The sequence below is a fragment of the Cnephaeus nilssonii genome, assembly GCF_951640355.1.
Source record: "Cnephaeus nilssonii genome assembly, chromosome: 2".
Taxonomy (NCBI): Eukaryota; Metazoa; Chordata; class Mammalia; order Chiroptera; family Vespertilionidae; genus Cnephaeus; species Cnephaeus nilssonii.
The window spans coordinates 105284094-105426820 of record NC_137073.1 but is presented as its reverse complement, the minus strand read 5'-3'; the positions used below and the strand labels follow the sequence as shown (position 1 = coordinate 105426820).

Sequence of the window (142727 nt, the reverse complement as noted above, 5' to 3'; positions counted from 1 at the left end):
CTTGGTGTCAGGGGATTTGTCTCAGCGGTGTATCTGCACCTTCATCTAAGCAGCAAGGAGACTGGCCTGGCCTCTTGGTTTATTGTCACTAAACCAGAGTTATGGGTCCCCAGCGACGTGCTAGTGCTAGGCACGCTGGGGAGAGAGCGGGAAGGACGCAGGGTCGAGGATGGCAACTAGAGAGTAACCGGAAGGAAACGACTAGACAATAATTTGGTCGAGTTGTGGTAAGTGTTCCTCAAATGAAACGCAGAGGCCTGTGGCCGCAGATAATGGGTAGACCCAACCTGGGCCGAGGAAGTATTTCCACTGAGATACAAAGGATATGTAGGTACTGAAACACGAAAATTGAACTGGAACGCCCTGAATTCCTGGTTCTTGTCTCGATGGTTTCGAAGCATGAAGCCACAGACAAAAGGTGATGGGTGAAAAGGACAGAAACTTTATTGCAAGCAGACACCACCTCTAAAACCTTATTCTGAATTCTAAGCCTGAGACTCCGTCCCTCCTGGACGGACAGAGGGGCCGCTGAGAAGGGTGACCGCTGCTTTTTATATATATATATATATATATATATATATATATATATATATTTTATTGATGTTTTACAGAGAGGAAGGGAGAGAGATAGTTAGAAACATCGATCAGCTGCCTCCTGCACACTCCCTACTGGGGATGTGCCCGCAACCAGGGTACATGCCCTTGACCAGAATCGAACCTGGGACCCTTGAGTCCGAAGGCTGACACTCTATCCACTGAGCCAAACCGGTTAGGGCATGCTCTGTTTGTCTTAAGGCATTAAACAGGCTGCAGTTCTTTGTCTGAATTCGACCCCTTCTTACTGGTCATTGTGCTACAGAGTTAGTTTTGAAAGCTCAAAGCCCACCTGGCGTCCCCCACTTTCCTCCTTACCTTGCTGGTTGGAGTCACTGCTGATTTATCTTACATCTCTCCCAGCTGTGTTGGCAGAGAAAGCCTTATCTCATAGCCCTCCCAGCTACTCGAGTCAGGGCTACTTTTGGCCTAACTTATGGTCACTTGAATGGCTCAGTCCCGAGATGCCTTTTGGTTTATATTTCTATTTACCTATTCCATTTCTCTACTCTCTGTACAAGATAAACATCCTGGCATCTTCAAGTCTCCATTAAGTATTCCTTCCCCCAAAAACCCTTTTTTATTCCTAAAACTTTCTAAACCTGCCTAATTAAACTAGCTAGCTAACCCTTTCAGTATTAGCCAGATAGAGGAAAGTGTTCCAAGCTGAGGTAACAGCCTGTGTTCAGGCCCTGAGGCCAGAACACCAGTTTGGTTTAAGGGTGACTAAAGAGAAAAGAGAGGGCTTCAGGGCGGAGAAGCCTGAAATGGCAGGGGCAAGATCAGTATGACTATGGATTGTGGACTTTATCTTAAAAGCAATGGTCAACTATTCTAAGGGCTTTGAGCAAAGTTGGCAGCACAAAGGGATGAGAAATCTGACTCCTTAAGTTCATCTCGTTTTAAAAGACTGATATGCAAATTGACCTCTGCCTTAGGTAAAGTGTAACAAGGGCATCCTTAGACAACCATTTTCATTGATCTATGACTTTGGTTTGTATTACACGGGGCTAACTTAGGTCCTATCCCTCTCCCACCTTTCCCCTCTCTAATATCTTAGAACCTCCCATATATAAACTGTTTACAACGGAGGGGTTTGTGATGCCATTTGTACTTTAGAAATATTCCTGGAACTGCTGAGTGAAGAATGGATTGTAGGATGGATGCAAGAGCATATGTGGGAACCCAATAGAACGCTTTTGAAAAACAAGAGAGATGAAAATTCAGACTTGGCAGTGAGAATGGAGATCATAGCTCCAAGAAATATTTAGATAAACTATATAATCCTGGTAATGACTGAATATGAGTGTTTGAGGGGGAGGGTAGGAGTTAAAAACAGTTCCAGGTATTTATGATTTGTGCTTTTTTTTTTTTTTTTCTGTGAAGCAAGTCATCAGGGGCAGATGGAGTGGAGAGGGTTGAAAAGAGGAGTGAACAGTAAGATAATGGCAGTGCTGACAGCCCATGACTGTGAGTTTACAGGGGTACAAACCTACCAGAAATATGACCTCCAGCTGTCTGCCTGCAGTCAGTGTAGGGTTCATACAGGTTTGGCGTCTTGCCAGGTTGATGCAAATGGCGGTAGTGTACATGACCTTAAATTATTTACATCTGCTAAAGTTGTCAGCCAAAGACCCTTAGGCTCAAGCCTGCAGTTTGACAAAATCAGATTGACTGACTTGCAAGCAAGGCTCACTCTAAAGGAGCCATGATTGATTAGCACTCTACTTTTGGGTGAGGTCTGGGTTCCTGCGGAAGGATGGATGCTGAGAAGCTCTGAGGAGACTGAGCTGGATGCTATTTCTGCAGCAGGACTAAGAGGAGGCTGGGTATTCTCATGTGCGAGGGCAGTTTAGCAACTGCAGTCCTCAGTAATAGGTGGGTGAGGACAGCAAATAAGCCTGGAGGTGTCATTGTCAACATAACAGGTCACACAAAGAAAGAAGGGGTCATGACATCTCATAGTTGTTGCATGACCTTGGAAGACAGCGTTTCTGCTAATTCTGTGTCTGTCCTCCCAGCCTGGTTAACAGCAGGACTTTTCATTTTTTCTTCAGTTTGAGCCAATTTTCAGTCCTTCAGTCCTGGACTTCTTACTTTCATACCAAGCCAAGCATCCTCCTCTCTTGCGAAATGTGACCATTTTTAAGGAACAAGTTACAATTTAACCTATACCTATCTGTCCCCCAATAAGATTTAATAAAATATCCAATCATAGAATTGTCCTCGCTTTCTGATAACATCTAGAGTAAACCTCATTTCTTAGATCCTCTCCCAAATTATCCAACCAAATTCTAACTCCTCTTAGTGACACAACCCACAATTCGCCATGGTATACATTCTGCCTTACTACACGAGCCCAGCATGTGCAGGAACAGCTGTGTTCCTGGTAGTGTTTGGCTGAAGGGCACTGCAAGCAGACAGAGGGTCTGAGTTGTTGACATGACCGCCAGGTTCAGACCAGTATTTGTACTTTATTGCCAGAAAACTGTGGCATCCACTGGAGACTTGCACAGGTAATCCTGACTAAAGACTTACTGACACATATTTCTGGAGAGATGGCAGTACTAAAGGCCAACAATTGTAGCACAGGACCACCGTTTCCTTTATGTACTGTTGCAGGGTTAAAACATGGCCACACCTTCCTTGTTGGCCTCCTATTTGCTATGGGCTTAGCAACATCTCCAGCCATCAGCCCTGTGAGTGAAGAACACGCCAGGGGATCACAGCCCTGAGTCCTTAGTTTGCCCAGCAGGAGCCTCAAACATTGTAGAATAGAGAAAAGCCATCCCTATTGTGCCCTGTCCAAATTCCTGAGCCACAGGACCCATGAGCGTAATAAAATGCTTACTGTATGAAAACACTAAGTTTGGGTGGTTTTTTTAAGCAGCACCAGTAACTGGAACATACTAGCATACTGACCCTGTTGGAGGCTGTTAGTAGAGCAGGGGTAATGACGATGAGCTAGTGGACAAAACTGGATGTTATTCTCAGAGCAAATGCTACAAGTTTAAAGCATTCAGTTAGCATATACTTGGCCCCCGGTCTAATGTCCTGCCCCCTCCCCACACTGCCTTCCACTGCTCCTGAGCTATACAGTGAGCACAATCTTTAGAGAACTGCACCATGTTACAGGAGCCATTTGGAAAAAAAGAGTTCTATTACAATTTCCAAAACCCCCAATTGCATGTACTGGGTGGGGCAAAAATAGGTGCACAGTTGTATGTGAAACAGAGTTCATTCTTGTATTATTATTGTATTATTTTCCATACGAATAAATGTACAGCTACTTTTGCCCCACCCTGTATATTTCCCTTTTGCAATGAAGAATCTAAAAGTTTCAATGTTTTACATTTGCTAGTTTTTCCAACTAGACTTGTTACTGAACTGAATTCTTATTAAAAAGACATTGAATAGAGTATCTGCTATCCTAGTAATTTCTTTGATTTCAAATCATAATTTTATGATGTCATAAAAAAAATTTAAACAGATTCTTTAAAATACCAGGATACCATTCCAAAAACTTAGAGAAAACAAAACTATTTCAATTTTATTTTCAAAGACTAATTTTAATCCAGACTGAACAAACAAGCAGAAAAGTGGGAAAGCTAACTGTAGTAGCAGACACAGGTGTACCAAATGTGAAACAGTGGGTTATTAACAGAACTATTTACATGCATATTTACAAGCAATCCTTTTGTACATAAGCTTTACTTGTCGTTAGTTGGAAAAAGATTTTTGACATTAGGTAAAAATAGGACTGAGGTGGTACCACATTATAGTAAAAGTATTAGAAAAGTGATCCTCAAGGTATATCAATTACAAAGCAGATGAAAACTTGAGTGACAAAGATCTAGCAAAATTCTCTAGTAAAAAAGTCAATGCAACTCATGCTACCAAATAAAAATGAGAAAGCCATATAAATAAAGTAGAATAATGTCCTGGGCTTTGGGGTAATGAACTCAGGTGAAAAATTTGAACACTTTAGAATTGCAATGTATCATCAGTGAAGAATCTTGGTTGTTTAGTTGGAAGTTCTAACTCTATTTTAAAAGCCCTTGGTATCAAATAACATCTGGATATGTAAATAAATTAATTATATATTCTAAGACTTTAGTGCCAGAGATTTTTATGATTGTGACTCATACTTGAAACCCAATTCATTGAGACACTCAATGTAAAACTAAATGAAAGCTATAATACTCATATCTTAAAAAAGGATGCTACATTTTTGCAGTAATATGTATTTCCACACTAAGACTTTTTCCTTCAAGAAAAGCTGAATTTAAAGGATAAGCTTCTAATCAGCTAGCAAAACTTACTTTCAACATTTCATTTATTTCAAAATCGATTTTATTGCAGCCAAAACAGTGGAATTAACTGTACATAATAAACTATCTTATATATATACACATTTTAAGTTATAGGGGATAAAGTTTATTTTGGCAGAGAGTGTTAAAATTAAAGTTGCATACATTAGTAACATAACTCAACATCCTTAATTTGGTATAAGTGTGACACATTTTCCTGCTTTCCTGTGTTCTGCTAAGTCACCATAACCTAAACTGCTTTATAAAACTGATACGTTGAAATTTAACTTTACTGTTTTTGCTTACGCTCTGATTCCAAACAAAACTTTTCATAAGCTTCTTCTATCTCTGGGTCCATCTCATCATCAATATCATCCAAGTACCTGTGAAAGAAGCAAAGATGACTCATAAGCTTAATGTTTTTCCATGCAGAAAATGTGTAAGCCTGGCTGGTATGGCTCAGTGGTTGAGCGCTGACCTACGAATTGGAGGTCATGGTTCAATTCTCTGTCAGGACACATGCCCAGGTTGCAGGCTCGATCCCCAGAGCAAGAGGCATGCAGAAGGGAGCGATCAATGATTCTCTCTTATCATTGATGTTTCTCTCTCTCTGTCCCTCTCCTTTCCTTTCTCTGAAATCAAAAAGGAAATCAGAAAGAAAAAAAAAGGAAATGTCTAAGATGCTAAGTCATGAGAAAAGGTATCTGGTATAACTTTCCTAGACTAAGTTATAGAACTCAAGCACTGTTTAGAATTACATTAAATGTCAGTCCTCAGACAATAAATGCTTAGTATGGTGTGTTAAGTTTTACAGTGGACTCTGAGTCCCTTGTCTTTGAAATTAAGATTCTGCTATACTTTAGACAGATGTTAAATTCTTTAACCTAATCTAAAAGTTAAATCAAAGGCTTTACTTTTTAGCTTAGTAACAATTATACTATAATTAGAACATAATTTCAATGTACCATCCCCCTCTAATGATGCTTATCAGAAATGGTATTCCGACAATATCAACTTAGTCATAATCTACAGTATTTGGAATCACTTTCATAGCAAGAAGCTACTTTAGAGATCATCTGTTTCAGATTTTTTCTAACTATTCAGTAGTTTAAAAACAATGTTTTCCTATTTAAGTGCCCACGAAGGCCTTAATACACATATCCTTACTGAATTCCCACAGCCATCTTAAAAAGACCGGTACTATCACCTTAATGCCAAGAACAACTTGAACTTCTAGTGATACACCCAGCAGGAGTGAACTTTCCTAAGTGTGCTTAGGTCCATACAGATTTAATTTACTCTTCCCGCCACTTAGGAAGAAGAGGACCCAAGCAGCTTGTCCAAATTCCTATAAGCTGTTAACAGAGCTGGGACTAATCCTCACAAGTTTTTCATCCTTCTATAACAAAATGCAGTTAAATCTGATGAAAAGTGATAAAAAATTTTATCACTTACACATTGTATTATCAAGAATGACAGGTAAATGAAATAAGAGAATAAGACCATAACTTACAAATTCCCATCAGTCCCAATATTTTTATATAGTAACTAGAGGCCTGGTGCACGAAAATTCATGCACTAGGGGTGAGGCGCTGAGGGAGAGATCCCTCAGCCTGGCCTGTCCCCTCTCAGTCTGGGAGCCCTCAGGGGATGTCCTACTGACGGCTTAGCCATAGTCTGGCCACCCTCTGCGAGAGTAGACCAGGCCCATCAGGGGAAGGTGCTGCCCCCATCACCCACAGCTGCTAAGTCATGAGTGGCAGCCGGCCCTCACTTTGTCCAGAAGGACATCCGGAAGACATCCAATCTATCTGGTCTAATTAGCATATTACCCTTGTATTAGTATAGATGTTCTCTCTTCAATCTTAAGTCATCCTTTGAACAGCTAAGATTTGAGCCGTTTGTTCTGTGCCAGAGCATTTATGTATTCTCATTTACGTCTCAAAAGTCTCAAGGATGGGTACTATTATTCCTAGTTTGTAGATGAAGAAACTGGCATAGAATCTGCTTATTTTAAAGTCTTAAGTATAAAAATAGAATCTATTTTGTAAAAATGAATTATGCTTGTGTATACTACATTTTAATAGTTTTTCCCCTCAACTATAGATACATTTTAAAAATCATAGTTTTGTATTTTTTTTAATCATAGTGTGTTTTTCAACGTGATTATGTGAAAATTTTTGGTAAATAAGTACTACTTATATGCCACTATAATACCATCTAATCAAAATGCACATTCTTTCATTATCTGCTTTTTACCAGTCTAAACTCTATCTATAAGCAGTGGCCACAGAAAGTTCACAAATAAAGTTAGTAGCTAAAGAGAACTTACGGATCACCAGCGCCTGATAAATCTGTTCCATTTTCTTCATAATCTGGAAAAAGGTCTTCTCTTTCAAGTAACTCTTGGTATTTCTCTTGGTAATCTAAGAAAAATGAAAATAAAAAATTTTAATGCTGGAAAAATTCACAGTAAATATGTATTAGCCAGTTTTTCCTAAGAAATTTTTTTTAAAATATATTTTATTGATTTTTTTACAGAGAGGAAGAGAGAGGGATAGAGAGTTAGAAACATCGATGAGAGAGAATCATCCATCAGCTGCCTCTTGCACACCCCCTACTGGGGATGTGCCCGCAACCAAGGTACATGCCCTGACCGGAATCGAACCTGGGACCTTTCAGTCCGCAGGCCGACGCTCTATCCACTGAGCCAAACCGGTTTTGGCAAGAAATTTTAATATTATGACTTTTCATCTAAGTAGATCCAAAGTTTGAACATCAGTAAGCTATGTTTATTCATCTAGTAAGTCAGCTTAATTACATATTTAATAGCTTTTACAAAACCTATTCTAATTGGCTTGCTTCTGCCCCCTGCATCCTCCTGACTCTAAATTATATACATATTCCTCTAAATGTAAGTTGGAAATCAAAGCCACTGTGCGTATACCAGAGGACATTTCACAGGTTATGTGTATGCTGTCTACATTCTCTCCTGCTTCTTTCCATCAGACAAAATACTGGCTATATAGTTTGTAGGGAAGAACACGTGCTCTCCATTCTCTCCTATTTTCCTTCCACAAGGAGAGATTTCAATCAAACATCCTGGCTTCTGGGCTTTGTTATCCTCCCCAAGGAGGTAAAGTGATCTATCTGGCTGGCAGGTAATAGCCACTTTTCCATGTTCCTCAGTCAGTGGAGGCCACCCTAACACGGGCTCCGAGCATAGGGCATTTTCTTTTCTCCCTTGTCCTAGAGACAGCTGGGAGGTAGCTACCTAATAAATGTTTCAGCTCTACCTCCTCCCCCTCAGTGGGCTCTCCCGAGGCAATACAGGTGACAGTATAGCTCTCCATCTGCCAACTGCCTTAAGAACAGCGACTGAGTATCTTGTAGGATTAGCATGTCTGTGTAGTCTTTACCTTTGAATAATAAAATGGATCAGTGTATATTAAAACTAGTTACCTTAAAAGTAGTTTCCTGTGAACAACAGCTACCTCAGATTTCAAAAATATTGAATTCCTATCCCCACATATAAAAACTAGCCAGACAGATGAAAGACTTAATATAATTATACTTGACTGGGTAAAGATATTTTTTCCAAGATTGTCAGTTTCTAAAAACATGAATTCCAGCTTAAAGGACTGGCAATATTTTGGTATTCCATTTTGGCAATGTGGAGACCACTTTAAATTATAAAGCCTCCCTGCAACAAATACTTGAGCTAACAGGTAAGAAACATTTTTTTAAATGTACAGATGAGTTCACAAAAAACATCACGTCACCCGATGACAGAAACGAGAGGAACTGAAAGCCACACATCCTTATAGCAGCTGGGAGGCTGGTGGACCACGTGGTACAAATGGGCTTGGATTTAAAACCCACAGGTCAGAAAGAAAGGTCTTGGGCCCGTTGAAGCAGGAAGATGGGATTCACGCCCCACACTCATCCACTCTGCACAAACCCAGGTCATTCAAAGGGCTGATATCCTGCCTGGCCATGTGGCTCAGTGAATGAGCATTGACCTATGAATCAGGAGGTCACGGTTCAATTTCCACATGCCCAGGTTGTGGGCTCAATCCCCAGTGTGGGCATGCAGGAGGCAGCCAATCAATGATTCTCTTTAATCACTGAAAGTTTCTCTCTCTCTCTCCCTCCCTGAAATCAATAAAAATATATATATATATATATTTTAAAAAAGGCTGATATCCCAAGCAAAAGATGGAACAAGAAAAAAGCAAACTGCAAAACATCTCAGTGGCAAAGAAGTTTGGTGTATCTGTCTAGGTTTGGAATGGGAGAGGTACTCTGGTTCCTCAGAGAATAAGGTGGGCCTGCACCTCAAATTGTTACTACCCACATAAAAACACCTAAGACAAGAAAATAAAAACTCATTCCAAGCCACTGCTACCCCTGTGGCTCCCGACAGAAGCAAATACAAAACCCTCTTTGGACAGATGCTCCTACAATCCCAAGTCACAAGTTTCATGAAGAAAAAGAAAAGGGCACTTAAACACTGGAGCAGTCGTAAAGGCTACAATACATGTGACTTCTAGTGATTGAGAACAAAGTAAGTAAGTGTGAACAGAACAAATGATAGGAAAATGGACCAGACAAAGAAGAATAAAAATACCACAAGGAATCAAAGTAACTTGTTTGAAGAATAAGAAAAAAAGGAAACTCTGTCTTACCAGACAGCAAGGTCAGACTGATTAAGAATGCCTATTAGTGTTGAGAGAGACAAAGATCCACATGGAGACAGAGGAATAAGACAAGTTTACAGAGGAGTTACATGGCACACACAGAGGCACATTTTACCTAAGAGAGCAAGGACGACTCAACACCTGCTGGTGACATGAGAGACTGTGGAAAAAATATTGAATTCCTGCTATCCCCACATATAAAAACTAGCCAGACAGATGAAAGACTTAAATATAAAGCAACAGAAGATACCCAGAAAATGGGATTTGCTAGTAGTGAGGGGACTAAGTCACAGAGAACACAAGACATAACTTAGTTTATATTCAACTCAAGGCTTCCATTGCTAAGATAAACAAAAGGGAAGGGCAGCCCATACTGAGAAAAGCTGACTATGGGTCACTTTCTAGACCAGGGGTCCTCAAACTTTTTAAACAGGGGGCCAGTTCACTGTCCCTCAGACCGTTGGAGGGCTGGACTATAGTTTTAAAAAAACTATGAACAAATTCCTATGCACACTGCAGATATCTTATTTTGAAGTAAAAAAACAAAACGGCAAAAACACCCGCATGTGGCCCGCGGGCCGTAGTTTAAGGACGCCTGTTCTAGGCTATGCAAGTAATTACAAATCAACAAGACAAAGGCTCCAACAGAAATATGGGCAAAAAACTCGAACAGGCAATTCTCAAAGGAACAAATAAGTTCAACAGAAACATGAAAAGAAATTAAGTATCAGTGGAAAATAAAAATTCACAATTTCATACAATCTGACTGACAAAAATGAAGTCTGGTAACAGTAAGCGTTGCCAAAGATGAGAACTAGGAACTCTTACATGCTGGAAATACTAAGTAGTATGATCACCCTGGAAAGCAGTATAACAACATTTAGTGACGTTGAACATGCAAATAGCCTGTAATGTGACAGTTTTGCCTCCTTACTGTAGAGGAACTTCTGCAAGTGCACAAGGACATAAAGATGTTTGTGCAGTGCTGCCTGTGGGAACCAGTGTGGACCACCGACCACCCACAGCAGGGATCTATGAACTGTGGTTTAGTCTGAGTGGAGTATTATTTGGCATTTAAAATAAGGGAGCCAAAGCTATATGTATCAACACATAAATCCCAAAAAATAATACTGAATAAAAATAAGCTGCAAAAAGCAGGGTATAGTAAGATACAATTTGGGGTTAATACTTCTGTGTGAGAGAATCCAGTAGTTTACAGACACATGAAGTAAAAATCACGACACAAAGTTGGCACAGAAGTTACCTCTGGGAGAGAAGTGACAGAAGGACTAAACTTGGGAGTGAGGGATCAATGACAAGGGAGAATGGTTTAGCAGTTATCTGTACGGTTTTATTTCTTTAGAAAGGCCCCAAGTATACAGTAATATGGTACCATGACCTTGGTTTAATCTTTTTTTTTTTTAAATTTTTTATTGTTTAAAGTATTACATAACTCTCCTTTTCCCCCGACTGACCTCTCCCCGGTCCCAAACTTAGTTTAATCTTGACTGTGAATCAACAAGTCAGTTTTTTGTGGTTTTCATTTTTTTTTTAATGTTTCCTAATTTAAAGCTGGAAGTTAAGTAGCCAGTCCTCCTTCCTACGTCCCTGTGCTACATACAGGCAGGGATAATCAGAGCCTGATACCCAGCGGGACAAATGGGGAAATGCTGACCCTAAGCTGGATGTAGTTTGTACCAAATGGGAATTTCTCTCTTGCTCACACTGCAGTCCCATTTATCACAAGCAATGCTTCCACAATGCCATTTTCTGGAAGGGGAAGTGTGCAGAGGTTTAGATTTTTAATTAACTTTGACCCGCCAAGTATTAATAAAACCCGTAATTCTTAGTATCTGCAAGTATTAACCCATATTAATAAAAGCTGCTGACTACATAGTGAATTAGAACCATCTTTTCCTTCCATTCTAATCACCTAAAGTTCAGAGTATAAAAACAAAGTATGAGAGGAAATACAAAATAAAAATGGTGGCATTTAATTGAGGGATTCTTCTGACCCTTCATTGTTAGGGTGATTAGACAGTATATGCTGAGCTGGGCGTTCCACTTGAAATGGTTTCTAGTGGTTACTGTAAAGAACACCGCATATGAGACAAACCTTCACCTTGTATTTCAGAATGATGTGAACTCTTTGAAAAACTACAGTTCTGTGCTAGTGAAGGGATGATTTTCTGTAATTTCCTATCTTACCAAAAACCGGGGGGAAAGACTGCAGGACAAGATACCTGGATCAGCTGCAGTAAAAGGAACACCATCAGATGTATAAAATGTTGGTTCATTCTAGGATGAAACAAAGTGACAAAAACATGTCATCCTCTTACAATTGATTTTTTAGAAGCACATTATCAATGAAGCATGGCTGATGCCACCCAGCTGCTCCCGATAATGCAATACAAGAACAAGCAAACACGAGCCTCCCGGCAGCTACTGCCATTTCACTGGGAACGTCTCTGCTCTCCAGATTCATTCTATTGTCTCGAATTCTTGTTCTAATACTGTGTCTATGTCTGTCACTCACAGTGAACTGTTCTGCTGTGCAGTGTGACTCAGCGTCCACTCAGATTTAGTTTTGGTTCCCCCTTCCCACCATTTTTCTCTCTGAGATGGGGGTTGTAGGAACAATCTATATATCTAAAACCCTAATATGGAAACAGACTGAATGGCAGAACAACCAAACAACTGGTCGCCATGACGTGCGCTGACCATCAGGGGGTGCGCGTGGAACATGGTGGGCATTGGCAGCAGGTGGCAGAGCATGGAACATGGCAGGCGTTGCCCACGGCTAGAGTGGGGGCGCCAGACCAAGGAGGGGCACTGGTTGCTGTCATCAGGGCAAGCCTCTGGTGATTACTGAAAATTCTTTGCTCCCGCACGCCGTGGTCCCGCCTGGCACTCGCACCTGATGCCGGCGCCAGCCCCACTCGCACCTGCTGCTGGTGCCTGGCGCTGGCCCCGATCGCTCAGCACCATCAGTGGGTGCAAGCAGTGGGTGCTGGCCCCGATCGCCCCTCAGGGCTTCTCTACCTCCCCCTGCTCCTGAGAGGCAATCGGGGCAGCAGCCACTGCTCGCACCTGCTAACAGCGCTGGCCCCAATCCGCTCTCGGCGCTGGCCCCAATCCGCTCTCTGCGCCATCAGCTGGTGCGAGTGGGGTTAGTGCCATCAGCGCATGGGAGTGGTGGTGTGGATGGGGCTGCTGACAGACAGGGGACTGGGGTCCGTGGTGGGGGGGCCGGGAGAGGTTGCAGAGGATGGGCCGAGACCTGCCCCTGTGCCCACCATGGTCCACAGTTCCTTTCAAGGTGCACGAATTCGTGCACTGGGCACCTAGTCCTATGTAATAAATGCCTAATATGCTAAGCGTCCAACCGTTTGACCAATCGCTATGACTCACACTGACCACCAGGGGGCAGATGTTCCAACCTTGGCAGGTTAGCTTGCTGCTGGGGTCCGGCTGATGGGGATTGGGCAAGATGAGCTGGACACACCCTGGAGCCCTCCCGTGGCCCCTCCCCAGCCGGCCAACCTCCTGCAGTCCCTCCCCGGCCAGATGGCCCCGATCGGGACTGGGCAAGAAGGGCTGGACATGCCCTGGAGCCCTCCTGTGGTCCCTCACCAGCTCCGATCGTGCACCGGTGGGGTCCCTTGGCCTGGCCTGCACCCTCTCGCAAACCAGAACCCCTCGGGGAATTTTGGAGAGCTGGTTTCGGCCCAATCCCCGTAAGCCAGGCTGAGGGACTCTACCGGTGCACAAATCTGTGCAACTGGCCTCTAGTTCCTCCATAATTGCTGTGTTTGGTCGTGTTGGGAGCTTCCAGGATCATTGGCCTGGTAATCATTTTTATTTTCTTAGTTTACTTTATGACAACATAAATACAAAGTAAAAGTTTGAGCTGCAGGCCTTGGTTATGAATTCCCTGGGAAAACAGTTTCCTGGAATCCCTACACTCACTTAAGTCCAAGTCTCATCATTTCTCTGGCCACTGGATGGATCTTTCTCTAGTCCACCCGCCATGGGAGGAACCCATGTCTCTTCTATTTTACCTGCTCTGCTTGCTGCCAGGGACCCTAACCCAGTGAAGAGTTATTAGGCATTAAATTCTGGGAATGGCTTTATGTAACTCGTAGAAATTTCCAAAGTTGAATTCAAGCAATAAGCAACGTTTAAACAGCAAACACTGGCATACCATAAAATAGTTGGGGTCATTTTCAGGTGTTGCTTCTCTGTATGTTGAGGTTACATGGACTCTACCCCAGTTACTTGACCGGAGCTCTACAAGCTTCAAGAGCATCTGCTTCACGTCTCTGCAGACAGAAGTGGACAAGGAGTGAGTGTATCCACCCTGTGTTGTCAGGCTCTAAAATACCAGACTCCTTCCATCATTTCACCAATTTAACATGTACATTCAATGCTTTGATTTTCCACACGTCTCCTATAATGACACAAATTCACCCTTAAAAAAAAAAAGCCTTGAAATTTGTTCCATGTAACTAACTATATGGTTCTTAAGTGCAGTGGCCATCCCGCAAGCATTTCTATGTTTCCTACTAGCCTGAGAGTAGCACTTCACCTAGGCATTTACTGAATAACCGAGGAAAAATGGCTAGGTGAGCAGAAGCCACAGGTAAAATACTGTGCCTTTAAGAAGAGGTTTCTGTGGATGAATCTGTAAGATTTCAATTGTTCTGATGAAGCACAGCTGATTAAAGGAAAAGCAAGGACTAGGCTCCCTGGCGACCACCTCCCTTCCCCTACCTGCTGCAGTGCGCATCCAGGACGACATTTTCAATCCTCTGGATAACTTCTTCCATGTCCGTCTTTCCTTTTTCCTTCCAGGCATCTTCCAGCACTGACCCTGTCAACTAAAAGACAAAGGGATCAATAAAAGAAGGAATTCAATCAAGTATTGATATTCTAAAAATATAATAGTAGCACTTCAAGCATTCTTCCCTACCCCAAGCATTCTTTTTTTTCCTTTTAAATATATTTCATTGATTTTTTACAGAGAGGAAGTGAGAGGGAGAGAGAGTTAGAAACATCGATCAGCTGCCTCCTGCACACCCCCCACGGGGGATGTGCCTGCAACCAAGGTACATGCCCTTGACCAGAATCGAACCTGGGACCCTTCAGTCCGCAGGCAACGCTCTATTCACTGAGCCAAACCAGTCAGGGCTCTTTTTTTTTTTTTTTTGTAATATATTTTTATTGATTTTAGAGAGGAAGTGGGAGAGAGATGGTACCATCAATGATGAAAGAGATTCACTGATCAACTGCCTCCTACACATCCCCTACTGAGGATTGAGCCTGCAACCTGGGGATGTGCCCTTGACCGGAATCGAACACAGGACCCTTCAGTCTGCAAGCTGACACTCTATCCACTGAGCCAAACCAGCTAGGGCCGCCCCAAGCATTCGTTAAACAAGTTAAATATTCCCAGTTGTTCTCTACCATCTAATACTGAGGTATCTCAATACCTTCAGTGTTTTTCTTGACTGAAAGAAATCAATGAACTACAGCAGATCTTTAACCAAAGGTTTTATGTGTTAACTAGAGGCCCGGTGCATTAATTCGTGCACAGGTGGGGTCTGGCTGGCCTACCCTGTTCGAGGCTGGCTGGCCCTGACCCCTGGTCGAACTCCCAGTTGAACTCCCTGTAAAGGGGACAATTTGCATATTAGCCTTTTATTACATAGGATGACTATATGGTTTACTCCCTGTATGACTAAGGTAGGTTGTACAATTTTAATCAATATGTCACTTTTTGAAATATGCAGAGTGCAATAAATATTGAAGCAACGAATTAAAATAAAAACTTCATCGGGGGCCCCAGCTGCTTTGGCTCAGTAGATAGAGCGTCAGCCTGTGGACTGAATGGTCCCGGGTTCGATTCCAGTCGAGGGTGCATGCCTGGGTTGCCGGCTCAATCCCCAGTGGGGGGCGTGCAGGAGGCAGCCGATCAATGATTCTCTCTCATCATTGATGTTTCTATCTTTCTCCCTTCTTCCTTCCTCTCTGAAATCAGTAAAATATATTTTAAAAAGATATTAAAAAAAAGAAATCGGGGGAAAAATGAGTTAAGGATGTAACAGGTAGTTCACAGAAACTAAAACATGTCTAATAAACAAAAAAATGCTTAACTTCACTAGTGATCAGGAAAATGCAAACTGAAATGAGGTTTTCTTTTTACTCATCATCTGTGACAAAACCAACCCCAGGATTGCTTGCATCTATCACTGATAAGGATACGGATACTGCTAGTGGGAATACACTGTGGTTAAGTGTTTGGAAGAGAAATTTGGCATTACAGAAGGTCCCCACCATATGATAGTTAGACTTATAATTTTTCTTTTAAATCCTCACCTGAGGATATGTTTTCTTTCTTTCCTTTTTACTGACTTTAGAGAGGAAGGGAGAGGGAGAAACATCGATCAGTTGCTGCCGGTACACACCACAACTGGGGATCTAGGTCAAACTCTTGACCTTTAGGTATACAGGACAGTGGTCCAACCAACTTAGCTACACTGGCCAGAGATAGACTTATAATTTTTTTAAAGTATATTTTTACTGATTTCAGAGAGGAAGGGAGAGGGAGAGACAGAAACAATGATGAGAATCATTGACTGGCTGCCTCCTGCATGCCCCACACTGGGGATTGAGCCCACAACCTGGGCATGTGCCCTGACTGGGAATCAAACTATGACTTACTGATTCATAGGTCAACACTCAACCACTGAGCCATGCCAGCTGGACTAGACTTATAATTTTTTTACCTTTACAATGGCTCAAAAGCAATAAGCATTCAGCAGAAACTAAAACTACTTTGAATTTTTTATCTTTCCCCAGGCTGGTGACATGTGGTATGATCCTCTCTCAGGATGCTGGACAGTGGCTGTGAGCTGCAGCTCCCAGGCAGGTATGTAATCAGGAGAGCAAACGACCGATACTCAACGATGTTTTCATGTGGTAGATTATTCTGCCCAACTGTAGCGTAATGTAAGTGTTCTAAGCAAGTTTGAGATAGGCTTGGCTAAGCTCTGCTGTTTAGTAGTTAGGTGTATTAAATGCATATTCAACTTACTATATTTTCATTTTATAATGGGTTCAGGGAGACATAACCCCATCCTAAATCAAGGAGCATCTGTACTTATCAAATTAGGGTATACTAGCTCTCTTGTCCACCAAACCTATGTGTAGGAATTTAACCTATATAAAGATTATCAACAATGCTGCCGAGACTAAACTGAAAGTAATCCACTGTTTGGCAACAATGGGTAAACAATGTGCATGTAAACAACGGAATAGTGGGAAGCTACTGTAGAAAGAAGTAAATCTGTGTGCCATGCAAAGGTCTAAGATCTTCCGTAGGTGGTAAAGCAGCCACACATAGTCACATAGTACTTATGAGATACACCTACAGACGTGGGAAAGGAAGGGGCACAGCGAAGAACTCCCACTTTTCACTTCTAAAATCCACGTCTTACATTAAATAAGCATGTATTGCCTTTCTAATATATTTAAATTCCAGAGCAAAATAAAATGTCAATATTTAACTTAACGTAATAATTATGTTGAATTCATTTGTGTACTATATATACACTTCCTCTCTCCAAATTATATGCTGAAGGGGTAGAGCAGTTAGTTACACTTTTAGGAAAGAAAATAAGTAAAACCTACCTTCAATAATTTTACTGCACAAATTAGGTTATCATCCACAGGGTTAGAAAAGAGGGCATTCAGCAACTCCCGAAGACCAGCCTGAAGAATATCTGCTCTTGTAACCTGCCCATTTGTTCCTTTGATCTTTGGGGACAAAAGAAAATGAACAGCAACTATGCCAAAACCTAATACAGATATATAAATGATCTAACAAAGTGCTGGCAAAATAAGCACTTTACATTAAAACAATACAAAAATCATAGGGACACACTCTATATTCACAAAATTAGACTTACCTTACATATAACTAAAATTTCTAATAAAACTCGTCAACTATAGGCCAAACTTTTCATTTATCACATGTGTGGTCTGGATAATGTAAGCCTCCTTGAATGTTACTGCTTCATGAAGCATCTCTAGTCTACTAAGCTACCTACCCCCTTTTGGGGAACACACAGCATTTTACTCTGCTATTCATATACTGTTTAAAAATACTCTGGTTTTGCATGAGAATGGTCTACGTGTCTTGGCTCTCTGGCTGGAAGAACTTCAGGCTCGAGAGCCATGCCTGGCCTTCCCACTCCCCTACACAGCACCAGAGCTTCCAAGGAGGAACACAGCCATCTTAAATGGCTCTCCGTTGAAGGCACGTTTGTATTGGTGCTCTTATTGTGGCTCATATAACAATAGAAAAGATTAAGACATGAAAGTTTTATAAAACTGAGCTGTCTGTGATAAACAGGGACAGTAAAGTGGGCACTGGATTGGACGTAGACTTGTAGATGCCCTGACACACATCTGACGGTGGATTCTTGTCTTTTCAGTGGTTTTTATGGTGCTAAGTCCCCAATTCAGGCTTAAATAGATAAACCTGTATCTGAGACTAGTCAGGACTAAGTGGTCAAAGAACAAATTGAATATCCTTTACAAAGCACTATCTCGACTTAAGTTGCCTACTAACAAGCATATGCTCACATACCACCAATTTACAAACAAGTTTAGCTGTACCCTTTGTACAAGTGCATTTTATGTGGAAGATTAACATATAAAACAGGACCAAGCCCTAATCTGGGTGAATTGGGTATAAAAATCAAACTCCAGTCTCTTCCCTCTTCACTCAAAGCTTTATGTCCTGTAGGTCATGTTGTTTTTCAGCCACCATCTGAATGTCAACATGTTACGTGTACTAATGTCCCTGAAGCAAGAATCCAAAGAAGTACGCATGTCTACATTTTAAACGCGTAAACACCCATGGAGCACTGTGGCTTTCCAAAAGCACACGAAGACTTTCCAATGCTCACAACTACTTCCCAGCACTTTGCCCTTGAACAGGAAGACAGGCACGGAGTCGTCATTTCTCTCCCATTTCACTTTTTTTTTTTTAAATATATTTTATTGATTTTTTACAGAGAGGAAGGGAGAGGGTTAGAGAGTTGGAAACATCGATGAGAGAGAAACATCGATCAGCTGCCTCCTGCACACCCCCTACTGGGGATGTGCCTGCAACCAAGGTACATGCCCTTGACGGGAATCGAACCTGGGACCCTTCAGTCCGCAGGCCGATGCTCTATCCACTGAGCCAAACCTGCTAGGGCCCATTTCACTCTTTATGTTGTAAAAGTAATGTAAACACGAATCCCTTATGGAGATCAATTTGTTCGCAAGCTTTACTAAACAAAAGTACTTAACAAAAGAAAATGACTCCTCACCTCCAGCTTAAGATAAAGTTCTCCCAGAAAGAGCACAAACGCATGGAATCGTTTTCGAGTTGCTTCATCCCCCTTTGCAGCTTGATCTCGAAGTTCATATTCAGTTCGACATCTAACAGAGATAAACCTTTTATAATCTCACATGGCTTTGTTTTTCAAACAGTCAAACAAGATGACCATTTGTTGGTCTGGTTGTCCACAAGCGATACGGAGGCAAGTAAAATGCACCACGGCCCTGACTTTCTATAATAAAAATGTTCCTGTCTAGTGCAGAGGCCAGACTACACATCATCTTCTCTTACTGAGATGACTAGTTTTAAGAAACTGATAAGAATAGTTGAAAATAAACCTATGAGATCAAGTTGTTGTAAGTTTAAACAACATAAGTTTTATGAGGTTCACAAATACTGGCACTGTTTTTATCCAAGCTGTCTCTGTAAAATGTTCTCTTTCTAATACATGAACTTTGAAACAGATCTTTAAAAACAGATAAATATGACCTCAAACTATACTGAAAATAAAATGAATTCTTATTAAGCCCATTATCCTTGTAACTTCCAGTATATAGATCAGAGAAAAAGGGAAGTCCCCAATTGAATAGACACATAGAAAGCAATTACAGGCACTCCTCGGGTTACATCGGAGATCAGAGATCAGAGATCAGAGATCCGTTCCTACAGTGCGACGTAATGATTTTCGCCGGAAGTCGGAACCCACCTCCATAAGCACCTCCGTCACTCACATGGAGCACATACACCGCAGTAATGAAGTGACACAGTAAAAAAATTTAAAAGAGAACAATTCCTGACCTTTACTTGTGGTAAATAAATAATAAAAAACATAAAGCACATATGTATATACGTCAAAATGACGGAACTATTTTTTTATAAATACTGTAAATGGGAGATGGCGATGTAGCCACGAAACAACGTAAGTCAAGTCTGACATAACCCGAGGACTGCCTGTAATTTGGTCTCTATTTCTAATGGAGACTGAAGGAGTCAAATAACTTATTTCCCCCTGAATTGGCCCATTTGCCTTACATAAGAAACCTTGGAGCTTTATGGACAGTTCCCACAAGGTTTCTAAAACCATCATACGAGCCTGTTGCTGCCTGTCAGTGAGTTAGAGGGTCAGCTACTGTATGACTTTTAACTGTTACCATGTTGGTGGTCAATATATTTCCTCATCTTTATTAGTAAGGTGGTGATAAGGTAGGACAGTTGTGTGTCTTATAAAGTTAATCTTGGCAGTTCTTTTAAAGACCAAGGGAGGAGCTCATGGAGACTAAATGGCTTTCATTCATGAAGGACCAGTTTAGGTTGCTTTGTAAAGCACTTTTTTTGGAAGAAAAAAGAAGTCACTTCTTGACAAAGAATTTACCTTTATGAATCAACCATAAATACACTCACGACAGCCCTAGCTGGTTTGGCTCAGTGGATAGAGCGTCAGCCTGCGGATTGAAGGGTCCTGGGTTTGATTCCAGTCAAGGGCACATGCTGGGGTTGCAGGCTCAATCTCCAGTAGGGGCCGGTGTGCAGGAGGCAGTCGATCAATGATTCTTTCTCATCATTATTGATGTTTCTCTCTCTCCCTCTCCCTTCCTCTCTGAATTCAATAAAAATATATTTAAAATTAATAAATAAATACACCCAGGACAGCTTACTGGGCACCTGTGTGGCTGATTCCAATGCTTACAAGCTGCATTAAATGAGCAACATCTTCTGTGTGAGTCAGAGACAGAGGTATTTGTTACCTTCTCATACATATTAATTCCTCACCAGGAAAAAGTTGGGATATCTATAAATAGAACACTGTGGTTAATAATGGAAAGGATTAGTTAGTTAATGCCAATTCAGTTATCCAGGCACCTTGCTGACTGTTCTCCTTTCTCTGACCTTTCTTTTATGACTTTGCAGGTAAAATCTTTGAAATGACCTCCTTTTGTTTTATAAATGCTATTATGCATTAAGATATGTGAATGTATGTGCAAAAGCAAATTCCTACTCCTGTACATGACTGATTATCTGGGTGAGAGAAAAGAACCTAAACCTTTTTAAGCTTAAGAATTTCAATTATAAAAGTACCACATGCTTATTTCAGAAAGGGTAAAGCAGAGAAAAAGAAAGAAGTCACTGCAACCCAGTGCTAACTGCTGTGAAGGTAACTTCTGTCTTCTTCAAGTGTGTATATACCTTGAAGCTAGGTAGTAGACTATGCCCTGCTTTTCACTAGTTATATGATTAGCATTTTCCGTGTTGACATCTGGCAGTATCAATACTGCAGAAGCATACATGGGGGCAGAGTCAGAAGAGTTGGAAGAGGGCTTCTCAACCACAGCTACACTGGAGAATCCTTGGGAAGCTTTAACAAACCATGCCGGGCTGGCTCGCCCTCAGTCCATCATGCTGGAATTTCCCAGCATGAGGCAGGGGCTCAGCCCTGTTTCACTGCGTAGCCAGGCTGAGCAGCAGAGAAGATGGGCGACTTTCCTTCCATCCTACTCCTGGAAGTGCCTGCTCTCACATCTTTCCAGAAGCTTTAATTTGCGATTCTTTAACTACAGGGAAGGTTAGATTCTATCTTTATATAACTTAGCCAGTTGCATTTTTCCAAACTGTACCCATTCAGAGCCATTCCAAATATTTCTATTAAAATAGTGGTCTTTTTCTTACTCATTCCTAATAGGCCCCTCTTTTCATCCTATATAATAAAAGGTTAATATGCAAATCGACCAAACGGCAGAACGACCGGTTGCTATGATGGGCACTGACCACCAGGGGGCAGACACTCAACGCAGGAGCTGCCCCCTGGTGGTCATTGTGCTCCCACAGGGGGGAGCACCGCTCAGCCAGATTCAGCCAGAAGCCAGGCTCACGGCTGGCGAGCGCAGCAGCGGTGGTAGGAGCCTCTCCCACCTCCACGGCAGCACTAAGGATGTCCGACTGACGGCTCCTGGACTGCAAGAGGGTGCAGGCCGGGCTGAGGGACCCCCCAACCCCCAAGTGCACGAATTTCATGCACTGGGCCTCTAGTATTAAATAAATGAGGTCATTACCATGAGTTATATATTTTTTCCTATTTTTACTTTAGTTCATATAAACTTATGACCCCCCCAAATATTATAACCTATGTGTTAAGTTTAATCTCTTGCATCAGGGCCTGAGGGCATCATGTCTTGCTTAAAAGGGTTTTATCAACCTACGATTTTTGCTGGCAATTTCCGCCTAGTATTTACTGTCTCACTTTCATTTAAAGTAATTTCTTTAAAAATATATTTTATTGATTTTTTACAGAGAGGAAGGGAGAGGTATAGAGAGCTAGAAACATTGATCGGCCGCCTCCTACACATCCCCCACTGGGGATGTGCCCGCAACCAAGGTACATGCCCTTGACCGGAATCGAACCTGGGACCCTTCAGTCCGCAGGCTGACGCTCTATACACTGAGCCACACCGGTTTCAGCCTCACTTTCATTTAAATCTCTGTTGTATCTGAAATATGTTTTGGTGTGAAGAGGCAGGAGCCCATCTTTGCTCTGTTGCTCCCCAGCTGTGTCGGCAGCACACTTTCTCTCGTGCACGTGGACCTGAGCCACCACCAGTAAGCTTGATTTCCAGGTGTTGCTGAAGTTACTTCTGCATCTTCATTCTGTTCCTCTGCAGGCTAACCACACTGTGCAACCATTCAAAGTATCTCTAAAGAACTAATGTGCAAACTATAATAAACGCAGACAACCTTGTCATTGAATAAAACTCAAATTATGAGAAAGTTAGTTCCCCCAAATTAGTTTATGAATTCAGTGTCATCCCAAAAATATCTAATAAATACCAACAAGAGTTACATAATTTCACATGCTGATTCTGAAGTTCACTGGAGAAAAAAAGCATGCAATAGCAAAGAAAATTCCACGAAACAATGGGGAACTAACTAGACCAGACATTAAAAATTAGAGCTTTTAAAAAACAGCATGGTAGGAAAACAAATGATGAATAGAATATAATGAAAGTCCAGAATCAAAACCCTAATAAAAGGATATGGTGCGATAAAGGTAGCATGCAGTTCAAATCAACAGGGAAATGGACCATTTCAAAAAAGGGGTATGGGAAAAACTGGCTGAACACATGGCAATTAATAAATCAGATCCTTGCTTAAACCAAAGTACAAAAGCACTAAGAAATACATGGGATCATTTTTAAGAACTTGGGAAAGGCTTTTCTAAGCATAAAACCAAAGGCAAAGATCACTACAGACAAAGACTGGTATATATGTATATATATATATATATATATATATAAATATATATAAATGTAAACTTTTAATACTGTATAAGTAAGAATGGTCTGTTCTCTTCTCCCCTGCAACTTTCTATAATGTATAGTCTTTGGAAAAAAGGAATGGTCAAATTCTAGTACCTTCAAAAGTAGTTTTCCTTTAATTTCATATATTCACACTGACCTTTGAAGTAGCAATTGGCGGAAGTTGCCACTCTGTGAGCTAATTGTCAGGTGATGGGACAGGTAATTACACAGGCGAGCTCCCATGTAGGAGAAATTTGGAATTGATGTGGCCTTTCAAAAAGAAAAAAGTTTTGTATGACACAGATACATCGTCATTAATGCAAACAGCAACATTCCAGAGAGGAAAAACATTTCCACTCCCCAAACAACCATATTATAAAGAAAAATGTACAAGTCTTTTATAATTGCCAGGCCTAAGGCAATTATGTTAACTCTCCCTCCCAACATTACACCAAGAACCAGAGCAAGTACAAAGGAAAATGTTTAAGTTCCCCCCATCATTTACCAGAAAGCAAGCAGACAGTATGTCTTTATACTAACCCATTTTTGCACAAAATATGTACATGTACCCAGTTGCATTGTGCCAGTTATGAATAAGAGTATCTGCCAAACTACTGCTCTGTGCTGCTTCTCGGCAACAGGAGGGAACCAACTCTGGCATCCAGTGGTCCAGAGTGAGGCTCCCAAGCCTTGTGCTGTGACTTTGGGCATCACGAAACCTCCCTGAGCTTCAGGTTCTTGATTCCTAAAGAGGTGACTAATGGTACCTGGTGTGTGAGATTAATACCTAAAGAATGCCCCAAAACACTTGGGGTAAAGAGGAAGTTAAAATGGACAAGCCATTAAAAAAAAAAAGGACAGTGAGAAAACTACATATCAAAGACTGTATGATACAGCCAAAGCAGTACTCAAGAAGTTTAACTTTCACTGTAGTCTTTAAATAGTAGAGAACATAGTTCATACCAAACGTTAGGTAAGAAAAATACACATTAAGAAGTTAAGGGACTTAGCCAGGTCACAAAGGTAGTTAACCAGAGTTTAGATCTAACAAATGTCCTGATGCCCTTCTGACTCTATGCTGGGGCTACTAACTAGCTGTGGTAACCTCAGACAAGTCATTTAACTTCTCTGTTAAGATCAGTATAAAATGGGTATAGGAATAATATCATGCAACCACTGAGGAGTAAATGAATTAACTACATGTCAAGTGTTCGGCATTGCGTGGCATGCTGTAAGTACTTTATAATTATTAGATCTTTTTATTTCTAATATTTTCTTGCTTGCCCAAGACCCTAAACATTTCTCCTCAAGAAGAAAGACCGACTTCTCAGATTTCAAATTCAACAAGTCTACTCTTCCCATTATTGGCATGGCTTGTTTTCTTAGTTTACTTTTAAAATGATCACACACAATTTAATGACAAGTTCCACAGGCTGGTTATTAAAGCTTCCTGCTTCCCCACTACACTCTCCTTTACTCCCACAACCACTTGGATTCTTGCAGGTAAAATGTTTTCTCTCTACCTGCATGAGCTGTGATCCCTCAGTTTAGACATCATTTCTTACTATTTCCTACCATAGAATATGAGCATTTAGACTTCACCCTGCTTAATCCCACTCATTCCACTACTTCCCAACTCTTCCACCTTCCAATATAGTAATACCATACCGTACTTTCCGGCGTATAAGACGACTTTTTAACCCAGGAAAATCTTCTCAAAAGTCGGGGATCTTATACGCCGGAAAATACGGTAGGTTAGAAAAATCTCTGACAATGTATATCAGATTGCTTAAAACCCAAATACCGTATTTTCTGGCATATAAGACCCCAGACTTTTGAGATTTTCCTGGGTTAAAAAGTCATCTTATACGCCGGAAAATACGGTAATTTTATTCCTTAGTTTTGTGTTTCCACTTACAGCTGAACCATGTATTATGCTTATTCCTTTCTTATACAACTATTTCCCTAGACACTAATTTTTTTTCTAGCCCTTTGGTTTTTATGTATCTCCTCATCGATTTATTCTTAAGCTCACTAGTTTGTAAATGTCTTAATATCTTCCAACGTAGCACCTGTGCTCATCTTACCAGAGCACTCTTTCCTGGAGCCTCCGCCCCACTCCGGGGAAGCCTGGCCTCCCGGACTGCTCTGCACATGGCTACTGTCTCGGGATCTCCCTTCACCATCGTGTGGGTGACACACACATCTGTAAAATTCCCCACTTCCTCGTCCCCGTGACTTCATCCTCCGTTTAATTCCTTTGCTTTGCTGGAGTACCTTCTTCAATAATTTCTCAAGAAGGGTTACAATAAAACTTCAAACTGGCATAAATATCTAATTTTTTCAGATTTTCTAGCAATCTTTTTGCCTCATTCCTTATCCTCGTCTTTTGGAAATTCTGCATTATAAATCAGAGAGATTCTCAACTATCCTCACCTGTTTGAAATTCAACTTACTTAGATCTGCCAAGTCAGTTAACACTGTCCCACCGGCTTTCTAGCCCCAAACTGGACTTCCATTCTCTTTCCCCACCTCAGTCCTTACGGCTTCTGGCCTTTCAAAATCCCCGCACTGTCATTTAGTGGTTTTTGGGGAAGAATCTAAGTTGGATATGGATATTTAATGTCATTTTTCTTTTTCTACAACAGGCCTTCTTTTGTTAGTTGCTATGAGTAAATTCCCTCAATGGAATTTAAGAACTGTTGGCAAATCTGTGTATCACTGACCACAGAATGTTAAATGGCAGATGGATCACGAGAATTCTCGTGTTTTCTCTTCTAAGGCTTGTGGCCAATCACAAGAATTTTTTAAAAAGATATTAGCTTGTAAGAACATGTAGTAAATAACTTCAAAATGCAATGTGTATTTAATTTTAAAGAGTGCCTTTACCATTTATGTAAAACATTTTTTGTACTCATTCAATAGAAACTTATCTGGCCACTGGGTAAAGCTAGCATAAAACTATTGGTCCGAAATGTGTTAAGAGACAAGCCCAGAAACTGTAGTTCGTCAGGCTTCAGCCCTTCAGCTCGCCCTAAAGAACTATGAGAGAGCAGCCTACTGAGGAGCTAGAATAGACCGAAGAAAAACCAGAAAAAGTTTAAGCAAGAGTGTAATTCTTCCATTTCTTATCTCACATTCTTTTTCAATCCATTTAGAGGCTGAAAGTAGGTATCAGGACAAACAGAGCGGTTCTATCTTCCTACAATCTCAGGCGTTTCTGGAAACTTGAGAGTTGGCTAGGTCGATTTTCAATGGGTGTGTGTGGCAAGTACGCTGGTGTGCCCCAAGAATTTTAAATGATGCAATACCTAACTACTGAGTCAGGGGCACTGACCTCTCTTCCCTTAGATTGTCAAACAAAAAATGACAACAGTCAACATAACAACAGCTGTCTAGTGTGAATGAGTCAAAATTATACCTTTATTTTCTTGTCAGATCAGCAAAAAATATATTTTTGGTCTGCCACAGAATTTTAGTAATTAGTTTATGTGTGCCATGAGATGAAAAAGGTTGAAAAATTGTTGGGCTAAGTAATATTAGGGTCCAGTAACAACCCAGAACAAATTGGAAATATAGTCAAATGAGATACTAGCTGGCAAAAAAACCCCAACCTGTTTGCTATCATAATCACCCTTCCTATATATTCCATGTTTGCGTTGCTCATTTAGCGGTGACAAAGAACACAGAAGGTTCTATTTATGTTCACCTCCTACTCCGTTTTTGGTTAGTCTTACATGACCTTATTTGCCTTAAAAAATACAGTGTTGTCTACTTTCCCTCCTTAAAATAGCATTAATGTGTCTGTGATAATATGCTAGCATCAAAACTAAACTTTGTATGAAAAATTAATCTAGATATTAGATTTCCAAAGAATTAAGATGTAAATCCGTGAAAATTTTAAATAAAGACAAGCAGAAATGTTAAAATAAGACAGGTTGTTCTGTGGTTTCGCTTTTTTTAAGGACTCATTTATGAGACAAGAAGTTCTCCCATGATCTTTTTTCTCCCCTGCTTCAATAATGCTCTACTATTCAACATCTAGGAGAAAATATTGCAGTCTTTTTAATGTGTTGTTAATTTCAGATCCCATAAAACAGAAAGGGGTGGGACAAAGGTATGGTACGTATGGAGCCTTCCTCATAAATGCCTGCAGCCCCTTCCAATGCCATCTAGTGCCTCGGCTACACTGGTGCCTTTGCAATCTGGCTCCAGCCCTGGATCCCCAACGATAGAAATTTTATACAACAAAGACCTAGCTCCCATGAACCATAGAGTTAAGAAGTGTGGAGGCAGGTGAACGTGAACCTGGCCTCCCTCAAGGAGCAGCCTCCATCCTCGGGCTTCAAGGAAGCTACCTGAGGACCATCCCATGCTACATACTACTAGCTGACCTACCTGTTGATAGACGAGTTCCACAAGTTCTTGCAAAGCATCGTCTGTTGTAACCCAGCCATTCAGTGTCTCTGCAAACTGGTCAATTTCAGTTTCAAAACTGCCAGGCTGCTCTGTAAGATGATTCAAGAAATCCTGAACATATTCAGATAGAGTGGGATAATCCTCACAGCCATCCTCATAGGATTCCTATAGATGCAAATTAAAAAGATAAGTTTTAAGCATGCAACTGGTTGAAATAAACATAAGGCAGCTTTAGGTCGAGATGATTCCAGCACAAATAATTTTTTAAAGGCTCTTTCATATGATAAAAGTTGTTATTTTATTAATAAAATTAGAGGCCCGATGCACGAAAATTCGTGCAAAATTCCTTTCCTCGGCTGCCAGCATTGGCTTCCCTCTAGCACCCAGGACCCGGGCTTCCCTCTGGCCCCGGCTTTGTCAGGAAGGACATCCGGAATGACGTTTGGAAGACGCCCGGTCTAATTAGCATATTACCCCATTATTATTATAAAGTCCACTTAATTTTTTTTAACATTTTTATTTATTTCAGAGAGGAAAGGAGAGCGAGCAAGAGAGTGTGCGCGCGAGAGAGAAACATCGATGATGAGAGAGAATCACTGATTGGCTCTTGCACGCCCCCCATTGGGGATCAAGCCCACAACCTGGGCATGTGCCCTTGACCGGAATCGAACCTGGGACCCTTCAGTCCACAAGCCGACACTCTATCCACTGAGCCAAACCAGCCAGAGCAAGTCCATTAATTTTGCCCAATGACCAAATGTTCTAACAGAAGGGCTCCATCTAGCCAGGCAGGGAATTGTCTTCTCATCCCTGGCCGATTTACAACATGGTTGACAACGTTTAAACCAATATTTCACTATAATACCAATATCAAAATTAAGATTTTAATCTATTTATGGATATAATAAGATCTAAGATTTGCAATGGGAGGGGAGGAGGGCCCGGGATATAGAACCAATGGCCAATGTAGCCCTAGACGGTTTGGCTCAGTGGACAGAGCATCAGCCTGCGGACTGAAGGGTCCCGGATTTGATTCGGTCAAGGGCACATGCTCGGGTTGTGGGCTCAATCCCAAGTAGGAGGTATGCAGGAGGCAGCCAATCAATGATTCTCATCATTGATGTTTCTATCTCTTTCTCCCTCTCCTTTCCTCTCTGAAATAAAAATGTATTAAAAAAAAAAAAAAAAAAAAAGAATGGCCACATGTAGCTAACTGACAAGGCCATGAGGGTTCATTATACCATTCTCTATATCCTAATAGATATTTGACAATTTCTAAAAAAAAGCTAGTAAGGCTTGTCATTTGTCTATCTGTTAATCCTCAAGCACAGGGAAATATAAACAGTAAGTGACTGTATAATTTCATCATAGCGTACAGTGGTAGGAGACTTTCTGACTGCCATATCCAGGCTTTCATTAAAAAAACAGAAGAAAAACAATGGCCAGGAATAGAAGGATACAGAACTCAATGGTAAGAAGAGACAGAGAGCAGGAAATTCTAGCAGTGGGATTAGGAGGACTAGAGATAGAAGGGCTTAGAGTTTTGGAAGGGTTAAGAAAGCACAGCAAAAGCCTATCAGAATGGCTTTTAGAAAAGGCATGCTTTCTTTTTAAAAAATTTTTGTTTATTAATTTAAGGGGGAAACATATATAGAAACATTATTGTTCCACTTATTTATGCATTCGTTGGTTGATTCTTGTATGTGCCCTAACCGGGGATCGAACCTGCAACCTTGGAGTATCAGGATGATCTTCTAACCAACTGAGCTACCAGGGCAGGGCAGCATGCTTTCTTGAAAGCAGATCCAGCTCAAGGACAGCAAGCAATAGATTTTCATGTCTAAGAAGAAAACTCAAGGAGCTGCTGGAGACAAGCCAGGAGGCCACTAGAATAGAGGCTCCATGAACGTGGGAATTTTTGTCCATGTTGCTCACTGCTGTACCCCAGTGCTTGACTCAGGATAGGTGTTAAACTATTGTTGAATGAGTGAGCAAATATAGCTAACTTTGGATTATGGTTACTGTAAGAAAAAGTTTCCCTCACAAGATCCTGCCCTGACCAGATGGCTCAGTTGGTTGGAGCATCATCCTGTACACCAAAATATTGCAGGTTGGATTCCCGGTCGGAGCACATACAGGAGGCAACCCATTGATGTTTCTCTCTCTCTCTTAAAAAAAAAAAAAAAAGTCAATAAAAATATATCGTCAGGTGCGGATTAAGAAAAAAAAAAAGATCTTAGCCTAAGAGTCATTTCGGAAAAACTCTTAGCCTTGGCAGATGGTTAACAGATAAAGGCTGGAGAATGTACCAGAGCAGGGTGGCAAACTTGAATGCTTATAGAATCCAGGTGTATTCCAAGCAAATGAAGTAAGCCAGTGTGTAAATTCGAGCTCACACACTCCGTCTAAAGCGGCTGCTTCTATTCAGCCAATTTTCACCAAAATAACAGTCTAGTATGGCCAAATCTTATGATTTCATGAAACACCAGAAAATTCAGATTTGCAATATCTAATTTAAGTATTGGTAACTTATTAAAAATCCTTAAAAAAAAAAAGAAAAAGGCAACAACAGGGCCTAAGAAGACACACCTGCAGGCCACATGTGAGCCACAGGCTTCCAGCTTGCAATCCATTCTAGGGAATTGAGCAGAGAAGCTGATCTATTAGAGGATATCAAAGGACGCCTAAAAGATGCCAGTGGCTCAAAGTAAGTAGACTAACACAGCCATTACTCTGCTTTACAGCTAGCCCAGGAGTCACTTGTAAAACTAGTTGGTACAGAACCATGAAAAAACTACATCCCTCCTATCATAAAACAGCTCAGTCAATAGGGAGAAAAACAGATGGAGAACTCTGTGGCTGTTAGAAGGTAAGTACCCTTAAGTGTTTATTCAACTACTCACAGGTCTCCAATGGTTTCTTTCCTCTCTGGGCCAAACACAACCTTCTGGCAAGAATCCAAACTAATCTCCCTTCTACTTTACATGATTGATGGCTCCTTTCAGCCCAAATCAACTGCTCTTCCCACTGGGCCTACACTTCCCCCTTTCCAGCCCCAAAGCCTTTTCCTGATGTAGTCTAAGATGCACGGAGTTTCTAAAGGATGGAATCTATAGTTTTCCCAAAATAAAGGTAACAAAAAGGTGTGCCACCATTAGTTATTGGGTAAATACAAACTAAAACTACTAGATACTACACACCCACTAGAATGGCTAAACTTAAAAAAGAGAAAATATTAAGTGGTGGTCAAGCAAATACAGCAACTGGAAATCACACACTACTCCAAGCGTACACTAACAGTCTCAGGAAAACTAGCGGGCAGTGTCTGCCAAAGCTGGCCACCTTCTGTCCCAGCAATTCCAGTCCTTAGCATGTACCAAACAGAGGCAAGGGTGTATATCCATCAAGACATGGCCAGAAATAGCAGCCCTATTCACAATAGCCCCAAAGTGGAAGCTACCCCAATGTTAAACAGACAAATGGGACTGCGGAATAGTCACACAATGGAATAAGTCACCTATGAGAGTAAGTCACCTCCAATTACATGCTACACCATGGATGAATTTTGATTGAAAGAGAGTGAGAAACAAATGTAAAAAATTCAGGATAACTCCATTTATATAAACTTTGAGAAGAGGCAAAACTATTGTTGATTTCAGTGCTGGTTGCCCGAGTGTTCACTTTGTGAAACTTAGAGCTAACATATGTGTGCACTATTCTGTGTGTTTTATGTCAATAAAGCTAAGAATATAGGAAACATAGGACTTATGCTAAACTTATTATTTCTTCAATCCTGAATGGTCCTGCCCCTCTTACCTACAATTAATTGCTATGCATTTATTTAGCACAACAAATTCCTTTCTCCCCACCCCAATTGTGCTGTTTCATCTTATTTAAGAAAAACATGACCAATTTAAAAAATTCTTGTTATTGACAAAGATGAATCTGAAATCTTCCAAGTTCTTCATACCTAAACACTTTATCAAAATCCCCTACAACATTTCCGCATAACAATAATTAGAACCATCTATTTTAACGTAACAGAGCCCAGATGTGGACTTCTCAACATTCAAAAACCTACACAAATTAGTCTGCCTCAAAACCACTTTGATTTACCCTAAATCTATCAGTGGTTCTATCTTACTAAACTCAGATTTAAAATAAACTTTGCCAGGCCCCTACTCTGTATGTTATTCATAAGGTCTGGCCAAAAATTTTAGTTTTATAGATTGAAGGGGAGGAGAAGGGGGTTGCCTACATCAAGTTTATCAGCCTCGAGATACTCTGCAGATGCTGAGCACAAAACAGACGAGAATGTCTACCCTTAAGCTTCCATTCTGATACCCTGAACATAACTACACAACACACTCCCGAGTCGGTTTTGTTTCCGCTCGGGTTCCACGCGTTCCTGTCTTTGTGTGCAGTCCAGAAAACGCCAGCATGCTGATGAGTTAAGAACCACACTCTCCGGTCGGTCGTTCGTAGGTACCCCGAGCTGCAGGCGAGGCCGTCCTTACCGTATAGTTAGAATAACCCGAAGGGTAGAATTCAGGGGCGTTCGCCGACAGCTTGGACATTAACACCGGGGCGACCACCACCTGGGGTTTAGCCATCGCGGACTCCGAGTTCTGCTGGGGGGTGTTGTCCTGGGGTCTCGTTTGTTCTGAGGAAGGAAAAACGGGGTGTCAGACGCCTTCACTCCTTTGTGTAATGAACTAACTAGGCACCGAAAAGCCCCCTGAGCAGGGCTGGATCTTAAGAGGTACACAAGAACCACCACCAAACAAATGGGAGGTTACGGCCGGGAGGGTGCAGGGAGCCCGCAAAAAGGAACAAAAGACTTGCTGGAGCCCCTCTGGGGACGCACTCGCCTCCCCGGTGCGGGCCTGGGCGCTCGGCTCCCGCTGAAGGAGCCGGTTAGGGAAGGTGGCTGCTCACCCAAGATGTCCCCTCGGAGGGTGGGCAAGGGGCGGCGGGCCACTTCCTCCCGGGACGGCGCCCTCGGGCCCGCGCCGGCCCCTCCCCCGCGGGCGCACAAAGGGCCCCCGCGGCCCCTTCCGGACCCGCCGCGGGCCGTGCCCACCCGACCCCGCGGGCCCTGGGGCGGCTTCGGGGGACGGGGGCGGGACTGGGCGCGGGCCGGGGCCCGGTGCGGGAGGCGCGGCTCCGTACCTGCGGGCGGCCGCGCGGGCCCGGCGGGGAGCTCGCTCTGGGCCCCTGGCGGCGGGGCCGTCCGCGGCTGGCGCAGCGGCGGCGGCGGCTGCTGGAAGCCCGGCGCCGGGGGCTGCGGCGGGGGCCGCGTCCGCTCCGCCGGCCCCGCTCCGTTCGGGGAACCGCCGCCCTCGGGCCCGCCCCCTCCGCGGCCCAGGCCCCGGCTGCGGCCCCGACCAGCACCTGGGGCCCGATCGAAACCGTCCGACATGCTCCCGCTCCGCTCCGGCCGCGGCGGCGCTGCGCTCGGGGACGCGGGGGAGGCGCCCGGCCTCACTCGGGGCTCATGGAACGGCAGGCGCGGCCCGGCCCCGGGCCTCAGAGCGACGGCAGCTGCTGCACCGCCGCCGAGCCCGCCCTCCGCGCCCGCAGCTGCCGCTCCGCTCGCCCTCCAGCCCGCGGCCCGCCTCCGCGCGGCGCTCCCGGCGGGTCACAGCGGCCCCCCGCGGCCCGGAGGCCCCGGCGCGCCCGCGCTCCGCTCGCGAGGGGGGCGGCCGCGGCCCAGCAGGCCCGGGGCCCGTCTCGCCGGGCCGTCTGTGCCGCCGCCGCCGCGGGGCCGGCTCCCCCGGGGACAGGCGCTTACCCGGCGGCCCGGCCCACGCCGTGCAGCTCGGAGGGAAGCGGGAGGCCGACGGTTGAGGCCGCGAAAATAAAAAACGCGGGGGGAGGGGGCGCGGGGCCGGCACCGGCGCTCGCGGACGCGCACCTTCGTGGGCGCGCAGGCGAGCCGCTCCCGGACCCGCTGCTCCGGGTGGGAACCCCCGGGAGGAAGCGCCGCCACCGGCCCCGTCAGCGCCGGGCGGGAGCGGAGTCTGTCTACGCCCCCGCCTGCCGGTGCCTGCAGCCCTGGACCGAGATCACAGCCCTGGGGCCATGCTCAGTCTCTCCCCTTCCCTTCCCCCCGCAATTTTAAGGAAATACACCACTTTTCAAGGAAACTCCCCCCTTTTTCATGTACCAGGGCCGTGCAATGAATATATAGTGCGAGTCACAAAGGCAAGTCACTTATGTAATTACACGTTTTCTAGAAGCCACATGAAAGGAGTAAGAAGAAACAGGTGGGATGAATTTTAATGTATTTAACCCACTATATCCAAACTGGTATCATTTCAACATGAAATCAATATGAAATATGAATGAGATGTTTTCGTTTTTTTTTTCACGCTAATCAAAGTCCAATGTGTATTTCACACTTTCTGCATATCTCACTGGTGATTAGGCATGCTACGTGATGGATAGCTGCATGTGGCTAGTGGCTACCGGGTTGCACAGAAAATTTCTATAGACCTCATGTGTAAATGACTGCTTTTGTCAGGCCTGACAGTGCTAAAGTCAAGTAAGGATGAATATTTGTAATGAAAAGGAGAAAAAAAAATCTATGTCTTTACTGTTAGATGGAAACATCTCACCAAATTGAGTGTAGCCCTGTATTTTAAGCAGGGCTTAATGTTTCTCAATCTTGTCATCTTGAGAATCATTTTAATTAGGAACAAAAACTCATATTAACCTTTTTCTCTTCTTGCTAATCCAGAAAACATTCACATCTTTACCTAACTGAATGAGAAAAAATGGCTCTGATGAGGGCAATCATGAGTAAGTGATTTATGCTGTTGATGGTTAGCAAAATTAATGAAGTCAGGGAAGAAAGCTAGCACAAAGTGTGGTTCCTTGGTGTGAGCAAGAAGGTAGGATTCAACGTAAGCCCGAGTATTAATGCTTGTGTGATCTTGGGTACGTTACAAATTTAATGTCTCTGAGCCTCAGTTTCCTCAGCTATAAAGTAAGTGTGCTGTAGCATCAAGCATATCTTAAAGGCAAGACAAGATTACAATATAAAAATTAGATGAGTTAATGCTCATAACATTAAAAGCCATCCTTTAGTGTAGCTGTCAGTCACTTGTCTTTTTTTAATCTTTATTGTTGAGATTATTACAGATGTCCCTCTTTCCCCCTCATTTCCTCCCCCCTCCCCCGACCCGGTTCCTGCCTTCACCACCCTATTGTCTATGTCCTTATATATGCATATAAGGTCTTTGTTTAATCTCTCCCCCAATCCCTCTTCCCTCTGAGAATCCTCAGTCTGTTCCATTTCCATGCCTCTGATTCTATTTTATTCACCAGTTTATTCTGTTCATTAGATTTCTTATTTATTTTGATTTTTAGGTTCAATTGTTGATAGGTATGTGTTCGTTGCCATTTTGTTGTTCATATTTTTGATCTTTTTCTTTTACTTCCTCTTCTTAAACAATACCCTTCAACATTTCATATAATACTGGTTTGGTGGTGATGAACTCCTTTAGCTTTTTCTTATCTGTGAAGCGCTTTATCTGACCTTCAGTTCTAAATAATAGCTTTGCTGGGTAGAGTAATCTTGGTTGTAGATCCTTGATATGCATCACTTTGAATATTTCTTGCCATTCCCGTCTGGTCTGCATAGTTTCTGTTGAGAAATCAGCTGACAGTCGTATGGGCATACCCTTATAGGTAACTAACTGCTTTTCTCTTGCTGCTTGTAAGATTCTCTCTTTGTCTTTTGCCCTTGGCATTTTAATTATGATGTGTCTTGGTGTGGTCCTCTTTGGTTTTCTCTTGTTTGGGACTCTCTGTGCTTCCTGGACTTGTAAGTCTATTTCTTTCACCAGGTAGGGAGAGTTTTCTGTCATTATTTCTTCAAAGAGGTTTTCAATATCTTGCTCTCTCTCTTCTTCTGGCACCTCCATCATGCAAATATTGGTACACTTGCAGTTGTCCCAGAGGCTCCTTACACTGTCTTCATATTTTTGGATTCTTATTTCTTTTTGCTCTTCTGGTTGGGTGTTTTTTGCTTCCTCATATTTCAAATCATTTATTTGATTCTTAGAATCCTCTACTGTTGAATCCCTGTATATTACTCTTTATTTTAGTCAATGTATGCTTAATTTCTGACTGGTCCTTTTCCATTTTTTGGAGATTTCTAGAAGATTCTTGAGTAACCTTATAACCATGGTTTTGAACTCTATATCCAGTAGTTTGCTTTCTTTGATTTGTGACATATTTCTTTGTCTCTGCATTTTGGCTGCTTCCCTGTGTCTGTTTCTATGTATTGGGTAGAGCTGCTATGTCTCCTTGAGTTGGTAGAGTGGCCTTGTGTAGTAGGTGTTCTATAAGGCCCAGTGGCTCAGCCTCCCCAGTCACCTGAGCTGGGAGCTCTAGGTGCATCCCTTTATGGACTGTGAGCACAGTCTTGTTGTAGTTGAGACTTGATTGCTGTTGGTGTCACTGGGAGGAATTGACATCCAGGCCAATTGGTTGTGAGGACCAGCTGCAACTACAGTGGGAGAGCTGCTATGCAGGAGACACCCCTATGGAGCAGGACTTGCTTCAGGGGGGGCTTTGGTACTCACTGAGTCTGCCCCTTGAGTGTGTCGCTTATGGGTGTGTAGAGTTGTAATCTGGTATGGTCTGACACTGACCACTGGGTACACTGGCTCTTGGGTTTCCAGGGAGGTGCAAAGTCAGCCACTGCCTGGAGCCACTCAGCAGGAGCTCCAGAAAGATTTGTAGATTCCGCCTCTTTGTATCAGGTTTGGAAGTGCCCAGACGAGGCCCAGCTGTGAAGCAAGGCAGGCTGGTGCTGGTGCTGGGTCTTGGGCCTTTTATTGATAGGTTTGGGGCTCCCTTACCCAGCTGCAGCTTGTTTGAGAGATTTTAGCCTGAGCAAGGAAAGGCCATTCATATGCAAAAGCCACTGCACACAGCTTGTGTGGGATTGTAAATTGGATGAGGCAGGGTCTTAGGGAATCACCAGGGCGGAGCAAACAAATGGCTGTCAGTCAGCTCTGGAACTGGGAGGTCTCAGCATAGAAACAATGATCTCTGTACCACCTCTGTCTAGGAGAAAGCTGCCCCCGAGTTCCTGCCTTGACGCCAGACAATCCAGTTCCTCCTCATATGTGTCTGTGTCCCCCAAAGCCTCGGCCTGGTTCTGGAGCTCAGAGAAGGCAGGACTTGTAAGTTCAGTTCATGGTGCCGGCCTTTTAAGAGGAACAGCTGGCTCTCCAGCAGCCTCTGTGTCACTGAGCCCCAATCCGCACTGGTCTTTACAGCCCGTAGTTCTTACTATCCATAGGGACTTCTTTTCCCAGCTCTGGGACCCTGGGATGGGGGTCTGATGTGGTGCTGGGACCACAGAGACGATCTCCCTCCTGATTAAAAAAGCAGCCCATATGGGTGCTGGACCAGCCCGTTCCACGCCTCTGCACCTCCTACCAGTCTCAGTGTGCTTTCTTCTTTACTTCTCTAGTTGTAGGATTTCCATTCAGCCAGCTTTCCAGTGGTTGTGGATGATGGTTGTTGTCTTTTAGTTGTAGTTTTGATGTAGTTGTGGGAGGCGGCAAGTACAGGCATTTACCGACGCTGCCATCTTCCAGTGGTTTCCTCTGTTAGTCACTTCTTGCTGGACTTTAAAAATATATATATATATTTTATTTTGATTTCAGAGGGAGAAAGAGAAAAATCAATGATGAGAATCATTGATCAACCCAATCCTATATGCCCCCTACTGGAAATTGAGCCCAAAAACTGGGACATGTGGCCAGAGGGGGAATCCATCGAACTATGACCTCCTGGTTCATAGGTGCTCAACCACTGAGCCACCCCTGCTGGGCTGGACTTTTTTATTATACAGGAAAGACCCACAAACTGTATGCTCATGTAAGGACAGAAAACTTGTCTCTTCTCCCCTTCTAGGTTGTTTGGATAGTCTGATAACTAAGTCGACTAATACAGATCAGCAAGAGAAAAACAAATTTAATTGTGTATGGACAGGAGCCTATAAAAATGGGAAACTCTCCAAAGTGACCAAAAGAGGCAGCTTTTATACTTTTTAGACAAGGAGACAATAAGTTTGTGAAGAGTTGGAAAAATAAAGAGGTTTGGGCTTGCGGTAGCAGATTAGTGAGGAAGTAATAATTTTTGCTTACGAAGCCTCCTCAACCTTAACTCCCTTTTTCTGGTGATAAGGATGCTTCGAACCTCTTGGTCCAGGGAGGGGACCTTCAGGTGGAGATTTATTTCCTGCTTTCAGGGGGCAAAGGAAGGTTAGAATGTCCTTGTACTGGCTGTTTCTTAAGTAACTTTAACTCAAAATAATCCATCTGCCAGTGGCGTCTTCTGCTCTTCACTTGAAAACAGTGAGAGTGAGTTATGCTGCATGCTCCACTGAAGTACTGCCCAGTTCTGTCCAGGCGTTTGTTTGCACTCGTCACCCCTTTGTTCCCTTAGAACTTTTGGGATAGCACCTTTTGTCCACCTGAGATTTTTATCTGCATCTTTATAGGCTCATTTTGTTTGATAAGTTAGGTGATTAAGATGTTATCCTTTTTATTCTGATGTAACTGTTTCCCTGTTTATTCTGATGTAACTGGAGGTCCAATCTTATAATGTATGAAAGGTTGACATGGGGATTCCATGAATGGGTTTGGCTTCACAATAATAACAATAGCTAATATTTATTGAGTGTTTATTATGTTCCAGCTACAGTTCCAAGAGCTTTACTTTTATAATTTTATTTAATCCCCATATCCTCTGAAGTAGACATTCCAATCATCCTCATTTTACAACAAAAAGGCGCCAAGATATTATGAAAGCTCAAATTCATCTGGGGACAGTTTTAGGGCTAACTGCCAGGTGTTAGGTGTTACAAAATGCCAAGAGGCCACATACACACACACACACACCATTTGGGACTCTGAAAAGAATAATTAAAAATGCTCCTCCACCCTACCCGGTTTGGCTCAGTGGATGGAGCTTAGGACTGTGGACTGAGGGGTCCTGGGTTCGATTCCGCTCAAGGGCATGTACCTTGGTTGTGGGCACATCCCCAGTAGGAGGTGAGCAGGAGGCAGCTGATGGTTGTTTCTCTCTCATCGATGTTTCTAACTCTCTCTCTCTCTCTCTCCCTTCCTCTCTGTAAAAAATCAATAAAATATATTTTAAAAAATGCTCCTCCTCCACAGTTAAGCCTTTCTTATGGATTTATGATGACAGGAGAGAAGGAGGACTCAATTCTGAGAGGTTGCAAAATATGGTGTAATCTGGGGAGAGGCCTGCTGTGAACTATGGGAAAGATCTGTCTCCAGGGAGACCTCCCCCAGCTGGCTAAGCTCAGATTCTCCCTACAGGACAGTGGCACTCTGGGAAAACTCTATCTTGGCCCTTGTATGCTGGATTGTTAATATTTGGTTTATTTAACTGTCTCCTCCACTAAAATAGCCTGAGGGCAGAGGACACCTTTTATTTTTATTTTCTTTTATTTATTGATGAGAGAGACACTACACACACATTGATTTGTTGTTCCACTTTTTTATACAATCATTGGTCTGTTCTTGTATGTGCCCTGGCAAACAGGGATGACACTCTAACCAACTGAGCTATCCGGCCAGGGCAGCAGAGGACTCCTTTTAATCTCTACACTTTGAGATTCTAACCCAGTACTACTTGGCACTTTAATAGGCTTTTAAGCCCAGTCGGCGTGGCTCAGTGTTTGAGCATTGACCTATGAACCAGGAGGTCGCAGTTTGATTCCCAGTCAGGGCACATGCCCGGGTTTGGGGCTCAGTCCCCAGTGTGGGGCATGCAGGAGGCAGCCCATCAATGATTCTCTCTCATCACTGATGTTTCTCTCTCTCCCTCTCTGAAATCAACAAAAATATATTTTAAAAAAAGTAATAGGACTCACCTACAATCGTCCTGCTTTTCTTTGGATCCCCAGTATAGCTGAGACACGTTAGTAAGCCAGAACAAATGGGAAAGGGAAACTGAGACAGATAGTTAAATGGCCATGCAGTTTGCAGCCACCTAGTAAATCCCATCTCCCTCAAACCAAGGACACTTGCGAGTAAATGGTTTACACCTCTCCTACAACCAGAAGGTAAATAGCTTAAGTCACCCTACTCAGGGAGAGGATAGCAATCCAACTAGTGCCATTTGTGCCAACCAGACCCAAGGACAGATGAAGTTAAGAGAATAAATCTCATTTTGGCACATCAGCATAAAACTGATGGGTAGTCTATTGGTTCTTCACTAAGATGTCTCCTAATCTCCCAGCCTTTAAAAACCCTAAAAGCAGCGCTAGCTGGTTTGGCTCAGTGGATATTGCAGGTTCCCTGGCCCTGGTCGGGGTGTGTGCAGAAGGCAACCAATGGATGTGTTTCTCTCACATCGATGCTTCTCTCTGTCTCTCCTCCCTTCCACTCTCTCTAAAAATCAATGGAAAAAATATCCTCGGGTGAGGATTAACCAAAAACAAAACAAAAACCTCAAAATGAAGGTCCCAGCAAGTGCTCTCCCTACCAGAAGCATGCTGGTTCCTCCCCCTTCCCTTCTTTCCCCCCCACAGGCACATATCTGCTAAACTCTAAGGGATTCCACGAGACTTGCACCAGGGAGCAGCAGCTCATCCTGAGCTAAGCCCCCGAACGCTGACTTCTTAGTGAGCCAAAGCAGCCCAGGCCAGGCTTATTTCTCCTCCTGTTGCTTCTTCTATTCTAGGCCCCTTCTTGTTTCATTGTCCCCAGCTTTAATACAGGTTCTCTAAGAATCACCTGGATTCATCCTGTGAAATCCTTCCTGCACAAAGTCAGGAAAGAACGCCCACACAACCCACCTGGGTTGTATATTATCACATTTCTGGATGTGTGTTATCGTTATGCAAGATGTTGGGAGAACTGAGCGAAGGGTAAAGGAGATCCCTCCATATTATTTCTTACAGCTGCAAGTGTACCTACAATTAGCTCTAAATAATGCTGGGGTCTTTCCGCAGCTGCAAGGGTTCAGGAATCTGGAGAAGGGGCTGTGCCGTAAATTAAATAAACTAGACATGAAATATAAATTTGGAAGGCATTTTTGGGGATCCAGGGGAGGCTCCACTTTCTAGTGAAGTGGGCTCCCCGAATGTCTGGACCCATGGCTTTTTATTTGCTGGGAAACACATTGGTCCAAACAGGTAAAGTTTGATAAAAAGGAAAAGATGATCAGGTTAGGGGAAATTCCTTCAGCTGTTCCAGCAGCAGGTAATAATATATGCAGATTTTCAGCCCTGCTGAAGCCCCAAGATCCATCAGCCTTCTGATGAACTTCTTGCATAATTAAGACCTGCTGGGATTAGCCTCCAGCAAAATAAAAAGTTTTAAAAACAAAACATATATAAATACACCTTATTCCATCACTCCTGACTTTTTCCCTAGGTCATTCTGTTCACTCGTCTCTGCCCAAATCATCATAGCAGCTTGCATGTTAACATAGATTAGTGGGAGCATCATTCAAAGAGAGAAGAGAATTAGAAATAAAGTGGTGCTCAGAATATGAGATATAAGAGTTGAATATTTGAGAGGAAGTTCTGGGTGGATAATTACAACAGGCAATACTCTAGTAATTGCACAATTCAACTGATTGAACTGAAGTGTAGCTGGCCAGCAGCAAGGTAATGTAACAGCTGGGAATGCTCTTTTCAGAGTCCAAACTGGGCATTTGAAAGACAATCAGGAACATCAATGTTTAATGTATAAATGTCAAGTAATGGTCTTTTGCTATCGGCATGTTCTGTCTCCCTACCTCCCTGGCACAGTACATTCATGCCATTGGTTGGCGTGAGGTCAAAGCCAGCAGCCTCTTTCTGTTGCAGCACCTCCAGGATACTCACAATGTTTTTCTCCCTTCTAGCAGATGTTTGTTGACTACCTGACAAAGCCAGTCTTGTAGGTGCTGATGGCATATCAGCAAATAAGATGAACTGTCTATCCTCAGGAAGCTTGCGCGTGCCAAGCAGACAGGTGATAGTAATACGGAACTTTAAATGTTAGAATTATGCTACAACTGGGCCTTCATGGGAGGGCACCTCACTCAATCTTGAGTAGTTAGGAAAGGCTTCTGAGAGAAGGTCCCAGCTCCAGTGAAATACAGGAGTGATAGGTTAATCCAGGCAAATGAATGGGAGGTGTACACAGGGGGACTCGAGGCTCACAGAGGCATCTTTCTCTCTGGAGGAGCTCTGTTTTCCTTGCTTCCCTTGGTACCCTCATCTCCACAGACCCTAATGGTGTGCTACATTCTTCTAAAGACCTCGTCTCTGTTGCTTTTGATAGATTAGGACTCTAAATATTAAATATGGGTTATACTCTCTTTAAGCATTTGTGGGTACAGAGTCTCCTAAATTTCAGAGGGTTTAAATTTTAAAGTGTACCCTATTTTTTTAAAAATTATTGATTAAGGTGTTACATATGTGTCCTTATTCCCCCATTTCCCCCTCCTCTATTCCCCTCCCCACTCATGCCCTCACCCCCCGGTGTCTGTGTCCATTGGTTAGGCTTATATGCATGCATACAAGTCCTTTGGTTTATCTCTCCCCCTTACCCACACCCTCCCCTACCTTCCCTCTGAGGTTTGATGGTCTGATCGATGCTTCTCTATCTCTGGATCTGTTTTTGTTCATCAGTTTATGTTGTTCATTATATTCCATAAATGAGTGAGATCATGTGATACTTATCTTTCTCTGACTGGCTTATTTCACTTAGCATAATGCTCTCCAGGTCTATCCATGCTGTTGCAAATGGTAAGAACTCCTTTTTTACCGCAGCATAGTATTCCATTGTGTAGATGTACCACAGTTTTCTAACCCACTCATCTGCTGATGGGCACTTAGGCTGTTTCCAAATCTTAGCTATGGTGAATTGTGCTGCTATGAACATAGGGGTGCATATGTCCTTTCTAATTGGTGTTTCTAGTTTCTTTGGATATATTCCTAGAAGTAGGATCACTGGGTCAAATGGGAGTTCCATTTTTAATTTTTTGAGGAAACTCCCTAAGTGTACCCTAATTTTGAAGTATATTTAAAATTTAAGCATCCAATCTTAGAACAATGTGCAATGAGAACTTGCATTTAGGTGAGCATTACTGGTTGGTGGCTGGGAAAGCCAAGGAGGCAGGAGCAGATATCAAGACGGACAAAGCCCTCACAACCTAGTGGGGGTATGAAATCTTTGCAAAAATTTTACACAAGACAGTGGCTAAGAGTCAGAAGCAGCTACCTTACAAACTTTGGAATTTAATCCAATTTTCTTTGGGAATACATTGTACTTACTATGTAGGAGTGTAAGGTCTAAAACAGACCCTTGCAAATGGCAAATGTTTTCATCTGGAGCAATGGCACCCACATTATGTTGGGCAAATGAGCCGAATGAATTAAAAAAATTACCATAAGCTTACTATTTAACAGAATAAGTGTAAAGTTGTACGTCATCTTTGGATTCGTTCTCATATGGTATAATGATAAGTAAGTTAAATAACCCATTGAACATTTCTTTAAGCCAGTGTTTCTAATATCTTAGAACTATTGACGTTTGGGGTCATACTTCTATGTTGTAAAGGGCTGTCCTGTGTAATGTACAGTTTTGGCAGCATCCTTGGCCTCTACCCACTAGATACCTCCCCTTTACAGTTGTAACCACCAAAATGTCTCCAGACACCCTGGGACAAAACTGTCCTGTTGAGAACCACTGACTTTTAAGCAAAAAAAAGCAAACCCCTAAGACACACACACACACACAGGCATTTTAAAAGAAGAGCTTAGTTTTTTCTCTAGTTTTATTGAGATACTAGTGTCCCGGTGCACAGACTCATGCACATTGAAAGGAAATTAATTAGAAGAAATATTTTAACATCGTTATTCACCCTTTCTCTATATTGGAAGTGTCAACCAACTTCATGATCAACAATGATAGATAGAAACACACATGTGCGATTGGCACCAGCAAGAGCTTTATATGTATCGCGCATGCGTGAGTCAACTTAGCCTTTTATATATATAATTAACATACAGCACTGTACATGTTTAAATTATGTAGCATAACGATTTGTCTTACATATATTGTGAAAGGATCTTAGTTTTAATCCTTATCAATTATTCCTGACTCACTGAACCTGCAGCATCTGGAACCTGTCCCTCTGGTAGGTTTTCTGCGCTAATCATGGTTCATTATGATTTTAAAACACCTGACTGTGTCTCTTCCTGTGTGTGACCTCTCCTGGGACAGGGCCATGTTTTACAGGGACATGACAGTGAGAGTCCATTAGTTGAATGACCTCTGGGCTAGTTAAACACAAGAGATGTTCTCAAAATAAGGGTTTCTCTGCGATTTTTTTCTCTTTAAGAATATGGAATATATGTTTTAGAGTCATAGTTTTTTAAAATGTATTTTTATTGATTTCAGAGAGGAAGGGAGAGGGAGAGAGATAGAAACATCAATGATGAGAGAGAATCATTGATTGGCTGCTTCCTGCAGGCCCCCTGTGGGGGATCAAGCCTGCAACCCGGGCATGTGCCATGACCTGGAATCAAACTGGCGACCTCTAGGTTCATAGGTCGATGCTCAACCGCTGAGCCACACCGGCTGGGCAAGATTCATAATGTTTCCCCTCATCTTAGATATGCCAATTAAAGTGAAAAGCAGTGACCTCTCTTATTGACGCCTCCGGATGGTTCAGCTTTAGGGGAAACGGGCCATTTTATGGTCTATATTTCATTCCTCCTACTTTTAATCAGAACACACCTGCAGACTAAGTAACAGAACTATGTGCAGAGAGCAACTAAGTCCTTATGCTTTGGAGTCCTTGAGTGCGTTTGCTCAGCCCAGCCTAGGCCTGGTGGGGACACTCAGCCTGCAAGGGCACTGGACACTGACGTTAGCACGCGGCTTTCTCTGGCCCAGCCTTTGCAGGGCACAGACGTGTGTTCATTTTCAGGCCCTCACATCTTAACTCTCCTTCTCTGGCCAGAGAGGAAACACAAAACGCCCCCATCCCGCCCTTCCCCACCCCCTGGCTTCCTTCCCACTTCCTTTTTGGTCCTCTCTGGTTACAGAAATCCTGATTTTTTCCTAGAGAGGTTGGAGGGACGGCAGGCACCAGGCGTGGAGTCACATTATTCTCTCCTGCGTGCTGGTGGGACGCTGGGGAGGAAGTCACACTTTGTAAGCGGCTCTCCAGGGAGAGCGATCAAGTGCAGCCCAGAAAACGCCAGCGCCCGGGTCTGGCTCCAGGTTTGATTGACAAGCCGGGGCCCAGGGAAAGCGCGGGGGCGGGGCGGGGGGCGGCGGGGCGCCGAGACAAAGAAGTTTCGGCTGCCACGGGGGACGGTGCCGGGCCCGGGGGGTACCTGGCCGTGGCGCTCCTGCGGGGTATTTGGTGAGGTCGCTGGGCAGCCAGGACTGACCGGCGGCGGGCGGGTAGGCGGGCCATCGGAGGGGGCCGGGCGGGAAGCGGGTGGGCGGGGAGGGGTCGCGGGGCCGGGGAGTGGGGGTAGCCGTGTCGCCGTCACGTGGCCGCCTCCGCAGGGTTGGGGCTGTGCTTCCGGGTTGGAGCTCAGCAGCGCGGGGCCCCAGCCCGGGTCGGCCAGCGCGGCGTCCCCTCGCAGTCCCCCGAGCACCGCCCGCCGAAGCCCGGCCTCCACGCCGAGGTGAGCGTGGCGCGGGCGGCGCGGGTGCGCCCAGGGTGCAGCTGGGGAAGGGGCGCAGCTGGGCAGGCGCACGCAAGGGCTCGCGGCGACGATCGGGGTCCCCCGGGAAGGAGACCTGTCAAGGAGAAGGGGGCAGGGTGGGCTGGGACCTGGGCGCCCGCTGGCCGGAGGCTGGGGCCGGGGGGAAGGAAGAACCGAGCCTGCAGGGCCTGCTTTCTCATCTCTCGCTGGGGCCGGTGCCTTCGGGAACTGGGTCCCCGCAGGGAGCAGGGGGCGAGGCGACAGCTGTGCAGATCGCAAGTGTTGGTGCTTTGGGGCGCGGCGGAGGTTGTAGGGGTCATTTCGGCCCGCCAGATGGGAGGAAGGAGGGAGGTCATAGAGGACTCTCCATAGGGGTGCACCAAGAGAGAGGAGGCAGCTGGACGCCCGAACTTGTGCTTGACCCTTGATGGCATTCGGGGTGGGTGACTAGCTGGAGACATAGGAGGTGGCGAGGGAAAGTTGTGAGTGTGTGTCGGGCGGCTGCTGGGCGCTGGGCACCTGGGGGCCAAACCTCTGGCACGCGGAGAGGGGGGCCCGGCTGGGGAGCTGGGAGAGGCGCGGGGGGCCGGCGGGGGATTTGAACTCCGGGGCGGGATGACATTGTGCAGCCCGCGCCAATGGGCTTCGGGCGAAGGTTATAAATAGCGGTCCCGGGCCCACGCCAGCGGGTGGCAGTTTAGGTGCCCAGCAGGGGCGGTAGCGGTGGGTCTGGGCGAGGTCAGGCAGCCTGCCACTCCAAGCTCTGCAGGGTGCTGCGTCCTTGGTTGGTATGCCTCGCTTTAAAGGCACGACTTGTTTACGGGTGCAGGCGTCCTTTATTCGCCCGATGGTGCTGGGCAGTCCTCCCGAGATCTGTTTTAGGGAGTCTCCTAAGGACAGGCTCTATTCGGACAGGTGGGGCTTGCGTGGCTACTTTTATTTAAAATGCGTCCCAAGGAGGGTTAAGGTGGGGGGGGGAGGGGGAATGGGAGACATCTATAATACTATCAACAATAAAAATATACATTAAAAATTAAAAAGTGGAAAAAAATGCACCCCTTTTCTCCATCGCGCCCCTGTAACTTGCAAATCTTTTCGGATGTTTTTTTAATTTTTATTGAATGGGCAGTTTAGGATTACTTATCAGCAAGGGTACCTGGGCTGCTTACCTTTGTTGATAGAATTAGTTTTCTGCAAGCCTACACGGCATATCATTTTCAAAGGAAATTTCCTGAAACTCCTTGGAGACCTTCAGGTTGCCTAGCCCTGGCTATTCACTCATTCAGTCAAAAACTGCTTGTTGATTTCCTCTATATTGTGCAAATCACTGGGCCAGAGGTAATACCAAAAGGAATAAAACTAGCAATAGAGATATTGTATCTTTTTCTTTCTCACAACAGCCCTATAAGGTAGGTGCTATTATTATTTCCATTTTAAAGATGAGGTAGAGAGAAGTTAAGTGACTGATTTGCCAAGGCCACACAGCCAATATATTGGGGACTGGGGGGCTTTTGATCCCCAGTTTACTCTCTTAGCCTCTCTGTCGTCTCCTCTCTCAGGTGCTTAACCTCAAGGGTTTTAGGGGAGATAGTTTCCCAAACAACTTACATGAAAGGGGACCATATGACTGCCACACTAACCCCCCCTTTTTTCCCAATATTGAGTTGTAAGTTTTCCCCGTTGCTTGAAAGCCATAGAAGCACTCGGATAATAAAACAGCAGGGAGCTTTAAAGCAGAGAAAGTGTGATAATTACGATGCAATACTATCTTTGGTAACAAGTAACAGCTTGTGATAACATGGTTCAGATATTTATTCTCTGAATATCTTTCAGGGTCATTTGTATTTGATTTAGGCTTAGTGATAGGGACTGCTCTTGCCAATGAACTACTCTTGTTCACTGTGCTGTATGTTCATAACTCGAATCAAGTGGAGTTTTGGGGAGAAATTGACTTCTGAAGGCTTTGGCCCTATTGACGTCTGATGACAGGGATCTGCTTAACATTAAATGACCATTTTCCAAGTAGGCAGGGCAAATCTTCTAGACTCCAGGCCACGACGTAGGACGTCAGCTTTAAAATATTGCAAAATCTCATCTAATCATAAAATGTCTAGAGCCTAACAAAGGAGCTTTCCTATGCTCTATTTATTTATTTATTAAAATATATTTTTATTGATTTCAGAGAGGAAGGGTGAGGGAGAGAGAGATAGAAACATCAATGATGAGAGAATCATTGATCAGCTGCCTCCTGCATGCCCCCTACTGGGGATTGAGCCAGAACCCCCGCATGTGCCCTTGACCTGAATGGAACTGAGGACCCTTCAGTCCGCAGGCTGACGCTCTATCCACCCAGCCAAACCGGCTAGGGCTGTGCTCCTTTTATAGAGGAGCAGACTGAGGCACAGATTCAGGTCCAACAGTGAGTGAGGGGCAGACTTAGGTTCTATGATTGCTAGCTTTGTGTTTCCGCGGATGAGGTCTGGGCCAGCCTTGTCAGCCCCCAAAGGACAGAGTTGGTTGGGGATTAGGGTGACCCAATAAGGGAAGGTTAGGAGAGGACTAGAAAGTCTCCCTCAAGACAAGAAGTATCTTTTACATACCTTTGTTTCTCCCTTGGTTCTTGGCATGGATTCAGTGAATGTTTCGAACGAATGAGTGTTTTGAATCATTTGCTCTGCAGTCTCAGCTGTGAATGACACCAGAAGTGACCTATGAGTGAATGAGGAGAGTATTTATGGGACTCAGGAATGCTTTAGGACTGGAATGAAATGACATAATGTGGAAACACTTTGAAAATATAAAAACCTATTAAAATGCAAAGGCTTTTTCTTGTGCATTTTTGATTGCATGTCTGAACACATCTTGCATGCTCCCTCTGCCTTAACTTTTTGTTCACATTACTCTCTCCATCTCTAACACCTTTCCCTTCCTTTAAAAAAATTTATTGATTTTAGAGAGAGATATTTCCTTTTTAAATTAAATCTTTATTGTTGAAAGTATTACATATGTCCCCTTTATCCCCCATTGACCCTTTCTAGCCCACCCCCACCACCCACCCGCCCACCCCAGGCCTTCACCACCCTATTGTTTGTGTCCATGGGTTATGCATATATGCATACAAGTTCTTTGATCTCTTCCCACTAGAGAGAGAGATTTTATTTGTTTCATTTATTGATTTTGTTGTTCTACTCATTAATTGGTTGACTCTTGACTATGTCCCGACTGGGAATCGAACCTGCAACCTTGGTGTTTCGGGATGACACTCTAACCAACTGACCCACCTGGCCGGGGCTTTTCTCCTTTTTGAACCCCGTTGGAAGACATGATTTCCTTTGATCCCTCCAAGAACTTTGGACTTGCGTTACTCTGCTTGGGAGTGTTATTACTTGTTGATTTTTCTTATCTCCAAGCATATGACCTATTCCACGTTGATTCTTCAGATGCTCCTAATGGCGGTGCCTCTGAGGCTCAGCCTTCAGTACATGGTTGTTGAATGAAAGGTCATTTTAAGAATCAGCACCACTTGGATTGGGGATTTCCATTCTCAATGTTGCAAGAAGTTGCTTCTGGGAGTTGTGGCAGCAGTTCTGAAATGAAAAATGAGCTAGACCCCCCCTCCCTCCTTCCTCTGGAGGTGGGAAGAATGTTTATGGGATTTGCTGGGACTGGGCGCTGGGCACCTGGGGGTGCAGAGTGTAAATGGACAGTTGGTGGAATCAGCTGAGCTTGACTGGTACAGTTCCAGGTCCTCTGCTTCTTCCCAATTTTAAAGGAAAAGAAAAGAAGGATGGGGGACATTGGAAATCCTGGGGATGATGGGGGCTTTCCATGAACCCCTGGGGATCTGCTACGGAGGTAGCCCTCGAAGCCTAGTTCAATAACAGCCAAGGTCAATGACACTTCCCTCAGCCTGGTTAGAGCTGGCAAAAAGTGCCCACTTGTGAAGATCACCGACAGAAGAGCTCCTATTACACCCTAATCTCCAAGCACACACTGGATTTTTTCCCTTTTTTATTGGAGTCATATCCCACACATGTTTAATTTTCTGGAGATGTGCACCTGGCAGTTATGAGTCTTGCATTCATCCAGTCTCAGTTCGAGGGCTTGCACAGGATGAGCATCCTGCCTCACTGAGTAGGATGCCGTGTTTTCTGTGCAATGTGGCATCTAAACAAGTGACTACTGGCCAGCCAGCGTGGCTCAGTGGTTGAGCATTGACCTATGAACCAGGAGGTCATGGTTCGATTCCAGGTCAGGGCACATGCCGGGGTTGTGGGCTTGATCCCCAATGTGGGACATGCAGGAGGCAGCCGATCAATGATTTTCTCTCATCATTGATGTTTTCTTATTTTTTTTCAAAAAAAATTTAAAAAATATTTTTATTGATTTTTTTACAGAGAGGAAGGGAGAGGGATAGAGAGTTAGAAATATCAATGAGAGAGAAACATCGATCAGCTGCCTCTTGCACACCTCCTACTGGGGATGTGCCCACAACCAAGGTATATGCCCTTGATCGGAATTGAACCTGGGACCTTTCAGTCTGCAGGCCGATGCTCTATCCACTGAGCAAAACCAGTTAGGGCTCATCATTGATGTTTTTATCTCTCTCTCCTGCTCCCTTCCTCTCTGAAATCAATAAAATATATTTAAAAAAAATAAACAAGCTACTATTGCACCACACAGTATTTTAGATATTATAAGGGAAGTTCAAGGGTAACTTTGGGTATACACATTTTTTTGCTGGACATGCAGACTTAGGAATAACTTTCAGGTAAGAGGGGACTGGACTCTATGGCAATTTTTTTTTTTTAACTTTCCAGCTACATTAAGGATCAATTACACGCATGTGATCTAGGCTCTGAATCGAAGAGTGAGTTTATAACAATTTAAGTGGGAAAATGGATTTCAACCCTTAAATGCCTGAATTGGAAACAAACTTTGAAACACCTTCTGTCAGTAAAAGACGTGGCGAAGAAATTCATTGTAGGTGCCCACATAGAACTGTTCTATTCCAAGCTCTTTGGATTAGTCTGTTTTTAATGTTTTTTTCTTTTGATGTTCAAAAAACAAAGTATGTTTTTCTCAGCACATAAATATTTTATTCTCTTTTCTCTTAGTGATTTACCTTCAAGAAAATTGGGGATTCAGAAAGTTGGGGACTGCTCTGAACATGGCCAACCTCCTGAAAACAGTGGTGACCAGCTGTTCGTGCCCTTTCCTTAGCAATTTGGGGTCCTGTAAGGTTGTGCCTGGGAAGAAGGAGTTTTTACGAACATTTCATACGCATCAGGCACTGTGGTGTAAATCCCCTGCAAAACCAGGTAAAGTCTCACTTCAGCGTGTGTGAAGCAAGCCTTCAAGTCCTAGGAGCAAATAGCTCTCCGAGGATGGAAAAAGCAGAGCATGCAATTTCCAGCCTAGAGCTTGTGGACCATCAATTTGCATAAAAAGAGCTAATAAGCCCTTTTCTTAGGAGAAGTTCCAGATTGTCAGCACTAATGGAGAAGAAAAGGTAATAGAAAAAGAAAAAGGGAAAACCAGCGGAATTGAACCCTGGGAAGTACTGTTCACAGTAACCACTCCTCCTAACAGCTCTTTCTCCGTCCTGGTCAGCATTGGAGGATTGTACCATAGGAGGCGCATCTGCGCCCAAGAGTTAGGAACTAAGCGTATTGCTTCATCTGTAGCAGCGCTTCTCCGCTTAGTAAGCGGCAGCTTCATCTCAGTTGCTCGGGTTAGAAACCTTGGAGTCTCCCTAGGTGCAGGTCAGCCCTGCCTTGTATGGAGAATCTGTCCTCTCCTCACCGCCACCGCTGTTACCATTCCGGTCCAAGCCACCCTCAGCTGTCACCAGTCTTCTAGGTGACCTCTGTGCTTTCTGCCTCTGTCCCCTTACAGTCTGTTCTGTATATGACAGTGACAATACTCTTTTGAAAATGAAAACATATCCCTCTTCTAGTCAGAATTTGCCACCAGCTTTCTAGCTCATACAGGGTAAGAGCGGAAGCCTTTTTGTGCTCTACCAAGCCCCCCTTCTGTTCAGGGGTGCAGGCCAGAAGGAGGACAGGTTAAAAGGGGGCCCTTCCACACTGAGTCAGGTAGGTCCCTGTGAGCACCGCCCCCAAAGGCCTTCCCAGCTCTGGCTACTCCTCACTGGCCAGAACACAGACCAGTGGCCACATGTACTGCAAGGGAGACTTGGGCATTTCGTCTTGCATCCCAGATGGCAACATTCTCAACCAAAAAGGGCATTCTGTCTCTAAGGCGGAGGACCAGAATGGGCATCCGGGGGGCAACCAGAAGTCTTTGCCACGTGGAATAACACCCTCTTCAGGTTAAGTTTGTAGGACTGACGTTGTGCATGGACCCCTAACCTCCGGGGCTTTTGGGATTCTCACGTCTGCCTGGAATAGATTTCACAGCCTTTCCTTGTTCTCACACGGCGAGTCACTGTTGGCAGGGTACCTGCCCCTGGGAGTCCTCAACTTTGGCTTCAGATTTTAAAACTGTTTCCTAGAAAGCCAGGTTATCCGGTGTGATACAATCATGGGTGAAGTAAAAGGAAATAACCGCACTGCGGACATGACAGTTGTCCTTGTGAGTAAATGCACAGGCATCAACAGCTCTATATTCATGATGTGTAAGACTTGGTTTATTTATTTTTTTGTTTTATTTCTGATTCTGGACTATTTCCTGGGCAATTACTTTTTATCTTTAAAAGATAAGGATTTTATCTTTTCCTTAATAAAGCCACAATTTCATTATCACATTGAAAAGCATGAAAAGTAATTCCAGTCACCGTTCATATTTTCTCAATTTCTTCACTTTTTTCTTAATTTCTTTTCTTTTTTTACAGATGCTTTGTTCAAATAATGAGCCAGACAAGGTCCATATGTTGTATTTCACTTGCTGTGTCGTTAGGTCTCTTTTGATCTATAGTTCCCTTCCTCTCTTTTTCTTTTTTTTTGAATTTTTTTTTCTTTATTAAGGTATTACACATGTGTCCTTATCCCCCCATTGCCCTCGCCCCCACCTCCCACTTCTCTTTTTCTTTGTTGAAGAATTTAGCTGTTGCTTGTGAAATTTCTCACATTCTAGGTTTGCCTGACTCTATTCCCTTGGCGTTATTTAACCAGTTTCTCTGCACCTTGTTTTTTCGGGAACATTTAGTTGGACGCAGAGGCCGGACTAGAGTCGGGTTTGATTTATTGGGCAAGAATACTTCCCAGGTGACACTGTGTGTCATCTATTACATTATATCAAGAAGGTGAATCCATGAGTTTAGATGATCCATGAGTTTAGATGTCATTGTGATCCATCCATATGAACTTCCTGCCTGTTTTTCACTCACATGCTATAGCAGCCATTTGACTGATGATTAACTGAATCCATGATTTCAGGGGTTTTAAATTGGTGATATTCCATCATTCTATCTTCTTATTTTTTGAAGGCTGCTACGCTTTGTACTAGAACCTTTACATAGATTTCTCTGTTTTTTAAAAATATGTTTTTATTGATTTTTAGAAAGAGAGGAAGAGAGAGGGATAGAGAGATAGAAACATCGATTGGCTGCCTTTGCGTGCCCCTTACTGGGGATTGAGCTCAAAGCTCTGGCATGTGTCCTGGCCAGGAATCGAACTGGTGATCTCTTGGTTCATGGGTCAACACTCAACCACTGAGCCATGCCGTTCAGGCTATTTCTCTTTTTTTGAAAATCTTATTTATCGATTTTAGAGAGAGAGGAAGGGAGACAGAGAGAGAACATTGGTTTGTTGTTCCACCCATTCATGCTTTCTTTGGTTGATTCTTGTATGTGTCCTGAAGGGATCAAACCCACAATCTTGGCACATGGGGATGATGCTCTAACCAACTGCACTATCTGGCCAGGGCCTATCATTTTATTTTTGTTTATTAGTTAGAATTTTTCTATAAAGAAAAACATTCCCTCTATTATTTAGTTACCCCGAGATTGTACTGGAAAGGTAGGGTGTTTGATTCTTTCCCATTATTTACTTATTTGGTAATAATCAGTTGGTTCTCTTATGTTTGTATTCCAGATATAACAAATGATTGCAATCTTACTGGCTTCCTACAACACAAATTTATTGTCTTACACCTTTGGAAGCCAGTGTCTGAAATGGCCCTCACTAGGGTTAAATCAGGGTGTTGGCAGGACTGTGTTCCTTCCGGAGGCTCTAGGGGAGAATCTGTCTTTACCCCTTCTAGTTTCTGGAGAGCGCCTGCATTGCTTAGCTTACGGCCACTTCCTCCATCTTCAAAGCCAGCAGCATAGCATCGTCACATTACTCTGACTCTGACTCTTGTGCCCCCCCTTTTTCACATTTAAGGACCCTTGTGATTACATTGGGCCCGCCCAGATAACCCAGGATAATCTCCCTACTTCCAGGTCATCTGATTAGCAACCTGAATTCCTTTTGCAACCTTAATCTCCTCTGCCAGGTATTGTGACATAGTCACAGTTCTGAGGACCAGGACGTGGATATCTTTGAGCCCATAATTCTGCCTACCACACATTCCTTCCTCCAAAGTAGACCAGTGAAGCTTTTACAAAATATTTATTTGTTTTATTGAGTATCATCATAACCTCCTAGATCTTAACACCCTTAGGTGTATTTTACTGTTACAATTATTTATTACTTTTTTTGATGCTCAAATTGTGCCCTCTTTGGCCTTCTCAGGTTGTTTCCTAAGTCCTTTTGATGTGATTTCAATTGTCTTTGGTACCTTCCTTGACTCACGGTATATAGGACCTATATAATCCGAGATTGTTAGATACGTGAGTAGTAGATAAGTATATGTGATTTCACTTTGTGCATCAATCCAAAACATTTGCCAGTTTTTTTTATTATTTTTCTCTCCTTCAAGTAGAGTGTAAGAGCCAACATATATTTGCCTTGAGTTTACTACCAATTAGTACTGCTTATGCAGTGTGGTATCTCAGGCTGTTCAAATGCAGATATGTTTAGGTTGACATAAGCTCTCTAAAGTCTCACTAAGTTACTCTGTAGAGATCATTGGATTTATTTTTTAATTATATGTAATCAGAATTTATGTTGCTAGATTTCCTAAACTTCAGTAAAACTTACATAAAGGCAAATCCTTCTTATTAAAAAAAAAACTGTCTATGCCCACTTGCGAGTAAAACAACAGAAGAAGCTAACGTACTTTAGCTAAAGCTGATCTGAACTGTGTATACGTACTTTAAGGCTGTATTACACAGGCTTTTGGGTTGCAAGGAACAGAATCGCACCAGGTTGTATTTTGTGGTGAGGGCTTACTGTAAGGACTGGGAAGTGTGGGAGCCCAGGCAACCACCCTTCATCTCCTTCTAGGAGAAGCGGGATGGTTTTCTGGATTTCATGGCTCTGACTCATCTTCTGTCCTTGCGTCTCTACTGCTGTTTCTAGTGCCGTTGCTTGGCACCTCCCTTAGATCGCCCCACCCTGTGCTCACTGATTGCTGCTGCACTCTTCTGCCCTCTGTGTCCTTCCAGAGGGTCTCCCCTTCAGCTTCCTGAGAGAGAACCTCTTTGGGTGGGTAGTCACTGGCCAGCATAGAGTGTGCCCTGCCAAAGCTCCTGTGTAAGTCATCTCAGAGGCTTCCGGGTTTTCTCCTGTATGGCTTCTGATCCCCGGTCTAATGAGTTGTGGCTGAGATGTCAGGTCTCAAGATACAGAACCTGGAAATCTGTGAGGTGTTACCTGTGGCCACATTGCCAGGAAGGTGACGTTGGGTGTCTAGTAGAGGATGGTTCTTCACAACAGCTAATTACTCCTCAGTCTTCCATAAAAGTAAGGACAAGGAGACAGTAAACCCAAGAGGGTTAATTTGAAGAGTGGAGTTAGCATGTTGAGTGGTCTAAGCTAGTCATGTGTCTTGAAGAGAGCCATTGGGTTAAATAAAATATCTAGAGTTTTCAGGAGAGTGAGCATAAAAACTTACCTATCAAAAAAAAAAAAAAAAAAGGAAAAAAAGGTCAAAGAGTTAAGATTCTGAATCAGGAACATCATTTTGAACAGCGACTTGTATGTACAGTCTACTTTGAACAGTTTGCCCATATCCATTTTCTGAACTCTGTTATTGAAACATTGTTTACCAGATGTTCCTTTTTTTAAATTTTTATTTTGGCTTTGTTTGTAGGAATTCCATATAAGCAACTGACTGTTGGAATCCCCAAGGAAATTTTCCAAAATGAGAAGCGAGTGGCATTGTCTCCTGCAGGCGTTCAGGCCTTGGTCAAGCAGGGTTTCAACGTTGTCGTGGAATCGGGCGCTGGCGAAGCGTCCAAATTCTCAGATGATCACTACAGAGCAGCAGGTGCCCAGATCCAGGGAACAAAGGAAGTGCTGGCCTCGGATTTGGTGGTCAAAGTAATTATCCCCCCCCCCCCCCCCCGCATCCCCCTTATGGCATGCGGACTTTTCAAACTCTTTGCATGGAAAAATTAACTGTCTCTGTCCATGGTTAGAGCTTTTCATATTTCAAACAATGCCTTTTTCTCAAGAAATGATTGTATCCTATATAATAAAAGGCTAATATGCAAATCAACTGAACGGTGGAACAACCGGTCGCTATGATGCACACTGACCACCAGGGGGAAGATGCTCAACACAGGAGCTGCCCCTGGTGGTCAGTGCACTCCCTAAGCCGGCAGTCGGATATCCCCCAAGGGCTCCCGGACTGCGAGAGGGCACAGGCCAGGCTGAGGGACACTCTCCCCACCCCCCGAGTGCATGAATTTCGTGCACTGGGCCTCTAGTGTTGGAATATTCATGTTCAGGCCTTGTGATCTGTATTTAACCATGAAAAGAGAAACAAACGATCCTCCATTGTACATTGGCAGTGTGGAAGTCCCCTTTTAATTGGCTAGGGACATTTGTACCCCAGGGTTCATACATGTCCCAAATGTGCACAGGTGAGCATCTAACTGCTACTGAAATAGAAGGAAGTTGTGGAGCTCCTCCTGGGACTGAATGTGCCGTGATCTTGGGAAGGAACAGGGTTTTATCTGACGTCAGTGCTATTTTTAGAAAGGGCAGGATTGTCTTGGAGAAAGCAGCAGCGGGCCGAGGGGCGAGTAGCCCATCTACTTTAATAAAAATCTCTCAGATGTAATAGAAATGGATTGAACTTGAGCAATAAATCTCATATAGGGAAAGGCAGAGAGGCTGTGTTATGAGTGTAGCAGGGATAATTATTAGAGTTGAACATTAACTTAAATTCCTAAGCCTGCAACCAAGGCAGTCAGGGAAGTATGGATTATATGAGCGTGATTATCAGGTTAAAATAAGCTCCTCACTTTCAAGATCAGCTTTTTTTTCTGTTAATTTCTCAGGAATCAATCTCACACATAAACACACACACACACACACACACACACACACACACACACTTTTTTTTTTTTACAATAACTCCACTCTCTTGATAGGGTCGTAAGTAGTGGTTCTTGCAGAAGACACAAAACTGTTTTTTGTTTTGTTTACTATAGAAAATGAGAAGTAAAACGTATAACATGGAGATAAATTGTAATTTAGCTAAAGCTTTTATAGGTGTGCAGATACTTGGTAGAGTAAAGAAACTTAGGAAAAATAGAAAAATCACGGTAACCCATTCCAAGGTGTATTTTAGGGATGGTAATGTTTTGAGATGTCTCACACAAAAGGCTCCGTGTGGCACACATACGTTTTGGAAATGCTCTGTGTTCCTTTTAGGGATTTGCAATGTGTGAGCATGTTGAAGGCACTGGGGATCCTGTGATATGGAAACACTATCCTTGCAGTAATAAACTGCTTGTCCCGGGGGCTTCTCTTTCCATCAAGCTTGCTAATATCCTGAGGAACCAGTGGTCTGAAAGCACATTCAAGGAAACATTCCAATGGCTTCACTCCGATGCTGACAGTCTCAGCCCAGCCCTCGATAGGGGCCGGTAGAATCAATGCAAAATTGTCCCCTAATTTTTATTAAATCTGTATTATAGACTAGAGGCCTGGTGCACAAAATTTGTGCACTGGGGGGGGTGTCCCTCAGCCCAGCCTGCACCCTCTCCAATCTGGGACCCCTTGGGGGATGTCTGACTGCCGGTTTAGGCCCAATCCCGCTGGCTCCTAACCACTCATCTGCCTGCCTGCCTGATTGCCCCAACCGCCTCTGCCTACTGGCCTGATCGCCCCCTAACTGCTCCCCTGCTGGCCTGATTGCCCCCAACTGCCCTCCCCTGCCAGCCTGATTGCCCACAACTGCCCTCCCCTGCCAGCCTGATTGCCCCCAACTGCCCTCCCCTTCCGGCCTGATTTCGCCCCTAACTGCTTGTTCCTTCTCGCTGGCCTGATCACATCCCTAACTGCTTGCTCCCCTGCCAGCCTGATCACCCCTAACCACCTCTGCCTTGGCTCCCACCACTGTGGCTTTGTCTGGAAGGAAGTCGGACATCCGGAAGATGTCCGGTCGATCTGGTCTAATTAGCATATTACCCTTTTATTAGTATAGATTCTCACTGAGGAGAGGCAGACCTTGTCAGAGTGTCTTAATTAAAGACCAGAACCTGAAATCTTATGCATCCAAGATCAACAACCGAAATGGGAATAACAGACAAAGGGGTCTCATAGGTCAATTGAGACAAAATGCTGTGAAATGAAAATATTGACCCAGTATTGGTGGGTGTATTTCCTTTTAACACTTACTCCCAGTGCTGTTTTCTCTATGCTTACTTGCCTGAAAGCACTATTGTGGGCTGGGAGCTAAACGAAGATTGATTTTAAACTTGGATATAAAACACATTTCAAAACACTTGTAAAATGGAATTTAAAAAAATTGGCTTTAAAACGTGGACATTTGGAACCTGCAGGCATGTGGAGTGTGTATTCATTGACGGATTTGATACTTCTTAACAGAAGAGACTTTATTGTAGCTTTTTGCTTCAACCCAGTTCAGCAAGGCTACCGCTTTGCCTTCATCTATAAATATTCACCTGCAATTTTAAGGCGACATAAATCTATCCTTACAGCCAGGCGATTTTAGTTTATAATGTTCTTAACTTCTCAACACCCCAAGTGTTTGTGTTTGTCAAAATCCGCAAGAACTGCGTCTTTGAATACACAGCCCAAACTTCCAATGTCTCTTCATTGTGTCAGAGTGACCGGTTTGGGGAGGACAGGATGCTTGTAGAACCTGCATATTTTGCCACTGCTCCATAGCTCATTGTCAAACCTGCCGAGGCACTATTTTTAGTCGTATGTGCTCTTTCCTCAGTCCAGGGTAGATGTCATAGATCTTCGTGTGCCTTACCTTGTGCAGGAATGTAGTCAGACATTTATTGCTGAAAGATCACTCCTGGAGTATTCATGGCACGTTATTTAAATTGTCTTCTTTACTTCAAAGTATGATAAAGGTATTTGCATTTTTAATCGGTGATTTGGCTTTTTTCTCAGGTGCGGGCCCCCATGCTTAATCCAACATTAGATATTCATGAAGCTGACCTTTTAAAGACTTCGGGAACACTGATTAGCTTCATTTATCCAGCCCAAAACCCAGACTTGCTAGATAAACTTTCCAAAAGGAAAACTACAGTTTTGGCGATGGACCAGGTTCCAAGAGTCACGATTGCTCAGGGATATGACGCGCTGAGCTCCATGGCCAACATTGCTGGGTAGGTTCCCTCCTGTTTCGGTTGAACAACAGAACGGCGGTGTTACAGAATGTGCTCATTGTAGCTCTTCTCTCTTGGGGTGATTTTACTCGTGAGGATTGTTGGAGAGTGCAGCCTTTGAGAGTGTATTGCAGTTATTTTTAAGACTTTAAAAATAAATATATTTCTATAATTGATTTCAGAGAGGGAGGGAGAGGGAGAGAGAGATAGAAACATCAATGATGAGAGAGAATTATTGATTGGCTGCCTCCTGCACGCCCCACACTGGGGATCGAGCCTGCAATCTGGGCATATGCCCTGAAAATCAAACCGTGACCTCCTGGTTCATAGGTTGATGTTCAACCGCTGAGCCATGCTGGCTGGGTAAGACTCTTTTTATTGTTTCCCTGTCATCAGATAGGAAATGGTTCTTCACACTGTACTCCGTTGTAATCTTCCTGGGTAGGAGGCAAGTAGTATTTTCTTGCAGTAAAGGAAATGGCTGTCAGATTATTTGTAAGAAGAGTTTATTGTATTTCATATATGTGTGTATACATGCATATATTAGGTTGAAAATACTGTTTTTTCCAGCTTTTTAAAAAAATACATTTTATTGATTTTTTTTTACAGAGAAGAAGGGAGAGGGATAGAGAGGTAGAAACATCGATGAGAGAGAAACATCGATCAGCTGCCTCCTGCACACCTCCTACTGGGGATGTGCCCGCAACCAAGGTACATGCCCTTGACCAGAATTGAACCTGGGACCTTTCAGTCTGCAGGCTGACGCTCTATCCACTGAGCCAAACTGATTAGGGCTGTTTTTTCCAGCTTTACTGAGCTATAATTGACACATAGCATTGCATAAGTTTAAGGTATAAATATAATGACCCGATACATACTGTGAAATGATTACCACAATCAGCTTAGTTAACATAAATTGCTATTTTTATAGTAAAAAATGGTTGGTTATTGACAGTTTCATGTTTCAATTTAATATACACACATTAGCAGATTCACCATTTTAATTAGGTTTTACTTCCATAAATTCATAAAATATTTAATGAATAGGAAAAATGTCTGCACTTGCAGAAATTTCATCTGGTGTCAAAACCTGTGTTGATAACTGAAGGCTAGCTGTGTCCTCTAACCTCTGAGGCCTAGAGGGCAATGAACTTCATCTGCCGGAGCACTGATGCGTGCGGCCTGTTGCCCGCAGTGCTGTGTGAAGGATCCCAGGGCCCGTTGTGCCCAGAGGACTGGCTGGTTGCGCAGTCACGCCTGCCCCAGGGGAGGGACAGGAATAGCTCCCTGCGGGCGGCGTGTTGCTCACTTGGCTGGCGAGGGTGAAAAGTCTGGAAATCAGATGCTGCTTATGAAATCAGCTCAGCTAAGAAACGAGTTGAATTAGATTTTAAGCATGAAAACTATTAGTAGTGACAATTTGCTAATATGAATGAGGCACCAACAAATGAAAATGTTTTTAAAAAAACACTGCCTAAAAAAAAAAAAAAAAAAAGAAGAATCTGAATAAATTCTGACAGATGAGCTGAAAGTCTTCTTAGGTTTTATATCTTAGGTGTAGCATATCAAATACGCCACAAGATTCTACTTTGGGTTCCAACCATTCACTGTGGATGTAAATAAGACACAATAAACAAAAATGACAAGGTAAAAAACATATTTTGTTGTCCTTCGTGTAATATGGCAAATGGTTGGTTTAAAGACATTTTTGTGTGTGATATAAATGATATACCAAGGAACACAATACATTTTTGTTATATTTTATTTAGTTTGTAGAAGAGTTATGTTATGCGATGAGGGACTTAAACTTTTTTAGAAAATGTACAATGTAAACTTTTTTAAAAAATATGTTTTTATTGATTTTTTTTTTTTTTTTTTTTTTTTTTAGAGAGAGAGAGGAAGGGGAAAAAAAAGAAAGAGAGAGAGGAAGGGAGAGGGATAGAGAGATAGAAACATGGATGAGAGAGGGACATCATCAATCGGCTGCCTCCTGCACGCCCCCTACTGGGGATCAAGCCCACAACCTGGGCATGTGCCCTGACTGGGAATCGAACTGATGACTTCTTGGTTCCTGGATTGACCTCAACCACTGAGCCACACCAACCAGGCTACAATGTAAACTTTTAAGGGTGCTGTTGACTTTGTCATGTGAAATGTACATTTGAGAAAGGTCTTTATCAAAACCAGTAGCTTTAGATCAGTGGATTTTAGCTGCAGAATCTTTTGAGCAAATGAAATATTATGAGGCAACAAAAGCAATTCCACTAAGAGCAGAGTGGCCTGAGATGAATTGAGGGATGATGGGGGTCCAGAACATGTCTGTTCTCCATCCCACTCACTGTGGCCCCATAGCTGGCTGCAATTTAAACCTATGGGGATCCATGGAACACAATTTAAAGAATCACTATTTATGTCCTGAGTTGATATATGCGAAGGGTATAGTTTGAGATGAATCATCTAGTATACTTATCATACAACATGTGATAAGTCATTTTCTGTCTAAATCACATATGGTACATATACATACACACACACATGGCTACATTACATTGAAGACACATTTCTTTCAGTTCACTGATGTTCATTCTGAGTTTTATTATTCTCATCAAAAACAGGCCCACTTTTAACATTTTTTTCTACCATCAACATTTTCTTGTACATTTCCTGTGTAATCAGCTTCATTTTTGTTATTTTTTTCAGTATAGCAACTGAATCTTTTAAAATATTAATTCCAAAATTAAATTCTTGCAATGGTCTTTGAATCGCTATCACGTTTACTCTTTGAAAATTTCTATCACTTGGATTCAGAAATAGATGAACACATCATGTAACCTCTAAAATATTATTTCCTGCTTTTAATGTAATTTAACTTAAAATAGTGCATGCTTTTGCACCAATTATTATGTCAAGTATTTTATAAAGATATTATTAAGGAAAGGTTTCATTGTCAGCTAGTGGGTGGAGTTTATCATTACATAGTTGTATAGCAGTAAGATAGTGTTTATTACCAAGTGAGAATGTGCAAAAGTGTAAAATGGTATGAAAATGAAATTAATGTTATGTGATAAAAATATCCTATTAAAGAAAAGATGGTATAATTTACTAGTTCTTGTTGCATAGAGTATTTCTTTAGCTAAAAACACTTGTAGTTAGCAAGCATTTACTGTGACAGGCTGTAGGTAAGTGCTTGGCATGCATTATCTCATTTAGTCTTCATGACAACACTAAGAGATGCTATTTTTTTTTTTTGGTCCCCGCTTTATACATGGGGAAACCAAGGATTAGTGAATTCAAGAAAGTTGCCCAAGGTCACAGAGCACGTCGGTGGTAGAACTGGACTTGAGCTGAGGTCACTGTCGCAAAATCCCATGCTTTCAACCCCTAGAGATCAGGGGAAGTGTGTTTTTTTTTTTTTGTCCTGAGGCTGGAAATTGAATTTTATTATGTACAAGCATATTGCTAATCTAATTTTTTAATTTTAAAGTTTTCCCTCTGTTCTTATACCTGCTATGTAGTCACCAAAGAAACTTAGGACACTGTACTAAAGTAAAACAAAAAGTTTGAAATACCTGTCGTCTCAGCACCCAAAGAAAACCATTGTGAGCGGTTTCTTGTCTTTCCTTCATGTCTAATTTATCACAAAAGACTTTCTGCAGTGTCTGTTAGAAAGAGGCCTGGGAGCGGCATGGATTAGCATATGCCTCCTGGGCAGGATGCTGGGGTTACAGTTCTGGCTCTGCCGGTTACTAGCTGAGGGACCTTGGGCAAGTCTCTCTCTTTTTAAAAAGTATTTTAATTTGTTTCAGAGAGGGAGAGAGATAGAGACGTCAATGATGACAGATCATTGACTAGCTGCCTCCTGCACGCCCCCCACTGGGGATTGTGCCCGCAACCCAGGCATGTGCCCTTGACCAGAATTAAACCTGGGACCCTTCAGTCCGCAGGCCGATGCTCTATCTACTGAGCCAAACCGGCTGAGGGCTTGGGCCAGTCTCTCCATCTCTGTGTGTCAGTCTGCTCACCTGTGAAGTGAAGAGAATAATTGTACCTATCCATACGACGTCATGAAGGTCAAAGGCGTACGTATATATGTGTACACACTTGGAACTGTTTTTGACACATAGCAGGTGCCATATAAAATGTTAGCTATCATCCTTTGATGATTAGCATGCAATTGGTGACTTAGGATGCCATACGAGCCTCACACCTTTCATTTGATGGAATTACTCATTTTATGGAATTATTCATGCATTTCTTTCTTTTCCTTTTTTAAGTTACAAGGCCGTTGTACTAGCAGCAAATCACTTCGGACGGTTTTTTACTGGTCAGATCACAGCTGCCGGAAAGGTCCCTCCAGCTAAGGTAGAGAAAACGTTTGCTGTTTCTTCATAATATGAATTAATTAAAGCGAGGGTATGTGTAGTTTAGAAGGACAGCTATTTTCCCATGTTTGTTGCGTGTTAACTCCCACGGGTGACCTGTGGCATGTATAGATAGATGGCGGAGCCTCCAAGCGCTTAAGATTGCTCGAGAAAAAGCATGTTGATGTTTCCAGATGTTCTAGTCAGTCCTCTCTCTGCTTTTGATGCCCTAACTTGCATTCTTAAAGGGATTTTGGATGACTTGTTCTGTGGAGCCTGTTTATTACTATTTTAAAAAACAGTTTCAAGACACCATTCAGCAAATTCTTTCTTTTTTTTTTTTTAAAAAAATATATTTTATTGATTTTTTACAGAAAGGAAGGGAGAGGGATAGAGAGTTAGAAACACCGATGAGAGAGAAACATCGATCAGCTGCCTCATACACACCCCCTACTGGGGATGTGCCCGAAACCAAGGTACATGCCCTTGACCGGAATCGAACCTGGGACTTTTCAGTCCACAGGCTGACGCTCTATCCACTGAGCCAAACCGGTTTCGGCAGCAAATTCTTTCTTTTTTCCCCCCAGCAAATTCTCGATTTCCCAATGATTGTGACATTTTGGTTCATTGAAAAGATTGCCTTGGTTTCCTCACTTTTTGTCGAATGTTGGGTCAAGAGGACAGGAAACGGGAGGAGGTGTAACCGGGATATTTGGCAGGGGGCACGGGTGCACTTTCTTTCATCGAGATCGAGAGCAGAGGAGAGGGGTGAGAGGTGGGCATGGCTAGGTGAAAGAGTGGGTTCCCTGTGACCCCTCAACACTGCGTACCCTATCTGACAGTATAAGCAGGTCGGCACGGTACAGGAAACAGGACTTGACCTGTTGTCAGCCACCTGCAGAGTGTAACTGTCTGTAGGGTGCTTCCTGCTTTTAAAGTACTTTGTCATTATAAACCCAAAGTTCTCACACAAAGTAATTCACCTAGAAAAATGAAAACACACACACACACACACACACACACACACACAAACCACACCACAAAACAAAAAATCAACAAAAACCCACAATATCAGCTTTGAGAAATCTAGTTAATTGCTTTAAACAGGCGGGAGGAGAGAATGGCAAGTGTCCAGGTGGAGAGAGAATACATTCCTGCTCTAAGATTACATCGCCTTATTCTAGTGCCATTCCCTCTTTTAAATTGCGGAGTCTTTTGTTATTTCCCATTGAGGCTAACTTGGCCTCGTCCTGTGATTTTCACTTATTTTATTTCATGTCATTGTTGTAGCAGTGTGGAGGGGCGGGCCTTGGAGCCCAGAGCCTTTTTGTTCCCTCTGGTCCCTCTTGGTCACCTTTCCTGTAGAGAGAGTCCCCCCTCTCCTCCCCCGCCACAAACAAACCATTACCGTTAAGAGCAGTTTTCATAGGACTTTGGAGACACTGCCCGGGGGGCACTGGAGCACAGTTGACTAGTATAGTCTTAAAGAGGGGGAAGGAAGAGTGGGCATGATGGGTGGGGAGGAACCTAATAAACTTCAGTTTCTGTGGGTGGCTTCTCTCTCTCTCTCTCTGCTCTCTCTGCTCCCTCCCTCCCTCCCTCCCTCCCTCCCTCCCTCCCTCCCTCCCTTCCTTCCTTCCTTCCTTCCTTCCTTCCTTCCATAGCAACAAGGAGTTACCTTCCATTGACTGGGAAGCATAATAGGACTTTTCACACTGCAGACAACATTTTCCTTATTTTGTTTCTTAGGAAGCAGGGGGAGACTCTTGTTTCTGAGGAATTCTTTGGTTTCCTTGGCTCGGATCCTCCCAGGGTTAAGGAGATTAATTACATTGCTTTATATTTCAGCTACAATCCATTCAAATTGGTTCAAAATTAGGTGCTTGATCACCTGCTCTTCCTTTCAGAAGCATTTGAGCTCAAGTCGGGGTTGGAGTAAGCTGGCTCACCGAAGTTGTACCATCTTTGCAGCTTATTTTGATACTTTATGAACATAGTCAAACCTGAGCATTGGAGAGGGGAGGGGTAGCTAGAATGCTGCTACACTGGGAATGTCAGTGGGAGAAGCGCTGGCACAGAGTGAAGAACCTGTTCACCTTTTGCACACATACTGTGGGTCTTGCTGGCTGTAGCTTGGACACTGAGCTGCTGATTGTCAGGCTATTTTCAGTGAAGGTCGTTGGCCTTTGCCAGCAGCGTTCCTTTGATAAATTTTACGACAGTGGCTTGGGGGGAGGAGGAGGAGGATAGAGGGGGCATTGATGGTGATGGAAGGAGACTTGACTTGGGGCAGTGAACATACAATACAGTGTACAGATGATGTCTTATAGAATTAATTGTGCACCTGAGACCTCTATAATGTTAATCTACGTCACCCCAATAAATTCAGTAAAAAGGAAAAAATAAATAAAAAGCGGTGGCCTTCAGTTAAAGCGTTGTCTGTCGTTCAGAATGTTGAGTGAGGGCTGATGGTCGCCACCAGCACCGCCTGGTTTATGATTGAGCGCTAACTGTGTACCAGACACTGAAGTTGCTAGCGGGTGACTTTTCAGAATCCGTTGATAATGAACTTCATTGAAAACACACCGGCTCTGCCCTCTTTCCTAGATTCTGATCGTTGGTGGTGGCGTTGCTGGGCTTGCCTCTGCAGGTGCAGCCAAGTCCATGGGGGCCATTGTTCGAGGATTCGACACGAGGTGAGGGCTGTACTGGTGATTGCTGTCAAGGTCACAACCTTGTTTCACGTGGATGGTGTGCCGTCCTTAGAGTTTATAAATTTAAGTAGCATGTTGAAAACTGCTCTCTAAGCTCTTTAAATATTTCCAGTTTTTTCAAAGTGAACTCAAAGTGAAAAAGCATTACTTAGTGGAAGAAAATGTAAGGACCGAGACTCGGTATAGCAGAAATAATTTAAAAAACAAAATAAAACAAAGGACTTGAAAACTAACACCATACTCAGGTTTGTAAAAATTTTTTTTAACTTATTGATCTGAGAGAGAGAGAGAGAGAGAGAGAGAATCATCCATGTGTTGTTCCACTTATTTATGCATCCATTGGTTGATTCTTGTATGTGCCCTGACCAAGGATTGAACCTGCAACCTTGGTATATTGAGATGAGGCTCTAACCAACTGAGCTGCCCGGCCTGGGCTGAGATTGTCATTTAATGGGAATTTGAACTGTTAGCAGGCAGCTGCAGTGATTGTTGTCACCAGGGATGGGTGTTGTTGAGTTAAGCACTGTCTATCACAGAGCTCAGATCCCTGTTGGCTCTGGTTTTCCAACCAGTGCGCAATGCTTGGCCAGCATTTTTTAAAAAAATAACAGAATATATTTTTACATAATTCGAATGTGTTGGCTTTTTACATTTGCCATTTATACCATTTACAAGTTGCTTTCCCCCCCCCAAACACAATTTAATGAGGACTATGGGCAAAGATCACTCCGGTAAAACATGCCTAAGTAAAAGAGTCATTTCTATGGGAAAAGTCCCCCTAAGTTAGAACATTTACAGATGAAAACCTCCACTTGAGTGATTTGAATGAAGGCAAATCTTTTTTTTTTTTAATGTATTTTTATTGATTTCAGAGAGGAAGGGAGAGGCAGAGAGAGATGGAAACATCAATGATAAGAGAGAATCATTGAATGCCTGCCTCCCGCATGCTCCGCACTGGGGATTAATCCCGAAACCTGGGCATGTGCCCTTGACCAGAACGGAACCCGGGACCCTTCAGTCCACAGGCCGACGCTCCATCCACTGAGCCAAACCGGCCAGGGCAAGGCAAATCTTAATGTAGGTCAGGACTCCCATCATCATTGATAATGGAGCCACAGAGAAATTCAATTACTAGAGATGGTAATAGTGACATTCCTTTTGTAATTTGACTAAGGAGTTGGGATTCTCTATAGTTTTTTTTCCCCCTTGAAAAAATACTTATCATAAAAGCATTAACTCCCTTTAGAAAAACGTTGAAACAGTCCAATCAGAGACATCAAAAGGAAGCCTCCACTTTGAATATATACAGTTTTTCTTTTAAAAAATGTCTGCGTGAATGATGACCTTGGTTCTGTATTAAGGGCCTAAAATAACCGCTGCTTTCCCTCAACGATCGCCAGAGCTGCGGCCTTGGAGCAGTTCAAGTCTCTCGGTGCCGAGCCCTTGGAGGTGGACTTGAAGGAGTCTGGCGAGGGCCAAGGCGGGTACGCGAAGGAGATGTCCAAGGAGTTCATCGAGGCTGAAATGAAGCTGTTCGCTCAGCAGTGCAAGGAGGTGGATATTCTCATCAGCACCGCCCTCATCCCAGGTGTGTCCAGCCCCTGGTCCCGCAGCACTTTACTATGACTTCTTCAGACCGGGGTCAGTCATTGTTGAACGAGTGCATTTCTTCAAGTAAAGATCGACTTGCTTTGTAGAAAATGAGAAAGCACATGAGAGGCAGAAAAGACAAAATCACCACAGCCCTAGAGAGCAGCGGTCATTAGTAATTTGGTTTATTTGCTTCCAGTCTTTTTTTCTGTGTATTTTTATCTGTGTTCATAGATCACAGTCTATGTACAAGATTGTATTTGTACATAATTTTCTCTGTTTATACCCGTGGTAAATTGGTTTTTAATTTATTTCTGTTCTTTTTGTTAAGATGCTACCTTTTTATTGTAGGAAATTCAAACGGAACTGAAAAATAGGGAGGGAAAGAAGTACAGATTGGAAGTTCCACTAGAGATGAGCCCGTTACTAATATTTTGATGATCATTTTTTCACATGTGAGAGAGAAAGACAGGGGAGCTTCGGCCGTGTGTATATTTATGTAACTTCCAGTACATATATTTTTACTAAAGGATACGGCACTTTGTCACTTTTAGTTATGTCCTTTGACATGTTTGGTTTTTGTAACCAAATTGTGTGCTCTTTGGATATCAGGAATTACTTTCTAGTCCAGTATTACATCCTCTTCTAAAGAATATTTTTCACTCAATAGATGATGGTGTCAAACTAATAAGCAATTATTACTCAATAAACACTAACTTGATCTAGCAAGATATGGGAGTGAAGAAACTCTCCACCTTTTATATTCTTAGCTCTTGTCTTCTTTTATATACATAGAAACATCAATGATGAGAGAATAATTCATTGGCTGCCTCCTGCAGGCCCTCACTGGGGATCGAGCCCACAACCTGGGCATGTGCCCTTGACCGGGAATCGAACTGTGACCTCCTGGTTCATAGGTTGATGCTCAACCACTGAGCCACGCCAGCTGGGCAGCTCTTCTCTTCTTATGTTCTTTCCATGTGTTATCGAATAACGAATACCCTGATGACTCTAATTGTTTTCTTTTCTGAAATCTCATAGGGTTTATGGTTCCTTGTGTTAGATCCTATTGACGGAACCTCACTTTCTCTAGGGGACTGGGAAATTAAAAGTTGCTTTGTCCTGAAGTCATGGGAAAGGAGAAGTTCTCTTCTAACTCCCTTTCCCCCCAAAATCTGGCTATGATAATCCCAAGGGCAAGAATTTGATCATATCCATGAGCTTGTGGGGCAATACGTGCCTCCCAGCTCTTCTTTCTGTCCTCTGTGTGTCCAGGTGAGACCTGATAGGTGGGGTGGTCTCTCCAGACACCCCCATCCCACCTGAGATGGCAGGATAGGCAGCCGGGCAGGAGGCCCCTGTGGGCTCAGCCCACTGAAGAGTCTGTGTGTAGAAATGAGGCCTGGAGGTGGGTGCAGAGCAGGCCAGCCAGGGGCCCAGGTGGCGGTTGTGAAATCGGCCACCGGGACAGGACTCGTGAACAAGCAGTGCGGGAGAGGCTCAGGATTTGTCCTTCTGTGGCAGTGGCGCCTGGCTCAGCTGTTGCACAGGTGGCTTGGGGGAGGGGTGGATGGCCTTGCTGTGCCATCTGACCTTTGAAAGGCAGCTGCTGACTAGATGCGACAAGTGGCCAGTAGAGGGTGCTAAAACATTTGTTCAGGGAGTAAACGAGGCCCTGAAGCTAGATCTAGTCAAGCCAGACCTTGTTCTAAAGAACAGGATAGTTTGGACACAATGTATAGAATTATTATTGATCATAAAGCTGGAAGTGAGTGATAGAGCTCAAGACTTCTTTTTTAAAAAATATATTTTTATTGATTTCAGAGAGGAAGGGAGAGGGAGAGAGAGATAGAAACATTAATGAGAGAGAATCATTGATCAGCTGCCTCCTGCATACCCGTCTCCCTCCCCGCCACCCCTACCTCCTTCCCCTCACCCCCTTCCCCCCTTCCCTCCCCCCTCCTCCTTCCCCCCCTCTCCCCCTCCCCAGTGGGGATTGAGTTCGCAACCCAGGCATGTGCCCTTGACTGGAATTGAACCTGAGACCCTTCAGTCTGCAGGCCAAACTCTATCCACTGAGCCAAACTGGCTAGGGCAATAACACTTCTCATATAAAACACATACTGACTTTTAGGGCCTATCCCCCATAATATCTTTTTTTAAAAATAAGTAGTTTATAGTAAGTGTACTTTAGTAGAAAGTCAAATTGTATAACAAGTCTTTTTTTTTTTTTAAATCCTTACCCGAGGATATGTTTTTATTGATTTTTAGAGAGAGGGAGAAGCAGGAGGCAGAGAGAGAGAGAGAGAGAGAGAGAGTGAGAGAGAGAGAGAGAGAGAAACATCGATTTATTGTTCCACTTATTCATTGATTGCTTCTTGTATGTGCTCTGACTGGGGATTAAACCCACAACCTTGAAGTATCAGGACGACACTCTAACCAACAGAGCCACCCCAGTATATAACAAGTCTGAAAGAAGACTGTTGAAGAAGTTTTATTATTCTGTTCCTCTTCTGAAGCTATGATCGCCTCAGCACATTAAGTGTACAGAGAGACCAGTGCATTGGTCCAGAGCTCACACTCAGAAAGCTGGCCTGAAAAGGACCTTTCTGTTATTTCTTTTCTTTTGAAAACCAAAAAAAAAAGAAAAGTTAATTGAGGAAGGTGATCTTTTTAACCATCTTTTATCTCCCTCGGGGACTGAAACCGGAAAGCGTGAGCACTAGGAAAAAAGATGGAAAAGATCATGTAAAGGCGCAAATACCCTTTGAGCAGCAGTGTCCTTGCATGCACCTCTGCAGGTTTATGTCCTGAGCCTTTGCCCGGGTCACCTGGTGGCATGTCCAACTCCTGAAAGATCTTAGGGCAGAAGTTATTCTAAGGTTTTTCTTGAGTTGGGTCCAGAGGAGATTAAGTTAAATGTCAGAAGTTCTCCGAGTTGAGATTCCTTAGACCCAGTCCTCGTGGCCGTGCTGGAGGCCTGCGTGGATGAGAATGCTGAGAGGGACACAGCCAGCCAGCTTGTTTCGGGTTACAACCTAACGGACTCGGGAACCTTTCCTTTCTCCCAGGTGCACATCGGTCAGGGGGCTTGGAAAGACGGTGATCTTGTACGCGTGTGGGGTGTATGTGGGATGAAATATTTCTGGAGCCAGCTAATGACTGTGCGGCCTGGGATTTTGTACCACATACGAGTTCCATCATCTGGACCCCAGGAGTGGGCTGGGCAATCGGGTAAAGGCTGGAATTTCACTTGATGTAGGTGTCATCAGGATGGGGCCTCGCGGGCTGTCCCATGTCGTGGCGCTGTGCACACAGGTCGGCTCCCAGCCTTCCTGTCCAGCTCTTGGGCCTTCGAGACTACTTAGAAAGGAAGGCAGCCCCGCTCTGGGCATGCTCAGGCTGCGCTCATAATCTTCCTGCTACACCTTTTGAGACACGAGAGATTTATTATTATTATTATTATTATTATTATTTATTTTTTTTAAATATATTTTATTGATTTTTTACAGAGAGGAAGAGAGAGGGATAGAGAGTTAGAAACATCGATGAGAAACATCGATCAGCTGCCTCTTGCACACCCCCTACTGGGGATGTGCCCGCAACCAAGGTACATGCCCTTGACTGGAATCGAACCTGGGACCCTTGAGTCCGCAGGCCGACGCTCTATCCACTGAGCCAAACCGGTTTCGGCATTATTATTATTATTTTAAATATATTTTATTGATTTTTACAGAGAGGAAGGGAGAGGGATAGAGAGTTAGAAACATGGATGAGAGAGAAGCATCCATCAGCTGCCTCCTGCATGCCCCCTACTGGGGATGTGCCTGCAACCAAGGTACATGCTCTTGACCGGAATCGAACCCGGGACCCTTCAGTCCGCAGGCCAGCACTCTATCCACTGAGCCAAACCGGTTAGGGCTATTATTATTAATTATTATTATTATTAGCATCCCTAGCGTACTGGAAACCTGTTAGCGAGACTTAAATAGACTTGGAATATTTGACCAGGAAGAGGCTGAATCAGGTTGAAGATCTGATCAGTGAGTTAAGGAGGGGTGAGTGGAGAGGGGTGAGGAGCAAGCGTGGTGCTTTAGCACTGACCGTGTGCAGGCGGATTTCACCTAAATCCCAGTGAGAAGGGAGTACTGTGGAGCGCATGCCAAGTCTACCTGCCAGAAACAGACTTCTCCATGTCAAGGCTTTCCTGAAGGCCACCTCATGGAAAATCGGAAGCTTTCTGCTGTCCCTTCCCCACCTCAGGTCGGACCCTCCCTGTGTGATGGGACCGGAGCTATTGGAAGGCCTGGGGCTTTGTTCAATAATGATGACTTGTCTTGGAGCACCGGGTTCCCTGCATCATTCGGTAATGGCCTCTGAAATGATCAGGATTGGGTCACGTCACCCCCACACCCCCAACCTTTGCTACCACGTCTGTACTTCTGGGTAGGGTATTTCTGTAGCGTTTGGGCCAGATTTAGCTTTGGGGCCTCATGTTAAAGTAACGTAGCGCTCTCCGGGTCGGATTGCAGTCACGCTGGCCGCGGTGATCTCCTCAAATAGACCAAGGACTTTCAGGCCTTTGCACATCGCTCCCTCTCTTTGGAATGTATCTGGGCTCTGCCCTGCCCCTCGAAAGCCTGCTCATTAGTTAACACTTCCTTCCTCCCTCTGAGATTTGGTTTCTGCCGCCTCCACTGGGTGGTAAGCCCTCCTTCTCCTTCATTCACAGCCCTTTGCCGGTGCCTCAGCTCCCAGTGGCTCTCAGTTGCACTGCGTCCTGTCCTCTCAGCGAGTGTTGGCTTTCGCCCATGGTGGCGTGGTGGCGAGTGCTTAGCACAGAGCCTGGCACACAGTAGTGGCTCAGCAGATGTTGCCACCCTAACGATCCTGGGTGCCTCCCGTAGGTCTCGGTTGGTACAATCCCTTTATTTTTCCAGGGCTATCCAAGGAAAGATGGAGAATGCTCTGTTGGCTCCATTTTGGGTAGGAACACTGCAGAGGGTAACTTAAGACTGGGAAGGTAGCATTTTCATTTTCCTCCGATACATACCCAGAAGTGGATTTGCTGAGCTGGAAGGTAGTTCTAGTTTTAGTCTTTTTAGGAATCTGCATAATGTTTTCCACAGTGCCTGTACCAATTTGCAGTCCCACCAACAGTGCACAAAGGTTCCTGTTTCTCCACATCCTTGCCAACACTGGCTTGTTGATTTATTGATGACAGCCATTCTGCAGGTGAAGTGATATCTCATTGTGGTTTTGATTTGAATTTCCTGCGATGTTGAGCATCTTCTCATGTCTGTTGGCTGTCTGTGAATCTTATTTTGAGAACTGTCTTTGTGTTCTTTGCCCATTTTTTAAAATCCTCACCCATTTTTTTTTAAATTTGAGAGAGAGAGAGAGAGAGAGAGAGAGAGAGAGAGAGAGAGAGATGTCGATCAGTTGCCTCCCGTACTCACCTGACTGGGAATCTGGGAATCAAATCCTCAACCTTTCGGAATATGGGAGGACACTCCAACCAACAGAGCAACCTGGCCAGGGCTCCTTTGCCCATTTTTGATAGGATTGTTTATTTTTTTGTCATTGAGTTGTACGCATTCCTTATATAATTTGGATTTAATCCCTTGTTGGCTATGTCATTTGCAAATATCTTCTCCCATCTGCAGGTTGTGTTTTTGTTTTGTTGATGGTTTTCTTTACTGTGCACAGCCTTTTGATTTGATGAAGTCCCGTTGTTTATTTGGCTTTTGTTTCCCCTGCCCGAGGGGACACACCCGAAAGATATTACTAAGACGGATGTCAAATAGTTTATTGCCTGTGTTTTCTTCTAGGAGTTTTATATTTGCAGGTCTTACATTCAAGTCTTTAGCCTGCTGTGAGTTTATTTTTGTGTATGGTGTGGGGTAGTGGTTTGTCATGTGTCCACTTTTCCCAGCACCACTGTCGAAGAGATTGTTATTTCTCCATTGTATATTTTTGCCTCCTTTGTTATAGATTAGTTGACCTTATAAGTTGGGAATCTCTATTCTGTTCCAGTGATCTGTGCATCTGTTTTTGTGCCAATACCTCATGTTTTGATTACTATAACTTTGTATTATAGTTGGAAATCATGGAGTGTGATATCTCTAACTCCCCCACTCCCAAGATTTCTTGGACTATTTGGGGTCTTTTGTACTTCCATATAAATTTTAGGATTATTTGTTCTAGTTCTGAGAAGAATGCCATTGATATTTGATAGGGACTGAATTGAATTTGTAGATTGCTTTGTGTAGTATGAACATTTTGATGATTTTGATTCTTCCATGAGCATGGTATATTTTTACCTTCATTTATGTCCTTTTCAATTTCTTTCCGTAATGTCTATGGTTTTCAGAGTACAGGTATTTCACCTAGTTGGTTAAATTCACACCTAGGTATTTTATTCTTTTTTGATGCAGTTGTAAATGGGATTATTTTCTTAATTTCTCCTTCTGATTGTTGTTTTTCATGAATATTTATTAAAGAAAATGAAAGCACTAATTCAAAAAAGTTACATACACCTCTATGTTCATTGCAGCATTATTTATAATAGCCAAGATAGGGAAGTAACCTAGGTGTTCATAGATAGATGAATGGATCAAGAAGACACACATACACACTCAGGAATATAACTCAGCGATAAAAAAGAAAGAAGTTTGCAACAACCTGGGTGGATCCAGAGGGTATTATGCTAAGTGAAATAAGTCAGAGAGACAAATACCACATGATTTCACATATAGGTGGAATTAAAAAAAATATGCACAAACAAAACAAAACAAAAACAGACTCATAGAAACAAAGAGCAAACCATGGGGTGGGGGCAGGGATGGATGAGAAAGGTGAAGGGGAATATAGTCTGTAATAGTGTGGTAGCTTTGCATGGTGACAGATGGTTACTAGACTTAGTGTGGTGATCACATCATAAGATATGTGAATGCTGAGTCACTGTATTGTACACCCGAAACTAATATAATGTTGTATGCCAACTATGCTTTAATAAAAAAAGACTTAGAAACAGGGGGGTGGGGGCATGCGTGGGGAGGGGTGTGGGATGGGAATGGGGGGATGAGGACAAATATGTGATACCTTAATCAATAAAGAAATTTAAAAAAATTTTAAAAAAAGAAAAAGAAAAAAAAAAAAAGATTTAGAACCTAACTTTCCTAAGTATCAAAACTTGCCCAGTTTGCAGTAGGAGGTGGCTAGTTAGACCTGTCAGGAGGTAGGATTAGGAAGTAGTGGCAGGTTTGTTTAGGTCGTGGAAAGTGTCCGATAAGCTAAGAAGGAAGATATTCACTGCTTGATTTTAAGTTGTAATACTTTAGACCATCTATACTTGGACCTCTTTTTAGGCACAATCTGTATCACCCAAAGGGGTAATAGTACTTTCGTTTTTTCTCTATACCAGTTAGGGTCATAGAATAGACCCCTTAAAGGACCCTGTGGTGATTTTACATGGCTGAAAGATGGGAAGGGGTGTTTTCTCTGATATGCCAGGGCCTTGCACATGTGACCCAGCCTGAGAGCTCTCCTGACAACCAGCACGGGCTCTCTAGTGATGCGGCCATGTCTTTTACATGGAGTAGAAATATAGCACAAAAGCATAACTTTCCAAACTGATTTTCAAACGTGTTCTTTCAGACAAGAGAACGAATACAGTGATGCACTCTCCATTTTTGAAATTCCACCAAGATAATTTTGTTTTGATGACTGAGCAAAGTTTTCCCCTAAAGCAGGGGAAAACCTTTTATCTGCCAACAGCCATTTGGAGATTTATAACATCATTTGTGGGCCATACAGAATTATCAACTTAACAATTAGCTTGCTCCATTTTGTCAAATGTTTAATTAATTCACCCTTAATGCCTTGGCAGGGCCAGACCAAATGATTTCCAGGGCTGTATGTGGCCCTCGGGCCGGACGTTCCCCACCCCTGCCCTAAAGTAAAGGTTTATTTTTCAGATGACTGTTCTTTCTTCTGTAAGCATTATGCTCTTCCAGGACAAAACTATATAGAGCAGTGATTCCCAACTTAGTTGAATTATTTAACTTAAAAAAAAATGATTTTAGAGAGAGAGAGAAGAGGGGGAGGAGAGGGGGAGAGAGAGAGAGGAGAGCGGGAGGAGAGAGAGAGAGAGAGAGACATTGATTTGTTGTTTCACGTATTTAATGTGCCCTGACTGGGAATTGAACATGCAACCTTGGTGTATCCGATGGTACTCTAACCAACTGAGCTACACCACCTGGGCCTAACTTTTTTTTTTTTTACTGAGTAATCAGATTCAGTTATCATCCTTCTCTTCCTTCAATATATTATTGTGTAGAATGGGTGTATAGAATTTTATAATATTACTTTTACAAAGTTTCATTGGTTTTGAGAATTTTGAAGGGCAGAGAGAAATACTTAAGTGTTGCAACATCGTTACCAAGGGCTGGTAATCACGGCTGTCTCCGCACCTCTTGGTAGATTTCAACACCCACAGGGCGACTTGTCATCGGCAGGAGGGTGCCAAAATGGGGAGATTTCTGTTTCCATTTATCAGTCTTGTCTTCTTAGAGTGTTGTTTGAGCACATTTAGTGAGCGACTGGGCTAAATTTAACAAATGTTCTGTTAGGAAAATGTGTGCTGCAGAATTCTGGTTTGGTCTGTTCTTTGTCCAAAAGCGTGTTGCAACATCGGGAAGCTCTGGGCTCCCTGCTGGTAGTCCCCGAGTGGAAAAGGGCGGGAAGGATGGGGAGGCGGAGGCTGTCTTAGGTGAAGCAGCACCCGCCAGAGCTAACAACGAGAACTCCCCACCCCGTGCACTTCTGTATCTCCCGCATCCCACCTTCCCCATCCTTTCTTGGGCCTAGTGTTAGCAGGGTCTTAGCTGCATAACAACTTAACCCCAAAGTGTGTAATGGCTCAGACATCCTACAAATGTACTTCTTGCTGAGTGAACGGTGAGGGATGGTTGACACATTGGTGGGCAGCTCTCCTTCATGTGGTCCGCTGGGGAAGTCAGGCGTGACCATGTGGCCGTCCCCATCCGGAAGCTGTGGGGGTCACCCTGGGCGCTGTCTCTGTTCCAGCCAGCCAAGGAAGGGGACGCGGAGGAGGGTGTGTGGGATGCCTAGCCGTGGCACACACCAGTCCTGCTCACATTTCTTTTGCTAAGAGGTAGTCATGGGGCCACATCTAACTGTGAGGGAAGCTGGGGATTGTCGCCTAGCTGTGTGCTCGGGAAGACGAGAACACTTTATTAGCCTTCCAGGGCTACTGTAACAAAATCCAACTCGACTTAAATTAAAAAAGATATTTAAAAACAAAACCATGAATTTTCCGGGGCCACAGTTCAGCCCATAAGAAATGTGAATTTGTTGAGCAGCGAACACCTCTTTCCTCCTCCCCACTTTGCCATTTTATCTGGTTGCATGTCATGTGTTCATTGGGGGTCAGATCCTGACCCAGAGACAGATGAGTAGATTGGGATTCCCGGTACTACTGCTTAACAGCAGATGTGTCTCTCAGATTCCTCATCCCTGAAAGTGCGTAAACATTTCTACTTTGCAGAGTTATTGGAGGAGTAGATGTAGGAAACACCCACTGTAGGGTCTGGCCTGTAGAATATTAGCGTAATTTCCTTCTCTCCCATTGGTAACACCTGGTCTTGCGAACATTACTCGGGACTGAAATGCTCAGCGGCGCTTGCAGTAGGAAGCCAGATGTTCTCAAGGACTATGTGGAATGTCGAAGGTGGTCTCTGAGGTTGTCAGGCTCTGCACATACTCGTGAAGGTACAGAACCAGCGCCCGTTGAAGGCAATCTGCCATGGGTCTCCCTGCAGAGAAACACGGCTGACCTGTGTTTTACCTGAATTTTATGAAGATAACCCTTTCATTGGGGCTCTTTTAAAAAAAATATATATTTGTTGATTTCAGAGAGGAAGGGATGGTAGAGAGAGACAGAAACATCAATGATGAGAGAGAGTCATCGGTTGGCTGCCTCCTTCATGCCCCCTACTGGGGATCCTGCCCACAACCCAGGCATGGGTTCGATTGCCCTGACTGGGAATTAAACCATGATCTCCTGGTTCATAGGTTGACACTCAACCACTGAGCCACGCCGGCTGGACCATTGAGGCTCTTTTATGAATTAATCTTGTTCTGAGCTAAGTTGAATGGCTAAGAAATAAACAGTATTATTTCTGTTTTTAAAGATAACCTTGAAATCACTTTGTATTAACTGGTAAAATCAGAATGTGTAATAAATACTCATTGATTAATTTTTTAGGGATTTTGGTAGCTAATGTACATCTAACATGTAGTGGAAGGCACACAATGTTATAGTTTATCTAAGAATATTATACATTTTCTTATTTATGCTACCATTTAAGTGCAGTAGATTGTTTTGTGAGAATTTCCATAGCTTATGGAGTTGTGATAAAATTTTGACTTTTAGCAACATGGAAATTTGCAGCTATGAGAGGTAAATTATTAACATAATCCTTAACATTTTTTTTTAAATAAGTATGTTTTTAAATTATTAGGTAAAAGTTTGTTTTTAGGTTTCTTCTTTAAATAGCTCATTAGGAATTTCTCCAATCGGCTAAAATATGCTGTTGACCAATATGTTTCGTTGGCATTAGTACATTGAGGAATATCTCCAGGCCTTTGCTTTGTGAAACCCAAGTTTTTGCTGGCCTGGCTTTTTCTGTGGTTCCTTGACAAGTAATTAATTACGCAGAGAACATTTTCCTGTGGTTCCAGGGGTGGAGCTCACATAGAAAGTACTTTGCTTGAGTCACCATTTGCCCACCAGATAAATTTGTGGGTCTTTTGGGGTTTAACCACCTGTTCTTAGGCAACATTTAAGTATAAATGAATTTGTATAATAAAGGTCATTTGATTTTTTTTTTTTTTTTTTTTTTTTGGTTTCCCATTGAAAAAAAAAGCACTCTGCTTGACTTTAGCTGGGGTCAGGATCTCTGTGTTTCTGGACACAGCCCTCTTAGCCTCCGTAGTCGTTTTCTACTGAGATGGAGAGGCTGTGTTGGTGCCCCACAGGGCTGCCTCAGTCAGCTTCAGGAGACCATGCATCCATGGCACGTTCTTGACTCTCCTCAGAGTTATCCTGTGTTAAATTAGGATAGATTAATATAACATGCAGGGATACCTGGCGATGTTTGTTAACATGATTAGGAAGCTTCTGTTTTGTAATTCATACATTACTATTGAATATTCCCTTGACATTTGTGATTTTCATGAATTGTCCAATTTGGGTGCACATAGTTTCCTTAATAGCTTATTATTCTGCTTTTTATTTATTTTTTATTTTTTTTAAACCAAACCAAGCAAAATGTTTCTCTCTCATGAGTGGTACTGGAGGTAAATAAACCCTTTGGGAAGAGCAGTGCTGGGATTTCCAGGCTGAGCCATTAGCCCCATCTCCCACCCTGGCTTTGCAGCTCACGTCCTATGCTTCCTTAGAGAATGACCGCTCTCACCTGTGGGATGGACTTTAGGGGTCTCTTGAAAGAGTTCAAATTTCAGGTGCTGAGTTCCTGAGCGCCCAGAGACGACTGTGATACTCAGGATATAGTTTTAAAAGACTATGAAGTAATTTGTACTGTTTTCCTTGGTTTTATTAGGTAAAAAAGCGCCGGTTTTATTTAGTAGAGAAATGATCGAGTCAATGAAGGAAGGCTCAGTTGTTGTGGATTTAGCTGCAGAGGCTGGTGGAAACTTTGAAACCACGAAGCCAGGAGAACTGTATGTTCATAAGGTATCGCTCAAAGCTTCCTCTATGAACCAATTCCCACATCTCCACCGATTTGTGTGAGTGTTTATTCCGTTATGTATTTAGAAACACTGAAGCCTGAACATTTTAAAAATGAAAAATAGGCACGTTTAAAGCTCCTTTTGAAATGTATATTTGTTTGTGAGTCTGTTTATGTATTTACAAAGATACAGAATTTCGAAACGTAGCCTTGCCTTTGACTGTGACTTGTCCTGGGAAGAATGGGAGCGTACGAACAGGCCTTTCTGACTGCGTTTTTGTTCATTCAGGGCGTCACTCACATAGGCTACACAGACCTCCCCAGCCGCATGGCCACGCAGGCCAGCACCCTGTACTCCAACAACATCACCAAGCTCCTGAAGGCCATCAGCCCGGACAAAGATAACTTTCACTTTGAAGTGAAAGATGACTTTGACTTTGGTACAATGGGCCACGTCATTAGAGGAACTGTCGTGATGAAGGTGGGTACAGAGATCTGTTCTTTCCTGAGTTTTCATTGCAAACTTGGTTTAGGGTGTCTGTTCATGGAAGAATCCTAGTTTGGAATTGAGGTCTATTCTAATAAAGTAGTGATGTGTTGCTTTTTTTTGCCAATAAAATTGTTTAAAAATGCAGAATGACTTAAATATTGCAAAGACTTATCTACAGTAGGTCCTCGAGTTACATTGGAGATCCGTTCCTACGGTGCAACATAAAATGATTTTTGCTGTAAGTCAGAACCCACCTCCATAAGCACCTATGTCACTCACATGGAGCACACACACAGCAGTAATGAAGTGAAACAGTAAAAAAAAAATTAAAAGAAAGATAGCAATTCCTGACCTTTACTTGTGGTAAATAAATAATAAAAAAACATGAAGCACATGTGTACATACGTTGAAATGACGGATTTTTTTTTTTTTAAATAAATGGGAGATGGCGACGTAACCATGAAATGACGTATGTCGAGTCCGATGTAACCCGAGGACTGCCTGTAGACATATGACACACCTAAAATATGCATAGCTTTTGAAAAACAGAAACAAGCAAAACAAAAAAATCAGAATTGAATAAAGTGAAAATGAAATGTTTCTCAAACCTATCTGCTTTTAAGGATTTGATCTGTATTCTTTGTATGTGTTCTATGCACGTACAAGTTATATATCTATGCATGTATGTGTAACACAAACATATATTTACATAAACATGCATGATATATTTATATAAAACTAGAGGCCCGTTGCACAAATTCGTGCACAGGTGGAGTCCCTTGGCCGGCGATTGGGGCCATCGGGGCCATCTTGCCCAGTCCTGATAGGGCCGACCAGCCTGTGGGGGTCCTGGTGGGGGGGTGGGGAGGGATCATGGGAGGTTGGCCGGCCGCAGGAGGTTGGCTGTGGGAGCGCACTGACCACCAGGGGGCAGCTCCTGCATTGAGCATCTGCCCCCTAGTGGTCAGTGCGTGTCATAGCTACTGGTTGAGGTCGACCGGTCATAAGGGTCACTTAGGGTTTTATATATCTTATAGATGACAATTTATAAATTATATGAATTTACTTATTTATTTTTTGTTAATCCTCACCCGAGGATATTTTTTTAATTGATTTTTATAAAGAGAGTGGGAGGGGGTGAGGTGTGAGAGAGAGAGACACACACATCGATTGGTTGCCTCCTGCATACACCCAGACAGGGCCTGATTGAACCTGCAACCCAGATATGTGCCCTTGACCGGAAATCAAACCCGCAACCATTCGGTGTGCAGGCTGACGCTCGAAGCGTTGGGCACACCAGGCAGGGCTATACAAATTTATTTAAAATTATTTTTAAAAGAACAGTTTATTTCTCCTCCAACATATTTTTAAAACACTGGATTGACTTAAGAAATGTGTTTTTGCTGATTTCTGTTAGGATGGCGAGGTGATTTTCCCTGCTCCCACACCGAAGAACATTCCTCAGGGCGCCCCCGAGAAGCCGAAGACCGTGGCTGAGCTGGAAGCGGAAAAAGCAGCCACAGTCACGCCCTTCAGGAAAACCATGACCACGGCTTCGGCGTACACCGCAGGTGAGGCCCCACCGACCGGGATGTGGCCTTGATGATCTGAGTTTGGATAGTCCTGCCAGGAGCAGTAAATGAAATGCGTTTGCCCGTCTTTGGATTCCATTAGGAACTGGGCCCGTAGAAGCAGGTTTCCATAAACATGCGATCTGTCCCACCCGGTGGAGCTGCAGATTGTGTAGATTTGCTACCCCAGGAGCTAACAGGCACCACGCTAAATGCTGGAATGAATACTTTTAAATACCAGTATGATTGTTCATACTTTTATCTATGTAGCGATGTACGTCAGAGCGTGTTGACGTGAAGCGCGTATAAATGTGGTTGTTTATTTGTTTATTTGGCGGTTTATAAGACATTAGTTCTGATGGTCTGCACAGCTGGGTCAGACCGGGGAACACTAGGGAACCAGATGTTTCCGTGGAAGAGAGGGCAATACAGGCATAGCCTTGGAACGTTTGGCCAACACTCTAAATTATCCACCTCGTACGAAAAAATTCAATTTCTAAATGCTTATCTCTTTTCTTTACAATTTAACATCCAGCCTTTGCTTTTAAATTCATTTTTTGGGGAAGCACTAAAGAGTTATTATAACATAAGGATAAATATTCCTTCTGGCTATGACTTGTTGAGTCTGACATATGGATATTTGATATTTTATTGGTTTCTCTCTCATAGAATAAATTAAAAATGTTTAGATCTGCTTAGAGCCAAAACCAATTCAAAACAAAAGCAAACTCTGAAGAATTAAGGACCAGCACCAGGCAGAGAATTCTTGTAGCCTCAGCATTCCCCTAAGTCCCATGTGAGTCCAGATGTTTGAAAGCTAAGTATGTAACTCTCCTTGAATAAAGAGCAAATCTCAGCAAAATGACTAAAAGAACCTCTAGTTGTGAACGTTGTGAGTAAATGGGCAGTGTCCCTACTTGCACTTGTTTGTTAAAAAAATGAAGCCGGATTATTGTAATGTACACGGAGAGTACGTATATCAGTAGGATTGTAAGTTGCCATTTCTGTTTGAGATTCATGAAGAAATATGATGATTCATTTTTCTAGGTTTTTCTTATGTATGTTAAGTTAAAGTTTATTGAATTTTAACCTTTTGCACTCGGATGTCGAGTGTGACTCGACACGGTTAGCATCGGTAGCCCATCCCTTCCCTCCCTCCATCCCTCCTCCTTTATTTGGGCTTTTCTTACATTAAATAAATAAGTTTGTATGAAAAGAAACTCCAGTTTTTTATTCTACTGCCATGCTTTGTAAAATCTGGGGTATTTAAAAAATTAAATCCTGAGTAGAATAAAGGAATCGAGAAAAAAGCAAGCGAGTGCAAAGGGTTAATAGGTGTGACAATGACATATTCCAGTGAATAAAAGGATGGCCCTGTATTTGTTTTTCTCTACCTTGAACTTCCTCCTTTGTCATGAAAACAAGTCATTTTTATTGTGTACATGTTAGGAATCTATTTGAATAGCATACTTCAAGGAATTTGATTTTATTTCCCCCCCTTTCTTTGTCCTCTGCCTTTCTCTTCTTTTTCCTCTGTTACACAGACTATAGAACTTGGACATCTGACATTATTACGTGTATTGTAGTAAACACATTAGTTTATTAAATAGTTGATAAGAAAACCTGCAGATGTGATTTCTGTATTTCCCCACATGAGGACAAAGGTCTAATAATTTTACAGATGAGGATACTGTAGCACAGAGAAGTTAAGTAACTTGTCCGAGATCACACAGCTAGTAAGCCGCCGAATCGGGATTTGATGCAGGCATTCTGGCTTGAGGAAAGGTATTCTTCACCACAGCCCCATGCAGCTTCTCTACAGATTAACTGGAGCACCAGACAATATCCTATCTAACTCTCCCTCTGCACTGGAACTCTTCTATGTGTGTGTGTGAAAATAAAAATGAAAACTACAGTCTTACTGAATGAGTTAAGGTAAAATTAATGTCAGTTCCTACATGCTCTGTCTGTACCACTTATAAAGAAATAGTTCGTATCCCAGGGCAAAAAGGACCCTCTTCAGCTCCCTGGTCGCCTGCTCTCATCCCGCGTTTCCTGACCACTGGGTCACCCTTCCTTCTGTTCCCAGCAGCCGTCCACATGTTTGCTGTTAGGAGAGGCGATAATTGAAGATGTATGTCCAGAGCCGACTGTTTGTATTGTGACATTCTTAATTGAATTGGCCGCGTTCCCTGGTCTTTGTACAATCCTGTTTGCTGACTTGGTGCTGAGGCGGGCGCTGCCTGCCCGGCCCGCGGTCCAGCGCAGATTCGGGAGCAATTGCAAAACTCCGGCCCGGGTGGGTGGAAGCCACATGTGTGGGAGGTGCCGGAGGCAGTGAAACCCTTCCTACTCGTTTCAAACCCTCCCCTCAGCCACATCCGAGATGACAGAGGACTGGCCTGGCAGGAGCCCTTCAGAGAAAGGTTGTGTCTTGCCCGAGTGGGAAATGCTTGGGGAGATCCATAGGCCTGTCATTGGGGACGAAAAACACTTGTCTAGACACACGTGACATTGTCAGTGACACTTAAAACAGGGCAGGGAACAAGCCCCACAAAGAAAAATGCACATTACTGTTAAGGTGACTCATCACTTTGAATAGATTTTACAATTTATTTTATTTTGGGGGCAGGTGGCCAGGACGTTGAGCTTTGTTCACAATACCTCTCTCCCTCCTCTCTCTCCCTTCCCAGCCGTGAAATGTCTCAAAAAAATTGCTCATTACTGGAAGGGTGTGGAATTTAACAGCGCGGGCTAGTCCACGTGTTTGCTAGTATGTGGGTGTACATGTGCTTCCAGTCTTCCTGAGACACGTGGCTGTCAGCTCATCCTCCTTCCTCTCCTTCTGCAGGCCTCACCGGCATTCTGGGCTTGGGCCTCTCAGCCCCCAACTTAGCCTTTTCCCAGATGGTGACCACGTTCGGCTTGGCCGGCATTGTGGGCTACCACACCGTCTGGGGAGTGACCCCCGCCCTCCACTCGCCACTGATGTCCGTGACTAATGCGATCTCAGGTTTGTTCCTCTTCTCCCCCGCCCCCCGTCTCGGGTTTGCATGGGTTTATAGAGTGCTTTCCAGGAGGTTTATGGAGTCTGTGTTTGCAAATGGCCTGGCTTGGCGTCAGGGGCTGTGGTTGTGGTGGCTTGGGCTCCCACAGGCACGGGGCTGGGCTGGGCGGCTTCCACCTCCAGCAGTGCAGCCGCTGTCATTTCCTTCGCTGTGACCGCCGTGGAAGAAGGGATCCGCCCCCCCCCCCCCCCCCCCCCCCGCATAACATTTGGGAAGCAGTGTCCCATAGACTCGTGGGGCAGCCTCCTCTTGGGGCTCTTAGATCCGGCTGAGCGTGTGGCCCAGCAAGCCCGCAGCCACTGCCCCTGGTGTGAGGTTCACCTGAAGCTTTGGGGCAGGACCCAGCGGCCAGTAGGGCAGCGTCGGCGGCTCCCTGGGTGCGAGTCTTCACAGAGGGCCCTGCCGCGGCCCACACCCTGCCCAGGGGCTGTTCCCTGCGGCCCCCAGGGAGAGCTTGGATCTGAGGAACGAGACCCACATGGCACGCACGTGGGAGCCGCCCTGCTTGGATGCTTGCTGACCGCCGCGGGCCTCTCTTAGAACATGGACATGGCCATAGGCTTAGCTTTCGGGATCTCCGCAGGGATGATGTCCCGCTCCAAGAAGTACCATCTCAGGAGAGGCCCAAACGATGGCCTCACCGTCACGTCTTCTAGGCCAGGGACCGTTCCTTCCAGTTCAGTTGCAGCCTATCCCCGGGGGTCCCTTTTCACCATAGCAACGTTATCTAACCACCTTTTTGATTTATGTCGTTGGCAGGGGAACGGAGATAGAAAGACAGAGGAAGCTCAGAATCGTATGCAAAAGGGGGCGGGGTGTTGTTCACTCTTTGCCCAAATGGTACTTCGGTGGGAAGGCTGTGTGAGGACTTTCTCCTTTAAGAACCTGTGCCTGTGGCGTCCTTCCGCTGGGACACTGATTGGCGGTGTCACTGTGGCTGTTTACCATCTTTTTTTAAAATATTTTATTGATTTTTTACAGAGAGGAAGAGAGAGGGATAGAGAGTTAGAAACATCGATGAGAGAGAAACATCGATCAGCTGCCTCTTGCACACCCCCTACTGGGGATGTGCCCGCAACCAAGGTACATGCCCTTGACCGGAATCGAACCTGGGACCCTTGAGTCCGCAGGCCAACGCTCTACCCACTGAGCCAAACCGGTTTCGGCCCATCTTTTTTTTTTTTTTTTAAAAAAACCTTTTTATTGATTTCAGAGAGGAAGGGAGAGAGATAAAGAGATAGAAACATCAATGATGAGAGAGAATCATTGATTGGCTGCCTCCTGCACGACCCCGTCTGGGGGGAATAGAGCCCGCAACCCAGGTATGTGCCCTTGGCCGGAATCGAACCTGGGACCCTTTAGTCCGCAGGCTGAAGCTCTACCCACTGAGCCAAACTGGCCAAGGGCGCTGTTTACCATCCTGATGCTCTCTTCGCAGGGTTGACGGCAGTTGGTGGGCTGGCGCTGATGGGCGGGCATTTGTACCCCTCCACCACGGCTCAGGGCCTCGCTGCTCTGGCTACCTTCATCTCCTCCGTCAACATCGCAGGTACGACGGCGGGGACAGGAGCCACAGTGCTATTCGGAACGGGGACATGAGAAGCAAATAATAAACGAGTATAAAATAGGCATTCCATTAAAAATGTTTCACTCAGTTCACAAGTGCTCTCTATGAAGGGAAATTAGTTACTTTGCCCGTTTGTAAGTTTTAGCAACTCTTTGGATAAAACTCTCAAGGTCCCAACTCAAATAAAACAAATACAAGTTAGCTGGAAAGTTATTAAATGCATAGTTGGGCATTAAGTTGATGAAGAATGATCACCGTAACATCTCTAGATTAGAGTCTAATTTGAGATAAACATTTTAGTCTCTTGCCTTAGCTTAGCCTGTGTTTATTTCTGTAAACCGAAAGCTTAGCACATAATTTGTGCATGAAACTCATTTGATGCCATTTTTTAGCTAAAAATTCTTCAAGGGTCCAAGAAATCCGGTGCCTGTTGATGTGGTATTTTTTCTTTTTCATTTATTATAGGCTTTAACAAACAGGATAACCTATTAGAAAACAAACCCTGCCTTTGATGGGTTGCATTCCCACGCCGTCTGAATGGCTGGTTACTTGTAGTCATGCGGCAATAGTTGGTTCTGCCCTGATGGCAAATTTAGGTGTTTTTTTTTCCCCTCCTTCAATGGAACTGGTTTAAATAATGAAATGGTTTCTAATTTTGACCGCCTGTTACTTAACATGATATTTATCCATAGATGATAAAGGTGATTAAAATAGAAAAATTGAAGCACTTTAAAACAATCATGTTGCTCAATGACATAACCTCTCTGTTTTATATTTATTTGATAAGGTGGCTTTCTGGTGACTCAGAGGATGCTGGACATGTTTAAGCGTCCCACTGACCCCCCGGAATACAACTACCTGTATCTGCTCCCTGCTGGTACCTTCGTGGGAGGATATTTAGCTGCCCTCTCCAGCGGTTATAACATTGAACAAGTAAGAGACTCTTTGGAAAGTTTCTGCTTTTGCCACTATTTTTCTCTCAACTGGAGTAACATTCTCATTACCAGTATCCACACTCTATCATGCAGATACAACAATAACTCTAGAAACATCTTGGTCAAATAAAGCATCGGGACCCTGGATTCTAGAGCCAGGTGGACCCACTCACTGAATGTGCAAATGTGGGTTCCCCTGTTTGTCCCCAAGTTTTTCCACATGTACAAATAGTCGAGAAGGTTATTAGCGTCCTCTTTTTGCACCTGGCTGGATTGGTGTAGGGATGCAATGAAATAATCAGTAATAAATTTGAAAAAGTATATTATTAAGTACTATTAGTCCTTTTCTTACTCTCCCCACACCCCCAAAATCCAGTACGTCATCTCTTGTTATCAGGAGGTGTTATGCCAATTAATTTTAAAAAGATAGTTTAAAAATGAATACTCTATAACCAAACAAATAATCTAGTTGAACTTTGAAAGGTCTACATCTATAATAATAAAAACGTAATATGCTAATTAGACCGGACAGCTGAATGACCTTCTGGACATCCTTCCCAACGTCCTTCTGGATGACCTTCCGGACGAAGCCGGGGCTGTGAGGGCTGAGGCAAGCCGCTGCGGCTGCAAGGGCTGAGCCCCTTGTACGAATTTCGTGCTTTAGGCCTCTAGTGTAATTATAATTCTCAACTTTGGGCTTGGTATTTTCTGTTTCTTCGCAATGACTGGGATTGAAACCTCCCAGATAGCAGGCAAATCAGGTCTCCCCTGGTTTCTCCCGCTTCCAACAGGTAGCATTTGTTGAATGAGCACAATCTTTTTTGAGAAGAGTTGGAGCAGTGAGTCAGAGAGACACATGTCTGACCCAGATTTGCTACTTACTGATCAGCTGACCTTGGAAAAATTATGGAACCGCTTTAAGCTTTGGTTTTCTCTTCTGTGAATGAGGCTGAAGATTCTTTCCTCCCGTGGATCTCATGGGACTGAGTTACAACATTTGTGCAGTGTGTGGCCCGGTCCCCTGGCACATGCAGCGTCAGCGGTCGCCGCCTTTCTAGCATTTGGTTAGATCCCATAATGACATAATTTAGATTTAGGTACTTTCATATACATTTGTGCATGCCATCATGCACGAAGAAACCAATTTACATAAATGGTATAATTGCAAGTACAATGGAGGGTATTTAGTATCCCTAATGGGTAGGAAAGTATATCGAAATATTAAAAGAAGAGCTCATAGTGGTCTCTCTATTGTCTGCATTTAAAGTTGTCTTTAGAGAATCACGTTTCCTCAAGAAAAGTCTTTCCTGTGTTAATAGACCAAAAGTTTTGATATTCTCTCTCTCTCTCTCTCTCTCTCTCTCTCTTTCCCTCTCCCCATCTCTCTCCCTCTCCCTCTCCCTCTCCCTCTCCCTCTCCCTCTCCCTCTCCCTCTCCCTCTCCCTCTCCCTCTCCCTCTCCCTCCCCCTCCCCTTCCCCCTCCCCCTCCCCCTCCCCCTCCCCCTCTCCCTCTCCCTCTCCCTCCTCTCTCCTCTTCCTTTGGGAAGATCATGTACCTGGGCTCAGGTCTGTGCTGTGTTGGTGCCCTGGCTGGCCTTTCCACCCAGGGAACTGCTCGTCTTGGCAATGCATTGGGCATGATCGGCGTGGCTGGAGGCCTGGCAGCCACCCTTGGAGGCCTGAACCCGAACCCGGAATTGTTGGCTCAGATGTCGGGAGCCATGGCTTTGGGCGGCACCATTGGTAAGCACTTGTGGGCTTCTGCCTTCATGCGAACCCATGCTCACTTCTCCGCCCACTTTTGACTCAGTTGATGTACTTGCTCTGTAAATGTTTTAGTGTTTGGGTTTGAATGAGAATTATACCAACTGTGATGACTAGTCACCAAAACCAAATAGATAAATTATAGTAGAAACAAAGGTAATATTGCTATCTATACTTTTCTAATTAATTTATTAGATTTTGTTATCTAGGCTTTTGAGGTTGTCTGTGTTTATTGTCTCTGGTAGAAATACTGTCTAATGATGGGCTACCATTCATCTCTTCCCAACTCCATGTTTAGGGACCACACTGGTGGCTTGACATTGGCCGTGGTTTCACTTAACTGTTGTGTTGATTGTCCAGACCTGAGAAAGCGCTGGAGAAAGTGTTGATAACGCAGCTTCAACTGAAAAGTGTGTTGTGTCCTTAGCCATTATATTGAGAATAGCACAAAAACTGGCCAGTATCCTTCCAGTGTGTGCAAGCCTTTACCAGATCCAGCGAAGTCGTCGCTCACACGGTTGACAGTGAGCCAAGTTCTCACATGCATCTTGCTTCACTTTCGTCTTGTTTGTTACTGTTAACAAAATTACCAACCAGCATTCATGTGGGAACCACACTCCTTCATCAGCAAACACTAGGTTGGCTGCAGGCACCAGAGTTTGGCAAAAATCAACAAAAGCATTCTGTGAAAATCAATTGGCCGTATGGAATTTACATTCAAGAGTATTGTATACTTCATTATTATTCGAAAACTGTGTGCTCCATTCTGTTGATATGAATAAAAAGTCGTGTGTGTATTTATACACACAAATGTTTTTATCCCGAGGAGCTGGTGGCTAATAGTTTTCAGTACATTAGCTTTGGGCCCAATTTGTCCTGACTGTCCCTAGAAAGACCCTGAAGGAAGGTGTCTGTGCGGGGGGTTCAGGCAGGAAAACCTTTAGACACTAGAGGCCCAGTGCACAACATTCGTGCACTGGGGACGGGGGGGGGGTGTCCCTCAGCCCAGCCTGCACCCTCTTGCAGTCTGAGACCCCTTGGGGAATGTCCGACTGCTGGTGCGGGGAGCGGGCCTAAGCCGGCAGTTGGACAGCCCCCTCGGGGTCCTTAGTGCTGCTGCAGAGGCGGGAGAGGCTCCCACCACTGCAGCTGTGCTCACCAGCCATGAGCCCAGCTTCTGCGTTGAGTGTCTGCCCCCTGGTGGTCAGTGCGCATCATAGCAACTGGTCGTTCTGCATTCGGTCGATTTGCATATTAGCCTTTTATTATATAGGATAGGTTGAGCTCAGCACATTTGCGTCACCTGGCCAGAACTGTGCAACTCCTTCAGAATTGCCTGATTTGGACATATATTACTCAGATATTTGCATTTCATTACTTTTGGACTTGGCCCCTGTCCACCCATGTGAAAACCTGGCCTTCTTCATGTCCAGCTGGTTCTTGTGTGCCAGGCCTGGGGTATCCATGCCCTGGGGAGAGTTTCAGGGGATTTAACTGGAGCTTTAAGGAATCTGAGGATGCGCTAGGCCAGGGCCATCTTCGAAGGTTGTGCAGGGAGGAGGCTCTCTGGAGCTGGGCCTTGGCTAGGTGTGTTGAGAAAACCTGCTGCTTTGAAGGAGTGTATGTAGCCAGCGTCCTTACCATTAGCTCCTGCGAGGAAGCAGATGCTTCTTTACTGGTGACATGGAGGGAGCCCCTTAAGGGTGGTCTTTGTAGCGGTTCCTCCTCCAGGGTCTGTCCCGTTTTAATTTCTCTTTGACCTGCACTTCCCGACAGGATTGACAATTGCCCAGCGCATCCAGATTTCGGACTTACCTCAGTTGGTGGCCGCTTTCCACAGTCTGGTGGGCTTGGCGGCGGTGCTGACCTGCGTAGCTGAGTACATTGTGGAGTATCCGCATTTCGCTACGGACGTAGCGGCAAACCTCACCAAGATCGTGGCCTACCTCGGGACTTACATCGGCGGGGTCACCTTCAGCGGCTCCCTCATTGCCTATGGAAAACTGCAGGGTAAGTGAGTCGGCACCACAGGGAGGGGAGTATCTGTTGTTTAGCGGGGCCAGGAGAGCCTGTTAAAATTTCAGAAAGTAGCCAAACAGGAGAACCTGTTAGGTGAAGCGTTTGTGTAGCCCCCAGAATATACAAACCCTTTTTCTCTCCACGAAGGTGCTTCCCTCCATTGATCCTTACAAGTCTGATGAAGTCTTGTAAGGCTGGGGAGCTGTTGCTTCTGCGTGCAGTTAGTGCAGGAAACCAGGACGCAGGGATGTGCGCAGAGGGAGTGCCTGACATTGGCTGATACGTGTGAACAAAGCGACGTCGTCATACTCCTTGGCTTCCAGATCAGAGGGAAGCTCATTGAGTGCATTTGTGTGATGAGTATACGGCACTTGAAAACAAATACCCATTTCTGGGCTCTCGTTTGGCAACTTTTGCTACTGCTAAAGCCACACATGAAAACAGAAGTGAAGAAAACCCCCCACCTAGGCTGCTTCCGGCGTTTTCATGAAAACCTGAGTCTCGAGAGAAACTAGTTTGTGATGTAAAAATCTGGTCTTGCCTCTCAGTGATCAACTCATTAAAATTCAGTGGGGACTTCCATGGAACTTACACGTCCCAGGAAGAACTGCCCGCCCAAGACATTCTGTCTCACCCTTTGTCCTCAGAAACAGCTAGCAAACCAGCCCCTCCTCCCCGGGCTCAGGGATGGAATCAGGAATGCTGGTGTGCTAGGATGTTGTTCTGAAGTTTTAGATGGAGAAAACAACGTTTAGCCTCTGTGTTGGCCCCACGGGAAAGTGACTTTTCAGGATTCCGTGACCAGAGGGAAGGCGTGTGGTGGGAGCCCCTAGGGGACAGTTACGTGGAGGCATGCGTTTCCTGCGTCCGCTAGTTTTCTGCTATGAGGAGGAACTCGAACTGGCTTTGATGGCTCAGTATCTGGGGATGGGAAGTGATGTTTCGAATGCCATGTCTTAATTCTAATGTTGCATGTTGGTAGCTTAGGGTTAGAGGACAGACCCTGGGAGGGAGGGGCTCTTAGGTTCTGACTGCCCTGTGCTTGGTTCCAGGCATCCTGAACTCCGCGCCCCTCCTGCTGCCCGGGAGGCACATGCTCAACGCGGGCCTGCTGGCGGCCAGCTTGGGTGGGATCATCCCCTACATGCTGGACCCCAGCTTCGGCACGGGCATCCTCTGCCTGGGCTCCGTGTCGGCGCTCTCTGCTATCATGGTAAGAGTTGGAGAGGAACTCATTGTATTTTATCAGAATACAGTCTAGTTATAGTTCTATCTCTTTAAGACCCCCCAACGGAATAGATATGTTTTATTCTACTTTATTTAAAAAATATTTTTATCGATTTCAGAGAGAGGACTGGAGAGGGAGAGAGAGATAGAAACATCAATGACGAGAGGGAATCTTCAATTGGCTGCCTCCTTCACGATCCCTACTGGGGATTGAACCCGCAACCCTTGCATATACTCTGACCGGGAATTGAACCATGGCCTCTTATTTCATGGGTGGACGTTCAACCACTGAGCCACACCAGCTGGGCAAAATGAGACCGATTTTTACGTAATCCTAAGAGTTTGGCTGTGATTTCAACACAGAACCTTTAGAACACTAAGTAACTTAAAATTCTATCTATATGCAACCACTGATGATCTATTTTTATTTTGACTTATGTAGCATGGATTTTTGTTCTATTTTGAACAAAAGAAAAATAGTTTTGATATTTTTTTTTATCTAACAGGGCAGAAGAAGTAAAAAAAAAGTGCCAAAATCAAACCTGTGCATTGAAATGTAAAACTTCAAAAATTGTTACTTTTGAAGAGAGGTGAATTTGATTAAAAATACTTAATGACTCTATGAGAATGAGTAAAATATTTCCTGGCCTAATATAATTGGTTTTCACTTAATTTAGCAATAATGAATACATTCACATTGTAACAAACTCAGAGTATATAGGAATATGTGGAATAAAAAGCCCTTTTCCTCTCTAGTTTAGTGATTTGGGGTTGCATCATGGATATCGTGAATGATAGAGACTTTGGAGTCTGCTGTGTTCCTCCAAAGAGTATTGGTTATATGATTTCTTTATTAGATTTTGTAGGCAGCTCACCAGGCTGGATCCAGATTTCAAATTCTGGCTCCCCTGTGGCAGGGGTCAGCTGCAATCTTAAAAAAAAATAAAAAAAATCCAACCAGAATTTACATTCAGTATTACTTTGTCTTAGTTTCTGGTGTACAGCATAGCGGTTAGACAATTTATACAGTGCTCCCCCCTGATTTTTCAAGTACCCGCCTGGCACCATTCATAGTTACTACAATATTATTGACTGTCTTTCCTATACATAGTTTACATCTCCGCAATCTACTGTTATTTCATCTTCAGTAGGATTGTTTGGAGTCTGCCCGCATATGCCCCTAGTTCAGGAGTCAGCCAGAGATGTGGGCAGAGTTCATGCACAGAATGTGGGGCTTTCTTTCTCTAGCCTACTCCTGTGCTGAACTTACTTTCTCACTTTCCAAACTGCCTTGGTCGCCCTAAACCGTGCCCTCCGATCTTCAAACTAGTGGGACTGTGGGACTGTATTTTGTTTCAGCTGTTTCACTTGGCACAACAGGGCCTGCTCTCAGGCTAAAGCCATAAAAACTGGGAAATGCACTCAGCGCCGCCCCTGGTTTCCAAGTGTGGATTCCTCCCCCGTTTCTGCCTGCTTTTCGTCACTGCCTTTTAGGGATGGGGGGACTCTGGTGGGGGAGGTGGTTCAGTGTTTACGTGTGCTGTATCTGCGGGAAACCTGGTCAGACAGGAGGTGCCTCGTCCTTGGCAGACGGACACGTGCGTGTAGAGATAGTCGTTGGAAAACCGGGAATGGTTAAGAACCGGGATGTCCAAGGGCAGAGGCTGTGTTTGTACTGCATTCATTTTGAGTTGCGCTTTGCTTGTCGTCCCAGGGTGTGACCTTGACGGCTGCCATCGGGGGTGCGGACATGCCCGTGGTCATCACTGTGCTCAACAGCTACTCGGGCTGGGCCCTGTGCGCCGAGGGCTTCCTGCTCAACAACAACCTGCTGACCATCGTGGGCGCGCTCATCGGCTCCTCCGGGGCCATCCTGTCCTACATCATGTGTGTGGTAAGAGACACGTGCCCGACAGACCAGGGGGCGGTGTTCTGCACGTGAGGGTGCGTCTGTCATTTCTGTTACTGGCGGTAAAAATGACCACCTCAGCTTTCATTCTCTTCCACAGAAATCCCAGTGGGTAGCATTTGGATAAATTTGCAAGGCTGCTTTTAAAGTACTCAGTGTAGATAATCAGGAAAGTTAAAATCGTCTGACTCCGCCTGAAATAACTACTCCAGGTTTTGGGTTATTTCCTTCTGTTCTTTCTTTGTGAATTACATATCTGTGTATTCCCTTGTCTAATCACCAGGTACACTTCCACATTTAATTTTTTTAAATCTTACAAACCATGTTCTTGCCATTTTCTTATTAAAAATGCTTTCTCAATATTATTTTTTAAGGGACTTCAGAACTAATCTATTACATGGATATATAAAAATATATTTAATGTTTCCCTAATGCCGTACCTGTTAGGTTGTGTGATTTTTATTTCTCTTTGTACGTAAATACATCGTTGGCACTTCTGATTTTTTGTCTTAGGATTGATTCTTAGAAGGGAGAGGGTGTGCTCATTTTTAGGGGCTCCTTCTGCTCATTCCCGTGCTGTTCCGGGAAAGCTTGTGACACTCCCACTGGTCATCTGTGAGAGTGCACTCCTGAAGTTTTGTGGTCAGCATGGTTTATTTGTTTTAGAAGAAAAGAAAAAAAAATTAACAAGAAAAATACTTCCTAGCTTCCTTTTTGTTTTTAATTCTCTTCTTGATGGCAAGAAGATATCCTGCAAATAATTAAAGGCTTGACTAGAAACCTTTTTCTAATTATAGATGCTATTCTCTAAATAATCGTTTTGAATGACTGTGAAAGGACAAGCATGAGACTGAGTGAAATCAGCATGTGAACTTCACACTGATTAATAATTCAGAAAAAGAATACTTAACCCACCTTCATTCTTTTATTACATTATTTAAAAACCCTTATTTGACAATTGAGACTTTCCCTTATATTTTAATTGAAAAAACTCATTGTTGATTGAATGCTGGAGTCATCTTTTTATAATAAAAACTTAGTTTTCTTTGGTCATATTATAAAACAAAGGATTTGATAGCCCAAGTTTAAAATCAAGTTAAGAGCTTTTAAAATTAAATCCCTCTAGCCCTAACTGGTTTGGCTCAGTGGATAGAGCATTGGCCTGCGGACTGAAAGGCCCCAGGTTTGATTCTGGTCAAGGGCATGTACCTTGGTTGCAGGCACATCCCCAGCAGGGAGTGTGCAGGAGGCAGCTGATCGATGTTTCTGATTCTCTATCCCTCTCCCTTCCTCTCTGTAAAAAATCAATAAAATATATTTAAAAAAATAAAATTAAATCCCTCTAGTAACTAGAGTCTAGTTGTTGAGGAAATTTTGGAAATTGGGAGGTTCTGTATTTCCTATTTGAAAAATGCCAGGCTTTGGAGTTGTGTGTTTTGTTTTTTTAAAAACCCAAATGTTTATGAAGAAGAAAACATTTATTCAGTTATATTAGAAATAATTTTCTCTAAAAATGAACCTTTAACCCTTAGTTTGGCTTTGCTTCATTTGGTGAATTTAAATGACCAGCAGGGGGCAGCAGATTTTCACTAATACCTGTGGTTGGTCAAAGCACTGATTTTAAAATTAAATGAGAGGCTTGAATTTTAACACAGCTCGTGGCATTCTGGTAGGGGCAGAGGACGGAGGACTTTTACCTAGATCTTGGATACCTTCGTGGGTACCTTCTTGCCTTTCTCCTTTTCTTCTTACAGGGTTTTCTTCAGGTTCTTAAATGTATCAGCACTATTTGCCCAGTTTTGTCTGTGTGTGCCTCTTTTATTCCCTCTCCATTTCCTTTCCTTCTTCATTTAGTTTCTTGTTATTTTTGGTTAGAGTAACTGCAGTAGCTTTGATAGTAGCAGTTCTACAACAGTAACTAGAATAAGGTAAGAAGAGGCAGGAGTTGAACGTCCTCTTTTCTATGTCTACTTATGTATTGTATCATCTTTTTCTTAATTTTTTTCTATTTCCTTTTTCTTGATCTGTTTTCTCTGTTTATTCTGTTTTCTTTTCTTAATGCTCTTTCTATTTCCTCTGCCTTAGGCATGCCGTTCACTGCCAGCGAACCGCAGCTATTTGTTATTCCTGTGCTGTGTATAAGGTTAACACGCTATTCTTATAGCTGTCTGTGACCACAAGTATCACACTGGGTCAGATTGATGCTCTGTAATAGCAAACTGTAGTCCTTTGGGCTCCAGGACGGCTGAAGTTTTCATCTTAAAAATTATTCAAATATAAAAATAAAAGGCATTTATTGTGGGAAATTTGGAAGAAAATAGAAAAGGATGACTAATAAAATAAAATAATCTATAATCCCATTACCGCCTAACTGTCCACATTTAATATTCTAATTATAGTCTTTTCACATGCATATGTTTAAATGCATTCTATGCCACGGTTTTCTAACAATTTTTGGTGTCTGCTAAGATGGTATTATATCGTACCCATGTCCCTATTATTAGTTGCTCTTACCTTTTTTTCCTGCAGTGCATTCTCCTCGTGCATCGTTGGTTATTGTCTTTACGTACAATCGCTTGGTCAAGGTGGCTGTTGATATTGATAAAGGGGTCTCCACAGAGCACTCGTTGCAAGTTCTCCCGGCAGGTGACGCATAGAGCGGGCGTTTTACTGAACCCTCTGCTCCTCTGTCTTATTACAGAACAGACGACAAAAGCAGGGCTGCCGTGGTTTTCAGTTTTGAAGACAGAAATGGTCTTCACTTCTGCATTTTCCTGGTTTCTGACTTTTCACCTTCATCTTCAAGAATTCTTAGCCTGTGCTTGTTCATGATAAGCACTTGTTTCTTCGTGGCTGGTGCTTACTGGCAGCTCAGAGCGGTTCATAATACTAATAAAAAAGGACGTATCTGCTGGTCGCTAGGCAGAGTGTGAAGTTGCCGGCGGCGCTGGGTGCTGTACAAATGTTAGCTCACTTACTCCCCACGCGAACTCCGGAGGTAGGAAATTCTGTTCTCCTTTTGCAAGGAAGGTATTTTAAGAGATCGTGTATTATTCGCTTTCGTGTTTGTAGTCTTTTCACATGCACCGGGCACATTCAAAGAAATACAATAGTTGTTAAATAACGATTAGATGAATGTTTTATTTGTTAGCTCTTTTCATATTTTGGAATCCTCTCCGGATAGGCTGTAGTAGCAGATATACTATCAAATATCGATATCTAGTATTATTACTGGCATGTTTACCTTCGCTGTTTTATTATTTATTGAAGGAGATGGGCGAGGCCAAACCAGACCAGCATGCTTTTGTTAAGCGAGAGGGAATGGAATGCACCCCGAGCGGCTAATGAACAACCCCTGAAATTGGATTTCGTTCTGACAAAGAATCCTTTTGGGTGTCCTCGGAGTCTAATGTCGTGGTTACACAACACCCAGTATTATAAAAACGGAAAGATGTCCACAATGTCCCAAAAACCAGCGCAAATGAACGCTGTGCTTTATATCCAGATGTCGTTAGACATTAACCTCTTTATGATTTTATAGTCCGTTTACTTGGAAAATGGAACAGCATTTTCAGACCAAATTTTTTGATTTTTGCATTTTGCTGCTTTTTCTCCCAAATGAAAATAGAACAGAATTAAGTGGATCAAAGCCAAACTAAAAAAACTTTTCTTTTTTGCTTTGCAACCAATTAATCAGCACCTACAAAGCATCGAAATGAGAGATGCTAGTCAATGGTATATATGTTGTTATTGCTTTGGTTTGGTCCATTTCATGACCTTTGTTTTCAGAGTTTTCTTCTGACATTTTGCTTAGAATTACGTGAATTAAGGATCTCTTTAATGTAGCATACAATTTTCATTATAGGGCTTAATAACTTAAAAGGCCCAGTCTTGGACAGGGTTGCAAATGCTTTGTCTTGGAGCTGGGAGCTCTTCAATCTGGGGTCAGTGGTCACAGGATAGTCTCATTAATCACTTAAGCAAGCCAAAAAGAGAAAAAACAAAAACAAAACAAAGCCCTAAACCCTAAACATTTGTTGAAAATATGATGTTGCAATGGTACGTTCAGAGATGAAAAATAATTTCGTTTTTAAGAGACCACATGGAATTAGCTTAATGGTGATATAATTGTGGATACGTGTTTAACAAGTAGACTTCGATTGTTACACTACTGTGTGGTTCCCTGTTTTCCTCCCTAAGATGCCATCCGGAGTGGGTACACATTAATGAAATGGCCTCAGATATTCTTTTCTTCTCCTCCACTCAGTTTTATAGGAAATGAAAAATGATTCCTCCTAAGTCCAGTAAGGTGAAAGTGTTCTATCATCTACATCTTTCTCCCCGTCATGTCCCTCTGTCCTCTGTCCCTTCACAGGACTGTGTAAAGCAGGGGATGGAGTCTTTTTGTATATTTGACTTTTTTTTTTAAAGTTATCTATGGCCCTAGCTGGTTTGGCTCAGTGGATAGAGTGTCGGCCCTCGGACTGCAGGGTCCCGGGTTTGGTTCTGGTCAAGGGCACGTACCTTGGTTGCAGGTTCCCTGGGCCTGGTCAGGGTGTGTGCAGGAGGCAACTAATCAATGTGTGTCTCTCGCATCGCTGTTTCTTTCTCTCCCTCTCCCTTCCACTCTCTCTAAAAATCAATGGAAAATTATCCTTGGGTAAGGATTAAGAACAACAACAAAAAGTTATCTATGACAGAAATATCTCAATGTCTGAAATAGGTCTTTGAGTCAGTTTTGAAGGGCACAAGTTTTGTGGAAACTATTTTTGGTCATTTATTTTCAGAATCTTGTAATTCAAAATTAGGTAGAATTGATCAAAATCAATAAATATTGAATGTTTGGGAAGTCTCGGCTATGGCTGTGTAGATTTTCATTAAACCTTGGATTTAAGTAGAGGAGGTGGTGTTCAGCATTTAAAACTTCATGTCAGATGGGGACTATGAACATAAAAGCATTACTGTAATATTTCTCTGCCCTTCTTATCTATTAATAATATACATAAAAACATTCTGGGTTTTATTTTACACATTACTAGAGGCCCAGTGCATGAATTTGTGCACCAGTGGGGCCTCTCGGCCTGGCCTGCGGGACCGGGCTGAAATCAGCTCTCTGACATCCCCCGAGGGGTCCCGGATTGCGAGAGGGTGCAGTCCAGGCTGAGGGACCCCACCGGTGCATGATGGGGGCCAGGGAGGGATGCAGGAGGTTGGCCAGCTGGGGAGGGGCCATGGGAGGACTCCAGGTCATGTCAGGTTCGTGTCACTCAGTCCCGATTGGCTGGACCCCAACAGCAAGCTAACCTACTGGTGGGAGTGTCTGCCCCCTGGTGGTCAGTGCACATCATAGTGATGCAGTTGAGCGGCCTTAGCATATCATTAGCATATTACGCTTTGATTGGTTGAATGGACGACGGGACACATAGCACATTAGGCTTTTATTACATAGGATAATCTTAGACAAGTTTACTAGACTTTGGGCTCTGTAAAATGTGAATGTTGTACTCATCAGTGAACTTAGGTCAAAAGAACAGTTTGAAAAATTATGACATTTTGATCTATCATCTTTGCAAGTTATGTTGTTGGCATGTTGCCCTTTGTCAAGTGTGGCTCTCTGCCCCTTCTTCTCTGTGCCCTCAGCAGCTCACAGGCCTGTCCCCTGGAGGTGGCAGCCGGTGGGCTGTCCTTGGATGGGAGGTCATGTGCTTCTCTCTGATGTGTTACTTGTCACTGCAAATCTCCAGGTGCTTTTTGCTTTTAAATAATCATGTGTCTTTTTGGAAAAAAAAAAAAAAGCAATAGATTGATACTCATATAGCTTATAAGTGGCTCAATGATATGTTTATTACAACCCTTAAAATAGGGTTTAGTAATTTTTGGGGAGTTTTTTTTTGAAGTGAGACATTCTGTTGTGATTACGTGGAATGACTGCTTTGATCATGTACAGGGATTTGAAGTCTTAAAAGGTAGTTGATCCCTCAGAACATCTGGCTTCTCGTCTTTCCATGCGTCTTCCTTCGCCTCGCCTTGAGAGGGCCATACCCGAACTGTTTTCAGAACCCGATCAGTTATCCTCACGTTTCCGTGGTGGTGTTTGAATGGGACATTGTTGGGTGACTGTAAAGGAGGAACTAGAAGTGCCTTCCTACTGTGTTTTTTTCCCCCCCAAGATAATTTTTTTTCCTGGTTAAACGGGTGGGTGTCTGTTTTACTAAAAAGCGTGTATCTCACTCATCTATCTTTTCGGAAATGAAATATTTTAGGAGTCTAGTGATGAGTCCAGTCACTTCTACTACAGCTTCACAGAGCTGATTTGGAAAGTCAGACCCTACCAACCTCTACATTTATCTTTCCTGACGGCAGAGGGCAGCAGAGTTCTAAATGAGAGGCATCCCTGCCCCTTCCCTCAGGCTTGCCTCCGGACAGCTCGCAGCTGGCAGTGGAACTCACCTGAGAGCTCCCTAGGGTCACCTTGTAAAATTTCATATTCCTGTGCCTTCCTTGTACTCGTGTGAAACACATGTGAATGTGGAGGTACAATTTGCTCGATCCATGTGCAGGTGATAGTAACCTGAGTTTTTCATTAATTTCTTAATGTAACCGGTAACTTTCCTTGAAATGCCTTAACTAACTTTACTCTCTTACTGAAAATATATTCGTGTGTCCTTGATTTTATAGAAAAAAAGGATGTGGTTTCCCAGATACCTTCATTTACACTTTTGCAATAATTTTCAGAAGCTAGATCAAATTATGTGGTTAAAATGTTTTAGGTGATCAAATATACCTCTTTATTGAATATTTCTGAATATCATATATTCAGATCATTTTCCAAAAGTTATGTGGATTAAACTCTCACAGAGGAAAATTTTGCTTTTCAGGCAATGAATCGCTCCCTGGCGAATGTGATTCTTGGAGGCTATGGTACCACTTCAACAGCTGGTGGAAAACCCATGGAAATTACTGGCACACACACAGAAATCAACCTGGAGAATGCCATCGACATGATCCGAGAAGCTAATAGCATTATTATTACTCCAGGTACAAAGAAAAGGCATTGTCATTGATTACATTAACAAATTCTTAGAATAGGAAAACATCTAACGGGCACTTGTTTGTTTTTGAAAACATAATGGGAACTTAGAAGCAACCCTATTGTTATATAGTGAAAGATACTGAGAATTTTCAGCTTGTGTCAGTATTTTGGAGATCACATAGAGATTCTATAAATTGATGACGTGGTTCTAGCCATGCCTTCCAGTGATTCTGTACGAATGTTGAATCATTTTCAAGTCTTAGTTGTTTATTCCTTAATGATAATTTTTGGGCCTGTTGTCAGGATTAAGTTAGATATAGTATATGAAAGTAGCTCACTCTTAAACTTGCTCAGTAAATGTTAATCTCTTTCTTTTTAAAAACAAATATTTAAAAAATCATTGCGATTCCTGTGGTTTCCACCAAGGTGAGGTTACGTCGCCTAGTAAAGAGCTTGGTCTGGGAGTCATTGCATCTCATTTTGGTTTAATCTTGCTTCTGACAATCGACATGACATTGACCAAGCCATTTGTTCTCTTCAGGACTCAGTTTCTTTTTTAAAAAACATGTTTTTATTGATTTCAGAGAGGAAGGGAGAGGGAGAGAGAGATAGAAACATCAATGATGAGAGAGAATCACTGATCAGCTGCCTCCTGCATGCTCCTACTGGGGATCGAGTCTGCAACCCGGGCATGTGCCCTGGCCAGGAATTGAACCGTGACCTCCTGGTTCATGAGTCGATGCTCAAGTATTGAGCCACACTGGCTGGGCAGTTTCCTTCTTTTCTGAAGTTGAGTTTCATTCTTCTTCACTGTGAAGATAATGCTGGGGTATTACAGGCAGCATACTGTTTTCAGATTAAGATTTTAACGCTGTCGTGTTATATCATAGGCATTTTCTGTAAAGAAAATCTGTTGATTTGACATGTGGGTAGTTTGTTGGTTGGTTCTATACCAAGATATGAGTAAACGTTAGCATAACTGGATGTTCAGGTACAAGCCTTCTCACCTGGGCCAGTATCACCTTCTGCAGACATTGGAGACAGGGGTTAGGGTTTGGGTGTCTCAGTGACAGGGCGGCCGCTGTCCGCTCTGTGTGGGAGCAGTTGCATTGCATTTGCTAGAATGCCTGGGCCATCCCCGCAGAAAGAATCATCTCCCCACAGGGGGCTTGGTGTCACCTGCTGAGAAGCCGTGCTGGAGTGGGAAGGTGGGAAGATGTGCGGGACTGACAGACAGACAGAGACAGAGAGAGAGGCAGAGGGAACATGACGTGTGGGTGGTGTGCTGTGGGAGGGCGTGCCCAGTGGGATCAGACCTGCACAAGACTGAGGAGGGACCATTAGAATTTGAAGTTGAAATTTAGGCCAGTATTTAAAAAATTCCATACGATAAGTTTGCTTTCATTCTTAGTCCTATTCATGGGTTGCTTTTTTTGGCATAAAAATGTTTCCATCCAGAGAGGAATTTCAAAATAAAACCGCATTCTCCCGTGTTCTTGGTGTTCCCCGCAGGCTACGGACTGTGTGCGGCCAAAGCGCAGTACCCCATCGCCGACCTGGTGAAGATGCTCACGGAGCAGGGCAAGAAAGTCAGGTGCGTCCTGCGCGCAAGCAACGCCGATGGCTTCTTTGTAGATGACGGCTTCCTTTCTGTTGTAATCTGGCATGCAGTTTCTATCCAATGAGACAGGAATGTGTGCTTATTAAATAAAATCAGAAAAACACATAGATAGTACTAGTAAGGAGGAAGAAGCAAAAAGTGATGACAGTCCCACCACCTGGAGACGGCCCCTCCTTGTGGTTTGGCCGATTTCACCGTTCACTTTATGTGACGGGGACACCTGCCGTCGCTGTAAGTTGACGCTTGAACAGCCACCCCCGTTTCTGCTGCTCGGCACGCTCAGAGACACTCCTCCATAACGAACTACAGGGGTGGCCCCCAGAGGTCCCAGTCTCTCTACCCAGGGGTTTGAACGGTGGGAACAGAAGCATTGGTCCAGCGATGGGCTCAGACACCATTCCTGAGGCCCGAGTTGAGCAGGTCCAAGTCGACACCAGGGGTGGGGAACGGCCGGCCTGGGGGTGTCTAAGGCCCGTGAAATCATTTGGCCTGGCCCTGCGAAGGCATTAGGCGTGAGTTCATTAAATATTTGACCAAACGTAGTAGGCTAAATTAAAAAAATATATATATTTTATTATTATTTGTAATCCTTACCCAAGGATATTTTTCCATTGATTTTCATACAGTGGAAGAGAATGGGAGAGACAGAGAGAAATATCGATGCGAGGGAAACACATTGATTGGTTGCCTCCCACACTCCCCCAGTCCAGGGCCCGGGCCCAGAAGGAGCCTGCAACCCGGGCACATGCCCTTGACTGGAATCGAACCGGGGCCTTTCGGTCCGCAGGCCGACACTCTATCCGCTGAGGCAAACCGGCTAGGGCAGCAGGCTAATTTTTAAGTTGATAATTCTGTACGGCCTGAGGATGATGTTATAAATATCCAGATAGCCCCTGGCAGAAAAAGATCCCCCTGCCCTGGTCCAGGCCAACACTGTGCAGTAGACCTTTCTGTGGAAATGGAATGTTCTGGATCTGCACCCTTCCAGAACGGTGGCCACTTGATGGGCTTCGCCTGAGAAATTGACGTAAACATTTTTTAAAAGGTAAAAAAAAATTTTTTTCAATGTGTAGAGCACAGTGATTAGACACGACTGTTTCTTAAAGTGGAGTTTTGCACGTGTAATCTCAGGGAAAGAAATTAAGTTGCAAAACCCCCCTGCTCTCACCTTAGTCTGACTACCTCGTTTTTGCTGTTTCTGTCTAATAGCATCGAACCTAAGTATAGGTTCAGGTGACAAAGGGAAATTTTATTATATGGGGTTCCAGGATAACTATTAACAGGGAAAACCAGAAGTCCCGTCTCTCTGGTTGGATTTGGGGAAGGAGGTCAAGCAAAGTCACATCCGGGTGACCTTGCTTGACCAAACACGTCTGACAGGAGAGGCCAGGGAAGAGGCAGACCCGGAGGGGACCTGTGGGCTGGTTAACAGTGGACTGGGGAGCTCACCCCTCAGGGCGGAGAAGACTGCTGGGACTTCCTGGTTATAAACCACCCACTCTCTGAAACACGGTTAGAGCAACCACTGCGGCGCCCACTTGCCGATTGGGCAGAGGCCTCTGCTCCTGGGAGGGCAGCAGGGGGCGGCGAGCGGAGCACTGCATTTCTAGATCTGTCCCATGGCCCTGGACGGAGGGTGTGAGGGGTGGAGCAGTGGGGAGGTAAGGGATGACCCGGCTCCGTAGTCTGGAGCTGGGCTATGAGGAGGCTGCGCAGGGCCCTGCATGTCCCGGGAAGCCGCTCTCTAGCAGTTGCATTGACCTGAGAGAGGAGATAAGGCCGTGATTAAGGAAAATTAGCTTGTTCACCAGGATGTGGGTATCTGTCGACAAAGACAAAACCGTTAATGTCTGTTAATGAAAGTCCCCTTGCAGATGCCAGTCTTTCACTTTTGTCTGGGGCAGATGATAAGAAAACAGGCCCAAGAGCGTGCCTAGAGCCGGGCAGGGTCCCTGCTGGGCTGCGCAGAGTCCGGGTTTTCTCCTAAATGTCGCAGCTGTTAACAGTGGTAAAAGGGGCTCAGGTGGTTAAACCAGAGGGTTATCTAAAATGTTTGAGCGTCGGCTGCATATTCTTTCTCTCTTTCTCCCCACCCTTTCTTCTCTCACTCCTTCCTCCTATCTCTACTTGCCGGCAATCCAAAGTCTGTGTTGTTTTAAAATGTGAAGAGTTAAAATACTACTTTGTGGTAGGACCAGCATTCCTGGGATGTAGTGGTTCCCACACGTAGGATCATCTTCAGTGAATTGCAGATTGATGATGAGAAAAGTCATTGACATTGTTTCTTTATTTTCACACTAGAGGCCCGGTGCACGGATTCGTGCACAGGGCGGGGGGTGGGGGGGCCCTCAGCCTGGCCTGTACCCTCTCACAATTCCGGACCCCTTGGGGGATATAACTGCGCCAAACAGCAGGTGGCCAGGGAGGAGCCTGAGGCGGGGCCTGGCACCATGCCGCTCATGTTCATCCCAGCCTGCTGCCGCTGCTTGGTAGCACTGCCATGAAGTCGGGAGAGGCTCCCGCCACCGCAGCTGCACTCACCAGCCTTGAGCACGGCTTCTGGCTAAGCGGTGCTCCCCCTGTGGGAGCACACTGACCACCAGGGGGCAGCTCCTGTGTTGAGCGTCTGCCCCCTGGTGGTCAGTGCACATCATGATAAGAAGTCTCATTTCGGTAACTCCTACATTCACGTAGGGTACGAAACTCTGCTTCTTTGTGGTCACAGTCGCCCCGGAAAGCGTTTGCAGACCTACAGTGGGAAGGATGTGTTACCGAATCTTTAATCATTTTCCTAAAAGGAAGTGTTTCTCTGTATTCAGTCTGCATGTGAAAGTCGAATGTAGTATAACACCTGCTGTCACCATGTAGATATTTAGGAGTCGAGTGGCAAGTCTAATAAAACAGGAAGGTGGCTTCCATGCCTCCGTTATCCTTAGGGAAGGGCATGGTTCGTTTCATGTTGTTCTCTGCTTGCCCACTGACCAGCCTATGGTGGCCAGCGCCCTGGGAACTCAGCCCAGTGGTAGAGGGGTGGGCGCAGAGCTGGTGAGCATCAACGACTGCTGGGCAGCTGGACGGAAGGCAGGACGTGAAAGGAAATGAATAAGAGGAAGGAAAAAGTGCTCCGTAAAGGAAAGGGAGAAGACAAATAGATGTTCGTTTCTGACCTCTTTAAAATTTGCATTTTTGTCCACGGGGAAAAGTGATTATTTGACTTAAGATTTATGGGAGATATATAATTATATGTTAGTGTGTTACAGTTTTCTTTTTTTTTTTACTTTTACTGTAGTAGGTTGAATTTTCAATACCGGCTTTGTAACAAGTTATGCAAACCTTGCGTTTGCTTTAAACGGAAGAGAACGATTCTTGCTAACACGATGACAGTGGATTATCATCGTTTTCCTTTCTTGCTTCTGTGTGAAGATTTTTTTTTATTTATTTAAAGGGAATCATAGGAACTTTGTTGACTCTGCCTCGGGTGTCGTCGTCTTTTCACAGGAGACAGGCACGTTTTCTTTACAAGGTTAGGCCTGTGCAAATCCGTAGAGGCTGGCTGCCTTTTACAGAGGCGGACGTCTATCCGAACAGGAGGCTGCTGCCGTGGTTACCCCGCCCTTTAAAGGGAGAAACCTGTGTTTGCAGTCGCGGTACCTCAGTCCTTTCATCACTGGGCGCTCCCACGGGCTCCTGGAGCACAGCTGCGGGCCGCTGGCTTAGGAGCTCTGAGCCGCGGGACCCCCTCACGCCCAGCATCCAGATGTGGTGACATACTCGCACACAGCCCTCATGGAAACGGGCCAGTGTGGACATCTGACTGTCATCAATGAGTGATGCCCAAGTGGTGCCAAGAAAAACGGCATCTGTCACCCAGCCCGTCTGTATGACTTCATGGCCCGTGATGGATGCAGAGATACTGCCGTCTCCGTCCTGGGATGCAGTCAGAACCCGCTCACCGGGAGTTGAGGTGCAGCGGGGCCCGAGGCATCTCAGATCAGGGCTCGTGCGGAACATCGGGAAAGCCCACTGACTTACTTTCTTTACTGGCCACAGGGTGGTCACTTCCCAGGTGCCCGGAACACCTTTGAGCTCGCCTAAATGATGCTTGATTTCTGCAAGCTTTTTATGAAAAATCTAACAAGAGCACAGACATGTCTTCTTGATATTTCCCAGCCTTTGCATTGCTATGATAGGCTTTTCACTATAAAGCAGAGATAGTGTTGCCAATGAATAATTCTTAGGAAGAGTTGTAATTTTTAAAAAATAATTAACCACTGCTTAATTTTCTTTAAAAAATATGTTTTTATTGATTTCAGAGAGGATGGGAGAGGGAGAGAGAGACAGAAACATCTATGATGAGAGAAAATCATGGATTGGCTGCCTTCTGCATGCCCCCTACTGGGGATCAAGCCTGAAACCTGGGCACGTGCCCTGACTGGGAATCAAACCAAAGCAAAGTCTGTGTCTTCGTTCACATCTGAGTTCAACCTACGTGCAGAGTCGCCAGGAACCTCTCAGATCGAAGGGGTCTGTGGTGCTCCTAGGACGTGGCCTCTGCTCGCGGGTTCTGACTGTTGACCAGACTCCCCGCAGCTTCAGACTGTCCCCTGCATGTTGGTGTGGAGGAGAGCACAGATGGCCGTGTACAAAGCCTGTGCCTTCAGTGTTTTGCAAAGCCGTGCATTCTAGACTCCTCCCTTGGAAACCCCTGTGGTCCGAGGGAAAACCTCATAGCCGATGAAGCCAGGGCCTCTGACCATCGGGGTGACTTTGGGTTCTCAGTCCTAGTATCAGTGAGAAGAAACTCTCTAAGCTGATTCTCTTCAATAAGGTTCAAGTAAACATAAATAAACAAAAGTCCTCTTCTCATTTCAGGCCCAAATTCTTCCGTATCTTGCGGATAGTGTGTGTCTTGGGCTGCTCACTAGCATTGCACTTCAAGAGCCACTCAGCAGCATCATTAGTGCTTCTGACAGAAAGATGAAATTAGGTACAGTTCCTACTACATCTCTGCACTGTGCCAGAATATAGTATTCTAGAACATTAGTGGCAAAGTAGATGTTTAATATTGTCTCTGATGTCATTCTTCATAGCCTAATTGGGCTGTTTTGAAATACAATTGCTTCACAGTCCTTCTGTTTCTCTTCTGGGTCTGGTAGCTGGATTTGGTTCAGTGATGGGAGAGCCATATGCGGGCCCAATCTGTAGTAATCTCCTCCCCGTGGACCAGGTCGTGTTGTGACGTTGTCAGCGTTTGCACGAGAGCGCCCGATGGCACCCTGTTTGGAAGGCTTCTCATTCTCTGGGTGGCCTCTGTGGCACAGGCCACATGTGCCCATGGGAAATGTGACCGCCGCCCTTTGTCAAACATGTCCTCATTCGTCACAGAGCAGGTCGTATTATTCTGTCCTGGAAAAATGGAGCCCCTGGGACCTAATTGTAAGCTCTTGAACAAATTCGTCATTTTCTTCCTGAAGAAAGGCAGGCCGTGGATGAACACCAGATTGCAGATCAGAGTAGCAGCTCAGCCCTTATTTGCCTTCAAAAAAAAGAAAAGAAAAGAAAGGTACATGATGTTCTCTCGTTCTAGCTGTTGGAAAGCGCTAGGAAATGAAACGAACGTTTTCTTTTCATTTGGAATCGTATGAGTGAGTTCGTCTGGACCACTGCTGGTCGGAAGGACTTTCACAATTTTAGAAAGCCGGGTGTCTACCCTCTGCCTAAGAAGCGTGGCCAGAAAGTTGATTCTGTAGCTTCTCTCATTAATCAGTTTGTGTGGACACGGTCTGCCTTGTCAGGAAGGTTTTCCACGCGTTACCAGGTTCCTCCTCAAACGGGTGGGCTAACCCCACCCAGCTGGTCCCCGCCTTTTCACCAGTAAGGATTCATTTAGGTCCCATTTCCCCTGCTTCACATTTCATAAAGTTTTCTTCTAAACTACATTTACTACATTGCCGAAACCGGTTTGGCTCAGTGGCTAGAGCGTCGGTCTGCGGACTGAAAGGTCCCAGGTTCGATTCCGGTCAAGGGCATGTACATTGGTTGCGGGCACATCCCCGGTGGGGGGTGTGCAGGAGGCAGCTGGTCGATGTTTCTCTCTCATCGATGTTTCTAGCTCTCTATCCCTCTCCCTTCCTCTCTGTGGAAAATCAATAAAATATATTTTTAAAAAAATAAACTACATTTACTACAAAATAGCTTTTTCTTGCACTTTGAATAAGTGACCTGTAACTGTCAATAAGAAATTCTGATCAGGCCCTAACCTGTTTGGCTCAGTGGATAGAGCGTTGGCCTGCGGACTGAAGGGTCCCAGGTTCGATTCTGGTCAGGGGCATGTACCTTGGTTGCAGGCACATCCCCGGTGGGAGGTGTGCAGGAGGCAGCTGATAGATGTTTCTCTCTCATCAATGTTTCTAACTCTCTATCCCTCTCCCTTCCTCTCTGTAAAAAAAATCAATAAACTATATATTTAAAAAAAATTAAAGAAATTCTGATCAGAATGTAATAAACCAAAGAAACCTGCCTTTTTCAGATTCCATCTTATTTTTCACAGGTAAAATGCACAATTAGTAAGAAATATTGAAAGTAGTAAGAAATCTTTTTATTACTTCAATGGACCCTTCTCAGGATGGTGCATTGCACCTGCAAACATACAATCAAAAGTCCTCCGTGTGTAGCACATACCAGGGACTCATTATGGCCTCAAAGGGGAACTACAGCCTGTTTTGTGACTCAACAGTTTGTACATGTTTACTTGCTGTAATTCTGAATAAAGGAGTCCTACCTTAGGAAGTGGTTGGATTAGAGAATCTTTTCTTTTAATATATTTTTATTGATTTCAGAGAGGAAGGGAGTGGGAGAGATAGAAACATTAATGATGAGAGAGAATCATTGATCCACTGCCTTCTGCACATCCCACACTGGGGGTCGAGCCTACAACTCGGGCATGTGCCCTGACTGGGAATTGAACCCATGACCTCCTGGTTCATAGGTTGACACTCAATCACTGAATCACACCGGCTGGGCAGGAAACAATACTTTTTGCCTAATAGTATCTGTGGAAGGGTTGAAGATGGCCTTTTGAAATTTGACTCTATTAAAGTAAATCTGTATTCTAATATTAGTTATGACCAAGTTCCCAATGAGTTTAGTGTTCACAATTGTTTGCCTCAGTCTCTATTGTTAGCCTCAGTCTCTGTTGAGTATCATTTCTCTAGTCTTTTTTAAAAAAGTATATTTTATTGATTTTTTTACAGAGAGGAAGGGAGAGGGAGAGAAAGTTAGAAACATCAATGAGAGAGAAACATCAATCAGCTGCCTCCTCCACTCCCCCTACTGGGGATGTGCCCGCAACCAAGGTACATGCCCTTGACTGGAATCGAACCTGGGACCCTTGAGCCCGCAGGCTGACGCTCTATCCACTGAGCCAAACCAGTTAGGGTGATATCTCTCGTCTTTTGATGTAGTTGGGAGTACAAACAATTTCTGGCTTTCGTTGGATTACACTGGAATTTACTAGGATTTCAAGTTAAAAATTAGAAAACCAACTTAGAAAATGTTGGCATCAAACCAACATTTGTCTTAATGTAAAAATGTGTGTTTCTTTTTTATAAAAGTGATCATTAAAATGTGGATGTATTTGAAAGATACAGATGAACATTTAAATTACCAAAATGTATTTGAATGTAATTTACAGGTTACATTTATTGAAGGCTTACCGTATGTGTGCCAGGCGGTTGGTCTCATTGTCTCACTTAAATCTCACAGTACTTCTCTGAAGAGGTTTTATCATCACCCCCATTATTAAGGGCGGCACATGGAAGTTAATCGTCCAAATGTCTTGAACCCAGGCAGTGGGTCTCTAGAGCGTTTCACTGCTTCTCTATGCTGCTGCCCCAAGTTCTTTCTCTAAAAGGAGACGTGGGAAGTTTATGAATAAGCCTACCTTTCTGGGCACACCTTTCATTGAGCACTGAGCATCGAGTGCCAGGTTCTGATAAATTAGCGTGGTTCCTATACTAAGGAACTCTTGGCCTGGGGGGTGCAGCCATCTGAAGGAGGAGCTGCATTAGGAAAGAGTGTGGTGGCTGCAAGATCTTCCTGTGATCTCATTTAGTAGCTCTTGCCCTTCTGTAGGATCTTGTTGTGGTCAGGGACAGCCGGCTCTGTTTTGTTAAGCATGTACACAATAAAAATAATTTTTTTCTAGTTCAAAGGGAAGAACCAAAAGGCTAGTAGGCTCTGCAGTTCAGAATTCTGGATATTCTTCACGTGATGATGGGACATTGATGAGCTTTGGCCGTAGGTTCCTGGAAATTGCCGGTCTTGGCCAACCGATGTCTGATACAATTAACTTTAATACATACTTTGGAGATCAGCCAGTTCCACGGGCCAGAATTGTTATAAACTCCCATTGCCTCATCAACATGCACATACATATTTCTACAAATGTAGCGTGTTCTGTTGTTTCTCTCAAAACATTGGCATTCTCTTACAATAGTCTTGCGTGTGTTTGTCTCCAATCTTAGCGTCTTAAAAGTGTAGTATAATAAATGACTACACAAACAAATATAAAGTGATCTGCCCTTTGGGATGTTCAGCATAACATGTTGGTTAGCTTTGCGATTATTTACCCTTTGCAACTAGCTCAAAAGAAACATCATCTTTATGAAGTCTGCAGCTAATCATATATTACAATAGTAACTCATACATTTAGAGGTTTTTGATTTCTAACGTGGTCCATGACACCTCAGTGAAAGCATAAAGATGATAGCCAGTGGATTAGTTTAAAGATAAGCCAAGGTAGTATTAAAAACAAGTAAATAAATTAAAATTAAACAAAAATACTGGAGTCAAAGAGGAATACAAAATTGAAATCCAAAAGTAAATCACGAGGTGTATGTTGGTTTACTCAGCTAAAATAGAAACTCTAGTTCATGGAATCTTAGGACTGGAAAGGGAGTTTGTGGCAGACCGAATAATGACCCCAAGTATGTTCACCTCCTAATCCTTAAAATCTGTGAATGTGTTGCCTTACATGGCAGATGGCAAAAGGAACTTTTGTAGATTTGAGGTGAGGATTTTGAGATAGGGAGATATCCTGGATTATTCAGGTGGGCCCATGTAGTCACTAGGGTCAGACTCAGAGAAGTGACAATGGAAAGAGAGGTCACAGTGATGCAGCCACAAGCCAAGGAATGGGGGCAGCCTCCTGAGGCTGGAAAAGGCAAACAATGGATTCCTAGTCCTACCAGCACCATGATTTCAGTGCAGAGAAATGGACTTTGGACTCTGACTTCCAGAACTGTAACAGCATCATCAATTTGTGTTGCCGTGGGCTACTAAATTTGGGGTAATTTGTTACAGCAGCAATAGGAAACTAATTCAGACCTCGAGTGTCATGTAGTATGACTCTCAGTCTTTAAGTCTCACCAGTCATGTTTGGGAAGAGGAAAGGACCTGGGGGAAGCAAGAAATACTTCTTGGTGATCAGAGGGCTGGGAGATTAAGAGAAAGTTTTTGGTGTTCAAGATTACTATTAACATCTCAGAGGAGCTCAGATGAGTCCTTGGTGGCAGTTGATACTTACAGGAGTGAGACAGAGCAATATCTTACATTATTCTGGAAGTCCCGAGTCCACCTAAGCTGGTCCTCTCTTAAGGTAGTTCAGACCGTTGATGATCCCCTGCCTCCTCCCATACCTGGAAGGCTGTCCCAGCGGCTGCAGCTGTCTTGATCATGTCCAATGCCAACCAACTATCCTTCGCATTTGTATGTGAAATACTCTTGACTCCAAGTGCATCAGCTCAGATTCATGAGCTTCTCTCTCCCCGATCCACAGAGAAGAAGCCTGAAACATCCCCTAACTAGGGCATTTGTTTTAAATTAACAGAAAGTAGTGTGTGTGTTTTTTTCTCTGAATTTTTAAGTCCAATTCTTCCTTTTGCATTTGAAGATCGTTTTATTTTATTCTGTGTAAGGAAAATGAGGACTATTTGGTCAACTTCTGTTTTGTTTGGTCTGCTTGAAAATAGTTTTGCCATTTTTCTAGCCAGCTGATCTTTTTTCACTTAGAGCGTGTTATTTTCTAAGTTGTTGGATATTCTGTGTTTCTTCTGAACCTCTGATGCTTTTGAGCAGCAGCTCCCTGAACTGAATCTAGTTAGTTATTTAGTTGTGTCATTGGGTCTAGTCGGTGACGGAGGTAAAACCACCTGTGCGTGAATCTGGGAAAGCAACCCTGTGCTAATTTGGAATGTTGACCTGAAATGGACACAGTTGAAATGCAAATGGACATTAACCTTGAATGAAATCAGCTGATTAATAATATGTTTAAACCTCTGTAAAGTGAAACGAGTTTTTCAAACTAAAATTTTTTTTTTTTTCATTTCTAATAGTGAGCGGACATGGTCACCATTTCTTTTAAAATATATTTTATTGATTTCAGAGAGGAAAGCAGAGAGAGAGAGAGAGAGAATGATGAGAGAGAATCATTGATCAGCTGCCTCTGTCCTTCCCCCTCACCCCCCCCCCCCCGCCACTAGGGATTGAGCCCACAACCTGGGCATGTGCCCTTGACCGGAATCAAACCTGAGACCCTTCCATCCCCAGGCCGATGCTCTATCCACCGAGCCAAACCAGTGAGGGCCATTTTGGTGATTTTAATATGTGCATCTTCTTTCCCAGTCTATTTTTTATATTAATGCTTAAAATACTGTGTTATTGAAGTATTAAAATGATATTTATGTTCAGATTTGGAGTTTAGTAATAATAACTCATTTAATGAGCATATACTTTGGTACCTGGAGAAATTTTTTTTCAAATGTTTTATTGCAACTGTAAAAATATCACAGTTTTAAAGAGGTATCTCAACCAAAGAGTCTGCATAACACTTTGGAAACGTTTTCTCTGCGACAGTTTGAAAACGGCTGCGGTCGTGCTGACTGTAGCTTGCACTTCTACAGGGAGAGCGTGAACATCAGTTGTCAGTATTTTGCCTAATTTCCTTCATTTTCAGGAGTGATTGAAAACTCTGGTATGGAAAAGAGAATGACATTAGCATTTAAATGTTTAGTAAAAAAAAATGCAATATTTCTTTTTAGAGAACATTGTAAATTTTTTACTCAAGTGTTGAACTGTTACATTCCCCAAAATGACAGGAGAGAAACTATGGTTGAAGAACTTAAAAGCTGCCCAGTTGGTGTAGCTCAGCGGTTGAACATTGACCCAGAAACCAAAAGGTCAAAGGATCGATTGCCGGTCAAGGCACATGCCTGGATTGTGGGCTTGATCCCCAGAAGGGGGTGTGCAGGAGGCAGCCGATAGATGATGTTTCTCTCTCATAGATGTTTCTATCTCTCTATCCCTCTCCTTGCCCCCCTCTCTAAAAATGACTAATAAAAAAAAAGAGAACTTGAAAGCTGATGAGACAGTGAGGTTGGGGAGCACTGTTTGAAGTAAACTGTTGACTGTCTTTAATTTTATTCTCATTGAAATTGGACTGCAGACAGCCCACTGAGGGAAGAGGGGAGGAATTCCTTTTAAATGAATCATAAATTATTAATAGTTTATTTTATCCAGTTCATTTCTACCTCCCACTTGTAGTAATTTTTTCAAAATCTAACTTCCCCAGCACTTAAGGGATGCTGGTCAATGTTTTGCATTGTTGTAGCACTTTGCATACTAAGAGACATTTTTTCCTCCTATGTCTGTTTGTCCATGCAAATACTTAATTTATTGTTTATAGCTTGTAGCATTGTTGAACAATTCTTGGCTCTCAGCTTTTCTCAAAGCACACTAGAAATTGGATTCTTGGAACTCCTTATTACACCCATTCAAGCAGAGATAAATAGGTATTTCTTAGACCTCTTCTACTGAGAGTTTTTATAGCCGTAGGCCTGTGGCCTCATAATAACAGCTGGTTACTACTCTATGGGGAAACTGAGATGGAGGGAGAGTCATTAAGTGACGTGCCCAACATCACACAGCTGGTTAACCTGAACTGTTAACTAAACAAAATCATCTCTTAAATTGCTTGACTCGACTGACTATATCGTATAGTAGTTAAAAGTTCAGACTCTTGAATCCCAGTGTGACCATTTACTAAGAAAGTTGTGCACACCACATAGTACATCCTAAAGAGTGAATATTAGCCATTATGTCAGCGTACATGCCAGCCCCTCTTGTACACATCCTTGCTCACTCTTTTTAGATAAAGGAATGCAGCTCTAAAACCCAGTTTATTTAACTAAGTACTAGATTTGAATCAGCTGCCCTAAATTCTAAATCTTGATGGAGACTGTTTGGGCCAGAAAAAGATAATACATGAGAAGTAACTTATAAATTATATCACAACATAAAAGCATGGAGTGTTAATTTATTTTATATGGAGTTAATTTAAACTGTACATTCTCATAGAAAAATATTAAAGACATGAGAAAAAAGCTACGATCTGTTGTACAACTACCTAGAGATAACTGTTTTTTTTTTCCCTTTCGGTCGGAGTTTCTGTTTTTTTAAACATAAGTTGGTTATTGAGGAACATTCAGCGGTCCCAGAAGAAAGATTATGCAAAGGGGAATCTGGTAAAGAGAATACCCATCACTTGATGTCTTTCTTTTTCCCCAATGATAAGCCTTCCAATAATCCAGACTCGTCATGATCAGTTTTAAAGGTGTAGAAAAGCGTTTATCAGTTATCTGGGTGATAAAAATGGCCATTTTATAGCTCTTTGCAGGTCTGCTTGGTGAGGGGTCAATTCCTATGCTTGAATCTGTTCCTAACAGGACCGTGTTGGGAGTGGGGAGGGAGGCCTGGCTTGGAGGCAGTTCCTGTGAAAGTAACAGCATCTCCAATGACCACGCGTTTTGTCAGAGACAGCGATGGGCTGTGCTGGCTGTCAATGCTCATGCAACTCAGGCTTCGTCAGTGGGGGAATCTGAGGATGTGATTTGCTTGCTGGGCCTTGTGCATCTAGATCACATCCAGCAATATTGTGTTCTCTGTGAGGGGCTGGGGTTTGAGCTGGGCACTGACAGTGGAGGTAGCAACAGGCAGCTAGGACATCCCGCGGGTCATTGAATAGTTGAAAGACTTGAGGATGTTTTGCTTAGTAGGCATCTTAGGATGGCTGAAAGAGACCCATATAGGGAAGAGGGAGTAGACTCATGGCTGCAGATGGCAAAACTACAGACCTTGGAGAGCAACGAGAGGGGGGTTCTCCCCGGCTTACTGTAACGAGTGTGTGCTTGTGCAATGGTGCATGTGTTATATGTAATTATCAGGATTGTCTAGTAATGCAACAGACCTTAGGAAGGAGTAAGTTTCTGGTCACTGAAGGGATTTAAGCTGAGACTGGATGGATCCCTGCCACAAGATTCTATAAAATGCATTTCTTCCCTGGATTTGCTTTTTATTGAGTTCTTATATGACAGGGACTGTGCCCGATGCTGAGGAGACAGAGGTCAGTACGATAGGCAAGAGGCTGGGTTACCTGACTTTAAAGATCCCCTATGGCCGGGGCTGGAAGAAATTGCTTGTTGCTTCAGTTTCCTTTGCCTTGATAAAGCGTGGAGCTCTGATCTCTATATACCTCCGCCTTGTGGACACGGCAGCGTGTTACTGTCGTATTTCTTCTGTGACATGGAGTAATGCTTCATCACTCCCTGAAAGACTGTAGGCCATTCACTCATGCACTGGACAGTATTTTATTTCCCCACTTTTGAACATAGAGGTTAAAGCTGACTGTAGAGTTGATTTTTCATGGCAAATGTTTAATTCCATGCTGACTTGCGTATGTTTTTTTAAAGACTCAAGGTATGTCAAAAAGCATAACGAAAGCAGAATGCTTATTGAATGTAAGGTGATATTACATAGGAATGCTGTTGGAAGTTCATTGTAGTTCAAACGGATATGGAGGATTCAGGCTCTGAAGTTATGCTTACTTCTCTGAGGGGAGTCCTAGTGTGTGTAATACTGAGATACCGAATCTCCAACGCCAATATTTGTAAATTGACCACGTATCCGTGCTGATTCTGCTTCTGCTTCTGCCTGCGGAGACGAGGCAGTACCAGGAGGAGCAGAGGGGCCCAGAAGAAACTGTGCCGACTGGGAGGTGATCTTGGGGTCTCTGTACATCTTGGCCCATCCAGTAAGGCCAGCTGTTCGTTTGTTTCACATCTAGGTTTGGAATTCACCCAGTTGCAGGCCGGATGCCTGGCCAGCTTAATGTGCTGCTGGCTGAGGCTGGGGTGCCATATGATATTGTGCTGGAAATGGACGAGATCAACCAGGATTTCCCAGGTAAGTGATGGGGCCGACGGTGCCATTGACTTGTTCTTAGAGTGACTAAAGCCGTGCCAGTCCAGGACAGAAACTGTGGGATCACGGAAGACCTGCTCGTCAGATGGGGGGCAACCTGCTCCTGGTGGGGATGCGGTCGCAATGACGTAAACGAAACAGTGCTGACTGGTTCACCCGGGTTGTAAGCAGCACAGGTAACTCTGCTCCCATGCGGAGAGCTGAGGGATGGAGCAGGCCCTGGGAGGCGATGCAGGGTGGTGGGTTGCCCGGGGACTCGGAACACACCTGGCTTTGGAATCCAGGCCCTGACTCTCTCTCTCATGACCTTGAACTAGCTACTCAGGCTCAGGTTCCTCATTTATCAAATTGCTGTTGATAATTCAGTGTCTGATTTCTGCAGTGTTTACTGGTTTCCAGTTGTACCAACTCAGGATCAGAATAGTAGTTTTCTGTCCCCTTTAAAGTACCAGACTTCACTGGACAAGGTGCTGTCCTGTGTGACTGTCATGGGGATTGGTTGAATGCTAATGACATTTGGCCCAAGATCATGTTTGTTAAAATTAAACCAGTTCCCTCTGGCAAGTGTCCACTGTTAACATAAAAAAACAAGCAAACTGTTTGTTAGAGAAAAATAATGAAATCGTGTGTATGTGTAGATTCACATGGCATTTTGGCAAAGTTCTAAGGTAGTTCACATTATAATGCTTAAAGAGGGAATTTAGGCCATTTTAATTTTATGCCTCCTTTCAGACTTCACTGTTGCTAAATTATGTGTGAAACCTGCCAGTTCCAGGAATTATGGACACAGCTTTAATATAGTACAGATTCATAGACCATTTTCTTTTAGACATCAAGTTGCGTTTATGTGGTCATCTTAGAAGTTGAAAATGGAACACAGATATTATAAAATATTGTCATTGGCAAAGTCACTTTGGGATAATGAAAGAACTATATAAAGTTACATTAGGGGAAGGAAAGCATAATAATGCGAGCTCCAGCCAGGATGCTCAGGTTAGATGCAGGCCTGTTGCTTTTCAGCTGTGTGACATTGGCTAAGTTACTGAACCTCTCTGATAAAGTCCTTGGTACGGTGCCTGGCACAAGCGCGGGTCTTACAAATATTAGCTTTTGTTATTATCGTTGTTATAAAGCCAGATCAGTCTCATTTTCCCGGAAAGAAGTGCAAGGGACTCCCCTGAGTTTTATATTTTCTCTTTTTTTCTTTCACGATGTAGACACTGATTTGGTCCTTGTGATTGGAGCTAATGACACTGTCAATTCAGCAGCTCAAGAAGACCCCAACTCTATTATTGCAGGCATGCCGGTTCTCGAGGTCTGGAAGTCAAAGCAGGTACGTTTCAGGCTCGTGCTTCATCCTAGTTATCAAAACCCTTAAAATGCACACACATGGAGCGTTCCTTGGTCACTGGATGAGAAGTGATGAAGGCTTGAGGAGGCCCAGGCATTGGAGGAGGATTAGGGTCCGGTTCTCCTGATGCAGCTTCTGTGCCCTATGGCCACCGGGGAATCTGAGTGAATGCCTCGGTCACAGCAGAACCAGAGGGGATGGTGCAGCTGGATTAACGGAATCTGTAACCGCAGCTGAACAAGGGCTTTTGGAATGAGCCTGGCCGAGTTCCAGGTCGAGTCCCGTGGACCAGATGGCTTCTCTCTGGGACAGTGAGTCAGTTCCTCGCCTTCATATATGAAGACGAGCACATTTTTTCATTCAATGTTATCGAAAGGGGGTTTGTATGTCGTTATGGGGTGTCTGGAAGGAAGGTGATTTGGAAATCGGACAGCAGCGTGGCACGAGGAAGCAGGCTCTGCACGTGCACACACTCCTGAAGGGCGGGTGCTAGGTCGTGGGGAGCTCAGCGCTTGCCAGTTGCCCTCTGCCCAGCCGTGGGCACGTTTCTTTACCACCCTAAGTCAGGTCTGCGTTTTCAGAACCATGGTTACAGAAGGTACATTTCCCCTTTCATTTTGTTTCTCTTTACTGTACACATGAGGTTAAAACTTAGTGTTTGTGGTACGTGAGCAGATAAGCCATGCACTGGTTCATGGGATATGAGAAATTATTGCATTGGTCATTAATGTTGGAGAGTTTGCAGAGCCCTTGCCGGTGTGGCTCAGCAGTTAGAGTGTTGGTCTGTGCACTGAGGGGTCAGAGGTTCAATTCACAGTCAAGGGCACATACCTGGGTTGCAGGTTCAATCTCTGGTCCCTGGCCCAGTCCGGGCACATGCGGGAGTCAACCAATTGATGGGTCTCTCTCACATTGATGTTTCTCTCTCTCTCTCTCTCTCTTTCTGTCTTCTCCTTCACTCCCATCCCTTCCACTCTCCCTAAAAATCAATGGAAAAAATATCCTCGGGTGAGGATTAACAAAACAAAGAGTTTGCAGAGTACACTGTGGTACTAATGCTATTTGAAGCGTGAACACATTTGTACTGCTTTCCTTCTTGGATAGATGGCAGGACCTAGACCATAGGGAGGCTTTTATTTTCATTAAGAACTGACTTGATACTCAGCAGGACAGCACCAGCTGTAATCTGTGTAATTGTAAATGTCTGTAGCACATCAGCATCAGAGACACCGCAGTATTAGCTATTAGCCTCTCCTGTGACAGCTAGGGTGCTCTTTGGGCTTCTGTGTTAGAACTTTCCGATAGATTTTTTCCTTAAAGTGAGGGAGCAGGACTGATACCATTTTCCCACTCAACTACCTTTATTTTAAAACTAGAGGCCCATTGCACGAAATTCGTGCACGGAGAGGGTGGGTGTCCCTCAGCCCAGCCTATACCCTCTCCAATCTGGGATCCCTCCCACAATCCAGGACTGCTGGCTCCCAACTGTTTGCCTGCCTGCCTTCCTGATTGCCCCTAACCGCTTCTGCCTGCCAGCCTGATCACCCCCTAACCACTCTGCTGCCAGCCTGATTGATGCCTAACTGCTCCCCTGCCAGCCTGTTTGCCCCCAACTTCCCTCCTCTGCCGGCCTGGTCACCCCTAACTGCCCTCCCCTGCAGGGTTGATCGCCTCCAACTGCCCTCCCTTGCAGGCCTAGTCCCTCTCAACTGCCCTCCCTTGCAGGTCTGGTGCCTCCCAACTGCCCTCTCATGCTGGCCATCTTGTGTCCACATGGGGGCAGGATCTTTGACCACATGGGGGCATCCATATTGTGTGTTGGAGTGATGGTCAATCTGCATATTACTCTTTTATTAGATAGGATAGAGGCCTGGTGCAGGGGTGGGGGCCAGCTGGTTTGCCCTGAAGGATGTCCCGGATCAGGATGGGGGTTCCCTTGGGGCGTGGGGAGGCCTGAGCAAGGGGCCTGTGGTGGTTTGCAGACCAGCCACACCCCCTGGCGACCCAAGAGGAGGCCCTGGTATCTGGAATTTATTTACCTTCTACAATTGAAACTTTTTGTAGCCTGGAGTGGAGCCAAGCCTCCTGCTCGCTCTGTGGCCAGCAGCCATTTCTGTTGGGGTTAATTCACCTTCTATAATTGAAACTTTGTAGCCTTAAGCAGAGGCCTGGGCCTGGCCAGGGTGTGCGGAAAGCTTTGCTTTCTCCGTTGCCGGGGGCAATGCTGGCCTGCTCTCTCCATTTCCGTGGCTGCCGCCATTTCTGTTAAGATTTGTTTACCTTCTATAATTGAAACTTTGTAGCTTGTGTGGAGGCTTAGGCCTAGCAAGGGCAGGCGGAAAGCTTGGCTTCCTCCATTGCCTGGGAAACCTTGCTCTCTGTGGCTGTAGCCATCTTGGTTGGGTTTATTTGCATACTCGCTCTGATTGGCTGGTGGGCGTGGCTGGCGGGCGTGGCTTAGGCATAGCGAAGGTGCGGTCAATTTGCATATTACCCTTTTATTAGGTAGGATTTGTAGTAGAAGTTTAATCACTGTGTTTGTTCTCTTTAGCCCATTCAGAGAAAGATGCATATTTTTCTGACTAGAAAAATGTCATACATAGTCTTTGTGGACAAAAGCACTAAGAAGAAAGTCACAATCTGCTCACTCAGAGATAAATGATTGTTCACATGACCTTTTCTTTCATTGGTATAAAAGTATGGGCACATTTTAAAAATTAAAGTTAATGCAATGTAAATATGCATTAAAATACTCCTTGTGCCTGGCTGGTGTGACTCAGTGGTTGAGCATTGACCTATGAACCAAGAGGTCACTGGTTTGTTTCCTGGTCAGGGCACATGCCCAGATTGTGGGCTCGATCCCCAGTAGGGGCGTGCAAGAGGCAGCCCATCAATGATTCTCTCATCATTGATGTTTCCATCTCTCTCTCTCCCTCTCTCTTCCTCTCTGAAGAAAAAAAATATTTATTTAAAAAATACTCCTTGTGTATTTTAAGAGTCTCTGAACTAGAGAACTGGTAGAGAGGCACATGCCTGTTCAGAGTGCAGGCAGGGCAATGTTTGTGTGCCTAGCACCCAGCCCAGATGTTACATGCACTCTCTCCCTTCATCTTCCGTTCCTAGGTCATTGTTATGAAGAGGTCCTTGGGCGTTGGCTATGCTGCAGTGGACAATCCAATCTTCTACAAACCCAACACGGCCATGCTGCTAGGCGATGCCAAGAAGACCTGTGATGCACTACAGGCGAAAGTTCGAGAATCCTACCAGAAGTAAACTTCAGAGGTCAAGCTGTTGTCTAGCAGCAGGGGAACTTGTGGGAACAGGCAGCGGAAGTGTCACTATAGACGGCTGATGCACCTCTGTAGCAAAGCTCTTGCACGGAAAGGAAGACCCTGAAGAAAGCAAAGCAAATACAGGAAGATTTTTCAAGAGCATTTTTAAAAACGGATTGAAAAAATTCGACATGTCCTTCTGTGCATATTTTTTTGGTGTTATAAATCAAAAGTATTTTACAAAAGGAGAAAGAACAGCCTCATTTTCAATGTAATCTGTTTAGATTTTTTAAAATTCCTGCTCAGTAGCCCAGTAATGTTTTAAGAAATTAAGTCTAGGATTTGAGACTTAACCAAACACAGATCTGAAAAATCTGACGCAGTGTAAACATTACAGGCACCTGGGTCGATGGTTTTTCCAACAAATGTGACTAATTTGAAACTTTCCTCAACTCCGGAGCTGACCTCTGACCTTTATCATCTGAACCAACCATATCAAATTGGGTTTGGTTTTTCAAACTGTACTTTCAATTGTAGATTTCAGGGGTGTATTTTCTCACTTCTATTTTAATACGTTAAAGGACTAGGTAACCTTCCAGAGATGCTGGAAACAGTTAAGCCATTTGCTTTGTATGTTTCATTAGAACACCAATGAAACATAATGTGAAATCAGTATTAGTTGTATTTTTTAAAACGCCATTTCTAATCGGAGAGCTCTTTAATTTCAATCAATTTATAATGTGTAGTACTGTACTAAGTGCACTTGAATGGAATTCAACTATTTGCCTAATAAAATGAGTTCATTATGTTTGCACATTGATGTAGCAATTGTCTCTGGCGACAAAATGCTAACATTGAATAGCTCTGCTTGTTAGTAATATCCGGGGAAGACTTGCTACTATAAAGTAGATGAAATTAATCTGTCTTAAGGTTCACAAGAAATACTATTTTTTTCCACCCACAAATCAGAGTGTGCTTTGAGGTCTTACGTAACTGATCACATTTGGGAGAAATGGTGGCACGTTTTTTTCCCCTTTAGTTACTAGTGCTTTGTTTAAGCACTAGTCCAGACCATGTCTTTTTGCAGTAAAAGCGTATATTTCCTTTGTGATGTTGCTCCATTGCCAAAAGCTCTATAGAGGATGAATGTGTGATGAGTTTCTTGAAACAATTATTAACACCTAAAAACGATTTCTAAACCAGAAAAATAAGTAACTGGTGTGTAATTTTTTACTGTGATGCTCATGTTTACTGAGTTTACAACTCACAATATTTGTTGGTTTGGTAATCAATTTCTGTTTTGCTGTGCTTGCAATTAAGATCTTGTGTGTGTGTGTGTGTGTGTGTGTGTGTGTTTTAAAGCAGAAAAGATTCCTTTTTAATTTTTGAGGAATAAATGCAATTTGTTAATGGGACTCAGGTTATAAGGAACCCCAAAAGTGAATTATATCATTAAAGTCCTATTAGAAGCAAGTAGGTGGTATTAGAAGCAAGTAGGTGGTACCTTTTCCTTTTCTAGTTGTAGATATACCTGGAAAGCAGCGACTTGGAATTTTTTTTTTTTTTGGAGAAAATTCCTGCATTCATTTTAAATAAAAAATAATTATACTTAGATTTTTAAATTTATTTTCATCATTTATAGTAAGTACTTTTAAAATTTAGGGTGATCTCATTCTTTGATAGTAATCCTTTGTCATTCATTTGTGTTAATTGAATTGAAAATTTATGATGTAGTTCGTTTTATTTTACTTTTTGGTTAGGATATTGAAGTTTTTTTTGAAACATAATTTCTTAAATCAATACTCCAAAAAGTTGGTGGTCTTAGATTATTAATTACAGTGAAGTCTTAAATCAACAAAGATAATTTTCAACCATCCAATTTATCATCCCTCATTTCCTGATCAGTCATACAAGTGAGAATGAATGACTTAATTTTATTCTTGTATTGTTCACTATATTCCATTGTACCCTATAGTCTGGTATCAAAAAATAGGAATTTCACTTAGGCAGTGAAGTGCTATTGCTGATTTGTCTTTTAGGCCTTACTAATTTTGTCCTTTATTTTTTTCTTGTTTGTCTTAAACTGAGAATTTGTGTTTGAGTTACTCATTTAAGGAAAGAGCACATGTAAGTAAATGTATAAGTATTTATGCATTATACATATGTTTCTATCTGTCTACCTATTTATGTCACTTTGGACAGTTTCTGGTATATAAATCTTATGCTGTAACTCTTTTTTTTTGTGTGTGTCTAGGGATTGGAATAGAAAGGACTAAGAGAGAGGAATAGTCTCTTCCTGCAGGGGGTGCTCAGGCCTTCGCCGAGTCAGGGGATAGCAGTTAAATTTGTGGTAATGGATGTGGAAAGTGGGCCTTGGCCTTGTGGATTCTATCTGAGTCATGACCACCCCGACTTTTAGATTTTGCTGTTGTCTCGTCCAAAGCAAATATGGGAAGTATTATGCACCAGTCAGCTTTAGGGTTTAGTTCAATTTATGTGATCCCATAGACTTTTCTGTATAATTAATAACTCATACCCCATGTGTTCATCTGACTTAGAGGCACATTTTCTAGTCCCCGAAGACATGAGTCTTGCGAATGAAAGCATTTTAGTACTGGAAAGTTGGATAGCTCTGTCGTGCAACTAGGGAGAATAGTTCAAATATCTAATTTATAGCTCTTGCCAGTTTTGGAGAGTCTTTGCCAACAAATGTTATTGGGTCAGAATGGTAAAAACAACAACCCCAAACTCTTCACTCCAGTGGCAGCAACTTGCATAATCCAGCTGCTCTTTAGATTCTCAAAAGAAAGAAGAATTAAGTTAATTAACAAAGAGAAAAGAATACTTTTGTAAGTGAAACCTTTAAAGTGTTTGTTTAGTAAAGCAGCAGAAATGGTAACATTTGAATTTCAAAGCACTCAATATAGCTGTTCTTAAACTCTTATTTCTTAGAAGTTACATATTGGGCTAAGGAATTGAACTGTGTTTTTTTTTGGTTTGTTTTTTTTACTACTTAAATGGTTATAGATATTTAACATGGTGTATACTGTAATTCTAGATGGAAATCTTTTGGATGCTGGTAAAAGAATGATGTAGGTGATGAGACAGTAATTGGATATGTGAAACTCTTACATATAATGATTAAGATAGTGGCAGGAAAAAAGTTAGGTCATAGTAGATAATTTCTTTGGGGGAAGAGTAGAAAATCGTATTGGATAGGTAGAGGAAGGCCGGTTTATGATTATGGAGAACTTGAAAAGCTTGGGCCCTAACTAATGGGGAGATACTACATCTCTGTCATGTTGATGTCAAAGCATTGTTCTGTATAAAAATACTTGCACTTGATTTTCTTGCCAAAGATCGCAACCTTGAACTTCGCTTTCCAGTTCTTTCCGAAGCCTATTTGTGAAGAATAAAACTGATGGAAAGGTTGCCGTGAGGATGCGGAGTCTGGCTTGCCGCTGGATAGTTCACATTCACCCACAGACCAAGCCAGACCTTCAGGGAGCCGGGTCCGTGGGCGGCGTTGCTCGGGTCCTGGTGGATAGCGAAGACACGGAGGGACAGGCATGGAGAGGGTCAAGTGACGCAGCCACGCAAGGCGCCTGAGTTCAGGGGCAAGCACGCGTGTGGCAATAGGATGGCGCAGAGCAGAAGCGGTTGCCTTGGGCTTTGAGGACCGAGGAGGGGATGTGGATTTGGAGTATGCGGGTGACCTGGGATGATGGTGGCTAGTTCCCGACCCCCGCCGTGGAGGTAAGGGAAAGGGAAATGAGAGGTCAGAGAGGGGGTCCGAGGTGCTCCTAGCCCCCTGTTGTAAAGGTGGCATATGAAGAGCTACCCTTTTCTTCCCCTTTCCTGTTGGGTTTGGGGAGATGAAGACCACACAGCAGCACTGGGATGTGGTGGAGGGAATAGCAACGGCCCGTGGGAAGGGACCATTTAGACATGAAGTAGGCCATTGCTCTCCATCCTCCTTTTTCTTGGTTTCTATTGGAAAAGCAGAACTGGGAAGCTTCTCCCATAAGGGGACAACTAGATTTAGCCAAGGAACTTCTGTCTAAACAGCCCTTTTCAGGAACTGCTTTCCCAAAGCCAGTGAGAGGCTGTCAGCCAGCCTTGTTTCCCCTTCTTGCTCCCAGGGAGGGGCTGCACCGCCCACCAGAGCAGGCGCTCACAGGAACGCAGCAGGTCTTGTGCCCGGTTAATTCCCTGCAGACCCTGCGAGTCTGGTCCCCTGCCGCGCACACAGGCAGCAGCCTCACTGGGGAGAGTGAGCAGCCACATCTAAAACTCCAGAGACCTGGGAGAAAGCGTGACTAAATAACCCCCCTTTATGATGTCAGGAGGGAGCTGATTTTCTCCCCACGGCAGGAAACCATGTCACGGTTTTATCTTTCGAATGTCTTGTCACTACAGTCGTCCCCCCTTATCTGCAGTTTCGTTTTCCACGGATGTAGTTATTTGCCATCAGTTGTGGTCTGAAAAATATTACATGGAAAATTCCAGAAATAAACGGTTTATCAGTTTTAAATTGTGTGCTGTTCTGAGTAGCCTGATGAATTCTCGCGGGTCCCGCTCTGTCCCCGCCTGGATGCAAATCATCCCTTTGTCTAGCATGTCCACTCTGTACACACTGTGACTTGTGGTCATCAGATTGGCATTGTGTTCAAGTAACTCTTATTTTACTTGATAATGGCCCCAGAGTCCAAGAATAGTGATGCTGGCAATTCAGATATTTCAAAGAGAAGGTGTAAAGTCCTTCTTTTGAGTGAAAAGGTATGCATGTATAGGATAAAACAGTACATATAAGGTTCGATAATATACGTGGTTTTAGGCATCCACTGCGGGTCTTGGAACATATCCCTCTTGGATTAGCGGGGACTACTACACCCTCCGAGTTTACTGGAATACTATGTGTCAGAAATTACTTCTGGAAAAGGCCTTTGAAAGCTTTCGGGGCTTTACTGATTCATGGAACATTTTGTTCTAGCAAACGGTAGCTAGCTAGCTAGCTCTGTGGTTTTGTCCCATTGGGATATAAATGGGCATGGACGTTTAGACACACTTCAGGTCCACCCTGACTGGGGAGAACTGCTTCATTAGTGTTGGGTATAAGTGTAGTGACTTGGGAACATGGTCTTATAGCCATTAGAGTCATCATTCTAAATGAGACCAATGGAACGTTCAGAGGCTATAACAGAAAATCCTATGAGGATGCTGTACGTGTAAGAAGTTCAGAGGACCTGCACGGGTTTTGGGCTTTGCTGTAATGCATCTTACCCCGAACGCTGTATAGGCAGCCCCAAAGCGTGGATTTTAGAGATGAGCCCACGATGAGTAGTTGGATGATGGCATCACCAAGAAGGTGCTGCTGGCTTCCACATCATGAATCACTGTTGGTTGCACATTTCTACAGTGTATATCACCCTTCTGGTAAAATACAGGGTAGGGGAAGGGGGATGCATTATTATGTGTGTTCCACATTGACCTCATGTAGGCAGTTCTCATCACTAGTTGAAAGTTTACCTTAGCTTTCAAAAAATTCAAGATAGAAAGACTGCCCCCATTCATGTTAGTAGCTCAACGGCTGGGGAATAGTAACAGTAGCTACTAGTTAAGGAGTACGAATCTTGTGCTAAACAACATCCTGTCCACACATCAGTGGAAAATAGCAGAGTGAGACAAACTCCGATCTGGCTGCTAGCAAGATCCACTTTCCACTTTGTTGACGTCTGTTAAAAATAGGGAAGGAAAGGATGCCATTCATGGAAGGGAAGAGCCATATTATACCAAACTATTTGAATATATACATATATATTTCTCTTTTTAAAATTTATCTCTATTTAAAATATTATAGACGTCCCCCTTTTTTCCTATTGACCCTCCCTCCCCAGTCTCGTCCCCTCCCGAGGCCTTCACTCCACTATTGTCTGTGCCCATGGGTTATGCCTATATGCATATAAGCTCTTTGGTTAATCTCTCCCCCACCCCCAACTCCCTCCCTCTGAGATTCTGCAATCTGTTCTATGCTTCTATGTCTTTGGATCTATTTATTAATCAGTTTGTTTTATTCATTAGATTCCAAATATAAGTGATATCATGTGATACTTGTCTTTCTCTGACTGACTTATTTCACTTAGCGTGATACTCTTCAGTTCCCTCCATGCTGTCTCAAAGGGTAAGAGATCCTTCTTTTTTACTGCTGCATAGTGTCCCATTGTGTAAATGTACCACAACTTATTTTATCCACTCATGTACTGATGGACACTTGGGCTATTTCCAGATCTTAGGTATTATAAATTGCAGTGCTATGAACATAAGGGTGCATATATCCTTTCTGATTGTTGTTTCCAGTTTCTTGAGATATATTCCAGAAGTGGGATCACTGGGTCAAATGGCAGTTCCATTTTTAATTTTTTGAGGAGACTCCATACTGTTTTCTATAGTGGCTGCACCAGTCTGCATTCCCACCAGCAGTGCACGAGGGTTCCCTTATCTCCACATCCTCCCCAGCACTTGTTTGTTGATTTATTGATGGTAGCAATTCTGACAGGTGTGAGGTGATACCTCATTGTCACTTTAATTTGCATCTCTCTGATGATTAGTGACATTGAGCATTTTTCCATATGTCTCTTGGTCATTTGTACGAGTATGTCCACTTTGGAGAAGTGTCTATTTAGGTCTTCTGCCCATTTCTTGGGTGATGGAAACTTGACCTTCATTCAGGGTGTTTTATTCTCCTCATCCTGCTCCTGGGGACACATCTTTATTCAGAGACAAAGTGGAGTGGAGAGCATGGTGAATTACACAACATCAAAGGGTGAGTGGAGTGGTCAGGTGCTTGGTCTTCACCTGTCCAGGCTGGCATCCTCTGAGATGTATATTGTCCTATCTAGTCTTGCTTACTATCTTTGTACATTGACATCCTCATATTCTTCTTTGGCCTTAATGGAAGAAAGAAGTTATAGGATGTTTAGAGCAATAAGGTAGAGGATATGGCAGTCTCACTATATAAAACATCCCATTACCAGTATCTATACTTAGGATGAAACTTTTTATTATTTATTTATTTATTTATATTATTTTTTAAAAATTTATTTTATTGTTTAAAGTATTACATATAGTAGTACATATATCTCCTTTTTTTTCCCCATTGACCTTCCCCCAGCCTCCCCTACCCCCTGTCACATGCCCTCATCCCACCCCCCCAGTGTCTTGTGTCCATTGGTTGTGTTTATATGCATGCATACAAGTCCTTCGGTTGATCTCTTTCCCCCTCTCCCCAACACTCCCTAGCCTTCCTGCTATAATTTTACAGTCTGTTCGATGCTTTACTGCCTCTGTATCTATCTTTGTGTTCTAGGATGAAACTTTTTAAAAGTTTTTATGTGAGAATAGAATATTAATGTTATTCTCACAAAGAAAGTAGTAGGTGCTCTATTATTTAAATAACTTGAAATGGAATTGAGCCAAATGCTTTTAGTCAAAGCATTTGAAAGAGCCATTTATTCTCCTGAGACTAACTGAATTGCTTCAGATATCTGTATTTTTAAAAATTTAGCGAGACATTGAGTTGTTTTGGGAAGGGTTTTTTTTTTCCCTTGCCCCTTGCCCTGTGAGGGATAATAAAATGCTCTAATGTCCAATTTTTACTAGTTTATCAGCAGTGCTTTGGTATTAAATCTATAGCCAGAAGTTGAAAAGAACCATTCATTCATAGTTGGAGCACATCTGAAACAAAGACAAAAAAAGTCTAAATACAGCTCTTTTGATAATTATTGTCTTTTTAAGCACACAAGTTAGTGTTTCTAGCCCATCTAATTTTTTTTGTACTAATGCAATATACATTAAAAAATACTAATTTCTGTGTATGTTATTAATTGTACTTTTCACTGGAGAATTTGGAGCACAAACAAATATCACAATCTTCCCATAATTACCCTGTGGCAGATGGAACAACAAGAACCATATTTTCTGCCAATTAATTATATTTCTTTCTTAAATTACAAGTGCTTGGTCAATTCAAAAAATGTCATGGTTCCTATTTTATGCGTAAGCTTTTTGCTCCTCTGGAGTAATATTTTTTTTTCTCCCACAGAAATCAAGGAAGTTGAGCTAAAATGGAACAAAGAAGATAAACATGTTTCTAACTGCCATGATTTTATATTTTCATGCCATTACCTGAGCATGAAATTGAATTGATTGCAAGGGAGCACGTGGGCAATAAGGTGGAGCTGAGCATAATAGGTGCTCCCCATGCACGAGCCTGTGCGATGAGGGGCCTCGTCAAGGCGGGGAAGAGCGCTGAGCATGGGGACCTTCACTTCCCATGGGGTGGGGTGGGGGCAAGGCCCTGGGAAAAGAGAGAGCATCCATGAGATGGGTGAAACCCAAACCACCTTCATTTTTTTAGATTCCAAATGGACATAGGGGATGTCCAAGGGGTGAGGAACCAGAGATCATTGGCATGCGATTTTTGGAAGGAATGTGGAGTGAGGAGTTGCAATTCAAATGAGAAGAAGCCACAGAAAAGCCAATGGTGGCAATAAGTGACATTTTTTAGATCATAAAGTGATGTGAGAAATCACTTATACTTGAAATGTTTTGAATTCTGTTCCCCCCACCATTGTCTTGGTTTGGCCTCCCAGCTATAAAGTACATGATGGAGTGGCCATGAGAAGCCAACCATTCATTATTAACTGGGTGCCATGTGCTGTGCCAGGTAACGGATACCTGTGACATGGTCCTTTGAATATTGTATCCTATATGATAAAAGGCTAATGTGCAAATCGACGGAATGGCAGAACGACCGGTTGCTATGATGTGCACTGACCACCAAGGGGCAGACACTCAACGCAGGAGCTTCCCCCTGATGGTCAGTGCGCTCCCACAGGGGGAGCGCCGCTCAGCCAGAAGTCCTGAGCTGGGCTCACGGCTGGCAAGTGTAGCGGCGGTGGTGGGAGCCTCTCCCACCTCTGTGGCAGTGTGAAGGATGTCCAACTGACGGCTTAGGCCCGCTCCCCTAAGCCGTCAGTCGGACATCCCCCGAGGGCTCCCGGACTGCGAGAGGGCACAGCCCAGGCTGAGGGACACCCCCGAGTTCACGAATTTCGTGCACTGAACCTCTAGTGGGATCACATAAGGGTAATACAGTTCTGTTTTGGTGTAAGTGCAAAAATGAAATAAGTTGTAAGTTATGGCGGTAGCTTGTAGAGGAGACTGATTATTATTGCCCGGGGTAAAAGTAGGGAATTCTGGGGAAATTTTGCCGAGGAGGGTTCCGGAAGATGAGCAAGAGATGGTTAGTCAGTCAAGGCAGAAGCAGGCATTTAAATGCAGGAGAAAGCATGTGAAAATTCACCGAATCAAGTAATTTCAAAGGTAGTACTTCTTTTCAAATATGTAGCACAGTATTGATGTTTAATGGATAGTTTTTAATGTTTTAAATAAAATTCTCTTGCTTTGGGACTACCATTTTTAATGTTAGTGTGAGGAGCAGGTTTGAGGTCATAACTCTTGGAATAAGTCACATTTAAAAAAAATGCCTTTTAATAGTCACTTGTCAATTTTGGTACTGACCAGTCTTCCTTTTCTCATGCTGCTCTCAAGCAAAAGTAAAATAAAAAATAACATTTCTAGTCACGTTCACAATTTGGTCCTTCCCCCAGTTTTCTTAGAGCATGAGTGAAGGAGGAACTCTATTCTTTGCATTTCAGAGGCTCAGGTTACCAAGGAAACAGAGTCAACTGACACTGGGCAGCAGCCACTCAGAGGTACGTTTTCCTAAAGTCTGAGATTTTCTTCAGGCTCCTGAGTGGCTCTCAGGTCAGTCCACCAGGTGAGAAGCACGTAAATGCAGGAGAAAGCACGTGAACATTCCCCGATGGGTGAGTTTCTCGGGGGTGGTGAGCACATGATTGGCGTTTTGTGTCCACTCAGCTCAGCTGGAGGTACACCCCTCAGAACTTCCTTCCTGTCTGATTTCAGGGGAGCCCTGGAGACCCCGGGTGACTGTGGAAGGTGGGGTGAAGTTGTCCAAGCCTGTGCTCCCCTGGCTGACCTCGGGCCCACTGTTGGCTTTGCCCACGCGCTGGGACCCCAGCTCTTCCGCTCCCCCTGGATCTCGGTCTTTGGCTTCTCACACCCCGGGCTGGGCACGGGTACAGCTCCATGGGGAAGGACAGCGGTTGCTGCAGGTCTCCTGTGTGGCTGAGTGTGCAACAGACACAGTTCCAGCTTGCCTTCGCTCTCCCCCACTTCATGTTGGGGTGTCAGTCCTGCTGGCCTAGTCCCTGCACACAGCAGAGCCCCTAGCCTTCTTCCCCAGCACTCGCAACCCTGTGAAGCTGATCCCTAGCAAATCGCTATTTTCCTTTCACTCACAGCAGTTCTGCCTCCTGGATCGAACCTTAGCTGGCACAGTTCCCTGATCACACGTCATGAATTCCAGCACAGCCCATTTGCGATAAGGAACTGGGATGGCATGAATCATTGAAATCACAGGCGATTAAACATCTTATTCAATAATTTCAACCATTTCTCCTCACAAAGGGCAAAATTGGGTGACTCCCATTTCACCCCCTTTTTTACAAATGAATCCAGTGATAAATTGACTTGGTGATTCTCCCACATAAATTACTGTTTTTTTTTTCTAAAGAGCACAGTTTAATGCCACGAGGGACTTAAATACCCTGTAAGATTTGTCTTCTTTGCGGCAGGGAGTGGGTGTGTGTGTGGAGAACGTTTGCAGATACGATAGAAGGAGAAGGCTAAACCCTTTTAATGACGCTTTGGCAATAATATATGTACACATGCGGAAACAGACACCGTTTTGGAATTCTTGCATCTGTGAATCAGTCCTTCTTTAACCTTGGACTTGTGATTTGTTCTGGCCAGTGGGGCATTAGCAAGTGACATACAGCCCGCGGCTTGATTAGTGCTGAGCATTGGGGCAGGGCCTTTTGGAGAGTTTCCTCTTGGGAGCCCGTTGCCCTTGTATAACGAAGCTTGGACCCAATCACGGGAGGCAACCTGGAGAGTCTGGTAGGATTCGAGCTTGTCTTGGACCTCCCAGCTGAAGGCAGCTGCATCCGTGGGCAGGAGAACCCCCGCTGAGCCTTGCTGGAATCCTGACAACCAGAATTCTGAGAAGTAAATTGTTGTTTAGGGGCCGTTTGTTACACAGTAGAAGTCTGAAACAAGCTGTGACAGAGCATTAATAACAAACTTGGTGTCATTTTTTTTAAACTATGCATTAACTTAGTTCCACCTCTTTAGATTCCTTCTTCCTTCTTTCCATGGTCTCCACTTCCCCTTTTCCCATGGGAGCCAGGAAGGTCATTCTTCCAGGCAGCATTAGGTGGGGGCCCCTGGGAGCCCTGCTTACTCCAGAATAGCTTCCTTATCAGCCTGTCCTAGTACTTGAAGCTTCAACATTATTTAAATTGTAATTCCCTTTCCCCTCCCTGCCCCTCCACTCCCAAGCTAAGATTCTCCATCTTCAAGAATGAAAATGCAACTACCTCTGGACACATGGCATTATTTTTTGTCACTTACTATTGAGCCAGGGTCAGCTTGTCAGTTTCCTTTCCCAGGAAATGGCTAACTGAGAGGGATGGGCACCAGGCCCTTGCTTGCCAGGGTCTTGCCCACCTGTGGGCTTCTGCCTGCTAGGCTCTCCCCCTCTTTTGTCATCCATTTAACGACTGTTCTTCCTTCAGCTCCTGATTCCATTAATACTTTCTTAGGGAGGTGTCCTGGGTCCCCCTGATTAAGTCAATTTTTTTCTATTATAGGTGCTCATAGAACCAAATATCTCTTCTTCAGAGCAATTTCATTTAAATCTTTTTTATATGTAATTTTCTATCTATCTATCTATCTATCTATCTATCTATCTATCTATCTATATGTTACACACACACACACACACACACACACACACACACACACACACACACTAGGGGCCCAGTGCACGAATTCGTGCACCTTGAAAGGAACTGTGGGCCGCTAGGCTGCTGTAGGCACAGGGGCGGGTCTCAGACCATCCTCCACGCCCCTGCCTGGCTTCTCCTGCTGTGGCCCAGGTCTCCTGTCTGCCAGCAGCCCTGCTCCTGCCACTGCTGCTCACACATGCTGACAGTGTAGAGCGATTGGGGCTGGCACCTTCAGCGAGTGTGAGCGGCAGCTGCTGCCCCGATTGCCCCTCAGGAGCAGGGGGAGGTGGAGAAGTCCTCAAGGGCGATTGGGGCCGGCAGCCAGTTGTGGGTGCAAGTGGGGCCTGCACTGGCAGTGGGTGCGAGCGCCAGGCAGGACTGTGGTGTGCAAGAGCAAAGAATTTTCAGTAAACACCAGAGGCTCGCCCTGATGACAGCGACCGGTGCCCCGCCTTGGTCTGGCACGCCTGCTCACCTGCTCCCCCATCCCGCCGTGGCTGATGCCCGCCATGTTCTGTGCACGCCCCCTGATGGTCAGCGCCTGTCATAGCAACCGGTTGTTTGGTTGTTACGCCATTGGGTCTATTTGCATATTAGCCTTTTATTATATAGGATACCCTCTGGGATTAGATGCTCCAAGGGGCTAGAGATCTTACCTATTTTTGTTTACTGTAGTATTTCAAATACTTAGCATATATTCTAGCACATGGAATGTGTGCAACAGGTATTTGTTAAATGAATGAATTGAGATTCTGAACAATTAAATTCTCTCTTCTTATGTTAGAAATTTTTGTGCCTAGACTGATTGTTTTATTACCATCGTGGGCAGGAAAACAGGCACATGGCATTCTAAAACATCTATGAGATGCTTCAAAAAGGGAAATTAAAGCTAAGAGAGTTGTGGTGAAACTAAGACTTATTGGAGCAATGTGCGCCCCCTTGCTACATCTGATTTGTTTAAATTCTAACCCATAGATAAAAAACATTACCAGAAGCAAGAAAACTAGTAAGAGCTAGCATAAGTACTAGAATGCATTGTAAAAACTTCATTGAGCTGCCATAAATATTACCTGTTTTTCCATGCAATCATAGTTAAAAGCTTCCTTTTTTTAAAATGAAACAATTTTGGGTTTATTAAGGAAGAATTATAGTGCATCAATGCACTTTAGAGTTCTCAGATTTATCTTCATTAAAGTCCATAAAATGAAACAGAAAAATTATATATAGTGGATTTACTACAATGAGCAGAGAAAAGGAAATGTTGGAGTTTTATTTTATTGCTGTTCTGTCTTTGGGTGGGTTGAGCAAGAATAGCAATCATGATTTAACCAATATTCAAATTATGGGTGGCATTTTCACAATTCTCTGAGGCTTGTGAGTCAAAGCCTCCACTTTTATTTCCTTAGGCATAACTGCTGTTCGTTCTTTAATTGAGAGAATCTGGGAAGCAACTGACCCGTAGAAGCGCCTCCCACAATGTGGCAGGTAAGAGGAAGTTGGGTTTGATAGTCACAAAAGTTTAGAAAATGCTGAGTTAATATTCAACAGTATTTTTCACTCTCTTGTTTTGTAATCCTCACCCGAGGATATTTTTCCATTGATTTTTAGAGAGTGGAAGAGAGAGGGAAAGACAGAAAGAAATATCAATGTGAGAAAACACATCAATTGGTTGCCTCCTGCACACACCCCAACCAAGGCCCGAGTCAGAGAGGAGCCTGCAACCGAGGTACATGCCCTTGACTGGAATCGAACCCAGGACCCTTAGGTCTGCAGGCCGATGCTCTATCCACTGAACCCAACTGACTAGGGCAGTATTTTTCTCTTTTTAATCCCAGGACTGATACCATGCACTGTAACTCTCCAAGAGGAAAGGATATAATAGACAACATTCCCCATTGCCATCTGATTACTGAACTTTTAAATTTAATTAAGCATTTAAATTTATTTATTTATTTTTGATTAACGTGCTCTTTGGCATGTAAATGTGTTTTGCTAAACACTTTGGGAAAAGTAACCTAGAGAGGAGTCTCCCCTTATGCATATGGAGAGGTACAGACATTTTACCAAACCCCTGGGGACACATTTCTCTTTCATCCTTCTCCGTAACTGCAGTCCCTCTGATCTCCCTGCTGTAGGAACTAGTTACTGTGTTCCTGTTCCTGAACGTGTGCTAATGATAACAATAGCCAACAAGCTAGAATACTCACTATGCACCAGGCCTGAGTCTAAGAACTCTCAATGTCATTAATCCCAGCAAAACAATGCTTTGAGTAGGTGTCCCATTCTATAGCGGTGGAAGCTGGAGTCCAATTAATTAAGTAGGTGGTGGGGTCCGGATTTGAACCTGGGCGGCCTGGCTCCGCTCTGAACCACAACACGATGCTGTCACAGAACTGATTTGCCAACGAACTTTTAGAAAACAACTGCTTGGTAAGTTGGGAACTACTTGTAATTTGTGAACGCTTTGGTTGCTAAACAAAGAAGCAAAGAAGTACAGCTTAATGTACCAATTTGACATTTGCTTAACTTCATGCATGTGTTTGGCAGAGTCAGTTTTTCCAAGAGATTTCTTCACCTTTTAGAAATACAGAATTTGTCATATTGGGGAGGTGCCATGAGAAGAGTCATGTGCTTCACTCTAGGATCAACTACTCATTTTCAAGTGCAGGCTGCTCTTGAGTTTTCCTTTCTTCTCTTTTTCTCTCTTTTTAATGGCGTAGCTGTAGACCTTATTGTACTTAAGCATACAGATCCACGTAACAAGCTACAAATAATTCCACTACAAAACCACATCATGGCCCAGCCAGTGCGGCTCAGTGGTTGAGTGTCAGCCTATGAACCAGGAGGTTACTGGTTCCATTCCCAGTCAAGGACACATGCCTGGGTTGCCGGCTCGATCCCCAGTAGAGGGTGTGCAGTAGGCAGCCAATTGATGATTCTCTCTCATCATTGATGCTTCTATCTCTCTCTCCCTCTTCCTTCCTCTCTGAAATCAATAAAAATATCTTAAAAAATATTTTTTAAAAAATCAGTCAATTTTAATACTAAATCTTGTGTTTCTGAACCCAGCACCAGTAAACTGTGTTGATTGCCACTCCTTTCTACTAGCCAGTTACAGAGTCTGTCGTCCAGTCTGGTGGGGGCAGCATCTCCATCCTGCCTCTATTTCTGATCCTGCTCTTTGTTATTATCTGGGTTCTTCATCATTGTCTGACCTTCTCCTTTGTTTAATATTGGTCCATGTTCCCTGTAGAGGTCGCTTCTCTACCATTGAGTTGATTGAGTTTTTTCAGAAAATTGTCTTTCTGTCTGTAATCGTTCATAATTTAGACCCCTCTCAAAGTCCTTTTACTAGCCCAATAATTCTGCTCTATAGTCTAGGTCTTCTATATTACTCCAGAGCTAGTCGTTCTGGTATGCTTATTTGTATAATAAATGTAGAAGTAATATAAAATACAAAAAATTGTTATTAGAGGCAGAGCATAGCTGAAGCTGGACAATAGTCTAAGGACATTACACAGAGGGCTCTTGAGTTTTAATTAAATAGTTTTTGCTCTTAATTACATGAAATTATCCAAGTTTTCTAAAACAGGAGAACTTGACATTAATTCAATATTACTTTATCTTCTCTACTTAAAAGCTATTTTTTTTCCTTTCCAATCAAAAGTCTCAAATGGGTAGTTTATTTTTGCTCACACTCTCTACATTCCTCAAAAGCCTTTGTTGTTGGATGCTGACCTACTTACTTAGCTGAAATCACTCTCTTGAAAGTCAACAATGACCTCCTTATCACCAGATGTAAATCTCAGAACTCACTTTCTTGGGAATCTCCATAACATTTGACACCACTGACCAGCCACTATGGAAAATGTGTCTGCTCTAGGGTACTGCTACTGTAATTAATACAGTCTACGAGCATATTACCTCTTTGACGCTGTTCCTAAAATTAAATAAAAAAAAGACTTAATTAAGGTCCTCAACTCTTTCCCCACACATACTGCTGATAATGTGTGTCCCATTTATACGCTAGAGTTTTCTTTCTTTATTTTTTTAATCTTGACTCATTTGGGCCCATGTTCTATCCTTTGGGATCAGATCCTGAGTCTGCCATCTAATGGGTTGACTAGCCCTAACTTTGTGTCACCTGCAAGTATGGCATCAATTTCCTTATTGAATTCATCGAGGAAAAAAAAAAGTCCTTATTATTTCGGGCTCAGGACAAAACTGGACAACCCACACTACAGACTGTTCTCCAAGGCTGACTCTGATCTGTTGTTATTCAGGCCAATTTAGATACAAACAGCAATTTCTTCACTTTTTGTCCAGAAGGGTAACTTTAAAAGCTTTGTCAAATGTCTTCTAAACATACACAGAAATAGGAAACTGACTAACCTAATAAACATACAAAAACAAATGAGTTCGTTTTGGTAGGAGTTGTTTCCTATGAACTAATCATGATTCACACCCAACACTGTTCCCTTTTTAAATGTTTGTAGCCTGTGATTTTAATAGTTTGTTCAGAATGAGGTTGAGGATGGTAAGCATATTTTCTAGTCCATCATGTGCAATATACACTGAGTAGTCAGATTATTATGATCTCTGAACGCATAATAATCTGGCCACTCAGTATATATATATTAGAGGCCCGGTGCATGAATTTGTGCATGGGTGGGGTCCGGCCAGCTTGGCCAGGGGGAGGGGACATGGGTGGTTGGCCGGTCTGCTTGCTGGTTGAACTCCTGGTCGAGGGGACAATTTGCATATTAGCCTTTTATTATATAGGATATACACTGAGTGGCCAGATTATTATGCATTCAGAGATCATAATAATCTGGCCACTCAGTGTATACTTCTTGCCCTTTTTGGAAGGTCACTATCATTCTTTTAGCATTTCTCCTGCTTGTCTCAATTCCTCAAAAAGGCCTGACAGCTTTGGCCACCTCAAGGCACATCTTGGAGTTGTATTCGGAAACTGCATGTACAAATCACATTTGGAGGCGTTAGGAGGTTCTTTATAAAGTCCTCTCTTCTATCTTTTCCAGATCAAGTTCACTCTGCGAAGAAGAAAAGAAAATAGGATTTGAGGAAATAAGCCTTCTCTCTGCTTCTTGTTATTATGGCAATCCTTTCCAGAGGCCAAAGACTTGTACCTCTCATGAGCTCATTTTTCCTAAATACAATTTAAAGAGCCCAGTTTATTGTTCTATTTTTCCACAATCTTGAGCTCATTTTGTACTTTTGCTTTCTTTGGCACACTTCTTCTACCTCTATGCCTTTTTAAGATTATTCTTGGTAATGAATCCTTTTGTCATCTTTTTTTCCCCACTTCCTTTTAAAGTTTGAGATCCTAGCGATGCTGTGCATTGTCTTGCTTGCGTAAAACATGCGTATAAGTATCAGTTAAGATTTTTAGTTTAAAAAAATAAAAAATTAGAGCAAGAATCAATCTAAAAACATCTTCAAATCAAACTGAATGCAGACTCCTTCCAGATTTTTATGATTTCTCTCTAATCTTCTGTATTTAATTTGAGACTGATTTTGGAACTTATATTTGATCAACTGATAGAGTATTTACTTAAATTATGTAATTAATATTGTGTAACTGCAACTTAAACTGGTATGTCTGTATGTATTTGGGAACAAAATCCATTTGTCTCTCGTTAAGCATTCTACTCAGCTGGTAGGAACAGAAGTTCATGAATGTTTTAGAGTAGCCTGCTAGGCCTCAGGAGTCAGTGTGCCATGGACATGGGGTGGGATGGAGAGCTCTGGTTAATGTGGTGAGTTGGTTAAATGGAAGTTGACTAGGAGAGCTCCTGCTATAGAAAAAGATGTGCCCCTTGCCCTCCAAAGAAATTACAAAGTGGTAGCCATTCTTCCTGACCCTTAGAATGGACTGATTCTACTCTATACTGTGCTCTGTTGTAACACCTGTAATACTTTATTTCCCTAAAGTCTACGTCTACTGGATTGTGCGCTTCCTGAGGGAAGAGATTGCCTTTGACCAATGATTAGGTGAATATATTAAGAAAATTTAGTGTGATAAATGAAAAGGAGGAGAAAGAAAGCAGAGTTTGGGCTGATACAGAAAACCAAATTAAAAAAACACACACTCTAGATATTGGTACAGTGAAATGTGCCATTTAAAATGCTGTCTGTGGCCCTGTCCAGTATGGCTCAGTTGGTTGAGTGTCCTCTGTGCACCAAATGGTCACCGGTTCGATTTCTGGTCAGAGCACATGCCCAGGTTGTGGGCTTGTTCCCCAGTAGGGGGCATGCAGGAGGCAGCTGATCGATGATTTTCTCCCTCTGCCTTCCTCTCTCTAAAAATCAATAAAAACATATTAAAAAAAAATAAATGCAATGCTTTCTGTGCACCCACAATCATTGGTAGTAGAAAGGCCAATGGGAATGGGACAAAGAAAGCAAGATAATTCTCAATTTCTAAAAATTCAAAACAATAACAGAACTTCAAGTACATACTATTTTTAACCGTATCTACATTGCTTGCATTCAACAAATCTCATTCTGTTTTATAACAATGGTAAAATGGGGCATGTCTAGGCTTGTATTTGGTACAGATTAAATTGTGATCACCAGTAGGAATTGTTCTGTAATTATTCTGTTTCTTCACTAGATGGTGCTTGTGAACCAATTAGAAAAAAGATTGAATTTATGCTTTATTCACTTCAGGGGAAACAAGGGAAATTTGTGAATTAAATAGAATAAGGCAATGAAAAATCAGAAAACTTTAAGACAGCCCTTTATAGTTGTTAGACTACTTGGAGAAAATTTCATCTTTCTTTCCAGTAAAAATGTTAAACACTTGGAATAAAAAAACACCTCATTAAGATCATTACAGTTACCAAATCCTGAATGTTTTGTAGAGTCACTGTCTAAGCCCAGTGAATTAAAAAATTCTCTTTCTTCTCCTTAAAATACAGCATTAGTCTTTGGCAGGAAGCAAAGCCATTTAAATTGTTTTATGAGGATAGCATCATTTCATTTCATAATGTGATTTGCTGAAATGGATTGCTGTATAGATTTTGAATAGTGTCCGATAGGCAATGTTTTCTTACTTTTATTCAGAGGTATTAAAGTGTGGAAATTCAAAGGGAATGCTTCGGACTCATACCGTTTGAGTTGAAACCCTGGGTCTGCCACTTACTGGCTGTGTTATCTTGATACATCTCTCTAACCCTTTTTCTTAGCTTGCCAAATGTGGGTGCCTTAGTTTCCATCTCATAAGATTGTTGTGACAATACATGTAAAAGATTAAAACAGTGCCGGGCACATAGTGAGCCCTCAAAAATACGTTAACTTTCATGTCATTTCTCATTAGTTTTCACTTACTAATGAACTCTGGTACATTCGTAGTCACAGATCAGTCTCAAGAAATGCCTATTTAATTAAATTCATGCTTCTTGCCTTTCTCTCACTGCAATATTCTAACCTATTCCTCCTGTGCTTCATCTATGAAACTGACTAATATTTTACCAAGCATTTCTTTTAAAAAAATCTATTTATTGATTTCAGAGAGGAAGGGAGAGGGAGAGAGAGAGAGAGAGAGAGAGAGAGAGAGAGAGAGAGAGAGAGAAACATCAATGATGAGAGAGAATCATTGATTGGTCCCCTCCTGCATGCCCCCTACTGGGGATTGAGTCGCAATCCCCGCATGTGCCCTTGACTGGAATTGAACCTGGGACCCTTCAGTCTGCAGGCTGACTCTGTAGCCACTGTGCCAAACCAGCTAGGGCCCAAGCATTTCTTTAAGGAGCAAACTGTCCCTTAAAGTCCAGTCGAGGCATTTATGTTCTGAGGTGTGGTGTTTGGGATAGTAGCTTAGCTTCTTCTGAATTTTAGGAAAAGATGGTTTTGTTTTCTCATGATAGTCCCTGAGATTGAACCATTGCACTGATGGATGCAAACTTCTCCCAGTGGGACTTCAGTTGCCAACACATAGCTGCAGGTGCCACAATGGTTGCCCAGTATCATGGCAAAGAAAGAAAAGGGTACGAGGAAGAAATGATTCAAAATAAACATTTTTTTCTTCTCAAAATGGTGGCAATATGGATGTGAAAAAGAACATAGGAGGACAAATGTTCCAGTAGATATATCAAAACGCAAGAAGGGCTATGTTCACATGTAGGAAGAATCATAAATTCACGAGCCACAGTTCTAGTTTACAGTTCTCTCCACATGTGCCCCTGTGCCCCAATTCACAGTTATCTACATGGGCTATGATTGACAGGACTTCTGTTCTCTGCTCTCCAATGTAGAAGACGGTATGTGAAAATAAGGTAAGTGATTTCTTTGATGGGCACCAATAGCACAATTTAACCAAGAGTACCTCCGTGCTGGGTGCGGAGGTTGGAATTCCACCCGAACTATCCCATTTAATCTTCACAATGAAATAGCCATTACTCTCCTCCTCTTTCTAGCATCGAGAAAATATTACACGGCCTGTGAACCGCGGAGCTGGTCTTCAAACCCTGCTCTGTCTGGCTCCAGAGCCTCAGCACTTATCCATTACCCCGAGATGTCAGTTCAAACAGAGAAGCTGTTTGAGTGGATTCTGGTAGTATAGGCAGCACCCTAAATGACACATTTCCTAATTGGTCCTCCCTGCTGAGACATTAACTTGTCAACATTGGGCATTCTCCTTCGTTAGTTTCTCTCATGCCTGGGTAGTTAAAAACTCAAACTGTCCTTCATAATTTGAAGATGATACCACTGCATGCGAGGCTGTGGCTGAGAAAAACCAACATCTGACAAGCAGTTCTTTCCACATCATGTATACATGCAGATTGCTTCTGGGTTTGTGGCTCAAGCCGCTGTGGGCACGGACTCGCTTCTGTATTTTGTTCTGCCAAAGTGTGGTTAGCTGGAGCTAACCCTGCACTCATCAGGCACCCTCCATTCTCATCGCAGCCATTCCTAACCCTTGGATTGGGGGGGGGGTCACCAGAAGTATTTGAGCCTCTCAGGTTTTATACGTAGGACCTGTTTGGACAGTGTGCTGTGGTTCTTTTTAAAATACAGATCTGGTCCATGAGACCTAAGCTGTGATGATTCACTATATCAAGGCTAGTGGATCGAGTGAACTGCCAGC

General features: G+C 43.5%; 2 protein-coding genes across 9 annotated transcripts; one reads left to right on the top strand and one right to left on the bottom strand.

Annotated features, from left to right (window-relative positions):
- Nucleotides 1–4158: 4158 nt before the first annotated feature.
- Nucleotides 4159–33774, bottom strand: PAIP1 (poly(A) binding protein interacting protein 1). 4 transcript variants are annotated; one of them, XM_079790478.1, is made up of 11 exons: nt 32879–33354; nt 32224–32369; nt 27686–27871; nt 23445–23557; nt 18988–19099; nt 17297–17422; nt 14378–14484; nt 13809–13926; nt 11848–11902; nt 7237–7330; nt 4159–5287 (listed from the first exon to the last, which is right to left on the bottom strand). In XM_079790478.1, the coding sequence occupies exons 1-11, from the start codon at nt 33126–33128 to the stop codon at nt 5194–5196; spliced, it is 1401 nt and encodes a 466-aa protein (XP_079646604.1). In that variant the 5' UTR covers nt 33129–33354; the 3' UTR covers nt 4159–5193. The 4 variants fall into 4 exon arrangements, with proteins under 4 accessions (XP_079646604.1, XP_079646606.1, XP_079646607.1 ...); XM_079790480.1 differs by lacking the exon at nt 32879–33354 and adding an exon at nt 33624–33774 and having other exon boundaries at nt 4161–5287; XM_079790481.1 differs by lacking the exon at nt 32879–33354 and adding an exon at nt 33501–33649 and having other exon boundaries at nt 4161–5287.
- Nucleotides 33775–44801: 11027 nt separating this feature from the next.
- On the top strand, nt 44802–122491 carry NNT (nicotinamide nucleotide transhydrogenase). 5 transcript variants are annotated; one of them, XM_079793023.1, is made up of 22 exons: nt 44802–44991; nt 50546–50749; nt 55590–55819; nt 58877–59094; nt 63369–63456; nt 66063–66151; nt 67570–67757; nt 79408–79541; nt 79826–80017; nt 81444–81597; nt 84449–84610; nt 86104–86214; nt 87020–87165; nt 88715–88910; nt 90708–90941; nt 92003–92163; nt 93892–94071; nt 100965–101124; nt 102632–102713; nt 116920–117038; nt 118274–118389; nt 121531–122491. In XM_079793023.1, the coding sequence occupies exons 2-22, from the start codon at nt 50599–50601 to the stop codon at nt 121678–121680; spliced, it is 3261 nt and encodes a 1086-aa protein (XP_079649149.1). In that variant the 5' UTR covers nt 44802–44991; nt 50546–50598; the 3' UTR covers nt 121681–122491. The 5 variants fall into 5 exon arrangements, with proteins under 5 accessions (XP_079649149.1, XP_079649152.1, XP_079649150.1 ...); XM_079793026.1 differs by having other exon boundaries at nt 44817–44922; XM_079793024.1 differs by lacking the exon at nt 44802–44991 and adding an exon at nt 45069–45136.
- Nucleotides 122492–142727: the final 20236 nt, after the last annotated feature.

Bases quoted from the DNA above. Each gene is read 5' to 3' on its own strand.
- PAIP1 (XM_079790478.1), bottom strand. From the start codon at position 33,128: ATGTCGGACGGTTTCGATCGGGCCCCAGGTGCTGGTCGGGGCCGCAGC. The intron at 7,331-11,847 runs GTATCTTGTCCT...CATTTTTCTTAG, and splicing joins TTTTACTGCAGCTGATCCAG to ATTACCAAGAGAAATACCAA. The intron at 5,288-7,236 runs GTAAGTTCTCTT...CTTCTTTCACAG, and splicing joins TTATCAGGCGCTGGTGATCC to GTACTTGGATGATATTGATG.
- NNT (XM_079793023.1), top strand. From the start codon at position 50,599: ATGGCCAACCTCCTGAAAACAGTGGTGACCAGCTGTTCGTGCCCTTTC. The intron at 66,152-67,569 runs GTGAGGGCTGTA...AACGATCGCCAG, and splicing joins GTTCGAGGATTCGACACGAG to AGCTGCGGCCTTGGAGCAGT. The intron at 94,072-100,964 runs GTAAGAGACACG...TTTGCTTTTCAG, and splicing joins TGTCCTACATCATGTGTGTG to GCAATGAATCGCTCCCTGGC.